Below are 144179 nucleotides of genomic sequence, written 5' to 3'. Positions count from 1 at the left end.
ACGATCGACTGGTTCAGCACCTCCATGATTATGCGAGGAATGCCAAGAGAGAGATAGCCACAAAAAATCGCCTATCTTCGAAAACTCTTGAGCTAATTCGCCAGCGTGGTTTGGCGCATGCCTCAAGCAACCGCAAGCTAACGTCGGAGCTCGCCAAGCAGTGCAGAGATGCGATCAAGGAAGGCCTCAAAGAGAGAAGAGCAGAAGTACTGGTAGATGTGGCAGAAGCCGGGAAAAGTATTCGTAACACCCGCCTGTCCTTCGCCAACTACAAGACCAAGATGATTGCCCTCCGACGTCCTGATGGATCCATCACATCCTCCAGAACGGCAATGGAGAAGATTATCCATGACTTCTACTCAAATCTCTTCAATAGCCATGTCCACTTGCCGATATATCAAATTCCACAGGATGGATATGTTGTTCCCAACGTTCTCCCTTCTGAAATCCGACACGCCATTTCATCGGTAAAGAAACAAACAGCACCCGGCCCAGACAAGGTCAGACCTGAACACCTGAAGAACCTGCCGTCAGTACTCATCAATACACTGGCTCGGCTCTTCACTCACTACCTGTCTAAATGCAAGGTTCCGTCCCAGTGGAAAACCAGCAGGACCGTACTACTGTTCAAGAAGGGAGACATCCATGACATTGGCAACTATCGTCCGATCTGCCTATTGTCTGTCTTCTACAAGTTGTTCACTCGAGTCATCCTAAATAGGATTGGCAGAACACTAGATGAAGGACAACCATGCAAGCAAGCCGGGTTCCGCAAAGGATTCAGCACCATTGACCATATCCACACGATAACCAAGCTCATTGAGGTTTCTCGGGAGTTCAAGATGCCGCTCTGTTTAACGTTCATTGATTTAAAGAAGGCCTTTGATTCTGTTGAGACGGAAGCGGTCATTGAAGCCCTAGCCAATCAGGGCATTCAAGCCCAATACATCAGGATCCTCCGTGAGTTGTATTGCGGATTCACTACCAGGATCTCACCATTCTACAAAGAAGTGATCGTTGATGTCAAGAGAGGGGTTCGGCAGGGTGATGCCATTTCACTGAAACTCTTCAGTGCCACCCTCAAGAACATCATGCGACGACTGGAATGGGAAGAAATGGGAGTGAAGATAGATGGTCGGCAACTACACCACCTCCGCTTTGCTGATGACATTGTTTTAATAACACCAAACATCAGCCAAGCGGCACAAATGCTGGCCGACTTTGACCGTGAGTGTGGAAAGGTAGGACTACAGCTGAATCTTACGAAGACAATGTTTATGAGAACAGCCTCGTTCCTGATGCCCCATTCGCTCTCAAGGGAACGACCATCTCCGAATGCAACAGCTATGTGTACCTAGGTCGAGAAGTCAACATGACAAATGACCTGGCACCCGAGCTGCACAAGAGGAAGAGAGCGGCTTGGAACGCCTTCAAGAACGTCGAAGAAATAGCTAAGAGGATGAAGAACCTCCGGCTCCGGGCACATCTCTTTGATTCCACTGTTCTTCCTGCATTAACATATGCCTCAGAGACCTGGGCCCTACGCAAACAAGATGAGAACGCTATTCAGGTCTCCCAAAGAAGAATAGAAAGAGCTATGCTTGGAATATCACGTTTCACTCAAATGAGAGAAAGAATCCGGAGTTCTGACATCCATCGACGATCAAGAATCAGGGATGCTGTCTCATTTGCCAAGGTGTCAAAAATAAGATGGGCTGGTCACGTAATGAGATTTAAAGACGACCGCTGGACTAGAGCTGTTACCGACTGAATTCCACGGGATGTCAAAAGACCATTTGGCCGCCCACCTACCAGATGGTCATACTTCTTCATCAAGATCATGAACGATCGGTTTGAGGCTCTTCATGTTCCCAGAGCGAACAGATGCCATTGGGCTACACTAGCACGCAACAAGGACAAATGGAGACGTTACTGGCGCCCGCTCGAGCAAATCGACGACTAACGGGAAGTTAAGTGATTAAGTGGGGAAGTTAAGTGATTAAGTGAAGTGTTACACTATGATGCTGGATTATCTCAAAGTCCTCAGCATTCGTATTCCATGAGTCTCTGAGGCACCTTGGGGGAAGACCCATATCTACTTCTACAGAGGAGAGAGAAATCCCAACTTCTAAAAACAAAACTTCTTATAGTCAGCTCAGTCAGTTTCTTGAGCCTTTATTTCTTACTGTAATTCAGAAATGTTGGCATATCTTTATTCCACATAGCAGCCCGGGGCTGGATGGAGGTAGGGAGCTTGCACAACTGCCAATCAGCTGAGCATAACTGAGTTTAAATGCAACAGCCATAAACATGGGGGGCTGGTGAAGTATGGCCATTGTGGAGCCAGATCAAGGGAAGGAAATAAATACACTTCAAAGGAGAATGATAGACACTCTTCAAAGCAGAACAAGCTCAATGTTTGGCTGAAACCAAGTAGACAAGACTTCAAGTCTACAATGGCCATCATTTTAAGCTCCAGCCACTGGGCACACCAGGCACTGGTTTCTGTTACCGTGGACCAGCAGTCAAGGGTCAGCAATGTGGAAAGGTCAGTACATGGAAATAGGCCTTTAACTTATATATATATATCCCATTGTTTGATGCTCCATGAAAACTGGAGATCCGTTCATGTGGATTAGATCATTGTTCCTAGTTCTTCGCGTTTCTCTGAATTACATGAAAATTCTGTGACTCAAGCAGGAAAAGTTTAACTCTCTGCCTTATCAATGCTAAACCAGACCATGGAGGATTTGGTCTAATCAAAGAAATGGGGATGAAAGAGACTGCGTCGGGGATGAGGAGGTGTTCGAAGCCATTACCTCATTTGGCTTGCTTTCCTGCAAACCTGGATTGTGTGTTTCTGGGATTTGAGATCATGACCTCTGCAAGATCAGAGCCTGGAATCCAGCCCAGATGAGCCAAACTTCATCTGACATCAGACCCAGGAGTGAGGAAATACGTGTTTATGACTGTGAGGCAGGGAGAGATTTTGGGTCATTCATTAGCTGCCCCTCTTGGAGAGCCCGGCAAGCTACCGAGAGTATTCAATATGCCAAACACAGTAACAACAAAGTCTCCAATGGAGACGTTACTGGGCCCGCTCGAGCAAATCGACGATCAACGGGAGGGCCTTTACCTTTACCTTTACCATTAGCTGTTATGTCACAATAACAGATAAAAACACCTCCTAAGAATTTTTACTTACAAGTTGCATGGATGGAGAAAGAAAAAAGAAGTAAGAGCTGCTTTTGGCCAAGCAGTGAAAGCATTGAGGTATCTGGCCACCAACACCAGACAATAAACAAACAGTCATAATTTTAACTGATCACTGTTCCCTCCTTCCCTCCTCCTGCAGGGATCACTGTTGACTCCAAAGTTAACAAGAAAAATCCAGCTCAGAGCTGCTGTGGCATCCCTTGGTAATCCTGGTTGTGCTTGACACTCTTCTCATGGCAGTGTTTATGGGAGAGAAGGACATTGACAGGCATCAATGGAGTTCCAGGACCTAATTTCAGAGTTATTGTGTTCGGTAGCTTCTTATACTCAGGAGCAATTCTCTATACCAGCGAGAGGTCTGAGAATTCAACTCCATTCAGTTCAATTCGGGACCATCTACCCAGCCTCAGCATGAGATTTTTCAGTTTAAAAACTCAGTCTGCCAAGATGCTTCTCACCTTGAGCTCCCAAATCCGGGTTCTGCCTATACTTCAGACTCACCTGCTATAAACCAGAGGTTTCCAGAGCCCCTTCCTTCCTTAGGTCCAATGACCCTGCTAGACTGGCTCACGGAGCTCAGAGGAACGTTTTACCTACTAGGTTATCAGCATAGAGTTCAGGAAGAGCATGTTAGAAGAGCTACATTGGAGTGATAAAGGCTTAGAGCTTTCATGCCCTCCCCAACACCACTTTTGTGTATATCCACCAACCCAGAAGCTCTTGAAAATCCCTCCTTTGGGGCATTTTAAAAAGGCTTCAATGCAGAGACATAACCACTGAATTCTTTGGCCACAGGTGATTGAACTGAACCGGAGCCCTCTCTTCCCTCCCTGGAGGTGGTAGGAGACTGGAAGTTCCAAGCTTTGAATCAGAGAGCTGATGCTCCTGACAACCAGTTCATGCTTAGTGGCTTCCCCAAAATCAACTCATCAGTGTAGCAAGAGACAACCTTAGCATTCTCTGCACCTAGATAATCCAAGATCACGTAGAGCTGTGAGTCAGGGTCTGTAGGTCACAACATGTAGACAAAAGAATATATATATATATATATATATATATATATATACACATATATATAGTGTGTGTGTGTTGCACAGTAGCAACAGCATCTTCGCCATGCTCAGACCCAGGATCACCTCTATGGGTGCCAGAATTTAGACTGTCCCTTTCTGGACTCATTGACTTTGTGCTTCTAGAAGGCAGGTTTCCCATCAGCACTGACTTTGTGACTTCCTCCCCCTCAAAGCTCTGCCCTGGAGAGCCTGGAGCCAATTAATACATGCTGAATTAAAAAGAAAATGGGGGAAGAACTCGCCCTTTTCAAAGGGAACTGAAAACTGACTCTTCTTTGCACCTGGGATCTCTTATTTGTAAGTGGCCCCAAGTCACCCCACCCCCAAATTATTCTTACAGTCTCTCTTCCCAGAACTGGTCTTGAAACTTTTTTTTGAGAGAGATCAATCCATGGAACGGGCCCTCAGTCCACCCCTCTAAATTCATGCTTCCCCCCCCATTAATTAAACCCATCTTTCACCTGTCTCCAGCTCCCTTGCTAAATAAGGGCTGGTGTGCATGTGGGAGGTCCGGGTTTCATTCCCAGCACTCAGACCCTTAGTGAGAAGTAGCCCCAGAGTAGCACCAGGTGTGGCCCCCGGGCAGCAACAAGGCAGAGCTCTTTCTGTTTGTATGTGACCCCCAAAAGGGATTGGCTTGGGGTCGGCCGGAGCCTGGCTCAGACTCTGAGCAATGCCCGCCCTAGGGGACGCTCCTGTGACTCTTGTCCACCAGGCCTGCAGAGGCCCTCGTGCACCCCTTACTGGCCATTTTTCAGGACTGAGATCTCTTCAGGTGAGGAACAGACAAGGAGGGGGAAGAGATGAGGAGACATGTCCTTTCATACATGTCAGTACCACAAGTCAAAAAAAAATAGGTGGGGGGGACTCTCATGTATCATCCAAATGTTTTTGTAAAAGAACCAGAAAAGATGTGAGAAGACATGGAGACCCATCCCGTGAGAATGGCTTTTTAGGCCTAAGGGAACTAATGGCATTAGCAAGGACACAGAGATGATTCCACCAAAAGCCTGAGTATTTAGGGGAAATCACAGCCCAATGGAAGTTTGTCTGGTCAACAAATATGGAAGGAAAGAGAAGGAAACAAGAAACAAAGTTTTGGTCTTATTTGGGGGCCACACCTGGCAGGACTCAGTGCTTACTCCTAACTCTGAACTCAGGAATTACCCCTGGCGGGGCTCAAAGGACCATATGGGATGCCGAGGATCAAACCCAGGTTGACCGAATGCAAGACTGGGAATATCAGTGCTTTTGCCCCACAGTGGTCAGCAGCCTTCCACCAGTGAGAACTCTTCCAGGCCTGGGTGGGCGGGGGGCTGAGAACCATGCCTGGTGAAGAGTTGCTGAGAACTCTTCAGCAGCAACTCTTCACCAGGCCTGGGTGGGCGGGGGGCTGAGCCCGAGGTGCTCCATAGAAGCAAAGGATGAAGTGCTCCTGTCTGCAGGCTTCAAGGTTACACAGGGTTGCCTCCTTCTGTTCCTCACCCTGAAGCTCAGGAGGAAAGGGGTCCCAAAGATAGAACAGTGGATGGGGTTGCTTCCAAGATAGCTGTGTGGGTCACTCAGTCTCCTCCCCAGCCCCAAACCTGGATACTTTACAGGGTAGTGGCTGACATGGCTGGACGCATACTTTACAAACACGCCGCCAAGACTGCTTCCTTCTAAATCACACATACCCTTCCTGCCCTCAATACAAGAGAGGCTTCTTGAGGCAGCCGGCCTGGGATGGATTTTCACTAAGGACTGGGGACTTTGTGACAACCTGGACAAAGCAACGTGCTGAGCAAACCAGAGAAAGGTAAAAATAGCGTCGTGCACAGCTATTTAAGGATGCAGTGAGGTCATGGCACAAATAGCCACCAGCTAGCACGAACCCAAATAGGTTATTACTACAGACCTAAATTCCAGCACAGGGAAATGGGCTGCCGTGTGCTTCCAGGTAGCTGCCATCTTTACTGTTTGCTGACTCTGCCGAGTGCCCTGGCCATGTGTGGGACACCAGAATCAGCTGTGTGACCCTCAGTCAATGCAGCAGCAGCAACAATGAAAGAAAAAGGGGGGTGTGGAGGTATGGATAAAGGACCCGGAATGTCAGTGGTTTGCAGGAGCTGGAGGTGGGGCGGGAGGTTGACCCCAGAGGGGCCTGGGGAATCCAGGACTTGCACCTTGCAGCTCTCTTCACGAGGCCCTGGATCGTACCCGCCATGCACTGAACCGGGCCATGAAGGCTTCAGTTCCGAGTTCTCTAACGCTCTCCTGGCAGAAGTGCTAGAGAAACCACAGAAGCCCTGGGACAGCCAGGAGGTGCCTCACAGATGGAAACCTGGAGCACTTCATTCCCCCCGGCTCTCCCCGACAGTCTTGAGCAACCAAGACAGCCATCAGGCACCAGCCTGCACGCCAGACCCGCTGGCTGGCGGGAGGGGGCAGCCTTTGTTCATCCCAAGGGGCTGTCTCGGGCTGCACTTAAGAGGATGGGAGCCGCGCCAGCAGCCGCTTTCACTCCCTCTGCGCGGCTCATTTGCAGGCTTAGCGATGTCCCAGTTCCAAGTGATTCCCTTCGCTCAGTGCACAGTTTCCATCCTCCTGCAGCCTTCCAGAAACTTACCAGTGGGGAGGCATGTTCTTTCCCTCTCAGGCTGGAAGGACATCACAGGGCAAGGTGGTTCTGTCCTGGGGGGACCTAAGATTCCCCCCTGAACCCTTTTACTAGGATGGTAATTTGGCCCCGGAAATCACCCCTGTTTCACGGGGAAGAGAAATCGGGCGACGAGCCCCTGGTTCCTTCCTCGGGACTGCGACTTTGTAGGCAGTACCTTCTTCCCAAATGCTGGGCTCTGAATGCCCTTGACTCTGGAGTCTCCCGCGAACCTGCTTGGGCAGAGAATGGCTGGAGAATTTATGGCTCTATCGGGGGGTTTTAAACACTGGCCGTTTGTTTTTATGTTGTTCAGGCACTGTCGTCACAGATAAGTTTGTTCATCGATTCCTATAAGCACTTATGACGGTATTCTTGGTACTGGTGTAAATCGTTCAGATTTACAAGGCGGAGTGGCTACATTCCCGTCGGCAGCAGCCCAGCAGGGCCTAGCACCCAGGGCAGAAATGATGGGTACACTCGGTTCTGGGGCACCCCAATGTGCTCTTGCTGTGCCAACCAAAGGTGAGCCCCAAGGGCAGGCCGGTCGCTGCCTCGCTTCCTCTTTGAACAGGGCAAGGGTCGGAGGCTGTTTGCTTTCTTTCATTCCCAGAGAACTCTTGCTTGCTGCTACCGAGGAAAACAGGCCATTCAGTATTAAAACAAGCGCGGGACGGGGCTAGAGTGATAGCACAGCGGGTAGGACGTTTGCCCTGCTCGCAGCCGACCAGGGTTCGATTCCCAGCATCCCATATGGCCCCCAAGCACTACCAAGAGTGATCCCTGAGTGCAAAGCCAGGAGTAACCCCTTGTGCATTGCCGGCTATGACCCAAAAAGCAAAAAATTAACAATAAAACAAGTGCGGGAAGAACCCAGTGCATGGGGGGGTGGTGCCAGGCCTTGAAGGATGGGCAGAGGAGGCCTTCTTACACAAAAGGATACACACCCGCACAACCATCATTATAAAATAAAATTTAGAAAAGCCCATTGAAGAAAAGCAATTTCTCTTGATGAGTCTGAGGTGGCTAATGTCTGAAGATCCAAAGGAAGTAACATCTCTCGAACACTAAGAACAACAGGAGAACGGAATAAATCAGCAGGCAGCGAGACAAACCCCCGACACCTGTTCCAATCCAGCTCAATGCCTTCCTGCTGGGCAGACAAGGTCCTCCTCTCACTGATTCCTCTTCGAGCCCCTTGAGAGCCCTCCACCCCTGCTTCCTTACCTCACTGATTACCCGTTTTTATCCCTCCAAAACGTGCTTATAATTCATATAGCAATATATGATTCATATAGCAATATATGATATAAGGTTTTCCAGGTGATATATGCTTTCTGTAAAAACTATACAAAGGAAAAAAATAAAACAGTGGTGAATTGTTTGGGTTGGCCTGGTACCAAATTAAGGCCAGCTGCGTGCAATGCACGGAACAGTTTTAAAAACGGGAACACAGCTGCCTATGCTTGGGAGGTCACCAACGCCACACCAGGTGTTGGGTGGGGGAGGGGCCTGGGGCGTCTGTGATCCAACTCCAGGCCTTCGGGCACTAGGTGGGCACTCTCCCGCCTGAGCCATCTCTGCCGTCTCCCTGAGCGTATTTTAAGAGGTGCCCTTTTAGGTCATCCACAGCGATGCTTCACAGGCTTTTCCGCGAACATCCAGTGCCATCCGACCGTGCCAAAAGGCAGCCTGTGATTCAGCAGGTCTGGGACGAGGCTTTGCATTCTGAATTTCTAGCAAGATCCTAGGGCGGGGGCTGCGGCGGCTCTTTAGACCACACTTGGGGGACTGGGTCAGGCGCAGGTGTTTAATTACGTCATAATTGCTTTTAAACAAGTGTTTAATCACTGCCCATAAAACTCGCCTGAAGTCGGGCTTATTCGAGGCTGCCAACCTTCTGGAGCAACCCCCCCCCCCCCCGCCCCTACCCCAATTACCCCCTCCCCCCACAGCTCCGCCCGCTGAGTAGTTCCGTAAGCTGGACCGTATCCGAGTTTAGAGCAGCGCCTCCTTCCGGAGAACTATCCGCATCACACCTGGTTTTCTGCCTTAGCCCTCGCTCCCTGGGAAAATACTGAGGTCTGGAAGGAGGACTGCAGAAATGGGATGTAGGATAGATGGAGAGAGAAAAAACAAGAAAGGAAAGAAGGGTAGTACAGTAAAAGGGAAGAGGAGCTCCTAAGTCTGGCTCCAAGGCCTGGCAGCTAAGACCCAAGGCTGACCGTGAGATGGGAAATGAGTTTGCATTTACAATCCACAGCGGCAGGAAGACATCCCCAACGGACCTCACTGTTCACAGCCCCACACCCTCCTCTCCCCGATTCATACAACACAGTTTACAATCCTGTTAATGTTTGTGCTTGGGTGCCCGGGGGGTGGGGGGGCCACCCCATGTGGTGCTCGGGTAACCCTGTTCTATCTCTGCACCCCTTTGTTTGGACTTCGGGTCTACAATGTACTGTATCTCCAACCCCCCCCAAAGGTGACTCCAAAGCCTTCCCCTCAGACCCTAGGTCGGTTCTGGTTCACTCCCTTCTTTCCGGGCACCCCCCTCACTTGCTTGCTAATCTTAGTTCTGTTGTCTGAGCCCAAGGATTTGAGGTTTGGGTTTTGTTTTGTTTTTTGGTAGTGGTAGTGGTAGTGGTGGAGGGGGACATACCTCACAGTGCTCAGGGCTTATTCCTGACTCTAGACTCAGGGATTCTCCTGGAAGGCTCAGGAGACCATGTGGGATGCCAGGGATCAAACCCGGGTCAGTCACATACAAGGCAAGCGCCCAACCTACTGTGCACTCGCTCCAAGCCCAGGATTTGCTTTTATTGTTCTTTTTTTTTTTGGCTCTCTTTATATTCCACAGATAATGAGACCCTCTTCTGGTTCCAACCATGCTATAGCAAAGGGCAAGATTTCATCTTTTGTTGTAGCAAAGGAGTATTCCACTGTGTGGATAAATCACAGTTTCTCTATCGACTCATCCATAGTTGGGCACTCGGGTTGTTTCCAGAGTGCAGCTGTTGTCTACAGCACTGCCATGAGCAGAGGTGTGCAGACACCTTTTGGAAGGAACGTGTGCGTGTTCTTGAGGTACCATCCTTCTTTCCAAATGTTTGAGGACTATTCATCTGTCTCGTGCTTGATGCAGTGAACGCTTTGCCCAGAACCAAACTCTAATGGATTCTTTTTTTCCACAAGTGCCAACAACCAGAGACCAACCTGGGGTGGAAATGAGCTGGTCAGGCTAACTTTAGTGTCTCCAGCACCCCCCACAGGGCCCCCGAGGGGAGAAAGGTGGGGTCTAGCCCTGCTGGAATTTTCAGCAGAGGACGGGGAGAAAGGCTGCTCCTGCCATCCCAGACACAGGGCAGTTGGGCTGACAGGAGGTCGGCAGGCAAGCATGGAACACGGAACACAGAACACGGCAGGAGTGGGGTTCACCTGGGCTGGAGGAGAGCGCCAAACAGGCAGAGACAGGAGAGGACAGGCTCTGTCCCTCAGGTCAGCCTTTTCTCCTCCCCCAGAATTTAGAACACAGCCCTGAGCAGGCCCAGGGAGCACTTGCGCCCTTAAGCTCGCTGTCCCGTGCTCTGCTGCCTACACTCTGCAAGCAGAGGAGGAAGATTCGAGAAGCAGGCAGAAGGAAGGGGGTCCCGGGGTGGAAATCAGCAGAGAGCAGCCCTGCCTTCCCTCTCTCAGTCAAGCTTCTTGATTTCCCCCTCTTTGTGGTGGTGGTGGCACAGGGGGAGGGAACTCCAGCCAGTGCTCCGCCACTGAGTCACAGCGGCCCCTGTCGTTTCTTTTTATCACTGAGGAGAGTGAAAAAAGAAAAAAGAAAAAAGAAAAAAATCCTGGCTTGCAGGAGCTGACCCAGATGACATTTTTCAAAGGCCCCTTTTACAAGACATTGTTTCCAGGCTGTTGTCGTTCGCAGGCCCTCATCGATGTTCCGTGAGGCCTCCCCCGACTGACATGTCCCCGAAGACAGAGGAAAGTCATTTCCAGCCCTGACCGTGGTCATCAGTGTCAAATGCTCCTGAGCACGCAGCAAGGCTGGGACTGAACTGTGACAAGTGATTTGGGGATACAGAAGTCACCGTGACCGGTGGGAGCAATTTTAGCTGAGAAGTTTCAGGGAAAATTGCATCGAAAACATCCTGCACTTTTCATGAGTGAGTGCTGAGGGGTGGAGGAGCACCAGGTATGAATGTCTTTGGGGGAGATTTTGGGGGGCTGGAGGGGCTAAACCTAGCACTGCTTTAGGCTTACTCCTGGCTCTGTGGTTGGGAGTCACGCCTGGTGGTGTCCAAGGGACACTAAGCCCAATGCTGCTGCGGCCTCTGTGTGAGTCTTCAGTCCCGTGTAGGGGAGATTTTAACTGTGAAAGGGAAATGAGCAGTGTGACTTCAAGGAGAGAGTGTGTCAGGCATGAGGAGAGAGCCCGCGGCTGGCTGGCCTTCGAGGGAGCTAGCAGGTTCCCAGGGTATCCTCGGCCATCTCCGGAGACTCTGCTTGGCCTCCCAAACCCCCACCCCTCCCTGCGGGGGAGACCAGGACCCCCGGGTGGGTGACTTCACCCCGAGCTGCAATGTTGAGCTGCGATGTTCCCAGGCACCGCAAGCCCATGTTCCCAGCAGCTGTGCTTCTGCCTTTCCACCTGTCCATGATCCGTCACCCTCCCCCAAGGTCCCCAAGAGTTGTTTTCCTAACCCTGCACACAGCTGGCCCAGAGCCAGAAAACCAGAAAGACGCCTTTAAGGGTCAAGCCTTCTGCCCACCTCACACCTGCCGCCGCAGCCAGGGCTGGCTCTGGGATGTTTGCTAGTTCCCTTCTGCTGAGAGACATTAAGTGGGACAGCCTTTGAGTGATTCACATTAATGGAGTCTACCTTTGAGTTATTGAGTCTGTTCATTCTTTTCTTTGTGTTTTGGTTGTCTGGCCAGCCCAGAGATGCTCAGGAGCTACTCCCGGCTGGGTGCCCAGGAGACTGGGTGGTGTCAGGAATCAAATTCAGGGTTTCTGCATGCAAAGCAAGAGCTCCAGCCCTTGGCACTATCTCTCTGACCCCAGTGAAATACCATAATATACCATATATATGCTTACATATATATGGTATATTAACTGATCATCATGAGATATAAAGTTGTTCATGATTGGATTTTAGTCATACAGTGTTCCATCACCCACCCCTTCACCTTTGTGCATTTCCAGCCACCAATGTCCACAGTTTCCCTCCCATCCCTCCCTCTATGGCAGATGGCAGACACTATCTCTCTCTCTCTCTCTCTCTCTCTCTGACATTATGGATTGCAATACAGGTACTGAAAGGCTATCATATTATTCCTTCACCTCTTTTCAGCACTCAGTTCTTGTCCAGAGTGATCAAGGAAGTACCTTTTAAACCCACAGCTACCACGCGGTCTCTCTGATCCCAGACCCCCAGTATGTGGCTTGCCTCTGTGTGTCACTGAGGCTACTTTGACCTTAGCAGGGATTGTGATAACAGCAGAGAGGGTGGACGCTGAGAGGAGACACGGGGCTCAGCAGTCGAACTCATTCTTGGCACTGAAGCTGTGGGTTCGATCCCTGGAACTGCCAAAGAAAGATCCCACTGAAACTAGCCTGCCACTGACTCAGAGGCCTCGGCATAGCCTCCGCCCTCTGGCTTTTGGCCTATGAAAAAAGGAAAAAGCAGCGTGATTCCCCTTTGTGCATGGGCTGAGGCCTCGTGCCAGCTCCTCAGGAGAGTTTGTGAGACTCCCAAAGGCATCTGCTGTGTTTATTTGTCTGCAAAAGCCAATGGCTACTGTCTTTTCTTTTCTTCTTCTTTTTCTCCTTTTTCTTTGTTTTGTTTTGGGGGGCCATACCTGATTGTGCTCCAGGTTTACTACTGGCTCAGTACTCAGGATTTAGTCTTGACAGTGCTTGAGTGACCATAGGGATACTGAAGATCAAACCCGGGTTGGCTGCATGCGAGGCAAGTGTTGATGTGTACTATCTCTGCAGTCCCTTAAATGTCTTCCAAAGCCACTGCGCTGTCCCCAGCCCCACAGACTGTTTTCACCTCTAACTCCATCAAATACATTGATTGTTCCTCTTAGACCGCTCCTATGTTCTCTGTGATTGCTCTTGTCCCAGAGCCACCCCCAGAGACGCTCCTAATAAGTCCAGCCTGCTGACCTCCCTCCCCGTCCCCTGTCTGATGCTTAGAAACATCTTCCTGACCTCGGGGGAAGAGAAACCAGAGCCTGTTTCCCATCGCTTCCACATGAACATTGTCCTTCGGTGATTTTCTGATCCATGAGCAGAGCTGCAGCTTGCCTGTGACTTGATTGATTGTACAGCTCAAATCTATCGTGCAGCCACTGAAGCAAGGTCCCTGGTGGGGGACAGACAGGGCGCAGGGCCATGTTGCAGCTCCCCTGGGATCAGCCTGTCCTTCTGGCCAAGGGACTGTCATCCCCCACTTCACTGCCTGCCTTAGAGGTCACCGCTCCAGGTAATGAGGGAGATGGTGTTTCTGCTGCAGGGGTGGACACTGCACAATCACCTTCTATGTGTGCTTGGGTCAGTTCTTCCCGTCCCAGGCTTCTCTAAAGGCCTGTGCTAGGAAAAACGACATCTAAGGCTTACAAAGGCATTTTGTTCAGAGAGAGGCGGGGCGGACAGACAGAGACAGAGACAGTGAGAAAGAGAGAGGGGAAAGGCAAGGGGTATGTGTGTGTGTGTGTGTGTGTGTGTGTGTATGTACGTGTATGTATGTGTACTTGCCACCCATGTCCAGTGGTGCTCAGAACTCACTCCTGGCCCAGGGACCACTCCTGGCAGAGCTCAGGGGTCCATATGGGATGCCAGGGATCAAACCCAGAAAGTGCCTTACAGGCTATCTGCCGCCCCCCCCCCCCCAGAAGCGTCTTTGCAGAGGCTTCACTTTGTCACTGCAGTACCAAGTCCCCCCCCCAATGACCGCCCTCCTCCCGACTCTGCTCCCCCAAACATGGTGACTTTCTGCATTGCACTGGTGTTCTTTGCTGAGTGACACAAGACTTGGGGTGTTGTGCTGCATTCTGTCAGGGCCCCTGGAATTAAGGAAAAGATCCCGGCTATATACGAGTCACAGGCTGCTGGGGTTCAACATCTTTCTAGACTAGCAGGTTGGGGGTGGGAAGTGGGCTAGATGCCAGCAAGGAGGGGACAGCTGGCCCCGGAAGTACAGCCACCTGGTTGCAAAGCGCCTCTGAATTCACATTGCTCCTTCCCACTGTGAGGAAAAGGCAAGGAAAAAAATCCAGAAGTAAATCAAATAGTAGGACCACGGGAGAGCTCGTTGGGCTGCAGGGCACGCATCACCCATGGAAGATTCAGGCTTGACCCGGCCCCCAGCACTGAGCCAGGAGGAGTACCTGGATAGCACTGGGTTTGTCCCCAGAACAAACAAGTAACCTAAGCCCCAGAGTAAACCAAACAATATCGTGAGCCTCATCTACCAACTCCAGTGATCTCTGGGCTGGAGATAAATTGTACCCAAACGCCCTATCATTTTACCCCCAAAGAGTTCAGCCTCAAGCAGTAAAAGACAGGATTAAAATAATAATAAGTAGAGTACCAGGGCCACAACTAAAATAACAATAAATCCTAGGGAGCAAATAGTCACTATTATATGACTTTATAGTGGTATAGTTTAGTTTTTCCTTTAAATCGAAATCCAAATGAGAGGAACAGATAGTGAGTGATTGGCTGGTGTGTCTTAACATTTCTTCAGTCCATAAATTCTCTCTTTTGCTCTCCCCCTCTTTTTAAGAAAAAAACCTTGCAATTTATTTGATAAAGGAATCGATTTTGTGTCCTGGATGTTTTCCAGCCTGCCTTTGGTCAGCACCCCTGTGTGTGGTTCAGCACAGTGCTTTTAAATGTAGTTGGCACTAGAATTATAAATAGGTTTCGGGATGGGTTTTTTTTTTTTGTACTTCCAATCACTTTTTCTCTTTTAGCAAATCTCATTCTAATGGAACATCAATGTGATTTGTATGCTATGATCTCATTGTTTATTTTTTTTCTTTCTGGGTCGTACCCAGCGATGCACAGGGGTTACTCCTGGCTCTGTACTCAGGAATTACCCCTGGCGGTGCTCAGGGGACCATATGGGATGCTGGGAATCAAACCCTGGTCGGCCATGTGCAAGGCAAATGCCCTACCTGCTGTGCTGTTGGAGTACAAGGAGCTTAGGTTTATCAGGTTACACCCATCACAGTGCTCCCAAGTCACTCCCATTACTTTGTTTGTCTGTAACTACTTCTTTGTGCTCTTTTCCTCAACCAATTTGTAAGGTCTCATCCTTCTTAGACACTGAAGCTGTACTGTAAGTTAATATTGCCTTTCTCCTCTCCTTATGCCTTTTGAATAGTTTACTTTAATACAATGGCCTTTTTGTATAGATACAGGAAGACAATTAATATTATGCTTTATAACTTAGGACTTGATTGGCTTTGAATATTATTCACTCCCGGGCATCTGCTTTCTCAACTTAAGCCACAGTTGCCCTCACTTCCTAGTACCCCAAAAGCAGGGTCCCGACATGGGACTGGATGGAACCAGGGCAAGCCGGTAAGTTATGTGCTACCCTGGCATCGCGATGGGTCAGGCCAAGGTGCCATGATTCTTAACTATAGGTTAAGAGTTTGATCATAGGCAAATGCTGTCATGATCCACAAGTAACGACAAGACTAGGACCCTGCTGCTAGGAATAGGAAAGATATCTGGCCTGAGAACTGTGCAGTCTGAGATCGAGATGGCCCTGGGAGAGCAATTCTATAAGCTCAAAGTATTTCTTACTGTGTCCATACAAAGTGAATTATATTATGTATGCTTATATGTTGATCGGACAAGGAGATGAGAAACACAGCCAGGGAAATCTGTTCTAGGGTGGGTTCATCTGCTAAATGAGAATCTGTCCTAGAAGCAGTTTTCTTGTGTGTCCTGACTAGCTTGGATGAGACTGAACTTTTCTCCCCTTCAAACTGCCTTCAGTAAATGATTTCAGTATATTGAGGGAGTTCCCTTATCTCATAGGAACCTAGCTGGTCTTAGGTAAGCAGATCTCAGGTGCTAAACCAGGCCTGATCCTGGGGATGTAGATGCCTGGCTCCAGGCAGGCTGATCTTTGAGATGTAGACTCCAAGCTCTAGTAGACTGGTCTTTGATGTGCTAATCTAAGTGCTTGTAGCTTATAAAAGGTGAGGCCAAGATTACTGACCATGGATGTTAAGAAACAATGAGGTTTGCTGCCTCAATGTTCTTTCTGTAACTCCTTTTGATGACATCATTATGTTGCACTACTATGATCTATATAAGGGAGATTTCAGGGCTCTCTGGGGGAACACCTGCGTCAGAGAACCTGGGAAGACGGGGCTGAGGACAGAAGCTGAGAGAACAAAGGAACACGTGCTTGAGAATTCCTGAGGCCTCTATGACATACATCTCTTCCATGTAATAAATTGCTACTAAGACCAACCAGCCTGGCCCTCATTTCCTTCCTTCACCTGACCATTGCCATCAACCTCCCTGGAGTGGGGAAATGGCCTGAGACTACCGAACGTGGGTGGCAGGAGAGATAGGTTGCTGCCGTCCCTTTGCCTGTCCTTTTTTGTGTGTTTACACACCGTGCTATCTCTCCAGCCCCCTGATCTCATTGTTTAGAGTTTCTGCTCAGCAAGCAGGAGATGTACAGTATTTGGGCTTAATTCCATGCAGTTTTGATGAATGCCACATTATGTTGGAATAGCCCTGCCTTCCCTTTAGAATCCCCTCTTTCTTCTTCACCTCCCCACTTTATCTCCTTCTCCTTACCCTCTTTCTTTAATAGTAACCTTCATTCCGTTATCAATGTATATGGCATACTTTTATATTTTGTCCATCAATTTGATCTTATACTGCATATATGGGTGAAACCATCTTTTCCCTCCGGATTCATTCTGTTCTTCATAATTTCTTCAATTCTCCCATTTTGCTGTGTCTAGAGACCTTCTTTTTCATAGGTGAATAGTCTTCCTTGGTATGAATGCACCAGTGCTGCTTATTAGTCACTCAGCAGGTACATTCTTGGCATCTGTTTCTTCTATTGCGAGTAAACTGCCCTGAACCTAGGCAGAGAGAACTTTTCCTATTCCTGCCTGAGTGTCCTCTGATAAAGATGCAGCATGGGACTGCGAGATCATATGTGGGTGCCATCATTAGGTTCTTTCTCTTTTGCCTCCTCCTGTTCCCTTTTGTTGTTGCTTCTGCAATGATTGTGGCTGGCTGGGGGGAGTTTGTTTCATGCACATGGTTGTGGACCTTGCAAATGTGCTGCCTGTGGGTTCCAGTTGTTGAGTGCTGGAACATTTTTATTTGCTTGCTGCACACACTGGACTTCACACTCTTAGTGGTCGCTCCTGGGTTCCCAAATGGCAGAAGGGTCACCAGAATCCTCTCCATGTGCTGAGATGGGGCAGGGGTAGTTGAACTCACAGCCTCAGTGCCTCCCAGACAGGTACTTTGCCACTGGGCTATTCCCAGGAACCCTCTAGCTTTATTTGTATTATTATTTGGTGGGAGTCTTCCCAAGTGATGCTTAGGAAGCTTAGGACCCACAGGTGATTCTCAACTAAACTAGCTAATGGTTCGACACAAGGATCCAAGGATGCCCTTCTGGCCCCATCTTTAGGGTCTTCAGGAAGCACCATAACATTTTTCCATAGATGTTTCACCAATCGACATACCCCCCCTTCCCCAATAATGCCTGGGTGCTTCCTTTTGTCTATACCCTTTCCAATACTTACTATTGTAGCTTTGCCTGTCCTCAGAAGCTACTCCTGCCTGTGCATGGGAGTAAACCACTGGCAGTGTTTGGAAGTGTCTATTATGCTGGGGGCTGAATCAGGATACACACATGCACGCACACACAACATACACACGCACACACCATATATATCATGGTGTGGAAAGGCCTTTCTAAGAGTATCCCAAGTGGAAATCTGTGCATAGGAGAACATTCCAGAACAAGAAACACCTGGCAGGAGCAAAGCCTTCCCCAGACGTTCTGGCCAAGCCACCAGCATGGCAAAGACTCCATTTCAGCTCCCAAACCAGACTGAGTCTCTACAGACCCCACTTTTTCCCAGCAGATCATTAGTCGCTGCCTGAACCTCTCCTGCTCTGTCCTAATCTCAGCCCAGCAGGAGTCAGTCTCGGGGCTCACCCCATACCAGGGACCCCGAGCCTGAGCTACTCTTGGTCTGGGCAGTGTCCAAGCACTTTTTTTTTTTTTGCTTTTTGGGTCACACCCGGCGATGCACAGGGGTTACTCCTGGCTCTACACTCAGGAATTACTCCTGGCAGTGCTCAGGGGACCATAGGGGATGCAGGGAATTGAACCCGGGTTAACTGCGTGCAAGGTAAATGCCCTACCCGCTGTGCTATCACTCCAGTCCCTGTCCGAGCACTCTGACCTAAGGAAGTCAAAGGCACAGCTGCAGCCTCTCTCAGCTGGTTTCCTGCACAAGGGTCAGGTGGAGAAAAAAACAAATAAATAAGAGTCAGAATCCAGCCCTGAATGGCCTCAATGACTGAGAATCTCCACCGCTGAGGTGTCTCAGAAGAAGGAAGGAAAGAACAAAAAGATATCCAGAAGGGGAGATGAGGGGAAGGAGCACCTGTGAGAAGGGGTCCATCCCAGGAGAAGCTCGTCCTTTAAGGGTCCTTGTCAGAGTGTGGGCGGAGGTTGAGAGTCGCTGCCGGCCACTAAGTCCTCTTGGCTCAGCAGCCCCTCATAGAAACAGGAATTCAAGGGCCAAGGGCTCAAATATCACTCAGAGCCCCTCAGCCCGCTTGCGCGTGGGCCGAATTCACTGCCTGTTGGAATCAAACCCCTTAGGTTTCAGCGGAGTCCTCCCACTAATTTTATGTTGTCTTTTTTTTTTTCCCTCTCCTTCTAGAAAAGCACAGTAGGAAGCCGGGTTCAAAGGGAGATTAACAGGAGCTGCTTCACACATCCAGGATCTGGCAGGATGGAGCACAGTGGAACCCAGGGCGGGGCCTGCTTTCTGCATTGTCTGGAGCAGTACCACGGAGAAAGAGCTACTGCCTGTGAGATCCTGTGCTGTGATAATCCAGTCCTGGAAAAAGGAGAGCTGGAGCCCTGCCACAGGGCTAAGCCGTCTTGTCGAACAGGTTTCCAGCACAGCACTGGCCAGGGCCATCCAGAAGTGAGGGCTACAGCTGCGAGACCGGCACCTTTATTCATCACCGGCACCTTGGAATGATCAGGTTAAACATTGAAACATCAAAGTAGGATGGGTTGTGTCCTAGCAACAGGATTTCTGAAGCAAGTATGACTTGGTGTCAGAGACAGAACACCAGAGGCATCAAAGAAGCTCAAAGCTGGAAAATGGAAATGAGGTTTCTGATTGCTCTCCAAAGCCACAAAAATAAGGAACAAATGATGCCAAGGTACGTCGGTGTGTTTCTCTGCCCGGGAATGTGAAATCTTTGAAGGGACACGGAGCAGCCCACCTGTCTTGACGAAGGCCCAACCACCCCGTGGCGCTGATACAGGGAACTCTTCAAGAGGCTTGGCCCTTTGCCTCAGGTAAAAGGCAGACATGCCAAGTTTGCCGGTGTGTGAGAAACGGAGGTGCTTCCCTTCCAACAACAAATACCAGCCGAATGTTTGACAAATGAACAAGTAAGCATCCTGTTGGCACAGAGAACCCTGGAGCAGCCAGCTTGAACGTTACTGTAGCGACTCTCACATCAGAGGAACGGGAAGTCGGTAAGAGCAACCAATAAGGACGCCCCCAAACAGCCGTGCTGTTTGCAATTGAGGCAGAGCTTGTGTCATACAAATGACTGCTCAAACCCATCTGAGCACGTCTAACAAGACACAGACATCTGCTCTAGCGGAGTTTGCCACCCGTTTTTACTGTCAAGTCATTCTATGTTTTAAGAACACACTTAAAATTCCTCTTCCTCTGGATGATCATCCGGTGTCGAAAGCTGCTTAGGAAATGAGATCACGCTCTGAGTTTTCTTTGGGTTTTACTTTTGTTTCTAGGTTGGGGTGGCAGTGGGGACATTCTTTTTTACAGTTGGGGACTACTGTTTCACAGTTTTAGAATGTTTTAGAAAATTAACAAGTAGACAGAGGTACATTTACTGTGGAATTAATCTCTAAAATGAGCTTAAGGTTTTTTTTTTTAATGAGTGGCTTAAATGAGTTTTTTTTTAATTATCAAAAACCTAAACCATTTTCTAAAACCTGCGTCAAAATTATCAGTGTGCTAGCTTTTTTAAAAAAATAAAGAGGGGCCAGAGTGATAGTAGGACGGGTAGACCATTTGCCTTGCATGCAGCCAACCTGGGTTCTATCCCCAGCATCCTATATGGTTCCTGAAGCACTACCAGGGGTAATTTCTAACCGCAGAGCCAGGAGTGACCCCTGAGCATCACTCGGTGTGACCCAGAAAGCAAAAAGAGAAAGAAAGAAAGAAAGAAAGAAAGAAAGATAGATTAGGCTTTCAAGAAATTCACTTGATGTGAATGTGTGTCACATGATGTGTTAGACCCCAAACTACACTTTTCCTTTTTGGTCTGTTCTTTTAAACATGTGAAACAACATTGTCTACCTTATTGTTGCTGCTGGGTAGAAAAAGCCCCAATACTAACATTCTCTGCAAAGAACCTGCTTGTATGAACAGCTGGAGTCTCTCTTGCCCGTATCAGCACATTCACCCTCTCACGTGCCGGGGTCTACCTTGTGCAGGGCAAATGGTGTAAATGCTGCCTCTGAGCAGGGTCATCTGGCATGTGATAGCTAGGATAAGGAACCGAGAGGCTCAAGAATCAGGAGATTGCTTGCTCCTCCTTTTCGGCCCCCACATTTATGATGCTTGACAAACGACACTTTCATCTCTTTAACCAGGGACCTAGTTGCCAGGTTTGCATTGGTGGCGGGAGGAAATGGGTCACCGTGGTCCCATGCATAGCCAGCATGAGCTGCGCTACCAGCAGGAGTCTGCAGCCCGGGCCCAGCAGACTGTTGCATGGCAGACGGACCCCAGGAAGAGACCTTGCTAAGGCAGGGATAACGGAACGGTTTGCTTGAGGTGAGAAGCCAGGAGAGGTCTGACGTGCATTTCCATTTCCTGGGAAAATCCCAGCTGTGACCCTCAGTGGCCCGCATCACCTCTTCTCTCGGTTTCTCTGGAGGATACAGGTTGCTGGGCGAAGACGCAGGCTTTTGAAACACCGCTTAAACAGTGACCTCTGGTGGTACAGAGACATCTCTGCACCCGCACTTGTTGAAACTCAAGCCCTGGGACAAAACGGACTTCAGGTTAACTAGTTAAAGGCCCAGGAGGCCTTCCCTTCTGCCTGTGCCTTTGGTTGTTACCATGGGGGCCAGGAGCAGTCACACACTTGGTTGTCAAGCTCCCACACTTTGTTGTGGTCCACTTTCCGCCTCCTGCCTGGAAGGGGGCGCTCTACCCGAGTAGTCTCCAGACCTTATATTGCTTATTTGCAAGTTGCTGAGAGAGCAGATCTTAAAAGTTACAAGGGAAAAAAAAAAAAACCGGAACTGCATGTGGATCAGAAGTCAGAAGAACTTACTGTGACTGTTTTTGCAATGTCGACATACATCCCGTCATTATGTGACACACCTGAAACAAAATATAAGGTTATAGATCAATTAGACTCCGATTAGGAAAAAAGAGACCTTGTGGCCATGTGGAATGGAAACCCGCCTAATCTAAGAGTCCTTGCATGGATTCACACAGCCAGAAGGCACCTTAATCAGTGATTCCATCCACCATCTGCGGCAGAGAGACTCTCCTTTGAGCCACGCCAGTGCACTTGCCTTCAAAGCAGATGTAATGGACATCTGAGAGAGAGAGAGAGAGAGAGAGAGAGAGAGAGAGAGAGAGAGAGAGAGGTGCCAAGTCAGCCAGGAGGGAGATTTCTGAGACAACAGATTTTGGAAATGACAGGCCAGAAATTTTACACTTGTAAATGCTGAAGGAGCAGGGCAGGATCTAAGCGACACCTCTTAGAAACACAGTAGCCACTTTAGTAGAAGACACTTTAGTTGAGGCCATGGAAGCATCTGCTATAATCTGCTGTATGCCTGCTGAGCTAACAACCCATCCCCAGGGAAGAACCCACCTCACCCGCTCCTTGCTGACAAGGAAAGCCCACGTTGTACCATCAAGTCATTTGCCAAATTCACCCAACTGCCAAGGAACAATGACCGTAGGGATCCCAGATTTTTGACACTCTCCCCCCCACCCCACATCTGTGCGTCAAACCTGGAGCTACAACCTTTAACCAACGGGTGTAGAGATTTAGATAGATGCTTCCTGTGAATCAATTCACAAAAGCTAAGTGGAGAAAATTGTTCAAGCAAAGGCTAGAAGTGGACATGGCAGTTTGGGAACATCTGGGATGATTTCAGGCATTGCGCATGCCCGCCTCTCCCCCCCTCCCTGGGTTCCTCAGCTCCAGCAGCTCTCTGCTCTGACCCCAAGTGCTCCTTCTCGTGTTCTTATTACATACCACATCTTTGTACTGAGAGAAGGAAGCCCGTGCAGACTCAGTCACGGCTATCCATTTCTTCAAGCCCTCACTAGTAGAAGGATCCACCATACCTAATGGGAATGCCTGTGACTAGTGTCCATTTCCATTTGTTCCGTCATCATGAAGAGAGAAAACAGACCTCATCTTCTCCAGCCCAGGCAGTACAATAGTGGACACCACCGCCGACTCATTCTCTAACCTTCTGGTCTACCCACCTACACGCTACACAGTTGTCTTAGCTGCTTGTATATCTCCTGGGTTTTGTTGTCACTCTTGTGGCTTTAATACAATGGATGGGAGAGGTTACAGCGCAGAGAGAAGTTTGCACTCATGTCATTATCAAACCATAAAAATGCCCCCTTCTGTGACACTCATCTGTTGTAGCACATAGCCTGGAGACTTCCACACTCAACCTATATCTTGCTTGGGTCTCACACATTGCTCTTTGTGGAACAGAAGAGAAAGTGAGGCTTCAGGAAGTGATGTACACAAGGTCACGGAAGGGAAGAGTGGGAAAAATAATAGTGCTGGCAGTAAAAAACAAAAAAAGGATGCGGGGTATTGGATGATCAGAGAACCAGAGAATTTTTAGAATGCATGTCAGGGTGAGAAAAAATAAGACTTTAGACTTTCTCTGTTTGTTTTGGAAGCTATCTGCATAGGGCCATAGAACTTTCTAGCAAATGAAACCACTCATCTGGTCAGCCCTGAGGATTTCATTTTCATGACTAGAACCCAGGGCCCCTCTTATACTGATATAACATAGGTTGTTGTCAACTCAGTGCCATTCAGTCATCATAAAGGGGCCTAAGCAGCACCTTTTAGCATCTTTTAAAATATTTATTTTTATGTTTTTAGTTTTGAGCAACACTCAGCCATGCCCAGAGCTGCTCTTAGATCAGTGCTCAAAGGTCATTCAGTGCTTGATGTGGAGGAGGGGAGGTTGTTCAGTGCTGAGAATAAAACCCGAGCACTGCAGGGTGTGTCTCCAAACCCAAAATAAGTAAGAATCATGAAAGTGAAAGGCAATTCTCAGTTTCTTCCCAATCTTTCTTATGCTTCTGCAATTCATACATAAAATATATTATGTCCTTGGAAAAGGCCCTTTGTCCCAGATCCCCTCCTACCACCAGAGTCCTATGTTGGCATCTGATACATCATAGTGTTAGCCAGATAGAAGTGTCCTCAGGCTCAAGCTGCCCGGGAAATTAACTTATGCTAAACGACTGTCTGTGATTGTCAACTCTATCAGCCCTGACTGTCTCTTTTCCCTTTGCCAGACATTTCATTGCACTCTGGATGACATTTCACTTCATTCTCAATATTATTTCATCTCCTTTCAGTGGGTGAAAATTTTCAGTGAATGAGTCTCACTGACCCTTCTGAAACTGACAAGGAGACTTTCATGTCCTAAACAAAATCAGTCGCGCAAACAGGGCTGCAGAGATGGCTCCAAGGGCCAGTGTGCACATTTTGCAGGTAGGAGGTCCAGGTTCAATCTCCATCACTACACGGTCTTCAGAGTATTGCTGGGAGTAGACCCTGAGCACTTCTGGGTGTGACCCAAAAGCCATAATAATAATAATAATAATAATAATAGTAGTAGTAGTAGTAGTAGAAAAACTACCTGACTTTCCTTCCAGTCTCTCCCAACCTTGTCTATATTTCAGGGACCTAAGTTCTTTAAAAAGCGGAAAAAAAAAAAACCAAAAAAACCACTCAAACTGCCTCTCCCACCTGCATTCAACTCCCCAGGTTAAACCTGCGCCTTCATTATAGACATCTGCCATCAGGGTAAACTGTTCACGAATGGTCCTCAGTGGGCAAGTGGGTAAAGGTCATTGAAGAACCAGAAGTCAATCAATTTTACTGATTTGAGTACCAGATGCTGGGCTGATCTCCAGGTCATCTTTGGAGCACATGAATGCAACGTGCTTTAGGATTGATACTCAAAAGAAAGGCGAGTCTCTTGCAGAGTCACTATGGAAAGGCCTCTATAAACCTAGCACCACAGGGTTAAATACTCCAAACAAATTTCTCTGAAACTTTACTCAAAAGAGAAAAAAGAAAACAAATCTGATCGTTTAATGGACAAATGAGCCATTTGTTCTTTCTCCAAATCCTTTTGTAAAGAGAGCTGTGTTCTTTATGCTTTTGTTGTTGGAGTCACACCAGCAGTGCTCAGGGATTATTCCTGGCTCTGTGCTCAGGGGTCACTTCTGGAGGTACTTGGGGACCCTGTGTGGTGCAGGAGATGGAAACTGGGTTGACTGTGTGCAGGACAAGTGCCCTACCCACTGTCCTATCTCTCAAGCCCAACGGACTATACTCATTTTTTGTCATCTTGTGTTTGCCATAAGGCAAGGAATCAGAAGGACCCTGAGACCACTGCTCTCCTAACCTCTAAGCAGGCTGGAAAGTGAATTTCTAGCCCCTGAAAGGATGTTCTGATGTCCATCTGCTTGGCCATCCCAACCTTCCACCACCTACCTCTGCCCCAACCCTGGCACCTTACAGAAGCAGGAACACGTGTCTGCATTCACATCCAGAGCAGGAATTATCTTTATTAGAATCATTTGCCAATGTGACTTGGGCATTTTACCAGCATCTGTGCAAGGAAAGTGCCTTCCCCTGGAGCTGGGGACAGTCAGAGGCAGGGATGTGGGACTTCATCCACCAGGGTCCCAGGTGACTTGGTGGAATTCTCCCCACCTGGATTTACAGGCCTTGATCTTCACCATGTGTGTTCATACGGGAACACTGAATCTGGGCAGCCCACAACCGGCTCTCCTCTGGGGATGCACCCCACAGCTCTGGGGTCTCACAGCACTTTCTCTGCAGAGTGGTCAGAGCTCTTCCGCAGCCAAAGGGACTGCAGGATTTTTGAACTCCTGTGTCCACTCCCCCACCCCCAAAGGAGTGGCCGAGCCCACACTCAAAATACCGTGCCCTAAAAGACGGTCCTCCTCCCACCGCCGAAATAACTTGGCTAATAATGATGGCATGATTGCATCGTTCTCATATTTTATGCTCCAAAAACAGAAAACACATCATTTCTGGGAGATTCGACTGGGGAGTGTAATGTTTGGGGCTTTTCGTTTACTCATTTGGCTTTGGAGACCACCCCCAGCATGCTTGGCGGGGACCATGTAGTGTTGGGGAACAATGTGAGTGGGTTGCATGTAAGACAAGCGCCTTCATCCCCTCATCCTATCCTAGCTGTTCGGCCCCTGTGATGGTCAGTTTTCAGAACTGTTTCTGGACTGGAGAGATGTTTCAGTAGACTGAGCCCTGCCTGCAGAGAGCCCAGATTCCATCCTGGTGGTTCTCTGAATGCCACCAGGAGAGACTCTAGAGCACAGAGCAGGGAGTAGTTCTCAAGTCTTGCCGGGGTACACTGTCCCCCAATAACAACAAAATGAACAGATGAAAAACCTCCCATTTTTGATACTTCACTTGATGATAACCTCGGGGAGTGAACGAGACAGCGCTGGTTGTGGAGGTACGAGGTTGGGACTATTTTGGAGACTCTCGTCATCAGCATCTAGAGTGTACCAGGCCCCAGACAACTATTTTGCCCCTGGATTTGGCAAAGGGAGCAGATTCCTTGTAAAAATACACCAACAAGTCATTAAAAATAACATTTGAAGATGAAAGTTAAAAATAACATGTAAAAGAAGACCAAATTGCTTCATTCCAGTACAAGTTTAGGAAAACACTTCTATTAAAAGCTCCTGAAGTATGTGTATGAAAGGGTTTGAAGAAGGGAGCGACGTGGGCGGGAGCTTAGTCCCCTGAGACTGACTGTTTTTCCCTGTCTGCTTTTTAATAAGGAAGACTTTGAAAACGGAGAGAAGATAAAGTGGAGTCTTAGGAGTGAGTCTCCTGAAATGTTCGGTGAATTCAAAATCGTGTCTAAAATTTCTATCTAAAATCATGCCTTCTTAATTAGTGCGTCTCCAGAGATTTTAAGTAAATGCAGATTCACGTCTTCTAAGGTCTAAACTTTGACGACTCAGCTGACGAGAAGAGAATTGAAAACTAACCCTGAGTTTAGCAAAAGTTGGGTGGGGGGGACACCCTTTCAAATTACCTTCAGTTCAAGGAGGCCTCTTTCATGTTCTTTTTGCCTAGACTTTGGGGCTCTTGGAATCTCCTCAGCAGTTGTGAGAATTAAACTTTCATCCTCACGCTTGCCCTGAGTGCTTTTTATTGGGGAACGGAGATTTCCAGGCAGTGCTCAGGGGGTCTGGAGGCACCTCCAGGAGATGCTCCATCCTTGGCCACCCAGGCTGGGAATTTAATTGAGAGTCCCAGAGTGCAATGCTGGGATCACCAAGGCACCCAGGCTGGTGCTGGGGGTGGGAGTGGGTCCAGGGCTGAACCTGGAGATGCTTTAAAGACCATGTGGCATGGAACTGAAGCTGCATTGGACGTCTACACCCTGGCCACTGTACTCTCTCCCAGCCTCCCTGGGGCTTTTTTCCCTTTTTGGTTTTTAATCGCACCTGGCATATGAAGGACTCCAGGCTCTGTGCTCAAGGTACTCTGTGTGGTGCCGGGCATGAGAATCTCTGCAGCCGCATGCAAAGCATCTGACCCTGCCCTGGGTGCTTTTTAAACCTCCGAGCCTTCCAGACCCTTCCTTGAGGGCGGCCCCTACCTGCAGAGCAGTCAGAATCACCTCCATGGGTGTTGGTGATAGCGGGCTTTGCAGTCAGAGCCTCAGATTTTCTGGGCAAACACTTCTTGTCACGGAGCCATTTTCCAGGCTCCTGAAAGAGGCCTGGAGGTTCAGTGAATGTTTTGCTGAATTCAAAGTAAACAAAGGCAGACTCTCCACCTTGAATCGTCCCAAATGAAAACAGAAATTCCCCAAACCCACCCACGGGTAATATTTATTCAAAGGCTGAACTTATATCACAATTCCCGGGCCCAGGGAACTTGACAAGATTTCTGGATTTACTCTGAGAGCTTTGAACATCTGGAGTCCTCCCCAGGGTGTGTGGCGAGATCTATAAGCGAGTGTCAGCTTTTTCGCGGGCCTGATTAAACACACAGCATCCTCTCCTGCGGGTCCCACAGAGCCCAGCAGATGCACTTCGCTGATTCCCACGCAGTAAAACCACTCTCTGGGCAGTTAATTAGTGTCTCTGCCTTCCCCAGATGCTGAAGACATTCTCCACCTGCTCACACAGTGAATCAAATCCACACATTATTGAAAGATTAAAAAAAGAGAGAGACCTGGGCTTGGAGGAGGTGGTGGGGGGAGTTCTTACAGCACACAAAACCCAAAAGAACCAGCTTTGAATCAGGGGTATTGTGTGAAAGGAAGTTCGTGTTCAAGGAGTCTGGCTGGTTTAGTCAAGGGGGGTGAAGCCCAGATGAACCAGAAGGTGACTTTGGGTGGAAGGTGACTGCCTTCTCCAAGGCCTCACTCCTGTTCTTTTGGGCCCATGAATGGGCCCGTGAGTTTCCACTGCCATCAGAGGGGTCTCAGCTGAGCTGCTTCAGATGCTGTTTCAAGTGCAGCCAGGGAAGAACTTCCGTGCTCCCACCTCCCCACCAGGTGTCCAGCACCCCCTTCCCTTCTCTTGTTCAGCAAGATGGTAGGCCGCACACGTGCATCAAGGGCTTGGAGCCAGGAAGAGAGTCACTTCTTCAAGGTGGTCATGACCCATACCACTGCTTTGATCAAAGAGAACCATGGCACTAGAGAATACAGCAAAGTGGCCTAAAGATGTGCTTTCTATCTCTTGTGTTCAGGACCACTGCAGCATCTGATTTAAACACCAAAAGAAGGCCAGAGAGATGGAGGGTCAGAGAGATAGAGGGGTCAGAGAGATAGAGGGCCAGAGAGGGACCAGAGAGATAGAGGTGCCAGAGACAGGGCTGGAGAAATAGAAATGCCAGAGCGATAGAGGGGCCAGAGAGATAGAGGGCTAGAAACAAAGGGGCCAGAGAGATGAGAGGCCAGAGAGATAGAGGGGCCAGAGAATTAGAGAGGGAGGCCAGAGAGATAGAGAGGCCAGAGAGATAGAGGGGCCAGAGGGATAGAGGGATCAGGAGGGACCAGAGGGGATAGAGGGGCCAGAGAGATAGAGGGGCCAGAGTTCAAGGTGCTTGTCTGGCCTGTAGTTCTGCCAGGTTTGATCCCCAGCACTATCTGATCCCCTGAGCATATAGCCAGGAGTAATCCCTAAATACCGCCAGGTGTGGTCCCCATATCCCAAAACAAAATCCCAACTGAGACACCTTGTGAGCAACATTACAAACTGAGAGGAAGAGTCTTAACTGGTCATGACTGCCAGGTCCCACAGGAGACTTTCACTTTCCCTTTGTCCCTGACCCAGCTGCTTCGTCTATAAGCCCTTCCTTGTTACTCTACTCAGAAGGGGAGGGGATGGCAGGAAGAACACAGAGAATCATTTGTTCATACATCAACATTTAGTTTGCCTTTGCTGTTTCTTTCCTTCCTCAAGTATTTTCAAATGCTCCCTTTGAGGTTTCAACCTTAAACCACATACCTTTCAGGAGAATATTTATTTTCCAATAGCGTGGAAGATGCATTATTCGAAATGGGATATCAATTCCCGATGAGGACATTTAGGAGTATCAGTCTACCATAACTCAAGCTGTACAAAAAACTAAACCCCCCACTACATCTGAAAACAGAACTAGGGGGAGCAACTGCCCTTTTACAGGCTTCCTCAATATATGAATTAAGCACACACTTTTTTTGAGAAGTGGTGGAGCTGGGGTCTAGTGCTGAAGTGGAACCACTTATACCAGCCCACTGATATCCTCTCACTCTCCTCAGAGACCTCCCCTCCCCCAGATTGTCATTTGAAGCATGAGTCTGAAGGAAATGGCATCCCCACAATGCTAATGTGGTGTGGTTGGGGCTACCATCATCTCCTTTTGATTTACTTTTTCTCACTACAGTTAGGTAGTTACAGCAGTGTTACAGCTTATGGCATCAATTTATGGGCTGGAGCAATAGTACAGCAAGTAGGGCATTTGCCTTGCACACAGCCAACCCTGGTTCAATTCCCAGCATCCCATATGGTCCCCTGAGCACTGCCAGGGGTAATTCCTGAGTGCACAGCCAGGAGTAACCCCTGTGCATCATCGGGTATGACCCAAAATGAAAAAAAAAAAAAAACAACCACACACACAAAATTACTGCATCTCACCACCAGCAACAAAGTGCTCAGGACCCTTCACCCCTATTCCTACATCTTCTCACTTTCCCCTCCAACCCTTCACCTCTGCTGCTTGGCAACTGTTTTTGTAATCCAGGGTCAAAGGTTTGTCATTGTTTGATGCCTTCTAGTCCCTTGTTTTTGTTTGTTTGTTTGTTTGCTTTTTGGGTCACACCCAGCGACACACAGGGGTTTACTCCTGGCTTGGCATTCAGGAGTCACCTCTGGCGCTGCTTGGGGGGGGAACCATATGGGATGCTGGGAATCGAACCATGGTCGGGCACGTGCAAGGCCAATGCCCTACCCGCTGTGCTATCTCTCCAGCCCCTAGTCCCTTGTTTTGTCTCTATGTTCCGCAGATGAGTGAGACCATCTGGTGTTCATCCCCTCTGTCTGTTTTATTCTGTGCTTGACACGATGTCCTCCAGTTCTACCCATATTCCCGCCAGCTGAAAGATTTCCTCTTTTCCACAGCTACATTTCCATTGCCATCACAGGGGTCTCAGCTGAGCCACTTCAGATGCTATTTCAAGACAGGGAAGAAATTCTGTGCTCTCACATTCCCACCAGGTGTCCAGCTCTCGCTTCCCTTCTTTCGTTCAGCAGGATGGTAAGCTGCACACATGCATCAAGGGCTTGGAGCCAGGAAGAGAGTCACTTGTTCAAGGTGGTAATGGCCCATACCACTGACTTCGATGAAGGGAAGATTCCCAGGGACACCAATCGAAGGAGTCATTGATGCCAGTCCCATGCCCAGGGAAGGGACATGATGCCTTCAGGGTTAGTTCCAGTGGAAACTGACACAGCTGCAGAATCAACCCAGCCCAAGAGCTTTCCAATCTTTAGATAATATTCACTCCCCTCAGGGTCTGTGGCTGCCATCCTTATTCTGTGTACCTTTAGCTCTTTGCTTCTTCCTTTTTGGGGGACGTGGGTGTGGGGGAGGTACTCAGCTATACTCCGGGGCTACTCCTAGCTCTGTGCTCAAGGGCTTGGGGAACTAGATGGTACATTAGAATCAAACCCAGGCCAGTTGCATGCAAGGCAAGCACCCTACCCACTGTTCTGTTTCTCCAGCCAACCTTTTCTAGCTCTATTTTCTCTTTAACACTTTTTCTATATTTTGAATCTCAAGACAAGCAGAATATTCCTTGGAAACCTTTCAGAAGCTAAAATAGTATACAGTCAAGAAGTGATGCCCCAGCCAAAGAGACAGCAGCACAGAGGATAAAGCACTTGCCTTGCATGCAGTTGACCCCAGTTTGATCCCCAGCCTGGTTTGGTCCCCTGAGCACCACCAAGAGTGATCACTGAGTACAGAGCAAAGAATCACTCCAAAAAAGAAAATCCAAACCAACAGTAACAGAAACAATGACTATTTATTCTGTGGAAAAATATGCAAAACATTCCATTGCACGGATGTTGGGGCCAGAGTGATGGTATAGTGGGTAGGAGGGTGCTTGCTTTGTATGCAGTTGACTAGGTTCGATCTCTGGCAACTCATATGGTCCCCTGCGCCCTCCAGAAGTGAGCTCTGAGCACAGATCCAGGAGTAAGACCTGAGGACCACTGGGTGTAACCCCAAAACAACAAACAGATCCCCAAACCCAAAGCCATTCACCACCCCCACCAGTAATCTACCAAATCAGAGCAGATAACTAACACTGTAGCTAAATTAGCAAAGCCAGGAATGACATGACACATAACACAGGGCATAAAGGGGTGCCCAGGAACTTGGCGGGATCTCTTGATGCTGGGAGGCCAGGCAGCAGCAAAACCAGGTTGAATGTGTTGGGTGCTTTGCTTCTTGTCCTGAAAGCAGAAATGCTCTATGGATGTGTCTCGGTTAGCTCACAGAGGTCTTCCCTGAATGCAGAGTGACCTCACTTGGACTAAAAAAAAAAAAAAAAAGCCGGTGACTCCTGGATTTGCTATGGTCCACAGTTGGGGCAACAAAGGTGGGAAGGCTTCATGGTTTTTTTTTTGTTTTTTTGTTTTTTTGGTTTGTTTTTTTTTTTTTTTTTTTTTTGCTTTTTGGGTCATACCTGCGATGATCAGGGATTAGTCCCATTCAGGAATCATTCCTGGCGGTGCTCGGGGGACCATATGGGATGCCAGAGACAGACCCCGGTTGGCCGTGTGCAAGGCAGACTCCCTGCCTGCTGTACTATCGCTCCGGTCCCTTCATTGCTTATAAATAAGCGAATGTGCATCCAGCCCTTACCCCAGGCCTGGGCTTCAAGATCATCTGCCGGCCTCGTGGCGCTTTTCCTAGCTCTGCCTTGTGGAGGTGGAGGTGCCGGGGATCGCACCCGGGGCCCCTACAGGGAAGGGGTGTGCTCAGACATGTGCGCGCCTGCGTGAACCCCAAGCTCAGCCCATTTCTTCCTGCAGGCTGTTCGGCACTGATTCACGCTCCCTGCGGTGGCCCAGATGGGTTTTCTCGGCCCTGCCAGGCCAGTGTCTGCTTATCACTGCAGCCTCAGCTCCTGGCTGCCGACAGCCCCTCCTCTACCGACCTGATCGAGACCATACAGGACATCTGTGACCTCACAGAAGCAGGTTCTGCTGCTTCCGAATCCACACTGCAGTTGCGCTTTCAGCATCTGTGTCCTTGCTGAGTCACGGCTGCCTGCGCCACCACCCCACTAGCCTGCCAGTTCTGGGTGGGGGGATTTTTTTCTCACCCTTAGTCATTCGTGAAGTCTCTTGTGGAATAGTCACCTCTACTCCTCCTTCCGCCCCCAAATCTTTTAGACATTAGGCTCCAGTTAATTCTATTTGGAAAGCTCCATTTAACCCACCCACCCCCAGTAGCTAAGCTAAAATAAATGAGCTAAGTTCAGTGGGATTTCCTAGAATGATGTATGATTTCACAGAGCTGAATCCCATGGATGACGATGGGATTTGGAAAAGAAAGTTGAAATTCCACAGCTTGAGTATATATATCAGTATCATAAGGTTCACATATATATTGCACATCACACACACACATACATACACACACAGAGACATACACACACATACACATACAGTTGCACTTCTGTATTTAGGTGTAATAAGATTTCCTTTGTTTGGTTTTGGGGTCATACCCTGGTAGTGCTCAAGGATTACTCCGGCTCTGTCATCGCTCCTGGTGGTGTTCTGGGGACCATTTATGGGACTGGGGATCAAACCCAGTTAGCCGTATGCAAGGCAAGAGCCCCAGTGGTTGTACTATCTCTCCAGCACCTAGGCATAATAAGTATTAACTTGGTAGTGGAAAACTTGTATGTACTACAGATCAAGAATGCAAAAGTATACTTAAAAAATAAAAAAAAAAAGCTTGACCATAGGCTGGAGAAATAGTACAGTAGGTAGAGTGTTTGCTTTGCATGTGGCTGACTCAGGTTCAGTCCCTGGCACCCCACATGTTCAATCTTGGAGCACCACCAGGAGTGATGCCTGTGTGTAGAGCCAGGAGTAAACCCTGAGCACCACAGTATGGCCCAAAAACAAACAAACAATAAAACCTCAAAACTAAGAAGAAAACTTGACCTGCCCATAAGCCCCTATCCCATTTAGATGGTGTTTTGTTTTGTTTTGTTTTTTAATGTGCTGTTCTGGTTGTGGTTGGGTGAGGGTCGGGGAGAGACATGAGGTCCCAGGGCCTGGCACCTGTTACCACATGAGCCATACTCGTCATCCCATTTAGTAGGAAAAAAATGCAACAATCTTCCTTTCTAAATATGACTGTCTTTAGGTTTGAAAATGGAATGGAGCTAGACAGAGAGTTCAGTAAGCCGAGTCTGTGCTCTGGATGCAGGAGGTTGGCGTGTGGTCCCTGACAGCCACTAGGAGCCCCCCACCCCTACCCCCAATCACAAAGAGCTGGGAGCAGTCCTTAGGACTGCAAGTATGACCAGCCCAAACAAATGAATAGTTTTGGAATCATTTTCTGGCATTGCAGGATTTCACCTCTTCACCCATGTCTTTTCTCAGTACAGAGGCAGGAACTGTAAATGGAAAAGGCATGACAAAAGTAAACTGGTTAGTAAGTTAACTGCTTAATACCTAGTGTTGACTTGCTTTCAGATGAAGGAAAGAGTCAGGGAAGAGAGCAAGGAAATAAGGTGTGCATACGGCTGATCCTGATTTGATCTCTGGCGCCACATATGGTCCTCAGAATGCTTCGAGGAGTGATCTCTGAGCACAGAGCCAGGAGTAAGCCTTGAGTACTTCTGGGTATGATGCAACACAGCCCCCTCTAATCAGTAAGATTAAATTCTTTCCTCATACCCCACCCACACTAAATAGATCAAAATATGAAAAGCAAGTTTGTTAGATAGCAGAAAGAATTTTTTTTTTTTTTTTGCTTTTTGGGTCACACCCGGCGATGCACAGGGGTTACTCCTGGCTCTTCACTCAGGAATTACGCCCAGCAGTGCTCAGGGGACCATATAGGATGCTGGGAATTGAACCTGGGCCGGCTGCATGCAAGGCAAACGCCCTACCTGCTGTGCTATCTCTCCAACCCCCAAAAATATTTCATTTTTAATCTCAGGTATGGGCAAGAAAATTAAAAAAAACCACTAAGCGATCTATATTTGTAAATGATTATAAAATTATCTAACTATAAAACCCTGATTTCATAAAAAACAATGATTTTTCAAGCTAAAAATTATTCACTTTTCTGTCCTAGCTCCTTAACCAGGATCAGAAAAATTAAAATGGACAAAATATTATATTGGCAGTGGCGACAAATTCTAAAATACTCAAGAATAAATTAAGAAAGGCAATCTGAAGGAAACACATTAATAATGCAAATGAAAACATTTGTATCTTACACTTTCCCAAACATTTTAATGAGTAGTTTTATTTTTTTTTTTTTGCAAATTTTATATCTTTATTTTTTTATTAGTGAAACACCATGAAGTACATTTATAGACTTATAAATTTTTGTGCTTGGGTTTCAGTTATACAATGATCAAGTACCCATCCCTCCACCAGTGCCCATCCTCCCCCACCACGGGTCCTAGCATCCGTCCAACACCCCATCCCCCCCCATCCCATCCTGCCGCTGTGGCAGGGCATTCCCCCTTGTTCTCTCTCTCTTCTTTTGGGTACTGTGTTTTGCCAGAGAGGCCTTGAGTGGCAATCATGTTTGGTCTATAGACTACTTTTAGCACGTCTCTCCCACCCTGGGAGGGTCTTCACAACACCCTTTATTTGGTGCTCTCTTCTCTATCTGAGCTTCCTTTTCACCTAGCACATGTGACTGGCCTTCAAGTCATGGAGCAAAATTCCTGGTACTAATCTCAGCCATTCCTGGGTGTTAGTCTCCCGTTTTGTTGCTTTATGTTCCCCAGATGAATGCAATCTTTCTGTGTCTATCCCGCTCTTTCTGACTCATTTCGCTTAACATGATACTTTCCATGTAGTACCACTTGTATGTAAATTTCATAACTTCATCTTTTCTAACAGCTACATAGTACTCCATTGTAAATGTACCAAAGTTTTACACTCCAGTGTAAATGTACCAAAGTTTCTTTAACCAGTCATCTGTTCTCGGGCACTCAGGTTTTTTCCAGATTCTGGCTATTGTAAAGAGTGCTGCAATGAACAAACAATTGCAGATGTCACTTCGACTATACCTTTTTGCCTCTCTGGGATATATTCCCAGGAGTGCTATAGCTGGGTCAAATGGGAGATCAAATTCTAATTTTTTGAGAATCGTCCATACTGTTTTCCAAAAGGGTTGGACCAGCCTGCATTCCCACCAGCAGTGAAGGAGGGTCCCTTTCTCGCTTTTCGCGCCAGCACCTGTTGCTTTTGTTCTTGTGGATGTGGGCCAGTCTCTGTGGTGTGAAATGATATCTCATTGTTGTTTTGATCTGCATCTAATGAGTAGTTTTAAATCAGAATGTGTCAAATGCATGCCTATTGTCCTGTAAAATTATGCATGACTTCTTTTTTCCTAGTTCATCAGTGGCTGCCCTTACATTGATAAGAAATTAACCTGATCATATTTCATAGGTCAAAATCTTTTTATTGCTGTGTTAACTTCCTTAATTTCTGGTAACTTATCTGCTTTATTTTTGGGGGGGTCACACCCAGCAATGTACAGGGGTTCCTCCTGGCTCTATACTCAGAAATTACTCCTGGTGGTGCTCGGGGGACCATATGGGATGCTGGGAATTGAACCTGGGTCAGCTGCGTGCAAGGCAAATGCCCTACCCGCCGTGCTATCACTCCAGCCCTGTAACTTACCTGTTTTAACAGAACTTAGTAGAGAGCTATTCTTCACACAATGTGAAATAACCTCAGTTACTGACTTTAGAAAGTAGGTGTGGGGTAAGCCACTCTGAGTGGCTGAGAACTCTTGGAGGGTTCTCAAATGGCAGGTAGTGACCTGAAATGCCTCTTATCTTGATGCTGAGTTCATTATTTTGCAATAGAGCAAGTGGGGTGTGGCACCAACCAATAACACAGGCAATGACTATGCGTTAGCAACCTGGAAAGGTTAGTGACATGCAAGAGGAAGTCGAAGTCCGGAAAACAAAACAAAGGCTTGGTCACTCTTCCTAATGCAAGAAACCAGAATATCTGAACTTTATTTCCCTTTAGTTTTTTAGTTGAGCGATTAGTCAATTTCAACGCCTGCCTGTATTTGAGAGGTACCAATAGGAAGATATAAAAGATCTCAATAACAATCTTAAAATGAAACGATGCATGATCTTGGGACTTGACAACTGGGGGGAAGTTATTAAAAAGAGAACTGAGATACCAAAGACTTTGGACAGCAGGTAAGACACTTGCCTTGCATGCAGCTGACCTAGGTTTGATCCCTGGCACCCATATAGTCCCCAGAACCCTGAGCACCATCAAGAGTGCAGCCTACCAGAAAAAAAAAAGTAACACGGGTATCCTAATTTTTTTTCTTTTTTCTTTTTGGGTCAGACCCGGCGATGCACAGTGGTTACTCCTGGCTCTGCACTCAGGAATTACTCCCGGCAGTGCTCAGGGGACCATATGGGATGCTGGGACTCAAACCTGGATCGGCTGCATGCAAGGCAAACGCCTTACCTGCCGTGCTATTGCTCCAGCTATGGGTATCCTAATTTTTAAAAAAAAATCTTTTTGATTCCCCAACTCTGGAAGAATCCTCTGCTCAAGTGAGCTGACATCTTTGGGCTTAAATTGGGCTAATGAGTGAAGATATAGGAGCAATTTAGAATGTGTCATTTTTCACCCATTCACTGTTATACTATAGTTCCTATTTTACTTGGCAAGCAATGTTCTTGCCTTATGTTGACAAAAACTGTTCCATACGGAAAATCAGAGGGAGAGGAGATTGTAGCTTCAGAATTTATAAGTTAAATTCCCAAAATATTCACTTTGATTCAGGCAAATCTGCATCCACACACAAGTGAAAAGGTTTTCTAAAAAGTTTGGTCCTTTATGTTTCATTTAATATAAAGAATCACATTTCTCTACAAAATAGTGCAAATAGCTTATCAATCTATTGTTCATTTGAAGCTATCCATGGTGTAATTTTTCATTTGCATTCTGAAACATGAAAAAGCTCTCAGAAATATTTGCACGGTAAAAACTAATCCAATACAAACTTCTTTGGCAATAAAAATTATGAAGCTATTTATAACCTTTATATTTGACTTCATGTGAACTCGTTTCACTGTAAAAGTAATTTAATGTTTCAGTGTGGGCTACTGACCTTGTGTCTGGAGGTATTATTATATATGAAGTTGAAGCACATTTATCTTCCTCAAATTCAAAAAATTCTGAATTCCAAAACATAGAGGTACCCAGGGATTTGGATCAGGGTCTGTATACATTGCAACAAAAGCCCACAATCTTTGTTTCACTGGGCTAATTTGTATCATATACAACTATTTTTTCTTTTTCGTTTTGGGGCCACACCAGGCAATACTCAGGGGTTACTACTGGCTCTGCACTCAGTAGTTACTCCTGGCAGCTCAGGAGACAATAAGGGATGCTGGGGGTTGAACCCAGGTCAGCCACATGCAAGACAAATGCCCTATGCACTGCACCATCGGTCCAGCTCCAATATACACCATATCTTTACTCTAGGATTTTTTTTCTAATTTTAACTCTAATTCTAACAGATACGAGATGAAGCCCTATTTAAATATTCTTAGCATTAAAAATGAAAATGACCATAGTGGGAGTGATTCTTAGGACCGAGTGATGCATGCAGAACACTTGATCTGGTAATTAGTAAACACTGAATACATTGGTCATGATGACAACAGAATCACCTATTGTATCTCTGACAACAGTACATCCTTTCTCTCTGCTGCTGCCTACCACCGGGATTATCATTCTTGTATAATGTGATAAATCATCTCTCCCTCTGCCCAAATCCCATTGTTTCACTTGTATTTCTTTTTCTAGTGATCTTGAAAATGATTTCATAATTTATCAGTATTTTTATCCCAAATTGCTTATCAGATTTCTAAAAAGGTCTTCCTAGTAAAACATAAAATATTTACTTATGATTTCCCTAATAATTACATGTTTCCTTTCTTCCCTCCTCAATTTTCTTTCTTTCCAAGAGTTTAATCCTTTTAGGATTCATTTTGATGTACCACTTTTAAAAAAAAAGGTGGACTCGAGAAATAATATAGAGATTAAGGCATTTGTCTGAGGCACAGAGAGACCCCAGTCCAAGCCTAGACACTGCATATGGTCCCCCGAGCACTGCCAGGAGTGATCTCTGAGCACAGAGTCAGAAATAAGCTCTTAACACTGCTGGGTGTGGCCCCCAAATCCAAGAATTGAAAACAAAAACAACCATATCGTCATTATGTTGCCCAGTACGCTACTGATTAATCCATCTTTCCCACCACAGATCAAAAACTATCATATGCAAAAAAGGCCTTTTTTTAGACACATTTCACTCATTGAGTTATTTTCTTGCCTGTCAGCATGTTTAAACTTTGAACAGTTCAAATATTTCATTATTTTTATTTTTCACTGTCACTGTCACGGTCCTCCCATTGTTCATAGATTTGCTCGAGCGGGCCCAGTAACGTCTCCATTGGAGACTTTGTTGTTACTGTGTTTGGCATATTGAATACATCCCGGGTAGCTTGCCGGGCTCTGCCGTGAGGGCGAGATACTCTCAATAGCTTGCTGGGCTCTCTGAGAGGGGCGGAGGAATCGAACTCGGGTTGGCTATGTTGACTGCGTGCAAGGCAAACACCCTACCTGCTGTGCTATCGCTCCACCCCTTTTATTTTTTATTTTTAAAAATACATTGCATATTATTTTGGTTAGTATTGAGATTCTGTGGTTTACAATACTGTTAATGATGATTTCCCATGAACATAATTCCAGCATCACATCTCTCGCCAGTGTGCCTGCTCACTCCCCGTCAGGGCCCTGATGCCCCTCGTGTAGAACCCCCTCCCCCATTCAATTGTGCGGATCAGTTCTCCTGTTGGCCTCTTTCTTCTTTTGGTCCTTTGTCGCCACTTTGTTGTACACCTTTAGGTCCCACATATGAGAGAGATTATTTTGTTTTGATACATATTATTCCAGATGAAAACAATTATTTTTCAGTTTTCTATAAACCTGCTCTGGTATTTTGATTGGGATTAATTTAGAGAAAAGGGACTGAGTCTTTTATTTATTAAAAGCATGAACTGTATTCCCACTGTTTTTTTGTTGTTGTTGTTGGCTTTTTTTATTGAGACATCATGAGATACAGTTACAAAGTTGTTCAAGATTGGGTTTCAGTCATACAGTGTTCCAACACCCAGCCTCTCGCCAGGGCACATTTCCCACCACCAATGTCCCCAGTGTCCCTCTCTCAGCCTACCTCTATAGCAGAGTCTGTCTCTCTCTGTCTCTGTCTCTGTCTCTGTCTCTCTCTCTCTCTCTCCACACACACACTTTTGGGCATTATGGTTTACAATACAGGTACTGCAAGGTTATCATGTCCTTTTACCCACTTTCAGCACTCATTCCTTGATCAGAGTGATCATTTCCAACTATCACTGTCATAGTGGTCCCTCCTCTATCCTAGCTGCCCTCCCACCGCCACTATGTGTGACAAGCTTCCAACTGTGGACCAGTACTCCTGGCCCTTTTTTCTACTGTCCCTATGTGTTAGTATCAGACTATGGGTTTTTTTTATATGTTCCACAAATGAGTGCAATCATCTGTCTCTCTTTTTCTGACTCAGCATAATGCTCTCCTTGTCCACCCAAGTGAATTTCATGACTTCATTTTTTCTGGTGGGCTGGAGCGATAGCACAGCGGTAGGGTGTTTGCCTTGCACCCAGACAACATGGCTGACCCGAGTTCGATTCCTCCGCCCCTCTCGGAGAGCCCGGCAAGCTACCGAGAGTATCTTGCCTGCACGGGAGAGCCTGGCAAGTTACCTGTGATGTATTCGATATGCCAAACACAGTAACAACAAAAGTCTCCAATGGAGACGTTACTGGGCCCACTCGAGCAAATCGATGAACAACGGGAGGACAGTGACAGTGATTTTTTTCTGGTGGCTGCGTAATATCTCACTATAGATATACCATGGTTTTTTAGCCAATCATCTGTTTTCGGGCACGGGGGGTTCATTCCAGATTCTCGCTATTGTAAGTAGTGCTGCAATGAGCATAGAAGTGTAGATGGATTTTCTGCCGTGTACTTTTGGGACCCCACAGTATATTCTCAGAAGTCACATCAACTTTGAAGTCTTTGCTAAAAGCAATAGCTGACCAACAAGTTTTGAAATACACATATTCTTCAACTTTATAGCATATTGGAAACTAATATGAGAATATTTTCATCGGTTTTGCCTAAGCAGTGTGCATAGATCCTAGACCTGACTGTAGAATATTTGAACCCTTAGATAGCCTCCTCCTCCACAGTGATATTTGGAGGTAGGACTTTGAAGGGTTAATTGGGTTAGATGAAGTCATAAGGATGGAGTCTTACAAGACCACCAGAATTCCACCCTCCGTTTATGATGTTGGTAACAAAGCAGTCATGTTAGCAAACAGTGAGAGGACAATGTGAGCTCCTCCCCATGGAAACCCCATTCTGACTACTAGATTCCGGGACTCTGAGAAAGTCAAGTTCTCTTGTCTGGGTCATCTAGTCAGTGGTACTGTGGTGGCTCAACATTAATCTCCCCCTAGACTGTGACCCTTAGCTTCATATGTTAAAACTCCAGGAAATAGGATGGCAGTTGCTCTAATAATTTTATTTAATGTCTTTTTTGGGGGGTGGGAGAGGGACCTCTCAAGCAGTTTAGGGGGCCAACTGACTGAGCAGCTCAACTCGTGGGTCCCGTAATATCGGGTCACCAGTGCCACACCCAGTAGTGTTGTGGGGGCCATACTATGCCAGAAGCACCCTTCATTCCTCAACTATCCTCAGGAACCACTCAATATCCTTTTGTTAAAATGTTAATGAAAAGGAATGAGAATGAAAGGACAATGAGAACCTGCTCTCATTATGTCATTTGTCTTAAACTTGCAGTTTCCAAGAACCTATTGATGAAGTTAAATGTGGACTTACTGTATAATTGGATGGTCTAATGAGTTTGGGCTACTTCATGATGAGTAAGTACTTATTGAACTGCTTTGTGTGAGAATCAATTTAAGGAAAAAAAAAACAATAGTTTCTAAGTTGCTGTATTTTCCCTTTCAAAATGAAAATCATTTTTTAGACAGATAAATTTCCTATTTCTAGAGATGTTGGCTGTCCTATTTTATTGCATAGAATGCAAATGAGAGAGTTGTTGTTGAGATTTGGTGACCATAATGTTAACATTTGACACACATGGTAGTAGGAACATGAAGCTCCCTCTTCTCATTTTTTCTGTGAACCACTTCCAAATTTACTCAGTGCATTCAGCATGCAAAATACCATTTACCTTCAAAATAAGTCCAAATGAAGCAAATTCCCACTTATAGATCCAGAGAGGTGAAATGTCTTTTTTGCAAGGATACAGAGTGAAACTTTATCTAAGAACTTACTGCTCAGACTCTGGTCCCATCTAACCTAGGCCTCTCCCCCGCCATGGGCAGTGCCAGGTTCTGCCAGCAACTGGGGTGGCTTTTGGGCTGCCTTGTGCTAGGCTGTACAGGCTGTACAGGTAGCTCTCAGTACTCCCAGGATTCAGCCAATCACCTGTGGGCAGATGTGTAGATGGAGCTGCTGTTGCTAAGGAACAAATCTCTGGGCCACTTCCTAACGAGCTCCAAAACCAATGATCAAAATGCTCCCGGATACCTGAGGAACTACAGATGCTCTTCTCAACTCTCCCTCCTCTCCTTTCCTCTCCCTTCCATTTGTAAGCAGCAGAAAAGCGGTTTTGATCTGAGCTCTAAACGTGATGTTGTGCAAGCAATGTGAAGTCCACAAGGCTTCGTTTGCCCATTGTCTGACTTGACCCCAAACCAAATCTTTGTCTAATTCAGTAATCATAAGTAGTGAAACCAAACCAAGTCCTGGATTCAATAGAACATTTTCTTCCCTTTCATTTTGGTATGTGCCACACCTGGCAGAGCTCAGGGGAAACTCCTGGTTCAGTTCCCAGGGATCACTCCTGGAAATGCTTGGGGAAGCATGTGGTGCCAGGGATCAAACTCAGCGCCTCATTCATGCAAATCACGTACTCTACCCTATTGAGTTCTCTGGTGCTCAGAATAAGGCCTAATGCTTACGCTGAGGAGACTTCTCCAAAGGCTGTGCATGAGCTGTCCAGGGTTCGAACCCCAACACCAAAGAGTCTAAAAGAACTGCAAGAAATGGCCCCAGAGCAGCGGGAACAGCCCCCAAGTACTACCTGTTGTGATTGCACCCCCATAAAGGATTTATTGCTTGACAAAAGAAGCAAAAGCATCATTGAAACAGTAGGAATTTATAAGACATGCAATGAAAATAATGGCACATTCTATTGAAAAGCAAGTTATTTTTGAAGGCAGTGACAGTCCCAGCTTTGTGTTGTCTATAGAGAAGAATAAATCAAGAGCAAAGAATGCGGTAGTCATTGCCTGTATTAGGAAAAGTGAGGTTAACAAAAATATGCTTTTAGGGGTAGAGGGTTTTGTGTCACAGGCAGCGGTGCTTGGAGGCTATGCCCAGCTCTGTTAGGTTACTCCTAACAGTGCCCAGGGCACTGAAACAGGGTCAGCTGCATGCAAGTTGCTTAACCTCTGTACCACCTCTTTGGCCTAAAGGTAAAATATTTTTGTTTGAAAAACTGTTTAAACCTATATCTAGAAAATACTCAAGAGAGTGCTCATTACTGTCAAGTTTATCTTACCTTTCAATCTGTAGGTATTTTGGTATTTATTTATTTGCTTTTTGGGCCACACCTGGCAATGCTCAGGGGTTACTCTTGGCTCTGCACTCAGGAATTACTCCTGGCGGTGCTCAGGGGACCATATAGGATGCCGGGAACTGAACCTGGGTCGTCCACGTGCAAGGCAAATGCCCTACCCACTGTGCTATTGCTCCAGCCCCTGTAGGTATTGTTTTTAAAGAATCAGTTTTCACTGCGGTGTGGTAGTTTATAACAGTACGGCTTTACACTTGCAGTGTGCTCCCATCACCCCATCGCCAATGCCAGGATCCCTCCAACATGGTCCAAGGTCCTTTGTCCCCCATCCCCCATCCCCTTGGCAGCCTCTGTTTCTATTCTGTCAGGCTCATTTCCACTGGGCACTGTCTAATCCCTTGCAGTGTTTCTTGATACTTGCCTTTGTTTATTTATTTATTTATTTATTTTTATTTTTTAATTTTTATTAGTGAAACACCATGAGGTACAGTTGTAGACTTAGAAATTTTTGTGCTTGGGTTTCAGTTATACAATGATCAAGTACCCATCCCTCCACCAGTGCCCATTTTCCACCACCACTGGGACCCATGGTGATACTCGCCTTTGAATGAGCGACATCAGCTGGTATTTGACTTTTCTCTTCTAACTCATTTCACTTAACATGAGCAGCATCTTTTGCTAGTTCTTCGTAATAACCTTGCTCCCCCCAGAAGTAAAAGCTGGGTCATGTCATGAAGGGCTAAAAAAAAAAGTGGACTTTGAGCACTTTGAAAATATTAATCATGGTAAGGGTTTGCACTGGAATCCAGTGGACTGTGAGAATGACCCAACCAGAGGAGCAGTGTACTCAGGAGACGTCTTGTGGCTGGAGCTATGGGCACAGATCCAGTCCATCTCTGAAATGCTTCACCCCCTAAACTCTGGGATAACAATAGAATGTTCTTTTATGGATGAGAAGCATTGTGTTGGAGGCAAGTGGAGGAACAGAGGCCCAGGTAACAGGGAACTCTCACATTTGGGTTTTGGTGTTGACATTTTTAGGGCATGGGGTGGCTCTGAAGCAGTGCTCAGGAGGCGAAGGAGCCCAGCAATGATTCGATGCAAGGCTGTGGTGCTGCTCTGGTCTGGTGGTCCTGGGATGACCCAGGCTGCTCCTGTGGATCCCAGAGCCCAGAGGCCTCTGGGGCTACACCCATTGGTGCTGGTGGTGGTGGGAGGAGGGGTTCCATGTGGTGCCAGAAATCAATCCCAGGTTGGCACATACCTATCTCCCAGCCCCTCAACCCTGGCATTTTTTAACCAAACCATCTTCCTGGATTTCAATGTCCACATCTTTTGAAATGGAGCTAGGAATTCTTCTGTAATAATTCTTAAATTGTCATATATCTGGAATAATATGATAAAAATGTTTTCTAGAAAAACAGTAGAGAGAAAAAAATGTACGAGGATGCCACATATCAGACACTCTAATGATGGGAAAGCTGAGGTTCTAACAATTAAAAAAAAATCTAAGTCAAATTATTCATAAAATAATTTTAATTAAATTTAAAGAATCCATTTTTCTCTAAAGAAACATTCTTCACTTTAATACATGTTTAAGGCTTACTACTGCTGAATCTCAAAAGCAAAATAATCAACAGTGGGAAATGAAAACACTTTCTTTAAATATTTCCTTCCAAATGTCTTTTCTTGACAGACTAATTATTAATAGAAATATCTGTATGTTTTATGCTTTTTCCAAAATCCTTTCCAAAAGAGACCCCATAATAATTATAACAAGTTAAATAATCATAGTATTTAAAATTCAGCAACAGAAAAATCTGACATATTGCTTATTTTTCCAGTTTAAAGACTTTTTATGCAGAGTAAAAAGATTATACAATATTATGAATAATCTGTAGACAAAATTTCCTTACATAGAAATTTAACCCAAAATATTATTCAATGAATTTGGGTGAAGGGTATCTAGTACATAAGGTATACTAAAAGAACATTCAGTTATTCCTAAAAATAAAATTCAAAACCAAGAATATAACTAAAGGCTTTAGCTGTTAAAATTAGAAAACCATGTAAGAACATAAAATATTTTTAGTAACTGCATATGTATCTTCAGGTTTACTTTTTTTGAGGGTGATGGTATTAAAAGACAGATATAAGTGCTTAATAAATGTTTCAATACTACTTTTTTCTACTGAACATATGTATGTACCTATAAATATTTAGGGAGAATTTGGATCAGATCATTATACATGACAAGATAATCTGATAAGGTCATGCCCTTTCATTTGATCTTTTGTGGAGACAGCCTGAAAGAAGTAAGCAATATTTGTAATCATTTTGTTGTACTATTAGACCTGACTTGATTTTCATAATTTCTTATTAGGAAGTTCAGCTGGTTAAAAAGTTAACTTAAAATACTCATGATTCTAGTTAGAATATATTTTTATAAAAATAAGTATCTAAGAAATAGATACTTTGTTTTCAGATGAGGTAGATAAATCAAATTCTAGATCTTGATCTGAACTTAAAAAATTAGAAGCACTTACCAATTTAAAATCTATATAAATCAAGACAAGTGGCCACTCCCTTTTATTTTGACATTTATGCTTCAAGTACAGGCTTCTGCAATACCACTTTTCATGCTCCAAAACCTTGGTAAATTAAAACTCATAGTTTTCAGGAAGTTAATTATCATTTAATTGACCTAGGGAGTTTTGTTACCTGGATGAAAGTCAATTGGAATTGCATACAAAAAAATTAGGTTTTCATTTACGTTTAAGTGGTATTTTCCCCCTTACATACCTTATATAGTAAAATACAACAGCAGGCAAAACCATCACTCTTCTGAGTGTACAATTATTTGGATGGTAAAGAGTTGATAAAAATTTCAAGGTCTGCTAAAGCATTATGAAGCCCTTCATCCATGTGTTGACTTCTAAGAAAAGTTTTCAGCGTATGGAGAGCAGTTACTGCTTCTGGTTTTGAGGGCAAAGGGAGCTCGGTTCCCAGGACACCCCCATCCTCATCCTCATCAGAAGCATAAAATCTAACTTCATCCGCCTGGCTCTCTCTGGGCCACAACGAGTCACTGCTGAGTGCCCCTTCACAGGTCTCCAGGTCATCGTCCAGGGCCGCGTACTCCTCCAGCGACAGCCCTTCTGGAAATTCCACTCCTGCCGCCTGGGCATCCGCCACCAGATCGAGGCCCTTGTCCATCTCTCCGCTGCCCTTCTCACTCTCTGCTCCCTTGGGAGATTTGAAGCCCGCCTCTTCATAGCTCTTAACAATGGTCTCCGGGGTCACAGCCCGCCAGCACAGATGCAAGGTGTCAACTGCATCCAAAAGAGAAAAGGTAAATTCTCTGCTGCCTTCCACAGAGCTCAAAAATTTCTTGATGAGACAGTGCCGGTATTTGATCTTAAGGCTCTGGATCACACCTTGTTTCATGGCTATCAATTTGGACGATAAGCACGAGGGGAAGAATGCTAACTCGATGGCCTTTAGGTTCTTGACCTCTGGGTGTGCAGGAAAAGAATCGACAAAAATCACCACTCTTCGGTGCTGGGCTTGAAACTTCTGATCAAGCTGCTGCATCCATTGTTCAAAAACTTCAGGGGTCATCCACGCCATGGGGTTAGCTTCATAACGCACAGGCAAGGACCTGATGCCTCTGAAACAGTGCGGGCTTCTGTTTTTCCCGATGACAAGCAGAGGAAGTTTCTCCGAGCCGTCCATGTTTGTCCCAACCACCAGAGTTAACCTGTCTTTGCACAACTTCCCAATGGAGCAGGTTTCTCCTTTAAATGCAAAAGTATTCGTAGGCAACATTCGATATAGCAGTCCTGTCTCTTTTATATTAAAGACATTTTTAGGAGGATAATCATTTAAATAGTAAGGAAGTATATTCTGGTGCCAGACAGTTGAAGGATCTACTGATACCCCAGTAGCTTCTACAGGTTGGGCTCTGAATACTAATCCGTACCTGGATTTAAAACGATCCAGCCAGCCGTTACTGCACTTGAAATCATTATGTCCAAGTTTCTGGGCAAAATCATTAGCCTTCAGACGCAACATTGGACCATTTACTGGTACATTGAGGCACTGAGCGATTCGATACCATCTCATTAATGCCTCTTCCAGGTCTGTATAAAAAGCAGTTCTCAGTCTTTTTCTCTTCGGATCAAATTTCAGAGATTCAAAGGCTTCTAGGACTTTGTCTTTATTCTTCATAATGGAAGACAATGAATTTTTCTTTATTCCATATTCGGCTGCAATCTCCGCTTTTTTCTTCCCACTCTCTACGGCATTAATAATGTCAATCTTTTCCTCAATCGACAGACTTTTCTTTTTCTTCACTGTTCCGGGGAGGGACGAGGCATCCGCGGAGGCTTCTGCCATCTCCACTGGCCCGTTCTCTGCTCTTCACACGCTTGCTCCTTTAATTACATTTATTTTCCAGGATGCTGCAGCTTGCTGCCTGCTAGTCCATGCCACATATTAAATGTGTCTAACCATCTTATTCCTCAGAACTCAAGGACTAAATATAATTTTCAAAAGATCTGAAGGGAAAAAAGTTAGACATGGCTGGAATTTTTAGAGGAGAAACTTCCTTCCCAGGACCTTGTGTAACTCCGTTTTATAGTTTATTCCAAGTTCGAGGAGTCAGGCTAAAATAGAAAGCTCATTATGGCAGACCTGTCCAGTCCTGCTGATATATTTTTGGAACTCCAATCCTTTAAGATGATCCATTTTATCCATGTGCACATTCAGTCTCCTATTAATTCTCCACAGAAGGCTTCTGAGATAAGGAGAAAAAAAGCCTCCAGTAATTTTCAGGCAAAATGTTGCCCATTAATAATGGAAGAATCCTTCTAAGACTTGCCAATGTATTTTCTGTCTCTAGAAAATATTGAGAACACATATACACATCAGATTTAGCATTGATCTGTTAATTAAATATCCAAAAGATAACTGTACAAGTTAGTGATGCTTTTATAACGAGAAGAACAGGCCCGCCTTTCTGAAAGCATAGGGACCCAGCCTTCCAGGAGAGCCGCTTACCTCCCTTCCCATCGGGCTCTCCAGATCTGCTCCAGACTCCCACTTGGTAAAAGAGATTCTGAAATAAGTCCGACAAACTTAATCTGTTTTGAAGATGTGGACTTACCAAAATTAAAGCCCTAAAATTGACATTGGCTGGATCTTTGGCTGCTATTTTTCCCATGAAGTCACTGCCCCCTCTGCCTTCTCGAAACTATTCCGACAGAAGTCACAAGGTCCAACCTTTAATAGCACATGGGAGACTGTGTCCCCTTTATGGGAGTGGCCGCAAATGCTTCGCTCAAGTTCCAATCGAGAAATTCCACTGCAAATGTTATAAATCAGCATCTGAGTCTATCCCAATTATTTTCAAAATCTCATGAACTTTTTCTACCAATTTAATACAGTAGGCAGGTGTGCAGAGGCCAGAAATAGGAGTCAAAATGCACAGGAATAAACAAATCATTGTGGTTTCCAACCTTTTCCCCACATGGCCTGACCATGGCAAGCAGAAAGGAAGCGGAAAACCGTTGCCCTCAACTTTCTCTAGACAAGTGAGTGACCACTAGGTTGTAACCTCTCTTTCCTCCTGTGTCAAACACAGGGGTTCTCAGACATGCAGTGACAGTAATTCTGCCACTGGGGACTCACATAAGCCAAGGTAGTCTCAGGGACCTCAACTTCAGTTTACTTATTTGTAAATTAGCCATAGCACCTCACAGTGACTACACAATTGCTAAGATTTGACGAGAGCACAAAGAAATTTCTACATACAATAAATACTTGGGAATGGCCCCATCATCAATATCTTTTCTCTAATTTTCCTTTGGCCATGTCAGTATAGAAAATTCAGGGTCAGAGAGATAATAGAGGGTAAAGTGCTTGTCTTGCACGTGGCTCACCCCAGATCAATCCTCAGCACCACTCAGTATCAAAAGCTCTGCCAGGAGTGATCCCTGAGCACAGAACCAGGAGTCAGAAAGCCCTGAGCACAGCCAGGTGTGGCTCCCAAACAAATAAGAGCAAAAAAAAAAAAAAAATTCAGAGATTTTACGAACTTAAACTTCAAACAGAAGCAAGATTTTCACCTTAAATATATATCAAAAAACAGAGCTCTTAAGTCAACAAATCCATGAAACTAGTCATAGGGCCCCACTGACTCCCCGCCCCCTCCCCAAGCAGCAGATTTCCTGCTAGAATCTATAGTTTGGGGCTGCTATTGCTAAGTTTCTCGTTAATTTTCTGAGCAGCTGTTATCACCACCTGAGACAATATGGGCGATTCATTGAGTTGTTCTCTCTGGCTTTTCAGAATTCAAGTCAACGTAGTCTTTTACATGCAACATTTTCTGACCAAACTGTCAAAATACCTCAGCTTCTGTTGTCCAAATTTTTAATCAAATTGCCAAATTTTTATCATGGCGAAAACCAGGAAAGGAGGGTTTTGTTATTAATGTTGTTAAAAAAAATAAAAATAAAAAAGAGGGTTTAAATAATGACAGCCTAGGGCTTTGGTTTTCATGCTTCTTTACTTTCTGTAGTCCAAAGAGCTTTGTCTGAAGGTTCAACCAGATTTCAGTGCATACAGTTATAAGATGGTTCAGGAAAGTCTGGAATCCACGTTTACTAGGGTCAAGGTCAAGTCTGTCATTCTTCCCACTGCATTACAGCGTCCTTGAGCCACACTGGTAGGGCCTCCTCTGAGAACAGCATTCTATGCCCCGGCACAAACCACGTCAGCATTTCCAGTGCCCATCCAACCGTAACCGGAAAGAGGAAAAACTATTATCAAACCTCCACAGAATAAGCCACGATGAAGGCCAAGGTCAGTGATCCTACCCACAGTTAGGAAGGCCTGACCTTTATAAGGAAGATGTGCCAATTCAACTAAAATCTAAAGTATCTTATTCATTTATGGGACCTCCCTATGCATTTTTCTGTAATTTCCTTTAATTCTACAACAACTTCAAAGTAATTTTTTCCTAAATATCTCATTCTTCTCAAGAAAAGAACCTTCCTTCAGAAACAGGTAGTGAGATCTATTCATAAAAAACAAACAAAAACCCAGAAGCAAAATTATAAAATATGGGAATTTCAGAACTTTATCCATCTTTTTTCCTTCCTTCCTTCCTTCCTCTTTCCTTTTTTCTGCCTTATTTGATTTTTCAGAAATAAGCCCTATCATTTGAAATAAAAGGGTTAGAGAAAAAATAACTTTAATTTCCTTTTACCTCATCCCAAATAAAGCAACATACGTAAAGAGATGCTTATCTTGATCAAACTAAAAATAGTAATAGGCTTATTTAGAAATATTATAAATTATTCTTTAAAGAAATTATTTTGGCTTTTTTGGGTCATACCCAGTGATGCTCAGGGGTTACTCCTGGCTCTGCACTCATGAATTACTCCTGGTGGTGCTCAGGGGACCATATGGGATGCTGGAGCTCAAACCCAGGTTGGCCATGTGCACGGCAAACACCTTCCCCACTGAACTATCACTGGCCCAATATTACAAATTATTTCCTAAGAGTTAATAGTATATGTTTCATGAGCGATAGCACAGCGGGTAGGGCGTTCGCCTTACACGCGGCCAACATGGCCGACCCGAGTTCGATTCCTCCGCCCCTCTCGGAGAGCCCGGCAAGCTACTGAGAGTATTCGATATGCCAGACACAGTAACAACAAAGTCTCCAATGGAGACGTTACTGGGCCCGCTCGAGCAAATCGACGAACAACGGGAGGGCCTTTACCTTTACCTTTACCTTAAAACAGCAAAGTTATGGTGTTTCACTAATAAAAATCTAAAAAAAAAGGAACCATAAAAAAAAGCAAAGCTACAATTTTCCATGGCAAAATAAAATCTATCTTTACTCTCAAAAAACCACATTTATATGCTAAAACCAGAATTTATTCCTAAATAGAATAAGGTCCTAATACTGCCAATTCAACACAGTTGCCATTGTCCATTTTTCCAAAGTATAGTATCTGAGATTTTTTTTCAGGGAGTAATAGCACAAAGTAATACTTCCCAGAAGTACTCATTCTGTTAATTAATCATTCTACCCTTGAAAATACCACAGCAGAGAAATGCTGCAGTACAAGTTGTATACTATTGCACTATGCCACTGGTGAAGCTTACTGTAAATTACCACTGAGAGGTTATCACTTGATCTCCAAACCAAGCAATGGTCAATTCTGCTGGTTATACGAGGGAACGTTCTTTCAGAAAAGGAGATGCCCTCTTGGTTTTTTGTCTTTTGCCTGAGAGAAAGGCAGTAGTTAGTGTTGGTCAAGATGCCACCACAGAGGTTAACAGTCCTCCCTAAATAGCCACACAAAGGGGGCGGGTAAAAATCATGATACAGTGTCTTAAATATGTGTGACTTACACCAGCAAGTCTGCATCTAGGATTTTATCTCCAGAGAATAGCTAAAGAGGTGAAAGTCGAGTTTCCAAATCCATGGGTTTCCTATGGCTGTGTGACAAATCACCACACATTTGGTGGCTTGAAACAACATCATTTATTATTTCACAGCTCTGTAGGGCAAAATCTCAGTCCTCTGGGTCCTCTTCTTAGGGGACTTAGCCCAGATGCTGTGGGTCGTCAACTGAGTCCTCTGCTTAGGAATCCACAAGGCAGTTAACAAGAGGCCAACTGAGTGAGGCTCTTCAAGAGGGAGGTTCTGGGGAAGGATCTGGGTTTGAGCTTTTACAGATCATTTACAGAATATAGCTCTTTGTAGTGGATAAGACTGAGGTCCCTGGATTTTTGTGCTGTCTGTAGGCAGAAACTTCTTTCGGTTCCTGAAGGCCTTCCTCCCTCATGGTCTTTGCAGTGGTGTCTTTATTCCAGCGGCAGAGACCTTCCTCATGTGTTCCTTCTAATACTTTCAATCTCTCTGGCTACCTTTTACCACTAGCAGCTGAAAACTCTGCTCTCTTAAAAAGGCTGCTGGGATCAGTTTAGACCCACCAGATTATTTCCCTTTTGATGAACGCAGAATCAACTGATTAGTAACCTTAACAACATCTTTAGATCCTCCTGCCTGTAGTATTACACAAGAGTGGGAGTGATATGCTCTCATGTTCAGGGAAGGGAAGCACACAAGGGAAAGGTCACAGGAAGTCACCTTAGAATTCTACCAAACAAGAATGATCCTCACGTTGTCATTTTAGAATCAGACAAGGCTGGAAACAGCCTAAGTAGATTACAAAAAGGATTAGGTATATAATTTAAGGAAAACCTATAAGCTGAAGTATGACTGAGTCATTCAGGAACATTTAATGAAATAAGCTAACTTCTATAACAAGGAAAAAGTAAATTACAAAACTGTATGCCAATATGTCGTACACTAAAAGTTACATAAAGTCAAAGGCTCTCAATGTTCCCACATGCTAATAACCAACTGTAAATTCTCAACACTTTGCCAACTAAATGAAGATATCATCTTCACAAAAGAAGATATTGCCTACAGTATGGATTGTTCCTGCTAGGTAATCAGATTATGAATCATGTCAGTTTTTTTTCCTCTCTGTAATTAAAACAATTTCTGCAACTGTTTTGTTCTATTTATCATTTTATTTTTTAAAAATCAGTACTAAGAAAAAAAGCTGGCACTGTTCCCATGCAGGATATTCAGAAGTAAAAGTTACAATGCTTTTATCAGTAGTTTACACCCCTCTGCAGAGAACTGAGCACCTTCCCAGTCTCAGAAAGCACTCGCTCTCTGTGGTCCTGAAATAGATAGCAATGCCCACTTAATCCTGCCCGCGCCATTTCCTGAAGTGGCAGCAGGGGCTGGCTCGTATTCTGGAATTTGCCTTGTGTGCAGCAGATAACATTTCTATGACAGCCAGTTTCCTGGTGCTATGAAAGAATAAAATGTGTCCAAAGTTCAACGTCCCCCAGAGGATTTTATTTATGGTCAAACTGAAAGGCAGACATAGGAGTCAGAGGCAGATTGAAAAATGGGAACTCAAGCCAAGTGGTACTGGGATCAAAGAGAGGAAAATGAATGTTCACAAGGAGAAGAGAGGGTTCCTGGTGGAAGTCGATGAGCTGAACTGAAAGGATGGCTAGGCAGATGACAGGGAAGGAGCTACAGGAAGATATTTCAGGTAAGCAGAATAGAGACTTAAACATGATGGAGGAAACTAGGGCAGTCTGACCAGTCCCATGTAACCTAAATGGCATGAGTATGTGTATGGCCAACTAAACCAGTGTTTTCCTATGTGAATGAGTGTTTGTGTAGTTGACTTAGCACTGTGCATGCTGCAAGCAAGTATGGAGTCAGACCTTGATGAGTCTTGGATGTCAGGATACGAAGTAGACTTGGTTCAAGTAGCCATCGATACCATTCAGAGTTTTGAGTTCAAGAGTGACAAGACTCAAAGGAAACTTCCTTCCTTCATCATAGCCAGTGGCTACAACTTTTAGAAACAAGTGCCATTTGGAGCCTGAACATAACACGTTCATTAAGTCCACCAGTCTATGTGGAATGGAATGACACTCTATCTTCTGTTAAGGTTTTCTTTAGTGTAAGAAGTGGCCCTAACTCGAGCTTTCTACATCCACAGGGTTCTTAAAATGTTCCATTAATCAGCATCCTCTAGCAGAAGAATTCCCATCTCCAGAGAGTTTAACTGCATAATCAGTAACTAAATCTCTTTTCATGGAAAGTCAGCTGCTGAGGAACAATGAGAACATTCTTAATAATTTCCAGAATTGGACCAGTGCAACAGTACAACAAGTAAGGCACTTGCTTTGCACACTGCTTACCCCGGATTCAAATCCCAGAATTCTATCTGGTCCACTGAGAACCATCAGGCATCACTAGGTGGGTAACCCAAAAAACAGGGGGGGAAAATAATCATAGTTCACTAAAGAGAGATCTGAAGGTAGAGCTTATTTTATCTCTTGAGGAAAAACAATGGATAACCATGATACACTAGTTCCACCAGCATTCTTCTGCTTTCAAGCCTGCAGACTAGCACCTGTCCGGCTTCTGGGTCCTCACCAAGGAAGATCAGTGGTTTCCAACCTTTGTACAGCTGTGAGCAGCACCAGTCTTGTGGACCAGTGGTTGAAGACTACTGTTACTACTGAAATCAGAGGCAAAAGATTGCAAGCACATAGTTCACTCAGAGAAGAGTGAATGTGATGGCCTTTATCTCTGCTGTCTGCTCCTAGTCAATACACAAAAGACAGGCTGCCAAAGTTCCCTCAAAGCCAAGGGAATATGTGCTATCTGATGGTCAAAGGAGAACAGCCAATGGCGTACAAAGAAGAATACTTAGTCCTCATGTTATAAGCAATGACAGGTAGTTATATCCTTTTTCTTTCTTACCTCTCCAAACATAAATGCTCACAGAGAGAAAGGTAGTATTCTTCTCTTTCTACACAGAATGGGGAAAGCAGAATACCCCCAAAATTCTAGGGTAAAGAAAGAGAAAGAGAGATATCGGGGAAAATAAAGAACAAGCATTTCAGTAGTTTGATTTAAAATAGGCCATTTAGTTATTATTAAACAGTCCCCACAAATTCAAACTATATTATCTATCATTTTCTTTCCTCTGAAGAATGTGCACATAATTTCACTATTTTCTTATTAGCTGAAGTCACTTTCAGAGTTTTCTTCGAGCATTGTCATTTTCCTTGAGGCAGCAGAAATCATGGAAAGAGTAATCCCAATCAACAGCCTTACACAGCAAAACAAAACACTAGGTACAAATGCATGTAATTCATGCACAAAATCAGAATCTCAGTGGACAGAGAGAACGGACCATGACCTACAGTTCTAACTAACTTGGTGTTAGTTCTAAGAGCCTCCGTGTCTATCAGAATTTCTATCAAAACCATCTGGGAAGGAAGCCAGGGGGCCAGTGACGAATAACTAAAGCTGGTATTTACCTTTCTCATATAAGAAACACCTGAGGTGGGGGGGGGGGGGGGCGTTGTGAAGGGGAGGATGGCTCAACTGGCATAGAAGTGACTTGGCTAATTGTAGAGTGTCTAAACTCAAGAGGCCATTGGCAGAAATCCTTAAGCCACAGGCCAGCAGTAAGTTATTTACACAATCTCTCGAGTACCACTGGACGCTACCTTAAGCTCTTCCTAGCCTCCCTCTGAAACCCTTCTAGTGGGAACCTGGCTACCAACTTCCAGTCTGCTCCGACAGGATAAACAAGGCAGTTACTCTAGATGGGAATCCTTTTATTAGAATTGAGAAGACCAACAGGATGGCTTTGAACAGAAAGAACCCTCATAGATGATAGGACTGAAGCCCCAGTTTTCATGAGATGGGATCCATATGTGTTCTTCTGTTATAAGAACACTTAAGATGAGGGCTTTTTCTACTTTGATGAAAGCCTCTGACAAGGCTGAGGATGTCCTGGAGATCTCAGATCACAGATACTGCCTTTTAGTTGGGTAACATTTGTGGTGTCCTGGGTATTCATGATTCCCAGCTATTGTGAGGATACCTGTAGGGGCTACACCATTCACTACCGCCCAAATCTCCACATCTTTGCAGTGGCACACTTCCACCTCTGAGGACTTGGGTCACGGAGAATGCTCAGCTTGAGGTGAGCGGTAAAGTGAAATCTAAAGGGTAAAGTTGGGGTGTAGTCATTCCTCTAGGTGAAATGGTCTTTAAAAAAAAAGAAAAGAGAGAGAGAGAGAGAGAGCATCAAAGGCTGTTCCCAAAAAATCAGAGCTGAGTTTGGATGGGGGGGGGGGAACTGGGGCGCCCAGTATCACTGCGGGGGCGGGGGCAGCCGTCCCAGAGCAGATCCACTTAGGAGACCATACAGGGCTCTGAAAGTAGAGATGGGCCAGCGGTTTCTCAGGGACAGACAGGAAGAAAGGGGTGTCCTGAAGAGGAGGTGCAAAGAGGGAGCAAACGAAGTCTGTCCCCTGAAAAAGACCGGGGGGTCCGGGGGAAGGGGGGAAGTCTCCAAGAAAAGTCTCTTGGAGCCCCTGACCCCAGCGAGGGGAGCAGAAAGTATTAGGGGCGCGGGGAGGGTGTAGCTCTGGGGGAGATCTCAAATTGATAAGGCCCTGATTTCCATTCTCTGGACGCCCCTTACCACCGCCCCCCCCGTACCACGACCCCCAAATAAAAAAGAACAGAGAGATCACAAAGACAAGAGGAGTAAGTTGGGGGCGTTGCGAGAATCTGGTCTTCCCCAAGGGGGTGGGCGTGAATGACACGGCCGGAGGGGGCTTTTCCTCCCCGCCCCCTGCATCCCGTCTGCTCCCTGAACCCCGCTTTCCCTCCACCCTCGCGCCCCCCCCCCCCGCGCCTCCCGCTTCGGGGCTGGAATAACCTTGGCCGAGAGAGCGGCGGGAAGCTCCGTGCACCTCCACCCTCCCGCCACCCCCGGCTCACCGTCTGCAGGGGGTGGAGACGCTAAAACGCGTGAGGCCGGGGTGTGTGAGTGAGAAAGGCGGGATGCTGGGGAGCTCTCGGGGAACCTCCGATCCCTCCACCAACCCGGGCTGGCGCGCCCTTCAGCTCAAGTTCCCAGCTGGGGCTGCAGCCCCCGAGTCCCGCTAGCGCACGCGCTCCACGCTCGGCGGTGCGGCCGCGGCCCCAGCATCACCCGGGCAACGGCGGCGGCGGCTGCGCCCCGGATGCGGTTGCTAGGGCCGCCGCGGGGGGGGGGGGGGGGGGGGCGGAGCCGCCGCCGGGAGAGGGGCGGGGCGGGAAAGCCACGTGGGCGGGGCGCCGCTTACCAACGAGACGTGGCGGGGCCGGGGCCCGAGCGAGGGAGAGGCCGGCCGGCCGGCGCCACTTCCGGTCCCTTCACTTCCGGCTCCGCCGCTCAGGGTGCGGGGACGGGAGGGCGGGTGGCGAGGGCGCCGGGCCGAGTGTCCTCGGCGGTTGGCTGGCCTGAAGCCGTGACAGCTGCAGTTGCTCCCCGCCCCCCCGAGGAGCCGAGGTGCGTGGGGGGAGGGGACGGAGCCCGAGGCCCAGGTCGCGTTTCCGCTCTCTGCTGGCCGGGGAGCTGCGAGCGGGCGAATCCTCGACGTGCGAGCAGCCGGGCTCCCCGCAGACAGGTGAGGGCGGACCCGGCCGGCCGGCCCGGAGAGGCGGGGACGGTCGCGTGAGCGTGGCCGGCGCGGGCGGACACGTTGCGTGCTGGGCTGGCTTCGCCGCTCCGGACTCTGGTTCGCACTACTTTGCTAGCCTTAGTGTCCCTCCTCCTGTGTGCCCAGGTATCGGGCCTTTGCTTTGGGCCGCCCCCCCCACCATCCTCCCGAGGGTGCCCCCCCACCCCGGAACAGCTGCGTGGAGAGGGTGCACCGGCGCGGGCTCCTTCTCAGCTGCGCGTGCAGAGGCGACGTGGGGACTTTTCCCGAGCGAGGCTTGCACCACCCGGGTGGGGGGCACCCCCCACTTCAGGGTCGGTTGCCTGGGTGGTTTGCTTCCTGCCCCCCACCCTCCACCCTGCATCTCCGCTCCCTCTCTCTCTCTCGCCGCGCGAGCGGCTGGTGACGCGTCCCGGGAGAGGTGCAGGGGGTGCAGGGAGGAGCCCCACGGCCCGCGAGCGCGGCCAAGGAATGTGGGAGTCGGGAAGGAAGTGGTGCTGCGGCCGCCTCCCCGCCGCCCTCCTCGCCCGGAGCCAGTGGACGGGTCTAGGAAAGAAGAAAGTTCCCCCAAAGAAAAGTTTCGAGGTCCCTTCCAACTTCGTTATCGCTTCCTTTGTTTTTGTTTGCGGCTCTCCCTCTTGAGCCCCCTCCCCCCTTTCGTCGCAAAAGTCGTTTTCGAGTCCTGCCACCCGCCTGGAGGATTTGGTCCCCACCCCGTCGGTTTTCCTTTCCCTTTCTTTTTTCTTTTCTTTTTTTCTTCTTCCTAAATGAGGTCATTTCTCTAACTCGGTTCTGCTTGGAGGAGGGCCGGCGGGGAGAGTTGCAGGCAGGACTGTTAACCTAGGCTTGGGCTTTCACCTGCCTGAGTGGTCCAGCGGTTGCCGTTTAGCTTGCATTGACAAAGGGATGCCCCGGGGCTTAGGTGAGGTGTCAATGGGCTCGGGGAGTGTCCGAGCTGCTCCCATTCTCCCATTCGCCCCGCAGACCCTTGCCGATCTGTTTTAGTTTTTGGATCAGGCATTGCTCAATTTTTATTTTCCCCAAGGAAATGAATGGTTCTGGCATTCCCATTCCACTAGTCATATGTACGGTGGAAGTCTGTAGCCTTGGTTCCATTAAAAAGCCACTTCTTGGTGTCCTTTTGAAGTTAATGAAAACTTTTAAAATAGAACTGCTATGTGTGTGTGTGTGTGTGTGTTTAAATGTTGTTTTTGATTTTTTTCAACCATATGACATGTTTCTGACCCGGACCCGGAGAGTAGAATGCAGAGATTCAGATTTTTAAGCTGAAATCTCTCAAGTACTTCAAAACATGGTGTTTCTAAATTCCTTCCTAGACCCAGAAAAGGAAGTAAGGCCGCCAACTTTTTAAGGTGATGATTTGTGGTTTTGAGGTTTCTTGGGGGGGGTGGAGGGTGCAAATGTTTGGGGCCAGTGTTGTGAAGAGCTGATGGATTTATAAATTGGTGTATCACCTGTGATCTAGTCAAGATCACCAGCCTCCACGTGTTCAGAGTAAAAAATTAAATCCTCCCACTGTGCTTTCATTTTTCATTCTTGCAGCATCTACCTGGGCTCATTCTCTGCTAGGAAAGGTATTTTGAAATTGTGACCGTAAGTGCATTTATTGCAGCTTCCTTCTCAGTCCTGTCTGAGGTAGTTCAGAGATTGTTTCTCTTGTGCATACAGTTGGTATATTTCTGAACTTAATGTGGACTTAACCTGTTTAGCTGGGAAGTATCTTGACTGAGGATTGGCTTGCCACATTTGCCATTTGTTTAGAGGAACTGCAGAGACCTGATCTGTGCACCTTAGTTCTCCAGGTGACCAGTTTCTTTGCACAGAACAAACAGTATTTTTTTCCCCTCTGACTTTTTCTTGGGAGAAAAGAGGCAATAAGTTTACAAGAAGCAGATTGTGGCAAGTACTCAGAAGGTAGATTTTTGTCTATACGCATAATGGTTAACATTTTCTATTTGCAGACCATTTGCCAGGTATTATGCTAAGTACTTGACCTGATCATTTGACCTAATCCTAACAGCAGTCTTGCATGGCAGGGAATTGGGGGGTGGGGGGGGGGGAAAGGCAAATTCTCCATTTTTATGATGGAAGGAACTGAAACTAAATGATTCACTGAAACTATAATCTGTGCAGAATCATCACGCTGGCTGAGCTAGAACTGGGCCTGGTTGTCTGACTCCAGCAGGTGTCTTAGGCCTCCTGATTTGCTATCTGATGTTCAGAGAAGATCTCTTTACTAAGCTTCAGTGGATGGAGACCCGGCTGAAAGGCAGACTGAAAATAGGACAAAAGGAAATGACTTTAAAGGAGGCCTGTGGAAAGTCGAAAGAGTTTTCCCAAGGCTGTAGGTAGAAATCTGTATGTGGTGGTGGTGGTGGTGGTGGTGTGTGTGTGTGTGTGTGTGTGTGTGTGTGATGACAGGAAAGTGAAAAACATGAAAATAAAGGTTTTCACCAGCAAAGTGGGTGTGTAGGAGTCTGGAAGCGGAAATAGTTTCAGATGATACATTTGTGCCTGGACTTACGGGATTAATTCAGGATAGAGGAAGAAGTAGATTTAGCTGGGAATTTAAATAATATGACTGTTGATGAAGAACTTTCACAAGAATCTATACAGGTTGGAAATGAGCAGTTCTGGGCAGTGTGAAAGATGAGGACTCAGGGACTACGACTGTCTGAAGGGTGGCATTCAGCGTTAGTTTTGAGAAGTATCAAACACTCCAACAGAAAAGTGGAAAAATATCTTTGATCTCACTAACTTTAGATTGTCTTGGAGGTCACTGAATAGCTTGTGCAGATTCTGTACAAGATAAAAGCACCTATTTCTCTCTCCTCCATCCTTCCTCCCTCTTTCTCCTGTTTGTCTCTCCCCACTCCCCTCACCCTCCCATCTCTCCGCTTTCCCTTAGACAGCCCCAGTGCTCCTTTTCCCTCCTCCATTACTCTAAACTGGTATGTTGGGAAAGTTCCACACAGGTATGGCTGGAAGTGGCTCCAGTCCTTTGCGATGCTACGGCAAGATCGTTACCATATTCTTTCTCAGCTAAGGGTTCTGATTTTATTCCCATCCTGAATAGCTATGAAAGCATCCATCCTTGGTCCTCTTTTGTCCGCTGCAGGAAGGGAAACTGTGCTGTGAGTGGAGCAGGATTTTCAGAACAACATCTTGGCGAGGCCTAACGCCTCCCAGCGGGGAGTCCATCAGCCACATCCAGTCCTGCGCGCACCAGCGAATATGTTGGTGCCAGGTTTCCAGACTTCTCTGTGCAGTAGCACAGGGAGTGATGCTTGTATGTGTGTGCTTTGGGTGAAGCTCAAGTGAGGGTTGGAGCACATGCACATGGTTGAGCATGTGCCCTGCAAGTGCTGGGCTGTGGGCTCCACCTCTAGCTCAGTCGGGTGTAGCCCCGCAATGACAAAGACAGAATGGTGATGTCAGCTAGATCCCCACTGGCGCTCTCTGGGTCGAGGAGGGTCAGTGTCTTCCACAGCTGTGGGTCATGTTCCTGCCAGGTTCCCCCCCCCCCCCCCCCCCCTCCTGTAGGCCTGTTTGCTACTGTTTGCTACTCTTTGTTTTATCTGGCATTAATGATTTACTAAATACAGTCACTGCATTTACCTCTAGTCTCACTTCATTTTTGCGCCAGCCACTGCCAAGTAGGTCGAACAGATGACAGCTCTCTGTCCGGAAGGAAGACACTGAAGGTTTTCGATGAATTGCTTTCTCTCGGGTCTTGTCCCTGGTGCTGGGTGGCTCAGGAATTCAGAGCCCAGGTGCACGAAGTCCTTGGAGACTGTGCAAGTGATGTGTTGCCTCCAGGATGAGCACAGTCCCGTCTTCCTGACTACGAGTGCGCTTTCTACATCGAGGCCAGTGCTGGCCACTTAAGACTGTGTGCTCCTGTCCTTTACCTGGGACTGCTCTGGCTCACCCTGTGCATTGTAGGCGCTGGCTGAGGATCAGTGCTTATGTTTTTCTGTGAGTGCAGGAACAGCCCGGACACCTCAGCAGGGAGAAGTCGAACATCTCCCAAACACACTTGCCTCCGCAGCATGCCTTCTTTTCACTGTGCGACTAACGGGGCTCGGTATAGTGCAAGGAGGTATGGGGCTCCTGTTAAAGTGCAGACTAAGAGCTACTGCACGGGGCCCCTGATTCAGTCCCCGAGCACCGCCCGGAGTGACCCTGAACACCGAGCCAGGAGTAAGCTGTGAGCACCACCAGGTGTAGCCGAAACCAAACCAAAGTGTAGGACTTGGGTGGCTGATGGTGATGAGATGAGCAGGGGCGTGATTCAATGTTTGGGGCAGTTTTGGAGTAGATTTCTAGAGATGATGACTGTTGCATCGACTTTCCTGGGTGTTGGGGAGAAAATAGAAAATTTGCTAGCAAATTCTGCTTCTTGGTTAGGGAGTAGAAGAGAAAGGTGACAAAACTCAAAGAGAGTAATGTGGACCATTGTTCTATAAATACTTCTAATGAAAGGCTTAAAAAATGTAGATTCTCTTCATAGGGCTAAATACTAGTGGAAGATTCTTAAAGTGTTACTTTTTCTCTCTTTCCCAAATTCTTTAGTGATTCTTCACTAAATAGAAACTAAGAAAGGCTGGGAGTTAGTGCAGTGATGAGGGCACATGCCGGGCACGCGCCTGACCTGGCTTGATCTCCAGCAGGTCCCCTGAGCATCGCCCGCTCGTGGCTCTAGCACCCCAAGACCAGAGTAGCACTACATCCTTGGTCCCTAGCATTGAACTGCGGGTCCAGTAGGCCAGATATGGCCAGTAGTGGCCCCTGGACCTTCTGAGCATTTCTTGAGAGCCCTCCCCCACAAAAAAAGATTGGTTGACAAATAGGTATTTACTTTGCAATGGACAATTTGGGAGGGGGGTGTGCAGGATTGGGGGAATGCCAAGGGTTGAACTTGGGGCTCTTACATGCAGAGCGCATGCTCTCCCACTGAGCTTTAATCCCAGCCCCTGAAAATAGTTTCTGATACATACAGTACAAAAATGAAGATTCGGGGGCCAGAGAGTTAGTACAGCAGGTAAAGCACTTACCTTGCATGCAGCCAGTCTGGGTTGCATCCCTGGCAACACGGGTGGTCCCCTGAGCCCTGCCAGGAATAAGCCCGATCTTTGCCCCAATCCAAAAATAAAAGAATTTAAAAAAAATTTTAAAAACTGGAATATGCTGCTGGAACAGAAATTTCTGCTTCTCTCATACTTCTGTGCCCCAAACAGGCACTTGCTTGTTTCAGGTAAAATGTGGGAAGGGGCTCAACCCCTGGTTTTTGTTTTTGTTTTTCATGCAGCCACTGGGTACATGGGCTATTGAGATCAGTGAAAATAAAGTAGAATGAAAAATTCCATTCCTGTCACACTGCTCACATTTCAGGTGGTCAAGTGGCACGTGTGGCTCATGGAAGCCCAGTGCAGTTCTAGAACATTCCAACCACACTGGCCACCCCTGCTCAGATGTTAAATTCCCTACAGTTAACAGGGCATAATCACTATCAGTATTGAACCAAGATTTCTAAAATCTCCGCGCTCCATATGGTGCCTTGAAGTTTTGTTTTAGCTGATGAAATATTATTGCTATGTTCTCTCTCAGCTTTTTGTTGTAACAAAATCCAGATGGTCAGAGTCTAATGTTTTTCTTGGCTATTTCTAGAATAAAGATGACAGTTTGTCTGAAGCCACAAGTGTTTTCTCCTTTGAGATCTGGACCGCGTCTTGCTTTTCTGTTGACATCCTCTTAAATGCATAGACATATCTCAGATCCAGCTCGCCTAGAACGAAGCTCAAATCTCCCCTGAGAAGCCACCCCCACCACTAGTTCTCTTTCTTTGTTCTTTATTTCAGTGAATGACTCCTTTATCTTTTCAGCTGGAAAAATCTAGAAAACTAGTGGTGATCCTTACTCCATCCTTACTGCATCCACTCTGTCAACAAGTTTTATTTTTCTTACACTCTGAGTAGCTTTTGAATCTACTTCCCATTTTCACTGCCGCTCTAGGCTTGCCTAAAATTTCTTTCTGGTAACCTTGGTTCCAGTCAGCCCACTTCTAGTTGAACCTGTTTCTAGTCTTGTATCCACCCTCATTTACTTTGTAGCACACGTCTGACACTCACTCTCCCCTCCTGAAATTCTTGCTTCAGGATTTCCACTGCCTTTAGAATAAAAACGAACTCCTAAGCAATCCCGAGCAATGCCCTCCACCCCCATTACATCTGTCCCACCCCCCCCACTCCAGCTCTGCACCCCTCCCCTGGGCCCCTGTACTCATCTTCCTTCCATGATAAGACACCAGGCTTTTCTCTTGTCTGAACCTCTCTCTCTTGACTCTCTTCACTTCCTCTTCCCTAGCTGTCCTTCACATTTACACTGACGTTTTGGCTTCACTAGCTAACCCTCTAACCCCTCGGTTGAGATGATAATACCCTACATTTATCTGTGAAATTATATTACTGTTTTACTCACCCACAGAAAAAAGTAATACACACTTTTTTTATAAAGTTGTTCGCAATATTTTATTACATTTAATATTTGAACACTAATCCCACCACCAGTATACACACTAACTTAACGATGTACATGCCTATATTTCTGTATTTTTCTTTATCTGGGTCTCTTTAAGCTATTTTTATATTATTATTTAATATTTATTTCCCACTAACAATTATCAATGAATGTTGAAGTGGTAATTTAATATGGTTTTGAGAATTCAGTCACTGGATTAGTATTAAGTCTTAAATTCTTTCTCTTGGTTTTTGGTTGGCTTCCCTGCTTGTGTTTTTGAAACGAGCCAGTCATCTATGAGGAATGAGGCCACGGGACAGTGAGCCACGTGGAGTTTATTTGCAGCAAGTTTTCTTTTTCAGTGTAATTTATTTTCAGGAGTTAGAATTTTATTTCTTGTATAATTCTCAGTAATGTGACTTATCTGAGGCTTTTTTTTTTTTTTTTTGCTTTTTGGGTCACACCCAGCGATGCTTAGGGCTCATGCACTCAGGAACTACTCCTGGCGGTGCTCAGGGGACCATATGGGATGCTGGGAATTGAACCTGGGTCAGCCATGTTGGCTGTGTGCAAGGTAAACGCCCTACCCGCTGTGCTATCGCTCCAGCCCCTAAATGAGGCAAATTAAGTAGATTTCTCCTACCAGTTAATATTATTACTTGGTAAGTATTGGTAATGATAATGGATGGGAATAGCGGAATATCTGTTTGGTTGGTTTACTAGCTTTGATTTGTTTTATTGTATCCGGGGGTGCTTGGGGCTGTTTTTGGCTCTGTACTCAGGAACAACTCAGGGGATCTTATGCAGTGCCGGGAACATCAGCAACATGCAAGGCAATTGCCTTACCCCTAAACATTTCTCCATCACCTGTTGGAATGAGTTTCAAAATGTGTTTCACTCTATGTATGTATCAAGGTAAAGGTAAAGGTAAAGGCCCTCCCGTTGATCGTCGATTTGCTCGAGCGGGCCCAGTAACGTCTCCATTGGAGACTTTGTTGTTACTGTGTTTGGCATATCGAATACTCTCGGTAGCTTGCCGGGCTCTCCGAGAGGGGTGGAGGAATCGAACTCGGGTCGGCCATGTTGGCCGCTTGTAAGGCAAACGCCCTACCCGCTGTACTATTGAGAAGTAATTATATTTCGTACTTTTGAATTATCTAATGCATTTAGCTAATTTGTTGTTGCTGTCGCCATTCGTTTGTTTGATTTTTGGGTCACTCCTGGCAGGGCTTGGGCCCGTAAGTGGTGCTGGGAGTCTAAACCAGTCAGGCACCTGCAAGGGTGGTGCCCTGCCCACTGTATTATCTCTCCAAGCTATCAGCTTGAAAATTAGTAACGGATTATACAGTCAAAACAAGTTTATCCATGAGCAAGAGAAGATAGACATATTTCAGTACATTCCATTGAAAATTGAGAAGAACGACTTTCGTTAATCTTTAGCATGGTAACCGGTCTCTGGAATATTAATGATATGAGTCTAAAGAAATAGCAAGATCAAATCAAAGTTACCTGAGTTCTGCTACATTTTTACCAGTTTTCTGTATTTACCTTCTTAGCATTGTCTTCAGCTCACCAGTCACAACTCCTTGGTCCTCTGTATTATAATTAGTTGTAGTACTTCTCTAGCTTTTGTACTGAACAACTGATAGAATAACTCCTCAGTCATTTCTCTAGAGACTCATTATAAAATTTAATAACTTTCCTAGAAGACTTCGGAATATTGTTTTATTAAGTGACTTTTGCTTTAGATTCTATTATACTTACTTTAATTAAGGAAGCACATTTTTATTCCACTATATTATGTCCTATGCCTGCCCTGTTTTTATCTGCCTTTTGTTGCCTTGAATGGACAATTTCATAGCCTCTGTGGGATGTGAGTGCTTTAATTTAAAAAACTTGTTTTATGGTTCTCTTAACACTTATCTCAGATTCTCTAAATTTCGTGTCTTTAACTCATTGGCATCATTGAGACTGTAATTGCTGTTTATTCATTTGTTTTTTCTTCTTGAAATGCACCTCGCTTTCCTGGCATCATTTACTAAAAGATTATGAGTACTTCAGTGATTTGAGATGCTACCTAGATTTGTACTCAGTTTCTGTATGTATTTGAGTCCAATTCTAAACTTTTAATTTTATTCCACTTATCTCTTTGTCTGGGCTGTGGCGATAGCACAGCGGATAGGGTGTTTGCCTTGCACGCAGCCCACCGGGCCCACCCAGGTTCAATTCCTGTACCCCTCTCGGAGAGCCCGGCAAGCTACCGAGAGTATCTCGCCTGCATGGCAAAAGCCTGGCAAGCTACCTGTGATGTATTCGATATGCCAAACACAGTATCTCACCCGCATGGCAAAGCCTGGCAAGCTACTCAGGATGTATTTGATATGCCAGACACAGTAACAACAAGTGTCACAATGGAGACGTTACTGGGCCCACTCGAGCAAATCGATGAACAACGGGAGGACAGTGCTACAGTGCATTGCTATCTCCTTGTCAGTTAGTGAGAAGGTAAAACATGCTGCAAGCAAAGTGATGCAGTTTAGAGTATGCTTACAGTTGAACTAGATTTTATTCTTTCTCCTGAGTGCCTCAGAGTTTGTCTGTATGGTTGTTATTCTCGGGCTGCTGTCAAGCTAGCAGCAGAAATTGCTCATTAAACTTTGATTGGATGAAATGTGAGTATAGAGCTTAACTTAGAGGTGGCAGTTGCCACATCTGTTCTCGGTGATGGAGAGCATGGCCGATGCAGGGGAAGAGGGCCAACTCCAGTGTGAAACGCTGGCTAGTACAGCCATGGATCATGAGCTCATTGGCTTCGGGAAGACTTGAATTTCAGTTTGATCTCCAGTTTTTCTACTTGTTCCATATCTAAAATGATTTTATACCATTATCTTCTGAGATGTTTTTGATAGCAGTGCCCAGTGGAGCTGGGAGGGGTGTCTTGGGGTCACATCTGGTGATCCCCAGGCAGACCCAACACCTTGTTTTTTGGCCTGGTGATACTGTACTGGTCGGGGTGGCGAGGAGAACACCTGTGGGTGTCTGGAGAGCAGGTGGTGCCAGGGATGGGTCTCAGGGCTGCACATGTGCATTCTCCCACTTGAGCTAACTCCATTCAGATGCATTAATTTGGTGGTGGTTGCGGGGAGGAGTGGTGGCAGTGCCTAGGGCTTACTCCTGGCACTGTACTCAAGATTCAGGCCTGGCTGTGCTCAGGGACCATTTGTGATGCTAGGGATCGAAGTTGAGTTGGTCACTTGCCAAATACGTGTCATAACCTGTGTAATACCTCTCCAACCCCTGAAATAAATTTTAAATATAGTGTGGGGAATGAATTTTATGTTCTGCATAATAATTTCATTTTAATCAATCATGGGTATTCATGATTAATATAGTTCAGCAAATCCAGATCCAGCCACAAATAAATTGGCCATATCAGGGGATATTTGTAAAGAATCTCAATAAGGGAATATAGGTCTTTGAACAGAGTTAATTGTGTGGACACATTTTACTTTTAGGGATGTCTGCCTGCAGCAATGACACTACAACACTTGATGCATCTAAACCAGCCACAGAAGAAGTCAAGGCGGTTTCTGAGGTGATTGGGGGGTATTTATATTGCTTATAAGTATGAGTCAGCCCATCTCAATCACAGTTTATTTAGCTAATAAACCTCCTAAGATTTTTACATGTGTAGACACACTGGAAAGGGGTGAGAGGAAAGGGATATTTTTCCTGAGAATTGAGATTCTCATTGTCTTTGGGCGTTGCAATTCTAGTGTCCGTTTGTCCCTGAAAAGTGAACAGGAGAGTGGTGGATTAAGCTATAGTTTTAATTCAAATAGGCAGTAAGGCTTCTGTGGAAGTAATCATAGGAGGATGCTGGTGCTGTTGTCTGAGCTCATCTTATCCCGTGCACTTTCTCTGTGATACGCATCAGAATCCACGTGTAGAGTTTCTTCACCAGAAGTACTGTTTCCAGCTTTCACCCCATATCACCACGTTTGAGTCTGCGATGATAGACATGGGTCACAAGAGTGCTTTGATTTTGTTTTCTGGAAGTTTTCCCACTACATATTATGCAGAAACCACAATTCTGTTTCATTAGACTAGATTGAAATAATATTGAGATGTTTATTTTATAAAGTTCAAGTAACTAGATGTTTCTGCAGTGTCTCCTACCTGTCACATATATATATAAAATAGTTAAAGAGTTACAGAGTAGCACTTTGATCCCTAGAACAGTTGATCTCATTCAGTTAAGGAAGTAGAACAGTGAGTGGTTCATTTTCCTACTATCTGCGGGACAGATGAGGCTTGACAGCCTCAGCAACTGGCTCAAGGGATTGGTCAGGACAGATCACACGTGTGGCCCTCTGAGTGGTGGCAGTGCACACGCGGGGCTCTCTGAGTGGTAGCAGTGCAGACGTGAGGCCCTCTGAGCTGGTGGCAGTATACTTGTGGAGTCTGTGAGCTGGTGGCAGCACGCATAAGAATTTTTTTTAATGATTCAGACTTACCCTATCAAAACTTTGCTCTTGGTGGATTTATGAATGAATTCTCACTGACTCTGTAAATCATGTGGGAATATTGATTTTTCAGACAGCAGACTAACGTTTTCAGCCCCAAACAAGAAGTGACTTCAGGTTCATTTCATTTCTGTGAGTTAAATTGCCTTGCTTAGGATCACTTGCCTAGTTAGAATCCAGGCTGAGGTGTTTTTCTTTTGTTTTGGGGGACTATACCCTGCAATGTTCGGGGCTTACTCCTGGCTGTCTGCTCAGGGATCATGGTTGGTGGTACTCAGGGGAACATATCGGGTGCCAGGGATAACACTGGGGTAGGCTGTATCAAGGCAGGCCTCTTAACCCCACTACTCTCTCTGTGGCCTCCAGCCTGAGGTTTTTTGTTTTGTTTTGTTTTAAAATTTTTATTAGTGAAACATCATGAGGTACAGTTGTAGATTTACAAATTTTTGTGCATGGGTTTCAGTTAAACAATGATCGAGTATCCATCCCTCCATCAGTGCCCATTCTCCACCACTACTAATCCTAGTATCCCTCCCACCCCCCACCCTCCATCCCACCCTGCCTCTGTGGCAGGGCATTTACTTTTGTTCCCCCTCTCATTTTGGGTGCTGTGGTTTGCAAAAGAGGCATTGAGTGGCAATCATGTTCGGTCTATAGTCTACTTTCAGCATGCGTCTCCCATCCTGGGCAGATCTTCCCAACACCTTTTATTTGGTGCTCCCTTCTCTATCTGAGCTGCCTTTACCCCTAGAGTGTGCATCCAGCCTGAGTTTTTAACTCTCACTTGTTTCCCCAAAAATCTGTTCCATCAGTTACCATAAATACTCTTCTTTGTGTCTGTGCATGCATTTGATGTTAGCACTTTACAACTGTCCTCCTGTTATTCATCAATTTGCTCGAGTGGGCACCAGTAACATCTCCAATGTGAGACTTGTTACTGTGTTTGGCATATAGAATATGCCACAGGGAACTTGCTAGGCTCTACAGTATGGGCGGGCTTGCAGGGCTCTCCAAGAGGGGCAGAGGAATCAAACCCGGGTTGGCCGCATGCAAGGCAAATGCCCTACCCACTGTGCTATCGCTCCAGCTCGCTAATAATAGAAAGGATAGAAAAATAAGGTAAGTTTTCACCAAAAGCAGTGAAAAAAGCTCATCTGTCAATGTTAAGAAAGGAGCAGAGAAGAGACCATACCTACAGTACAATGGGTAGGGTTTTACCGGTGGGGGTCCAATCCGCTGCCCCCACCCCCACCCCATATGGCCCACCCAGCTTGCCAGGAGTGATTCTGAGGGCATAGCTAGAGGGAACTCCTGAGCATCACAAGGTGTGGCCAACAAACAAAAGAATGGGGCAAAGGAAAAAAAGAATAAGATCTCAAGCTGTCATCCAGAGCTTTCCTGGAAGTAAGACAAATGTCCAAGCCCACCCTGAAACTAAGCACACTTTGTGAACTACAATCAGAAGGTATGCAGTACCTATTAAACTTGGGGCAGGAAACATAGCTCAATGTTTTTGCAGGTTACAGTTCAGTTCCTGGCACTGAGTGGTCCCATGAGCAGAGAGCACACAAGAATAGCCCCCCAACCAATCCCAGCACCAGTGGGTATGGCTCAAAAAAACTCTACATTCTTATGAAAAACAAGTCAGGGCTTTTTTTTTTAATTAGAAAAAGAAGAAAACCTAAGATTGATTGATTTACTCTCTACTTTAATATTGATTACAGCGAACAATTGTGGATTTAGCTCTTTTATTTTTAGTATTCAAACTTTATGCTTTGAATGTAGCAAATCTGTAGGAAAAGTAATAAACCAATAGGCCCCGTTCACAGAGCCTGTTAGGGGTCCACACTACTTCAGGTAGAGATTTCCAACCCCCACCCCCCCATTTTACAGACTTGGAAAGGTCAACAGAATTATTAAGGAACAGAGATGTAATTTGAAGCCAAATGTGGAAAAGATGAGTAAATTTAGTAAACTAAATTGGAAAAATTATGTATAAGCATAAATAGAAAGTTGGGAAAACAAGTAAAGAATGTATTTTTAAAAACAAAGGAAAGAAAACAATTTTGTAGCTCCTTAGTGTATGCTGGGATTTTAGCCTGAATCATTTTCGGTCAGTACATATAATGTTTTTTATATTCATTGCAATAGTAAAAGTAAAGTAAAGGCCCTCCCGTTGATCATCGATTTGCTCGAGCGGGCCCAGTAACGTCTCCATTGGAGACTTTGTTGTTATTGTGTTTGGCATATCAAATACGTCAGGGTAGCTTGCCAGGCTCTGCCGTGCAGGCAAGATACTCTCGGTAGCTTGCCGGGCTCTCCGAGAGGGGCGGAGGAATCGAACTCGGGTCGGCCATGTTGGCTGCATGCGAGGCAAACGCCCTACCGCTGTGCTATATACCAACTATAGCTAAGAAAAATATGTTAACATTAGCCCTCTTTTGTTTTTAAGCTAATTCAGTGTCTAAGTAGTGTCTTCAAACCTTTCTGAAGTGATACTTGAGTATAGAAGATGATTGAGTCACACGGAAATTTGGGGGTAAGAACTTTCTAAGAAGAGGAATTTCAGATCCTGCACTCAAGACGCATCTTGAATAATAGGTCATTTGCATATAAATGTATTAACTTAAGATGATAATGCCTTTAGAGTCGTACACAAAGAGAACAGTAGCAGTTCCAAAGAGTATCATCCAGGAATATCAGTGGTAGTGGCATTCAAGCTGAGTCTTAATCTAGTGTGGGTTGAAGTTCAAAGCCTGAGAATTGACGGTTGTTGCTTAAGCAAAAGCAAAGAAATAGGAAGTTGAGAGATACACTGGTAGGGGAAGTTTAAGTGATGAAGTTTGATTTAACAAAGTATCTGAAGAAGCATAGTTGGAGGGACAGAGATAGTTCCAGTTCCTGGAAGGATTTGGGGTGTCAGGAAAAATTGGCTTTTATGGTATAAACATATGGGGGAGGGAGACAGATATGCATAACTCGTTTTATAGTACTAGGAAAGCAGTGTTTGCTATTATAAGGGAGAATAGGGGCTTTGAGTGGTGCAGAGGGTTGATTTCCAGCGGCTCTTCAAACCTTTCTGAAGTGATACTTGAGTATAGAAGATGATTGAGTCACGTGGAAATTTGGTGGTAAGAAACTTCCAGGTAGAGGAAGCGAGCCAGGGCACAAATGGGATTTGTGTTTTTGAAGCACAGTGGTGTGAGCGAGCTCTGTGGCCGGAACTGAGTGTCAGCCGGGAAGGAGTGGGGGGAAATGTGGCTCCGTGGCAGCTCGCACCCGGATGGGCTTGGCATAGAAATGGAAATGACAGATCAAGGATGAGAAAGTTGGGAGAAGGCTTGCGTTGCAGTATTTAGGTAGTTGCAGTATAACTAACACAAGGTAGGTTGATAATAATACATGGAAATGTTTCCAAAGAAAAATTTGCATTATATGCAAAAAAGGCAAAATACTTCAGTCCTGTATGCTCACTATCCAGAGCAATCATTTTTAGTCTTTTTACCAGTTTGGCTTTATCCAACGTTCTGTAATAATAAACTTGAGAGTCAGAGTCCAAATAAAACCATGCTGTTGCCCAACTAGAGAGAATAAAGAGCAAGGCTTGAAACGTTTATAACCAGACTCCACCTATGATCTCGTTTGGGAACTTGTGGCCAGGGGTCCTCAGGAAGAGAGGAATTATGCTAGCAAGTATCGGTGTTGAAGGGGCTACCCCAGTATTTGTCCTGTTGCTCGGGAACTGAAGTCATTGTGCTCCGATTAGTACTTCTATAGAGAGTTTTCAGTTTTCTAAGCTGTTTCACATTCGCGTCTTCCATGGCTCTCTGGTACATAAGTGAAATCGGTGAAATTTCAGTTTCATAAATGAAGCGGACCTTTAGGGGAAGCAAGGTGATTTTTACAGAGTTACAGAAAGGGGAAGAGCCAGTCCTTAACTCTTGAACCTTGGTTACATTCTCCTGAGACTTTCAGTGGCCTTATCTAACTAAATACCTTATTTACCTAACAATTTTGAGCCAGGCCAAAGTAACTTTGTAATGAAGACAATAAGTATTTCCACTACTACAGAAAGATATTTCAAAGACTATTTGAATTATGAGCTTAATAGAAGTGCTCTTTCCATCTTGGTAGGCAAACAAAAATCTAAATAATTTCATCTGACACAGAAGGCATTTATGCTTTAGGGTATTGGAACAAAATATGGCCTCTGTTAACTTGCATGGTTAGTCCACAAAGCACTGCGACCATTATTGTCTAGAGATTTAACTGGAACAATTAGAGTTAAATATTTGTGGTTTCTCTCTTTTCTGTTTCCTTTCCTCACTGCTCTTTTGTCTAGAATTGACTGAAATGAAGAATGTAGTCCTTTAAGTTAGAAGAAAATATAGCTACTTGATAGAACAAAAGACCTTCTTTTTTAAAAAGTGTACAGAGAGAAAACTAAATGTTTCACAGTACTGCTGAATGAATTTTCATGTAATTTTTTTATTATAACATAATTTACAAAATTGATCATAGTACACTTGTTTCAGGCACTCAGTATTCCAACACAAATCCCAATACCAGTCTGATCTTCCCTCCACCAATGTCTTCGGTTTCCTCACCTCAAGTCTGCCCCCTTGGCAGGCAGAAATAATTTACTTCATATTGCTTGTTACCACACAAAGGCAAACAGAATTATCAAAAGAAAGATCAATGAAAGTCAATTTGTGATCATTCCTATATCTCACAACGGCGTTACTAAAGTCGTTGAGGATTGACCGAGCTGGTCGGTGCTAGAAGAGCATTCTGTGTTACTGTTTTCGTTCATTGTACTTGGTGGTGTTCTAAGCAACTTTCCCAGTCAGATCTGCTGTGCTCCTTCTGGGCTGTCAGTACTATGAAATTTGGAGGTGTCGGTGGCCGTGTGCTCCAGGAGCCGTAGGGCAGGGAAGATTTGGTGGCTTGATGAGGTTCAGTTGTGGCTGTTTCTGTACTGAATGTTGGGTGTGATTGGGGTCTGCTGGGCCTCCAGGCAGAAAAGGGAATTTGTCTGCCCGCGTCCTGAGAAGGCCCCAAAGTTCTCAGCCCGAACCAGTTTTCTTGGGAGGAATTTAATACCATTGTGTCTTTTTGAGATTATCGTGGAACCATTTCTATGCTGGAAGATGTTGGGTGTGGAGCAGGGGTTGCTTGGCAGTTGGTTGGCGGGAAGGGGGCTGGGCTGGGAGAATCTGCTTGCCCCCATTCTGAGAAGGCCCCAAAGTTCTCAGCCCGGAGACGGGTCCACCTGGGACGATTTAGCTGCTTGGTGTTCTTTTTCCAGATTAGTTATGGAACTGGGCTGTGTCTGTGCCAGAGGGTGTTGAAGTCTAATTTAGTTTTTGTTGGGGAAACAGGTTTTGGAAAAGAGCTGGTTTGATTGGCTGCAGGGGAGCAGACACACACATCTGTCCCCACTGGCCCAGGCCGACACCTCATGTGCCAGGCCCGGGGTCTCTGGGGTGACTTGGGGTGTGCAGGGAAAACAGATCCTGTGCACATGGGATCACTTTCTCCAGCGAGATGAGCCCCAGTCCTGCAGAAATGGAGTTACATAGTACGTATTGCCATCCCTGCCTGTTCGGTTTTGGTGTATTTTGAGACTGATCAGTAGCTAAGCATGCTTCATAGTTCATTCCTTTTCTATCTGAAGGTGATTCCACTGTTGGCCTATATGCCACAATTGTTTTTTCTGTTAACCTGTCAGAGGACTCCCCCCCTCCTCAGTTTTGGGTTTCTTGACTCCAGCTGCTTTTGAACACAAACTGTTACCAGCAGACTCATAGTTCCTTCAGGACATTTGTTTTTATTTCTATGGTGAATACTAAGGTATAGAGTGACTGAATCCCATTGCTCCTCCTTAGATCTTTTCTCTGGGTTCAGGTGTTCCTCCCCCAGCACTACTCCAGGGGGGTCCTCACAGTGAGTTGCCCTGGGGAGCCCTGGCACCCTGGATTCACCTGCCTGTGGATTCACCTGCCTGTGTCTCCATGAGGTCTGTCTCCCAAGATGAGTTGTTGCCTTACCAGTTTCTTCAGCTTTTTTCTTGGTAGGGGAGTGTGGCAAGGCCAGCCTTCTGATGACCACCACAAAGCCACTATGAAGTGATTATTTTCGCGTCCTATAAGCATAACTGCTTTCTCTCAGATACTTGCCATTCATGACTGGCTCTCATTTATGATTTTTTTCTTTCTTTTTTTTCTTTCAAGGAGTCTACCATGGCCCAGGACTCTCCAAAAAATTCAGCGGCAGAAATCCCGGTGACTAGTAATGGAGAACTGGATGACTCTCACGAACATGGCTTTAATAGGGTAAGTATACACTCCTGTCTGTCAGTGCAGAGAGCCACGATTGGCCCTTACATGCTGAGATGCAAGCAATCGGCAAAGTTTAATAAAGGGTGTTAGGTTAGCTGAAGTGCAAGGAATCCAGTGATATCTTTCAGTGATAGTCTGGATGTTGTTAGCAATAGCTCTGCAGCTGGTGTTATCATCAGAACTTCTGCATATAACCAGGGCAAGAGTGTGGTAAGACTGTATAAATCCGTTCTTTCTGCACTCGTACCCCAAAGAGTCAGTTTGGGCATTAAATTTTATAAATTCCTTAATGTTATTTGCAATAAGAAAAAAATATTACACTAACCCCTCCTTTTAAAGAATATACTCTTTCTGATCTCTTTCCTGAGTGTGGTTAGGATGTAGTTCCTATCTCTTCTTGCCTTTGCTATTCATTCTCTAAAGTGGCATCCTTGATGGTGGGAAAGAAACTTACAGCCTTAGCCCATTTTTCTTTTGGGTGTATTCTCACACCTAGGTATGTACATCATCTTAAGTAAATATTTGTGTGTGGTATTAAATAGGGATTTTGATTCTTTTCTCTCATCTGTAAGTATCTGATATTCTCTGTTCATTGAAAATAGCACTCTTCAGCCCTTCACTGGAGGCTGTCATTCCTAATCTAGTGAGCATATGTGCATGGCTCTGTTATTAGAAAATTGTATTTTGGCCATTTTTGAATATATTTATTATAATACCATCGCCTTAATTATGACAGCAACTGAGAATGGAATGAATGTTACCGTCAGTGTTTGTACTGAGCAGTTAAAGGAAGGACTGGAGCAGTAGTACAGCAAGTAGGGTGCTTGCCTTGCACGAGCCAACCCAGGTTCTGTCCCCAGCCTTCCTTATGGTCCCCCAAACCTCTCCAGGAGTGGTCCCTGAGCTCAGGGCCAGGAGTGAGCCCTGAACACCACTGGGTGTAGCCCCCAAACCAAAAAATAAATACGTAAAAACTAAAGGTTTAAAACTTTGATTCTCAAGATTGTGTTGAGAGATTGTGTATTGCACAATCTCATGATTGTGCCCATTTCTGAGTCTTTAGTTAAGAAGCTTTATTTGACACTGAGAATCACGGAAAATTTTGCCGCGGTAGGGTGTTTGCCTTGCACGCAGCCAACATGGCCGACCCGAGTTCGATTCCTCCGCCCCTCTCGGAGAGCCTGGCAAGCTACCGAGAGTATCTCGCCCGCACGGCAGAGCCTGGCAAGCTCCCCGTGACGTATTCTATATGCCAGACACAGTAACAACAGAATCTCCAATGGAGACGTTACTGGGCCCGCTCGAGCAAATCGATGATCAACGGGAGGGCCTTTACCTTACCTAAGTTTTATCTTTATGACGAGGAGTTTCAGTATGGTGAAGTCAGTGAAATTGTAATGGCTGTATAAATCCGTTCTTTTTGCACTTGTACCCCATAAACTTGTTGCTTTGTAGTCAGACTTGGTCTTGAGACTCCTCTGCAGTATCAGTTCACTTTCTGCTGAAGGAAGGGTGAGAAGGGGAAAGGAGTTGTTATCTGGGATGTCATCCCCCTTCTTGGATGTGAACTTTACCAAAAGACCAGACTCAAAGCAATAATGTGCTTCATCCACCACAGCCCCTACTTGTCTAAAGAAATTCAGCATCATGAAACTTGTTTTTCTTTGTACTTGCTCTTAAGAAATGTATGTTCTGATACTCTCTTAAATATTTAATATCAGAGTAGGAGAGATACTACAGTGGGTAGGACACTTACCTAGCACGTGGCATGGGGTTCTGTCCCCAGCACCCCATGTCGTTTCCCCAAGCCCCACCAGGAGTGATCTCTGAGTACTGCCGAGTGTGGCCCCCCAAACAAAAATTTCCATATTATTTAAATTAAAATTGCTATGTGCACTCTTTTTTATGATTGAAAAACAGTATTTTAGGGGTTAGAGCAATAGTACAATGGGTAGGGTGCTTGCCTTGCTATGGACCTTCCTGGGTTCAATCCCCAGCATCCTGTTTGGTCACCTGAGCACCGCAAAGAGTAATTCTGAGTCCTGAACCAGGAGAAACCCCTGAGCATCGCTGAGTTTAGCCAAAAAACAAACAGAAAAAGAAAACAAGTGTCTTAAAGTCGCTCTAGGAACATGAAGAGCCTCAAACCGATCGTTTATGATCTTGATGAAGAAGTCTGACCATCTGGTAGGTGGGCGGCCACGTGGTCTTTTGACATCCCATGGAATCCAGTCCGTAACAGCTCTAGTTCAGCGGTCGTCTTTAAATCTCATTACGTGACCAGCCCATCTGATTTTTGACACCTTTGACCGTTTTCAATAGATCATACTATATGTTGGGCATGAATTTTCTGAAAACTTGACAAAAGTTCTTTTTCTGAAATACTCTTTTCTTGATCAAATGGCATTTACCATTAAATTTAAATTCATGTTTCTATTTTAAGAAGAATTTATATAGGAAGTGTCAATGTTGAAATGTGTTCTGAGATTGGCATTAAATAGAAGGTAGTAAGTACAGCATTAGTGTTAAATAGAAACTATTAAGTATTAAAATGTGTCCTTAGAAAAATAAATAAAATGTGTCCTTTTTCACTAGAGTATATATATATAGGCCAGAAAAGAGATTGCATATATAAAACTAGATCTTAGCAAATAGAGCTGGATCATATAAAGCTGGCTCAATAGAGTTTTTTGCGTCTTACAGTGTCTAACATTGTCTAACCTTAAGATGGTAGGTTATTTAGCTGTCATAACTTAACTGGCCAGTTAGTGTCGCTGTGGCACAGGCAGTGAAGATGTAAATGTTTCTGCTCTTGTTTCAAGTCTTCCTCCTGACTGTCCATTTTTCATTTGATTTGGTTCAGTGGGTCCTCGGAGAGGCTCTGTTTACGGAACTCATCATAGAAAGCCCCTCTCTGCGTCTTGATGTGTCTTAAGATTTCTAGGTTTGTTAGTCTCTCTTAAGATGAGCCACAGCAGTTAGTGTAGGAGATGAGGAGTTATAATATCAGTTATTTTCAGCCAAAAATATTTGTTTCTAGATTTGAAGCAGTTAGTTTTTTTAAAGATCAATGAAGCATAATCGCTATAGAATATAAATTACTCTGACTTGTAAGCTTTGTATTATTTATGCTGTTAACATGTACTGGTCAAAAAATTTATTATACATGTGTGGTTCATGGTATGAATCAAAGGGAAGTAAATATCAGCTCTGCTTGTTTGAATCGTCTTGTGAGTCATTCACATTAGACAGATTTGGAGAGCTGAGCCCAGTAGATAGAACAGGTATGAAAGTCCTGATGAGATGAACTCCAAACTAGGGCAAACTCCTGCTTTCTCTGTCTATGGCCCTTTCTCAGGAAAAGTGCACATATATGCAAAATTATATACATACATGCACTGTAGCACTTGTAGCACTGTCCTCCCGTTGTTCATCGATTTGCTCGAACGGGCCCAGTAACTGTTGTTACTGTGTTTGGCATATTGAACACGTCACGGGTAGCTTGCCAAGCTTTGCCATGCAGGTGAGATACTTGTAGCTTGCTAGGCTCTCCGAGAGGGGCTGAGGAATTGAATCCGGCTCAGCTGGGTTGGCTGCAAATGCCCTACCCCTGTGCTATCGCTCCAGCCCACATACATGCAAAGCCTTCCAAATTTTGCATGTCATTTTAGGGAATTTAAGGATTTTCGAAACCTTTCCCATGGATCACTCTGATCTCTGGGTCCTCAGGTCTGCAAGGTCTGAGTTGAACGGAAAGATTTCAGGTCAGTAGGAGAGTACTTAGAAGAATCCTGACTCTCACCACTGAGGAAGAGGACCCTTGGGGTGCTATGGAATTACCCTATTAATTAGCTATGCCGAAAGGCTAAGTATCTTACTGTAAATTGAGTGAGGGCCAGAATCTCCCATTCATTAGCTCATCTCCAGGGCCTGGCAACAGTGCACATAATAGATAATGAGGGCTTTTACGAAATGTTTGGTGCATGAATAAATGAATGGATGGGAGTACATACATGGCAGAGCTACCACTAGAAGTGAGGTTTCTGGCCTTCTGTGGCCAGCAGGAAAGAGAGATTAGGCTCTATGACTCGTTCTAGCTCTTGTACTTAATTTCCCAACATGCATCATCTTTATTTTTTTTTTCATTTTAATAGAAAAATCTGAAAGAACATCATTTTTTCTGTGATAATGTTTGTATCTATTCAGCCCTTCTAGGATTCTTCAGTGCATTTGTTGAGCTAAGTAGTTTTCGTGTTCTGTACTTAGCAGTCTACAACAGGCTAGAGAAGAACATGATTTGGCGGCTGTTTCCTCCCCTCAGCCCAGTGTTGGCATTTATTTGCTTTTCTCAAGGGATCAGATCACCTTTGGAACAGAGACTGTGCATGCAGCAGTTCATGGTTTGTCTTAAAATATAATTTGCTGAATATTGTGTTTCATACGTTCGCTTTGTACTAACTGTAGTTCAAAAGTAGATTAACACACCGAATCACAACTTCTGAAATTACATTTTAAAAAACGGAAGAAACTTTAGGCACTGTGATTTACAAAACCGTTAATGGTTGGATTTCCTGCATGACATGTCCCAGCACCACCACCTTCTGCCTGTGTCACCTCCCTCCATCAGTGTTTAGGCACCCAACTTCCAGCACTTTCTGTCACTACCCTGCATCACCCACTGGGTCTCAGCGTCCCCCAGCGCTGTCTCCAGCACTCTCTGTTAAGTATCCAAGCCGTAGATAGGTTGTTGTGGTTGAAAATGTGCACCCCTGTCACCGTTTGGAAATGATTACGACAAATTTTATTTTGTATTCTTTGTAAAGGGACTTAGAATACATGAAATTTTCACCAAAAGCATTATACTTTGCTTTAGCCAAATTCAATTTGGGGGGAAAACTATGAGAGAGTCTAGCTTTATCCTGGGAGTTTGAGTAGAAAGTTAACTTCAGGATTATTTCATTTGTGCGATGTTAAGCATCACTTTGCACAGTCTTAAAATTTGGCTTGACTGTCAGCAACATAAAAATGCAAATGAAAGTTTCTATGTTGTTGGTTATAAATGGGCTTATTGTCTCTCAAATATGTTCTGGAAACTATAGGAATAAGTGCTCTAGTAAGTATCTTAAAAGTTACTGAGCCACACATGGGCTTACAGCAGACATTTGAAACAATTTTTAAGTGTTATGTAAAGGCACATTTACATGTGAGCCGTAATGCCAAATTATATTATTTAGAGAACATGTAGTTTCCCAAAAGCTCAGCAAGCGTCTAAAATCCTGCTTCCTCCCAGCCCCGCCCCTGTGGTGTAGTCGCTGAGCCTGTGCCGTGCTGGCTGCTGGACGGGGGCCGCAGGAGCCGTGGGGTCAGGGTCTGAATGGGCCCCCCTATACGGCTTTCACTCAGGCTCCGTGCACCAATAACAGTTGAGGCATTGGCGGGCCATAGTGCTTTGCAGTTCTCCAGCCGTCCCTTATCCAGGACTTTGGGTTTCTTCTAGAAGTCCTTGTTTGCCAAGTCAAGGATTCCTGGCCCGCACTGGGGGCGCACGGAGTCGCTGGAATGTTATCCAGCTCCATATAGAGTTGGAGGATCAAATTCAGGGCAGACCTGGAGGCTGCTGAGAAGTTGGCCATCAGTGGCAGTCATCAGTCCCTAAAATCTGTTCCCAGCTCCCTCCTCCCTGAGACTGCTGCTGTCGCACCTGTGTCTGGGGCTTGTCTGACCTCCATACCATTCCGACGATGTGTGGCTGTCCCTTTTCTTACGCATCCTGTGTCGATGGGTGTCTTCGGAAGCTGTCAAAACTTAGAGCAAGGCAGCGTTCAAGGAAGCCATTCTAAAAATAGTTGCTCTTAATGATTGGCTTCATAAAGTCTCAAAAAACATCTTGTAGTTTGCCAGTATTTTATTTTATAACTTGTCTTCCGGCAAAGAAGGATGGTCTGTTTTTTTTTGGGGGGGGGAGGGGGCACATCCAGCAGTGCTTAAGGCTTTCTCCTGGTTCTGTGCTCAGGGATCACTCCTGGCAGGGCCCAGGGGAAGGAACCATGTGAGGTGCTGGGGATCAGACCTGGGTCAGCCACCTGCACGGCAAGTACCTTACCCACACTGTACTATTCACTCCGTTCCTCGATGGTCTGGTTTCAATGTGTGAATAAAGACGCACCAGTGCTTAAAAGTAGAAATCATTGATGTTGGTATTTTAAAAAATTAACTGGACGAGTTTTCGAGGAAATGAATGGATGCAGAAATCGGGCTTTAAAGTAGGAAATAAATCTAGAAGATTGTTTTAATTGGAAGTGCTCTTCAAAACAGTATGCCAGTGGGAGGACAAAAGGCGGCATTGACATAGGAAATACGTGATATGGCATCGGCAGGGCCCTGATTTATTCCAGTAGGAAATTACAAGTTGAGAAGCTGTGTGTTGGTGGGTTTAAACTAGCCAATTAGGAAGGAGTGGTTTTAAAATACTTCTTTTTGACTGCATTGTTTCACATCTGTAGTAGTTAAGATGAAGTCTAGGGACTAATCACTTGTTTATGGCTTTTGCAGGTATTGTGCCTTACAGCTGATTCCGTTTCTTGAAGCTTATTCCTAACCTTGTTCCTAGTTGCTTACTCATGGGCACATTTTGAGTAAGTGTGTCATAGTTTGCTCTGTAAAACAGTAACAACTCCTAAAGTATTATTGTCAAGATTAAATGGAATAATATACAGGCATTGCTTGCTTGGTGTAGATCCAAATATGCCTTGATTTCAGTTGCCACTGTTTAAGTAAATAACACCAGCTCCCAATACCAGCTCAAGTTTCTGTTACCATGGTGTCTTAACTCTAATTGCATGAAGTATAAACTTGGCTGCTGACACTAAAGCCCAGAAGTCACCATATAAATGACAGGTGCCAACATGATGTTGATAAATTGTGGTCTTGCATCAAAACCTCTTGGTGATTTGTCACTGTGTGTCTGTTAGTGCACAGTAAACAGCAAGGTATAGTATGTTGCCTTCTTATCTCCGTTCTTAGAGCCACATGACTTTTTCCAAAGATGGAGAATCACAAGAGAGTGGGTGAACAAAGATGGAAGTACTGTAGAGAGTAAAAAATGGCAAATCCAGCGGAAGTGAAATTCAAGGCAGATTGTGGAAGGAACAGCTGACCCTAAGTGGGGATGTTGACAGTGGCTTAGTGTGACAGGCTCCAGATCTGTAGGCGGAAGAACTTAGTGAAGGTTCACTTAGCAACATAAACAAGGAAAGACCAACAGTTTACAAGAATTTTTAAAAAGTTTTTTTTATTGTTGTTGTTTTAGTTTTGGTTTGGTTTTGGGGGCCACACCTGTTTATTCTTGGGACACTCCTGGCTCTGTGTTCAGGGTTCACTCCTAATGGAGCCTGGGGACCGTATGTGGTGCTGGAGGTGGAACCCCGCTTGGCTACATGCAAGACAAAGGCTGTCTCTTCAGGCCCATAAAGTGTGTGTGTGTGTGTGTGTGTGTGTGTGTGTGTGTGTGTGTACCCAGCTTGGCTACATGTAAGACAGGCTGTCTCTTCAGGCCCATAAAGAGGGAGGGCATGTGTGTGACTGTGTGTGTGTGTGTGTGTGTGTGTGTGTGTGTACACCCAGCTTGGCTACTTGTAAGACAGGCTGTCTCTTCAGGCCCATAAAGAGGGAGGGCATGTGTGTGAGTGTGTGTGTGTGTGTGTGTTTGTGTGTGTGTGTGTGCACGCCCAGTGGTACTAGGAATCACACCCTGTGCCTTGCACATATGAGACAAGTGCTCTCCCACTGCACCATTTCCCAGCCATGACCCAGAATTTAAAAGGCCCCAGAGAGAACAGTCCATGTTTCTCATAAGTCGTTTTGCATTTTCATTTCTTCGGTCATTTTCCGATCTTGCACTGTCATCACACAGCTGCATCCGAGTGCTTAGACCTGCTGCAGGCGGGGTGCTAGCTTTCCCCGTACTGGGCCTGCGATGGCTGGAGGAGCCCTGGGGAGCTCTGCCGCGGGCTGAGGGATGCCGCAGTAACTGAATGCCTGAGCTCGCAATCCAGCACCTGTGCCAGGTGCTGCCCGTACGATTCCCCCTGACTTTCTGAGTCCTCTGAGCTTGAATATCAAGAGTCTCTATTTATAGAAGCTGAACAAATACAGGTCAAGGAAGCATACAGTACTGCCCAGGACCGCCAAGCCACTGACCAGGAAGGCTAGTGTTCGATGAGTCTGCCAGATCACCTTTCCAGGCCTCTCGAGTTCCTACCACTGGCTGGAATTTGAGGAGGCTATCACAGATGCTTATAAGTGATTAAGAACCTTTCTGTGGATAAATGTCTTCATAGTTTGCCATAAAAAGTTTAAAAGTTCATTTTTGGGGGGAACCTTGCTAAAGAAAGTGAAGAAAGCAAGAATATGGGGCGGGGGATATAACTCATTTGGGTTCGATTTCTGGCGGAGGGGATACGACTGATCTTTGCAACTTACTGGTATTTGTTTTTATGCTATTGTTTTCTGTATTTTTGTTCCCGTAATAGTTAGCAATAAGATCCTTAGAATATTTTTTAAAAAATGTTTGCCATAACTTTGCTTGTTAGCTTTGCTTGGGTAACAAGTTATTAGAATTGGGGTGTGTGTATGTGTGTTTATGTGTGCATGTATGTAACAACAAGGCACCCCTGCCAAAACTAGTCTGAATTAGTTTTTCCTTTTTTGGAGTAGACTTCATCTCCAGTGGATTAACTAACAGAGATTTTAATCTTGCTAATGAAAAACTCTGTATGTTGAGTGTCCATTGGTTTTACTAGTACTTATTAAACTCGTTTTTGTTAAGTATTACACATCAGAGAATGTTGGCACAATATGCAGATGACATAAATAATACCAATAAAAAGTATCCAGGTTGGGGAAAGGAAGAAGTCAAGCTGATAGGACCTTTTACATGTAGAAAATCCTAAGAAACCCATACTAAAACTTTCAGAACTCATAAATTTAACACAGTTGCAGAATACAATAATATGGAAAGCATATTCTGTTTAATAAGCATGATTAATCCAAAACCAAAAAGGAAATAATCCAATTAGAAGTAGCATAAAAAGAAAACAATAAAATACTTAGCACTATGCTGAGGACCTGTTCATGAGAACATGGAACATTGTCAGAAGGAGCTTGTGACAGTGGAAATGCGTGGAAGGCCATGATCTCATGCCTGTATTTCACAGGATTGAATTTGCTGAGACCTCAATGCCTCCCAAATTGCCTGATTCAACATGGTCTTAGTCACAGTCCCAGGTGGCTTTTTTTTTTTAATGCACTGGACAATCTTAGTTTATGCAGCAAGGGAGCTAGAATAGGCGAAGGAATTTTGTGAGCCCAGGTGAGCCTTTGAGCACTGCAGTGACCCCTGGCAAGTCAGACAGCCAGAATGGGGCTGGCCATCACAACCCAAGCAGTGGGTGAGTGCCACAGCCGTCCCCGCCATCCCAGGAGAAGCAGCAGAGAGGAGGGCGCAAGAACCAGTATGTCAATAACGGGTCATAGCCAGAGATGTGAGCCGAGGCTTCTCTATTGTGGTTGTGTGTGAATGGCCAACACGCACACGAGAAGGTGCTCAACAGCATGAGGCATCAGCTGTGCCAGAAGCAGTCTACTGAGAACACACATTCGGGACGCTGACTCGAACAAACGCTGGCTAGGATAAGGAGAAATGGGAACCCCGTACATTGCTTCTGAGAGTACCAAATGACCCAGCCCCTTTGGGAGACAGCCTGACAATTGCTCAGAAGGTTAAACACGGATGCAGCCAAATGGCCCCGTTGCCAAATGACCTAGACAAAGAGGCGTGCACCGCCGCTCGTGGCAACATGCTGTGGAGTAGTGAGAGAGTGGAAACTATCCACATATCCTGCTGAGGAATGGATCAACAAATCGAGGGGCGTACATCCAGTGGCATATAATTCAGCTGGAGAAAGACTCAAGTTACCACGTGAATGAACCCTCAGTGGAATATGCTCCACGAATGGGCTCTGTCATCCTGTTGCATGGCTGACTGCCAGAGTAGGAAAATCCGTCCTTAAAACACAGGGAGCAAGCAGTGGTTGCGGGTTGGGGCAGTGGGATGGGGAGAGGCAGAAAAGCCAGTGAGTGTGAAGAGTTCTGCACGGCTGCATTTTTGTTTTGTTTTGTTGGAGGGCCATGCTTGGTGATACCCTGCGGATGCTCCTAACTCTGCACTCAGGAATTACTCCCAGCAGTGGTGGGTTGGGGGATATATTTTGAGTCATTGTTCCTCTTCTCCCTCCCAACTCCCCCCCAACACAGAGTACTCTTTCCCCTTGCTTTGTTCTGAATTCTGCCACCTTTGACCTAGTGATCATCAGGGATACTCCCATGCAGGGCCCTTTGCCTGTCTCTTTCTGCCTTTAAATAACCACCTGATTTATTACTTCTTTACAGCACTTCCCACCTGCCATACATAGCTTGTTTATTATCTGTCTCCTCCTCCCCTCCAGGTGAGTGCAGCAGGGCCAGAGACTTACTGTTTCCTTCATGCAGTGTCTCCGAAGCAGCTGCTGTCCCGCTGTTGCGGAGTTGCCCCTTGTTTTGCTTTTGTTTCTGTTTTCGTGTGGGGGCCACACCCAGTAGAGGTCAGGGATTGCTCCTGGGGCTTTGGGATGGTGAGGATCAAACTCAAGATGGAACTCGGGTCAGGCACGTGCAAGGCGAATGCCCTGGCCGCTGTCCTATCGCTCCGACCTTGAGTTGCTGCTTGTTAAGTGTCGGTTCCCTGAGTAAGTAAAGCCCCTTGTGCTCCAGAGTGGAGGCAGTACTTTCTTCTTTCCTATTTGGGGCTCATGGATTTGCTTGCTAGGGCTCAACTCCTCTGATCCTTACAGTCTTTACTTGGGCACCAAGTTCAACTGGTGTGTTAACGTTTGTGTATCTTGTTGCCTTGCTCAGAAAGTCTTAACATGGCGGGTAGGAGAGTTAGTGCAGTGGGTAGGGTGCTTTGCCTTGCACGCAGCTGACCCAGGTTTGATTCCCGGCATCCTATATGATTCCCCAAGTACTTCCAGGAGTAATTCCTGAGGGCAGAACCAGGCGTAACCCCTGTGCCCTGCCAGATGTGGCCCCCAAACAAGATAAAACAAAAGTCTAACATGTAGAAAGAGTAGACAGACCAAGGAGGTGGTAGCAATGGGGTGGTAAGAATTAGTTTGTTCCTGGATGTATGTTGAGGATGGAACTGAGAGAAGCTGCTGATGAGTTTGGATGTAGGTCTAAGAGAAGAAGAGTCAAAGATGATGTCCTAAGATTTTTCTTGTAGAGATGCCATTGCTGGGTCAGAGCAGCTACCAGTGGCACTGTTGCTTTATGTTGTCAGTGGGGCACCCTGAGTTTGCGGTGCCTATCTGCTAGCAAGCAGGAATGGCAAGTGTAGAGTTGGACATAGGGTTAGAAAGGGACATTCAGGGAAGACACCCAGGTTTGGGCGATGGGTTGATGTATTTTAAAGGCAGATGCCTCACAGGATCACCCAGGGAAAGAATGGAGAAGATAAAGTCCTTTGACAGGAGTCCTGGGCATCCAGGAGTTGGTGATTGAGGAGAGGGGGCAGGTTCAGCAAAGGAGACAAAAGAGAGTTGACGGCAGATCCTGGAACTGGGGTAAGCAGTGTAACCAGAAGCTAAATAGTCACAGCAGTGCTAGTTGTTAGCTAGCTCAAGATGAGGATGGATTGATCTCTCTAGTAAGAATTCAGGCCCCACATACAAATCAAGTGGAAACCTATCTAAAATTCATGAGCTGCTCAGGGAACAGCCCTGTCAACTCTGGTTCATTTTGAGATTATTAAGTTTTGACTTTGCAAAGTGGAAAACCAAGAATGTTAATAATAAGCTAATTTGTAGTTATAGGTTGACAGTGTTTAATGAAAATCGGAAGCACAAGAAATAACTGGTACCAAACCCTGATGAAGTTAGAGAATCCCTGTTTGCCTTCTCAGCCATGCCCATCGTAATTATTTTAGCTGTCATTCATTTTAATATAGCAGACGTGACTGTTAAGTCATCTACATTCTCTTCTCTGTTTTTCCCTTTCCCTGTGCTAGTGTTGACTGTGGTGCTCTCTGGGGGGGAGCATGCTCTAGTTGTGCTACCTGCACACTTGGTTGCTCTGTGTGCTGTGAGCATCACCAAACAGTGGTACCACTAGGATCAGGGTTGGCATATAGTGGACCTGGCTGGGATCTAACACCTATATATTCTTCCGTGCAGGGCGAGTGCTCTGCCACTGAGCAGTCCCAGACTCCTGAATTCTGTTCTTTAAAAGGACTTTTCCTGGTGTATCTATAGATTAGAAATTGAAAACTAGAATTTTAAAGGACCAGAGAGATGTGGCCAACCTCAGTTCAAATCCCCAGTACCACATGGGGTATCCTGAGAAGTCCAGGATGTGACCCTGAAGCCTCCTTTTCCCAGAAAAGAAGATAGGATTTTAATGTCTGCCACTTTGCTTGCTTCTAGATGAATGAACATATTTTTGTTTAGCATTCAGTGTTAAATCTTACTGAGTTTGCTGCAGCTAAAGCATCACTATATAAATGACACAATAGCATAAGAGGAAAACTGCACAATGAGAAAAAGAAGAATTGCAGGATTGATGAAAAATATAGATAGGGTAGACTCTCATGGGATTTGAAGTATTTCACAGAGTTTTTCTCTTCTATTCAAATGTTGCTAAGGATATGAAGCGTTCATTGCCAGCTGGACTTGGTCTCTCGGAAACCCAAATGACAACTCATGGCTTTGACAGTACCAAAGAGGGGGTTGCTGAAGCAGGAGCATCTCAAGGTAAGTACCCGCGTATTCGTAGACGACTGGTGTGGAGGATGGGGGAGAAGGGAGCCCCAGTGCCACCTTTAGTAAGACATAGGAACCGAGTCCTTAGTCCAACAAGTCATGGACAGAATCCTTTCTCTTTCTGTGGAAGTAATTTAGAGATTGTTTCAGCAGTTTTCCTTTAAATAGCTCAACCTGCTGCACAAGCTCATGGATTAGTATTTAAAAACTGGTTTTCAAGGGGGCCAAGAGACGGTGCGGTAAGGCACTTATCTTGTACTCGACAGACCAGGATTTGATCCCTAGCATCCCATATGGTCTTCTGAGTCTGCCAGGAGTGACCTCTGAGTGCAGAGCCAGGAAGAAGCCCTGAGCACAATCAGGAGTGGCCAAAATTCCACCTCCCACAGCCCCCCGCAGAGGAATTAGTTTTCAGTCCTGAAATAAAAACTTTAAAATATGATCAGAAATCCAGACTTAAAGTGAATTTTCAGTCATAACCACAAAATTTTATAACCATCAGTTAATGTTGATCCGTACGAATGGATTTAGGAAAATAAAACTTTTATTTTTCACCCCAGAACATGCTGAGCAGGTAAGAGGGCCTAGCCAGGGGACCATTCTCAGACCAAATCATTTGCTCAGCAGACTTGGGGCTTCGTGGAGAGTCGCCCACACCATGCGGGTTTCTTATAGCCAGAGTAAACCTGCAGAGTCAACGAAAGCAAAAGTGCCCGAGGCCAGGCCTGGGGGACAGTGGGCCCACGCACACAGGGCTGTCCTATCCCCTGAGTGCTCATCAAGGGCTGGGCTGATTCACACAGAGTGGGTGGGTGGATGTGGCACCCGGGAACTCAGTGCCCAAATTCTTGGTGGACACCGTGCATTGGGGCCCTCCTTCGCAGGCACCCAGACTCCCCACTCCCTGAAGGAAGCGGGTGATTCCTGAGCACAGAGCTAGGAGTACGTCCTGAGCACAGCTAGCTATATCCCAAGAACAAATAAAGGAAAAGAATAAGCAGTTAGTCTTGCTGTGTTAACTTTCCTATACATGCTATGTATATATGTTTAATACAAGGGAAAGTTACCTCCTTTTTAAATGCTCTTACCTATAAATGTTTTAGGATCATGTAAGTATTTGAAGGTTGTAATGAATGGGTTGTTTTTTGACAGCTGTATGTAGTTAAAAGCATAAGTAGCTGATGTTCAATATAGCATATTAAATTTACTACTGTATATTATAATTCTCAAAGTTAAAACCTGTCTTTTCAGTCCTTAGCCCATTTTTGCAGTTATATAAAAGTGTTCTATATTTTTAATGTTCTAGTGGCCACTATTTTATTCAAGAACAATTTCTATTTGGCTGTATAGCCTTTCCTAAGTGGTTCCTAAAAATTGGTGCTTAGGCTAATTCTCTGTGTATTATAGTTTATTTTCCTCTAGGATAGATTATGAAGTGAATGGGCTGTGTAGTGCACTTATTTCCCCCCCTTTTTTATTCTTACAATTCAGAGAAATAAAGGCGTGGTAGGTGAGCATGGGCATCAGTCTCTGGCCACTGCAGCATTGCAACATTCTTACTGAGGGGACCCTTTGGGATCTGAGAGGGGAGATAAAAGCTGTGACTGGCTTTGCATAATGTGCAGGCACAAAGAATTTGGACCAATCGCCAAATTAAATGTCAACAAAGAATAAAACATTTCTACAATTAGTGTATTTTCAGCAAAATTACGAATTATTATTTTGGATTTTGAGGAGGACCACACCCAGCAATACTCAGTGGCTGTTCCCAGCCCTGTGCTCAGGAGTCATTCCTGGCACTGCTCGGGTGACAGTATGGGATGTTGGGGATCAAACAGTGGTCAGCAGATGCAAGGAAGGGGCCTTAACCCTTTACCATATCGCCTACCTCCAGTGAATTACCCAGCTGACATTTGGGTTAGTCTATGTTTCTCTTACCTGGACTAGTATACGATAACTGGCCATTGTAAATGCCGTGCTTGAGAACCCTTGCATATTTCACAAGTGTTTACAGACACATCCTAACTCTTCCGATTGGAATAAAAATGATGTCTCATTATAATGGCAGTAATTGACATCTCTGAGCTATTTGTTTCTTTAATTACCTGACACTCCTCTATAGCAATATATTTCGGGTATGGCTTTGTATTCAGCATCTGTAGACAAAACATTGTCATCACCATCGAAAGTCTGGCTTCTAGCCATGACCGTCTAGTTTACCCCCTTTCCCCATTTTACTCAGCCCCCTTCGTGGTGTCCTTAACCAGAGTTCCCCTTTGACTTTCTAAAACCATTTTCATATGAACTGCTTTGTTGCTCTGTATATTTAAAAGGGCATCACTTTGACATACCTGATTTGATAAGCATTAATTAAGACACGAGAAGTTGGGAAGAATGAAAAACAGCAGCCTGGTTAAAAATTAGGAGAAAGGTCTTGTGAGGCTACACTAAAGGAGTTAGGGCTGCATTAACTCTTTGGGGAAAGGATTGAAATATAACTTAATGGCTTTATTGGCTGAATACTTATCACAAGAGAAGTGTTTACCATTTACTTTGCAACTCTAGAACAAACTTAAAAGATATTAATCTTAAATTCAGCCTACCAACAAGAGGTATTGCAACTGCCTAGCTGATTAATTGCAGTCATTGGAAATTGGAAATCAGGAATAACGCAAAGCTCTTAAGAGGGCAGTGAGTTTGGTATCTGAGTTTTGTTTCAACAGAATTTTGATCAGTCAGAGTTCCAGATTTCTGTTGTAGAGATGAAACCCAGCTAATCCCTCTAACCTAATCAATCCACAGAGTCCTGGATTTTGTTTTGTTCTGTTTTGGGGCCACACCTCTCGTTGCTCAGCGGTTACTCCTGTCCCTGCACTCAGAAATTACTCCTGGCAGTCGTCAGACCAGACGGGATGCCAGGGATTGAATCTTTATAGGTCAGGTGCAATGCAAGCGCCCTACCTACTATACTATCTCTCCAGCCCTGGTCCTGAATTTTTTAAGGATAATTTTGTGGGGGCTGGAGCAATAGCACAGAGGGTAAGGCGTTTGCCTTGCACGCGGCTGACCTGGGTTCAATTCCCAGCATCCCATATGCTCCCCCGAGCACTGCCAAGAGTGAGTCCTGAGTAGAGAGTCAGGAGTAATTCCTGAGGATCGCCGAATGTGACCCAAAAAGCAAAAAAAAAAAAAAATTATTTTGTGGGGTATCAGTGGATGACTTTAATAACTAATGAACTAATGTAGCTTAAATTAGCAGTTTAAAGTGTTGCACTATTAAGGATATAGAGAAGTAATAATTAACCTTGAAAGTAAAGCCCAAAAGCTGGATTTCTTAGTTTCCTTTGCACCACTTTGTCATTTGTGTTTCCTTTGTTACATATATATTATACACATCTCATGTCATGGGATTTCTCATGCAAGATTAATGAAGTGTAATAACTAGAATAACAAAGCATGTTGCCTGAGGTCTTTAAGAAATGGACCTACAGTTGTTGCCATTTAATACTTAAAGAAATACAGGTGCCTCAAATAATGGAGATACAGTCTTTGTCTAAAATGGCGGCCTGTTAACATGCCTTCCAGTTCAACAAACTTGCAGATTGGTATTTTATGTATTGAATTTTTAATAATGCATTTATAATATGAATTCAGATGATCTGAGTCTCTGGAAAAAATGTTTTAACTTCCCTGGGCCTCAGTTATCTTATAATTTGTCTAACAGATTGATTTCCATCATCTCTTGCAATTTAAAATGTTATGGGTTAGTGGATTTAAAGAACCAAGTTGGGGCTGGAGCGATAGCATAGTGGGTAGGGCGTTTGCCTTGTACGCAGCCGACCCGTGTTCGATTCCCAGCATCCCTTATGGTCTCCTGAGCACCACCAGGAGTAATTCCTGAGTGTATGAGCTAGGAGTAACCCCTGTGCATTGCCGGGTGTGACTCAGAAAACAAAAATAAATAAAAATAAAGAACCAAGTATGTTGCTTTGAAAGGTAGAATACTTTGACTCTATTGTAGGTTTGGATTTTAAAGTAAGATCCAATCCAAATTTAGGTTTTTATATTTGTTGGAATTGGTGACCATTTCTTCTTTGGAATTTAGTACATCTGAGATATGAACAATTCTTAATAATAAAAGAATTGATACTGATTTTTTTCCCTTTTAGAAAATTTTCATTATAAAATTTAAATATTAGATGTTTTCTAGAGAAGTAGGGAAGAATGAAACTGAAAAAAGATGCCTACTAGACAGCTCAGGCAGTAAACTACAGACATTAGAGTCATCTATTAAAAGTGAAAAACTTTAATACTTTCAAAACTTATTTTCCCCCTAAAGTTGTAGAATTTGCAATAAATAAAGCAAGTAGAATATGCATTTCCTTTGGATTAATGCTGAACCTTAGCAGTAGTATTGGCTAGGCAGCTTTCCATGCTTGTACATAATTGAAGCACAGAAATAGCAAGTGACTTGTGAGAGTGTGCCTGAAGCTACGTAGTATATAGAGCCAGAATTTCAAATCCCAGATTGGAATTTAGAACTCAGTGTTTTATTTAAAAATCATTTTCGTGGATAACTTTGTAATTCACAGTGATCAGAGTTTCCTGGGGCTAGAGAGAGATACAGTGGGTAGCCGCTTGCCTTGCACACGTCTTTCTCAGATTCCGTCTCTAACCGCCCATATGGTCCCCTGAGCCTGCCAGGAGTGACCCCCAAGCTTGTGCCAGGTTAGTAAGCCCTGAGAACTTTGGGGGATAGCCCTCAAAATCTCCCCCCAAATTAAATCAATAACAGTCTTTTTCCTTCCCCTGGCTCTCACACTCAGTCGTGGTTGTGAATGATCTTAGTGACTTTAAGACCCCGTAGACAGTGTAGGCACACCAAGGGACTGTTACTTAAGAAGGGGCTGATGATTTGAAGTTTGCTAAAACATCTCAATATGTTCCAACCTCCTCCTGCCCCTGACCCCAAGAAAAAATAACTCTGTGAGGTGAGGATATGTTGATGAATTTCATTGTGTTAATCACTCCACAGTGTATATATGAAACATCATTTTGGGCACTGGAAATTTAGATACGATTTTGATTTGGCAAGGAAGGACCCCAAAAAAATGAACCAAAAAAGCAAACTGGTGGGCCCAAGCGACTGTACAGTGGGTAGGGCATTTATCTTGCTTGTGACTGCCCGGATTTGATCCTCAGCACCCGCATGTGGGTCCCTGCACCTGTCAAGAATAATCTCCGAGCGCAGGACCAGGTGTAGCTTCCCTGACTTCCCTCCTCCCCAAAAGCTAACTGTGACTTCTATGTGCCACTGTTTCACTCTGGTAACAGAAGGTCTTTTGGACTGTCCTCGGTGGGTTTTAAAACTCCAAAAGTCATGTTTGTCGTAAATCAGAATAATACTCTGCATCACCGTCTCGGACTTGAAAATCTGTGGATCCCAGATCCCAGAGGATCTTGTTTCTCAGCTGCATTCTCTGGTTCCAGAGGATTTCTAAGAATTCGCATTTCTAAAGAGCTCCCTGAGACATCCTTGAGGCTGATCCTGTCAAAGGACACCCTTGCCTTGAGTAGCTTTGGTCCATATTATCTGATCATCTCAGTCATGGTTTGAAATCTGGGGCTCCAGTTCCTGTGGAGGTTGTGAGTTCCTCACATTTCTGCAATGTGCCTTTGACTTTGAAGAGTTTTCTTTTGTCTGTTAACATAGCAAACTTACGAAATATTTAAGGTTGACATCATTCAGCTGTGGGCCGTTAATCACATTATGTAAACTGATTTGGAAACAGGAGTCCAGGTAAAGTCGTGGTTTAGCTGGGGTCTTGTCAGGTATCTTTCCTGGTGTCCTTTGTTTGGTTTACTATTTCGATGACAAGTCCACGGTTCACCTGGTCACATCCATTTGTTACTAGACCTTTCCAGCAAAGAAGCAAACATGCTCATTTCTGTTGTTAATCCTGGTTCTTGAGTATTTTGAAGGAAGTGTCAGGAAGCCTGTATTCATATGTACATTTTTGAACACTTGAGGTGGAAGAGGATTTTCACAGTTCAATGTCTGCCCGTTTCAGGTTCCCCAGCTCCACCTGTTCTGTCTCCTAGCAGGGTTGCAGCTAGTCAACTGGCTCCACCAGGAACCGATTTAATTGTTCCTGCAGGTATTCACTGCACTGATTGGATAAAGTCCTTCTTGCTACTGCTGAAGCTACACTAATTCACTCAGTTTCATAATCACTTGCTTTAGATTCTTAGGTGTGTGTTATTCTGGCTTTCTTCTTCTTTTCCTTCTTTTTCTTTGGTGGCTGCTGCTTTTTACATTTAACAAAAAGAAAAATAATCCTTCTAGCCATATCTCTCTTTCTGGCTTTTCAAAGCTGATAGACCATATCGCCATCCTGAGATTTAATTTATTAAGGTTATAAAGCATTATAAAATTGGATTTGTTTTAAATTACCCTTTTGCTGCTCTGGAAATGTTGGTTCACTTTTGGTTTTGATCCTGAACACTTGCCTTGCCACTCCACCCTCTGTTTTTAGAGGCTTTTAACAACTGGTTGACAGTGATTTGGAATAGGTTAAGTGGAACACATTATATTCCTATTTTAATTCTCCACTTACAAGTACTTTGCAGATTGCAGCAAAATACTATGTAATTTACCAGATATGCCCAATGGCAAAATTCTTGTGGCAAAAACTATTGCTTTGTAACAAATTTGCCCTGTGCTTAAATATTGTCAGACTATGACAATGGGAAAACAATTGAATTCTATTTTTCTTTGTATGTGAAATACTAACATTTTGTACTTTGTTTTTAGGAAAACCTTATAACTTCTTAAGGTATTGGTATTGTAATCATAGGCTATAGCACAGAATTGAGGCTGGTTTGACTCTAGGAGTAAGAGAAGAAACTGCTGACCTTAACTTTTCAGAACCCCTTTTAACAACTCTTTTCTCTCTTCCTTATTCATTGTTATTTTTAAGTTATTGTAAAGTTTGTATTCCAAGTCATACATATCTTAAATGTCCACTAAACACTTTTGTGAATGAAAAAATATTTTCCTCTTAGGATCCATATAGTTGTAGAATTGCTTGGACAATGATTTCTTATTGCTTATTCTTTATACTGCCTCAGTCATAGACTTTTAGGAAGAAATCTCAGGCAGAGGAGGAGGAGATGTGGTGAGGTTCTTACTTTACCCAGCCTTTCATAATGAGGGGAGGATATTTTTAAATCCTCCAAATTATATTACTATTACTGCTCCACTGATCTCTGTGAGTAGTATGTGGCTTTTAGATTTTTATTCATAATTCTTCAGGGTCATTAAGTTATAAAATTAGTTGTGGAAATTTTCTTTTTGAAGAGAAAATTGAAGGCTGCATTTTTTAAGAAGATAAATTCCATGGCATTTGTGTTTAGTGGAGAGAAATATTTTTTATGATTAAGAAGTTATTCTCAGTGATTCCAGGAAATTCTAGTTTTCCGATAATGAGTTTAATTTGAAGACCACCAGGCTTTTCTTTTCTTTTCCTACTTGTCTTGATCTGGTTTGTTTTTGTATCTTTTGTTATAATCATGCAGGTGGCCAGAAAACACAGACAAAAAGTGGACCAGTTATTCTAGCAGATGAAATTAAAAATCCTGCAATGGAAAAGTTAGAACTTGTTAGAAAATGGAGTCTAAACACTTATAAGGTTTGTAATTATTTTTTTTTTAATGTTTCCATCCTTAACTGGCTCAGAGTTTTCACTTGTGTGTTATTCAAATTTATTATGATTATATGAATATGGAGGAGAGAATGATGCTATCTAAATATAAAGTAGAACTAGAAATTAAAATATTATGTTTTTATTAATAACCTTTGCATAAATTGTAGTCTAAAAAGTAGGAAAAGGGGGAGAATGCTACTAAGATGTTTAAATAGCTGGCAGCACATCATTGATGAGCTCTTACTTCCTTACGGTACTTGTAGCTGTAAAACAGCTACAGATGTTTCTTCCCCTTCCCTTTCTTTCTGGTATTTTATAATAGCTGAACGTCAAGACAGTTACACCCATTTTCCAAAGTTTAAACTTCCCTCTCTTACTGTGGTAACCCAGCCTCAATGTACAGACGGCACCAGAGTGCAAGTGTGTTGTGACTGTGAACACTTTTCAGTGTTGTTGCTCACATCGCTTCAGAGTAGTTTATGCTCTCTCTAAGCAAATAAGCAAATTATTTCATCTCTACTATGTTTAATGTATAACAAATACATCAGGCCCCAAATCCACTTAGTCCTTTTGAATCCTAACAGGGGCAAGATGGTGGAGTTGTGGAGCAGTTTAGGTGGTCAGTGTCAGCCATAATCCTGTCTACTGTAGGGACATCATTGTGGGTCTAGTGATTGATTCCTTCATCAGAAATTGTACCTCGATACAGCATCAACTTTTTACTATCTTACACACACACACACACACACACACACACACACACACACACAACCCTAACACATAGCCATGAATCATTTCGAAAAACATTATGTCACTTCACTGTAGAAGCCAAGAAATGCTAAGAGTCATCTTCAGAAAACAACCGGGCCGTCTCTCGTCCTTGCCCCTCAAGTCCCACGGACGCAGATGCTCTCATTCCACAGGGCATTTTCCCTTCGCGTTCCTTCCTGTCACTGCGGCTCACCCAAATGCTCAGCACTGTGCCCCACTCCCTCTCCCTCCTGCCACGTACCTGGTGTCTGATCCTTCGTCCTGCCCTCATCATACTCTGCTGCTGCCTTTGATAAAACTTGCATCAGCAGGCCGGGGAGCCAGCATGGATGTCCAGGCCTTGTTCACGCCGACCTCCGTTCCATCCCCAGTGCTCCCTGTGATTCCCCAAGCCTCACCAGAAGTGACGCCTGAGCACAGTAAGCCCTGAGGGTAGCCCAAACCTACTCCCCACATTTTCAATATTATTTTTTTAAAAAAACTAAAAATAAGGGTATAGTGGTTTACGACATAAAGCTTCTGACCTCACCCCGCTTGTCCCGTGCTGCCTGCAGTGTTCTCTCTGAAAGTCCTTGGTCTCTCCTTGTTCAGACAGGCACGCGGGTCTCAGGCCTCTGCGCGCCTGTCTGATGTCCTCTTTCTCTTGGATGTCCCCTATGCCGTGCCCAGTTCCTTAGGCCCGTTGCCGCTGCGCTGTTGCCTTCTCACACCCCCTCGCTGTTCCTGAGGCTCCTCCTCCCTTTCACCCGTGGTCTTTCACACCAGATCCAACAGCCTTCTTGGATTTGCCCAGTAGACTTCGTCGGCCATCCCTGCCTTCATTTCTTCATGACATTTACTTTAGTGGGTAATATTCTCTAGACCCGCCTTTTGAGCTTAGGAACACAGGCTGTGTCTCTGAACCAAATTCTAATGACAAAATAGTGCATGCAAACTGTAAGTGACTTCTATAGTTCATGTTTATGTTTTCCTTGTTCTTCACGTATTTTTTCTGTATGTGTATTTTATGATCAAGTCTTTTTCTTCCATTTCTTCTGCAATTTCCTAAGTTGACTTACTAAGATTTTTCTCTTTCCTCTTGTGGGCGGAGTGATAGTAGAAATAGATCCTGCACTATACCCGGGTACAGCTGACTTGCGCTCAATCACTGGCCTCACATTGGTCCCTGAGCCCTACCAGTAATGGATTCTGAGCACCACTGGGTGTGGCCCCCAAACAAAGACAAATGACTGAAAACTTCAATCTTTCCTCTTATATTAGCCTGCCAGCTCAGCCTTTTGTGAAATGTTTGTTATTGAAAACACCAGCCTTTATACTCAGTGTTGTACATGAGACACAATATTGTGTGAAGGGGCTTACCTGGAATTTTTTTTTTAATCAGAGCCTTAATATGGAGCCTAAATATTTTCTTCTAAGTCAAAATATGGGAAGGACATGATTTGTGTGATTTTATGGTGTTTGTGGGCCAGGGTATCTGAGCTGACGAGCTTTTTGGTTCAGTGATGCTCAGAGTAAAGGATCAGATTGTGTCCAAGTGACTTTTATCTTGTGGCTTTTTGACCTTTGTGGGTCCAAATTGTGAGCTCACTACTGTAGACATTCATTGTCATTTGGGTAACCCAAGCTTTGGTTATGATTTGGCTGATTTAGGGCTGAGCTGAATCGCTCCCCTTTCTTGAGTATCTTGACTCTGGCTCAACCCCGCGCTTCCCTTCAAGTCTTCAAATGGACTTCAGATCCTTCCTGGCTTTTGCCTTATTTCTGACTCTTACTGTTCTTTGGCAAACACATCAGGGATTTTCCTCAAATGTTTCAAATCTTCCTGATTGTTGAGTTTGACTGCAAGGCCATTGTGGCACTAAGTGCACTAGATAAAGCGTTACCAAGGCCAGGCCAGCGGCTTATGCTCAGTAGTATCATCCTAGTCAGCCTGATTCCAGTCACAGATTTTGAATCCAAAGTTTGTATATTTTCTAATTTATTCTTTGCTGTCAGGACAGTAAATAATGAACTTCGGGTTAACTCTTCATTGCCTTTGCATATTCTGTTATGTAAAAAGGAAGCCATGTTCTTCCTTTCTCTTTTTACGAATAATCTTGGCTTCAACATTCACAGATGGATGGCCAGTTATTGGTCTTTGGCTTCTTTCCCAAACATTAAATCTTCCCAAGGGTTATGTTCTGTGCCTGATGGTTTGGTGCTTGGCCCTGTGATGCCATTGCTCCAGCTTACAGTGCTCAGGGCCACCAGGGTTGCTGCCAGGGACGGGTATTAAACTTGAGGTCTTGAGTTCGCCATGCACGCACTCTGCCTTCTTCAAGCTACTTCCCCTGCCCCAGGCATAACATGGTTTTCAAAAAAGTTTAAGAATTTGCAACCATTAATCGTACACTCATCAAATTCATCTTTATGGTCTTTTGATCAGTATCTTTTGAACTCTCATTCTAGTTTTCTTACCACATTGCCTCATTTCGTTTACTGGTTGGGTTTTTTTTCCCCCTTATTCAATTTCAGCTGGTTTTCTTTTATGCTCATTTCTTCCCTATTCTTCACCCTTCATATAACATTTTGTTTTAGTGGCACCAGAGATTGAAGTGAAGGCCTCACGCCATCAAGACATGCTCTGTTGCTCGCTTTGCCCTTAACTCTGTGGTTATATCTGTCCCCTCTTCCGTGAAGGGTTCTCTCCCTTGTAATTAAATGTCTCCCCCCACCCCATATTACAGAAAAACTTCTGGGTGCTATTTAAATACTCAGAGTACACAGTGACTCTCTTGTAAATTCATGTAAATTCTTGTAAACTGGAATGATGGTGACTCATGGTATTTTATACATTATTTATCTCTTCATTTCATCCACCTCCCCCCAAGTAGGAAAGCAGCATAGAACAATCATTTACTTTTTCCCTTTTCCTGCCCGTTAACTTTGCTCCATTTGTCCTGTCATCTGTGAAATGAATTCTTGTTAAGTATGGAAGACTGACGAGGACCATCGGCTCATTGTAAGCCATCTGCGCTTTCCTGTGCCTGGGAGAGGGTCAAGAACTGAGACTTAGTTCTCCTGTATTTTATATTTGCTTCGTAACACAGACACATCTCCAGTTTTGCATTGAGTTCCAGAATGTGCAGCGAAGTCATCTGCATAAAAATCTGCTTCTCTGTCCTCAAGGAGGAAGCGTGGGGATCCCGGCGTGGGGCGGTGACCGGCAGTTCTGTTTCTTCTCTGCTGCCTTCGCTCCCAGCCCCGCAGGAGCCTCCAAAATGCTCACACTTCACATCCCGCGGGTTTTCTTTCACCAGAGTGGATAGTTTTCTGGATTGGACTGGAAGCCCTGTAACACTTTCAGATGTCCATATTTACCTTAATATGTTTTATGTGTCATTTTCGGCTTTTTCTTACTCGCTTCGCTTCCTGGAAACAAAAACATTTTCCCATTAGACCTCTCACCCTGCTGTCTGTCTGCAACCATTATTTCTTGGGGGAAGAATGGTCACTCAGAGCTGCGTGCATTTATCTCGCTCTGTGCGGTCTGGAGGCTCTTCTCTGAGTTCTGCCTTCTTGGCTTGTAGTAGACTGTGTATCTGCGCTCCTCTGAAGCCACATGCTTTCTCACAGGGAGAAGGCAAGTGTCACTGGTAGTACTGCATAGCTGCATAGGTATAGATGTACATAAATGCCATCATACGTGTTTAAAGAAGTCTTGGTGGCCCATCGGACAGGAGTTCTCTAATATTTAGTGGCTTTTAAAAAAGGAAGGGCAGATTCACCTTTTACTTCATGGACTATTTTAAGTTTACAACAAATATTCTGTAGCTAAAATTTAGACATTATTAAAGAGTGAATTTGCAAATTTAAAAAAACGCAATACTACCACTACTACAAAATTGCTACCTGATACCTTTTTAGAATATTTTTGCTGTTGTTGTTAAATTTAAGCAATGAGATAACCTATGACTATCCTGAAAAATATTACCGAGTGGTAAAGTTGCTTATCATTTTTTAATCTTATCAAAAATTACAAGGAAACCTATTTCCACGGTCTTTGAAATGAGGTATTTAAGAAAGAAATTAATAAGGGGCTGTGGGTATCGGCGCATGCCCTGTGTGCGCCAGGCCCCGAGCTCAGTTCTTCCTCTGCCTCACCACCAGCACTGATGTGTGGGCCCTGTGCTACAGGGACCGAAACTTGCTCTGGGACCCCGAGAAACAGTGAGGTGGCTCAGAGCCTGGGTCCTGTAAGTATACGGCCTCGAGTTCAGATCCACAGTTTCCCATGTGTGCTGGACACAGTTTTGGTGGCTCTGCTCCCTGGGCCGGACACCTCCGTCCTCCACAGTCCCCGAAGGACATGCAACCCCCACACGCATTGCACCTATAATGCTGAATGAGGGGCTGGGACGATGTCCAGAGGGCAGCCTGGGTACAGCCCTGTGCACCAGGGGCCGTGGCCCCCACGACCCAGAAAGAAAAGTGTGCAGGTGCCGCGGCCAGGCCCTGAGATCCTGGCGAGCACCGTACTGGGGACAGTGGGCCTCGGCCGAGCATGCATTCTGCAGCAGGCACACGACTGAGCACTGCCACCGCAGGGATGTGGGCTGGGGGCACACGGGGCAGCCTCATCCGCCCAGCAGCAGGGCCAGGGGAGTAAAACTCAGTCGGACCCTGCGGGCGGGTCAGTTACTAGACGTGGTGGGCACCTTCCCTTCTAGGTCCTAATACAGCTGCTGCTGATGATGATTTAAAAAAAAAAAAACTCAGAAGAGATTATTTCAGAAAATAGAATAGGGGTGGAGAGATAGTCTAATAGATAGCGCGTTTACCTTGCATGTGACTGACTCGGGTCCAGTCCCCGGCATCCCATATGGTCCCCTGAGCCGCGCCAGAGTAATTCCTGAGTACAGAGCGAGGCGTAACCCCTGAGCATGGCTGGGTGTGGGCCCCTCTCCTAGAAAAGAGACTAGAAGAAGGGTAAAGGGGAGGAAGCCTCCCGTGGTATGAGAGGGGGTCTCCATGGTTCTTCTCTCCCCTAATTTACTTCCAAAGGGACATAAAAGGCTGAGGGCGTGTGTCCGCTGCTTGAAGCCCTCAGTGGCGTGCACTCTGCTTCAGCCGTGGGGCCACTGCAGACTGCTCTGTGTCACTGGTTTTGCTTTGGTAATTTTGTTTTTTCCTCCCTAAACAAAGTGCATCTTTCCACTTCCAGTGCACGAGGCAAATTATCTCCGAGAAGCTAGGCCGTGGCTCCAGAACTGTGGACCTTGAACTCGAAGCTCAGATTGACATATTGAGAGATAACAAGAAGAAGTACGAGAATGTCCTCCGGCTGGCACAGACCTTATCGACCCAGCTCTTCCAGATGGTGCACACACAGCGGCAGCTCGGAGATGCCTTCGCTGACCTGAGTTTGAAGTCCCTGGAGCTCCATGTGAGATCATTTCCCCCCGCTCAGGGTGGGCCGGGCTGACCGTGGCCGTGGACGTCATCTCAGAAGCTACATGCTGCCCTGCTTCTCTGCTCTCGGTGGAGCTGGAGGCCGGGGATGTTCCCTAAAGGAATTCCACCCGATTTTAAGGGCACCCCCCAGATTGCTGTCCCCAGAGAAGGCATCGGCGGGGCAGAGCTGGGCAGGGCTGGGCGCTCGTTTCCTGAGTACAGTATGGCTAGAAATTCTGCATTTTGTAACACATGGTTTTTCTGCATACATCTTCATGCAGAAAAGGCATCCTGAGATTTTTCTCCAATTTCAAGCAGTGCCTTTTGTGTCTTCCCTCCCTACTCTCCCCAGCCTCCCTGCCCCTCGGCCCCAAGCAAGAAGGGCACAGAATTCCTTGCCTCTGTATTTCTGACTTGATGAATTTGATCATTTGGAACAGAAGCTGGGTGTAGGATGCTCGGCCCCAATCCGAGTAGACTTGGAGATCTCGGCCCCGGAAGCCGCGTGGCTTTGTCCCTCTGCCAGTACCTTGATGTGTGCGGAGAGTGGTCTCAGCATGGTGGTGGCTGGTCCTGGAGGTCTTCAGCTGCCAGAGCCCTCCCAGCCCCGACCAGGGCTCTGGCAGCTGAAGACATCCAGGACCAGCCACCACCATGCTGAGACCACTCTCCGCACACATCAAGGTACTGGCAGAGGGTCCAAGCCTACTCGGATTGGGGCCGAGCATCCTACACCCAGATCCTCCAAATTCCAGTAGGCGGGGGTCACACCCACCAAATGACCCCCTGGTGCCGTGTAATCCCATCAACAGCCAAGACTGAGAGACTATAAAAACCAGCTCCCGGAACCGCGCGGCCATGAATGCGTCCGCACGACATCTTATTATGACATCTTATTATCTCATTCCTATTTTGGACAAACTGGCAGGCTATTGAATGTAGCCTGCCCACATGGCAGAGTCTGGCAAACTCCCCGTGGCGTACCCAATATGCCAAATGCCAGTAACAATGATGGGTCTCATTCTCCTAAAGAGCCTTGAATATAATCTCAAGGCTAGGATGAAAGAGACGTTACTGGGGCCTGCTCGAGGCAATCGACGAATAACAGGATGATATGTGATTTGTGATTTGTGATTGGAACAGAAGCTCACCAGCTAAAGTGGCCTACCACCCCCTTTTCAGGATTGCTCAGCACCCCTCCCCCCCCAGCATCTGACTTCTTTAAGCAACCAACAACCCCCCCCCCCCACCGCCCACCCCCCAAAAATCATGCTTGAGGCTGTTATCCCTTCTTAGATCTTCCCAGCACCCTCTCCCCTAGATGGTATCACCCAGTTTGGTTGGGAAACCCTGATTTAGAGGATTGAATTGCTCCCCCCACCCCACCCCCCAGAGGTCCCACACCCATTGGTGCTCAGGGCTGACTCCTGGCCCTACACGCAGGGCTCAAGGGACCATAGAGGATGCCAGAGATTGAACCCAGGTCAGTCACGTGCATGGCAAACACCCTATCCACTCTGCTATCACTCCAGCCCCATGAATCACTGTTATAGTAATAAAAATCTTGAACAAGGCAGGTGTGACTTGAGATAACGTATATCATAACATAGCAGTTTGAAGTAATTGAGCCTCAGATATCATTGTGTCATAAGACAAAACGAACTAAATCATATTTGTGATACTGAGCTGTAATTCTGAGTGCCCCTTGCTTCAATGTAACTGGACATTTTAGACCTGTTAGATTGTGTAACTTATCTAACAACACAGAAAAATAAAAGTTAGCCACATGTGCTTGATGAGGAAACTGAGGCAGTCCAGAGGAGGCCCACTACTTTAAAAATATCAAAGCACCAAAGGTAGGACTGGAACTTGCTCCCTTGCCTGTTTCACCATCATCTCTTACTGTCTCCTAAGTGACATTTTCAGAGAGTCTGTGGCGCAGAGGGAGGTTCCCGAGGTTCAGAGGAAGGTTCCAGGATTTCGGGTGCAGGGCGTGTTGTCAGCGATGCTGTATAATGGCGCTTTGACCAAATGCCAGGTAGAGTTCTGGCTGGCGCATATAAAACTCGCTCTTCTCATGCTCCTACACTACTAGCTAGTAGGTACTTTGATTTTTTTTTTCTGTATGTGAAATCCCCTTTTTTAAAAAAAAAAAAAAGCACAGTAGAACTAAGAGACCCAGGAGAGCTGCCAGGGGTGATGTGCCCCCTCCCACTGGGATGTCCTCCCAGCCCCACGGGTGGCCTCAGCAGTCCCAGATTTGCATCCTTAAGTCCCCACATTGACCTTCCAGCCTGGTTGACAAAGAATTGTCAAGAGGGGCCCGAAGGTCACCTGAGAACTGCTTGGGAGTCACCCCTCCCCCCCCCCAAAAAAAAAGTAATCTAAAACTAAGACATTAGTCCTTAGAATTCAAGTTATTGGACCCAGTTTTAATTTTTTTTAGTTTCTTGCTTCAAGCTTTCCTACTCTGTAAGATTGATGTTTCCTAACTTTTCTTCTTAGGGGACTCAGTGAGAAAATATACTTTATTGTTTTTATTTTTTTAGTATATAAGTTCTTAAGGGTTTTGTAAAAAACAACATTTATTTATTTTGCTTGGTTGGTTTTGAGCCACACCTGGCTGTCCTCAGGGCTTACTCCTGGCCTGCACTCAGCGTTCACTTCCTGCAGCTCAGGGGACCATATGGCATACTGAGGATCAGGCCCAGGTCAGCTACATGCAAGGCAAGCACCTATCCACTGTGCTATCTCTCCAGTACCAGTGTTACTTATTTTTATTTACGTTTTTGTTCTTGAAGCTAAAATTCAGAGCCTTCTAAATATGAAGCACTTGCTGTTCCACCGGGGTCCGTCGCAGGCCCTATTATTATTTTTTAGAATAGAGTAAGAATTTTAATCTTGCAACCACCATGGTTCACTGGAAATCAGATGTAGAGTGAGGCCTTAATATTTTATTTTAGTATCTTAAGAATTATGGTTTCATCATCTTAGGAATCATTTCACTTATTGAGCAACTATTACTTACTCATCAATTAGTTCCAAGTTTGTTAAAAACTCTTAAATAAAGGTAATGAGAAAACAAGAGAATGGCTATAGTGCCTAGAAGAATGGTTCAATAATATCATTAGAAACAGACTTTTTGCTGAGGCTGAAGAAATTGTACAGTGGGTAAAGCATGTGATGAACCTGGAAAGCAAAGCCAGGAATTATTCCTGAACTGCTCTGGGTGTGGCTCCCAAACAAACATTTTTTGTTTGTTTGCATCTGGAGAGATCCTTTCTACAATTTTTTTTTATTTTCATGCAGCACATAAATTGCAAATTTAGAATTTTTCATTTTGTCTATAATAATGCAGAGAAAAAAGTTATAGTTACTAGGCAGAACAAAAGAGAACTGCAGAGACATTACTTACAGCACAGTGACCATATTGAGAATGTATGTGAAACCTTAGGTTTTGGATTGTTGGATGATATCACAATGGATTTCCTTAAATTTAGGCATCAATGAATGCATGTGCGTGCATGCACACACGATATACACACACTTAAGATTTTTTGTCCCTTCTTGGGGGTGGTGACAGCTTCTAGGCTTTGCTCAAGGACCTGCGACCTTCCTGGAGATGCATGGCAAACTAAGCCAAATGCTCAATGCATGGGCCCTGCAATGTTGGGGGTCTCCAGGGCCACACCTACCACTGCACCAGTAGAGCTTTGGGGGGGGTGTCCTGTGATGCTGGGGATGGCGCGATGCCGGGGATTAATCCCTGACCACTGAACTATTTTCCTGGCCTTAATAAATATAGTCTTAGAACATGAAAATTAAATACTGATGTATTGGACGTGTAAGCTATGACGTGCTTTTGTCTCCTGTGATATTTATTCACCAGATTTACTTGACTTGATTTATTAGTGAACAAATGCTGAAGGCAAGCGTGTATGCAGAAGCGATTTGAAGGAAGTAGATGATTTCAAAATAATTTGAGGTGAAGTTAATAAATATAAAAAATGGAAATAGGCTAGGACCTATTGTAGATGTATTCGAAATCTGAATCAGTATTTACAGAACGAATATATTTATATTAGGGTTTTCCATAGAAATAAAACCATGGTTGATAATGTATTTAATAATCTCTCTCTCTCTCACACTCTCTCTCTCTCTCTCTCATGCATGCATGCGCGCGCGCACGCACACACACACACACACACACACACACACACACATGCATGCAGATCACAGACTTACTTTAAGGAACTAGCTCAAACAGAATTTTCATATTCTTAAAGCAGAATTTAAAAATTCCCCAGGTGATCTCAATCTTTCTCTTTTAAGACCTGCAACTGATAGAATGAGTCCCACCCACATTTTGGAAGATGGTCTCCTTAAAATCAACTTTAAATCACTTCTGTAGTGCTTGCATTGCAAAGGTCAATTTATCGCTAAACTCTGTACTTTCGTGGCAGCATCTGTATTGGTGTTTGCCAAACAACCGGAAAGCATAATCAGCTTAGCATACAGAACTAACCATCACAACCCACCCTTTGTCAATTTAACACTTATTCATACTTCAGCTTAAAATGATTCAGTTGTCCCAGCTTAAAATGATTCAGTTGTCCTGTGTGCAGAGGCTTTCTAACTACCCCTGAAGGAGAATACAAAGTGCATTATCAACAGTCACGTTTTCCTTAAACATCAGTGCTCATGTCTGCCACAGGTGACTTGCCCTTGACTGGGGCTTAACATAAATTGCAACCTTGGCATCAACATTACTGTAGTATAACTTAAATACTGTATTGTAAAGTTGATGTAATTTACGTTTCATGGCAAGGACAGAGAGAAAAAAACAGTGACGTTTGCTTGTAACACACAAAATATGCATTTGTGGCAAAATAAGGAGATATTTGTCACGTTTATAGTCTTCATTTTTGCAGGTGGTCATATGCTCACAGCTAGTATTTATGACCCATTCTTTTCCACTAGCTGAAGGGTCAGGCTAAGCCTTGACTAGATCTGCCTAAAATGGGTTGCTGTGGGGTTTTGCTACCATTTTTCACGGAGTCGGACTGCAGTGTCCCAGGGATAGCCTGGCTTCCAGACTTGTCTTCCAAACGTTGATAATCCAGACCCCTGGCAGCCAGCAGGGCACCCTGCTCTCCTCCCTGCTGGTGCTTTTTGAGGAGACCCAGAGAGTACTCTGGGTCATTTTGGGCCTGTTTTGTTTTGGCTAAAGTCTAAGAAGAGTTAGCCGGTGCCTGGTTCAGAGACATTCCCTGTTCTGGTGGTTGTGATGCTTGTTGGCCTTGTGGCATTTGGAAGATGAAGATCGGTTTTCAGATTTATCTGATCCCTTTGTTTCTAGAGAAACAACCAGTATCCCTCAGTGTAAAAGCAAAAACTCCCAACGGAATCTGTTCAGAAAGGGAAATGTTCTGTTTGTGGGAATGCCTATCCCATCAGAACCTTTGTGCATGCCACCTCATGACCGCTTTCTGTAGAACTTGGGAGGGAGTTAGCAGGAAATGGAGGCTCCTGAAACCCACATGTCCAGGACTGATAGAATTGAGACAGGAAGTTCCCAGCTGTCAGACCTCCCAGGCTCCACTACAAGCCTCTGTCACCTGCCTTCTTACCCCAATCCCTGTCCTTCTACAGCGCCTCATCAGCTGGTGTCTCCCTGATCACAATTAGGGAAGTACACCCAGTACACACTACTGTGAGTGGTCAGTGTTTGTGGTTCTGAGTCTGTTACTGTTACTGAGTCTGTTACTAACCTTTGCTGAGAACTTGTATTCCTAAAACTTGCTGGCTTAGGCCCAGTCACAGGCTTTGATGACTGGACCCTCAGGTAACATTTGGAACTCTTCGGTGTAACAGCACCCGGGGCTCAGCTATATCTGGTTAGTGTCTTTGCATCTGCCAGATGTTGCCAGTGAAGTGGGAGCTCCCGAAGGGGGAGAAATTCAAGTTTGTTCTGGCTCTGTAGGGTAGGCGGTTGTATTAGCTTCTTCCTTCAGGCAGATTAGGGCAGCTGCCCTGTTCATGGATTGCCCTCTGATTGTGACTGGTTTGTTATAATGTGTTAATTGTCCTCCAACAAACTGGGAGTACCAAAATAATGTACCAACTAAGCTAAGCTTAGGAGTGCCAGAAAGCATATGTGATTATTTCTGTGTCTGTTTGTAATTCATAGACATATATTCATCCATTTTTTTTTTTCAAATGTGATGTTGTGTTTTGCCTTTTACTACTAGGTCACTTGAATTTACTCTAAAAAAGATTTTAGTCTAGTCAGTTAAGTTTCCCAGTTGTGCAGTAAGATCCTAAGTTTTCATGAGATTATAGGTGAGACTCACATTCATAAAACAGAACCATGCAGTTTACTCCTCTGCTTTGAACTTAGGTCTGTTGTCCTCCCTGTTAATGAAGGATTCCAGGTTCTGCCATATAGCAGTTTAATCTCTGTTTTATCTTTCTGCTCCGATTGTTTCGGAGGAGGGGCTCCCAAGGGATTCTCAGCCACCCGGGCCGAGGGCGGGTGTAGCGCAGGTCCTGTGGTGTCCTGGATCACACCGTGATGCTGGGCCCTCAAGGCCACACTGCTCAGGGGACCATGTTGTGCTAGAAATCGAACCTGGGCTGGGCTTATGCCAGGCACCACCCTAACCACTGTACTGTCTCCTGGTGTGGCCTTTTTAAATATCTCAAAAGCAAAACAACAAAAAGCAGCCCTCGGGCAACCTGGGTTCAATCTTTAGCACAACATATGATCCGCCAGCCAGGACTGCTCCCCTGAGCACTGCTGTGGTGCTCCAAACACCATCACCAGCCCCCAAGGGAAAAAACCCCGCCTGCTACTTTGTATGGATCTTCCCATGGTTAAAGTAGGACTCCGAGCATTTTAAATGTTAGTAATATGAATATCACTTTGAGAACTCTTAAAAGGGAACGATGTTACATGTATGTATGTATCTGCCAGTGCTTGCAAATGTAATGGTCACTGTCACTGTCCTCCTATTGTTCATCGATTTGCTTGAGTGGGCCCAGTAACATTGTGAGACTTGTTACTATGTTTGGCATATAGAATACATCACTGGTAGCTTGCCAGGCTTTGCTGTGCGGGCAAGATACTCTTGGTAGCTTGCCAGGCTCTCTGAGAGGGGCATAGGAATTGAACTCGGGTCGGCCATGTTGGCCCCGTGCAAGGCAAACACCCTACGCGCTGTGCTATCACTCCAGCCCAATGTAATGGTGCAAACATTAATATACATGTAATGATAATGTAATTATATATACACACTTGGCTATATGGTAAATAGAAAAATATTTTTATGAGCTATTTAATCCAACTTTTATATTTTTCTTCCTCTATTGACTTAATTTTTGTTGCCCACACCCATTAGTTCTCAGGGCTTTCTCCTGGCTCTGCACTCAGGGATTTCTTCTGGGGTGCTCAAAGGACCATATATGAAGCCAGTGATGAAACCCAAGTTGACCACATTCAAGACACGGCAAGCACCCTACCCACGATTCTATCATCTCCAGCCCTTAACTTTCAGTCTTCCCTTTTTCCTCTCAGTGAATACCAATAAGTGTTTCCAAATATTTTTCCTGTAATTGTTCTATTTCCAGTAACATTTTATCTTTCTTTTATTTCGTTTTTACATTGTACATTAATATTACTTCTAATACTTATTTTTGTTTTGGGGACACACCTAGTGGTGCTCAGGGAATACTTCTGACTCAGTGGTCATTCCTGATGACACTTCCGTCTTTTTTGACCCATTGACCCAGTTTCTGTTTCTCGCCTATGTATTCTTTTATGTATCTGCCAGTGTTTGCAAATCAGCATCTAAGAACTTTGAAGACTGTATCCAGAGTAAAGAGTTCCGTAGCTCTTTCTTAAATAGAAACAGATTTTGGCATACGAAAGACAATTTTACTTTCCTGCTGTTTATTGAATATTTCATCTCTTGGAAATTGAACGAGAGCTGTAGCAGCTCCAGGATTTATTTGCGTTCTTCTAAGATTTTGGTTAACTTAGTATTGCATTATTTTTTTTTCAGCTGGAATTTTAAAAGAGCCTTACAATTTTAATACACTTTAAAATTCTCAGGTTGAGGGGCTGGATCGATAGCACAGCGTGTAGGGCATTTGCCTTGCACACGGCTTACCCAGGTTCAGTTCCCAGCATCCCATACAGTCCCTTGAGCACCGTCAGGAGTAATTCCTGAGTACATGGGCCAGGAGTAACACCCCTGTGCATCACCGGGTACAACCCAAAAAGCAAAAAAATAAAATGAATAAAATTCTCAGGTTGAATGATACATCTATATGACTCAATTTTTAATTTGGCCTAAGGTGCTCTGGATTCATCGATTAATCAGAAGTGAACTAGAAAGTTTTCACAGCTGAGATTTAGAATTGGTTTTGTTACATCTGAAGGAGTCATGTATAATGTCCGCTAAGCCCAGACTGAGTTTACTCGAAGAGAATGAACTAAAGCGGGTGTTGAGTGATCCTTCCTCAGCCGTGTGCCAACACAGACCTGTGCTTTGGAGTCAGCTCACCACGGAGTTTACAAAGACATGTGTATTGTTAATATTTATCCTTTGATGAGGTCCCATCGAACCCCCGCATGGCTATCTGTTTTATGACTGGACATTCTAGCCAATTGTTACCTAATTTGGCTGTGAAGGCTACAGTTTCTCTGATTGATAACCTGCTATATTTTTCTTTCCAACAGCTGTGCTTACAGTATAATAGAAACAAAATGTAGAAATGAAAATATTCTTTCTGGTACAAAGTAGTTTAACCTAGAATTATTTGATTTTCACTCTCCATTTGAGTTGCTGACAGTTTCAGTTTCCTGGACACTTTGAGGCATTGGGGGTGGAGTGAGGGACTATATTTTGTGAGTTTTAGACCCCCTACGACAAAAAGAAAGATTGCGAATTTCTAAATCAAATATTTTTTCAGCATATATTCTTGAAAATGTAGTCATATTTACTGATTTATCAGAGGATAAGTGGAGTTGATTTCTTTGCTGTAGGAGGAATTTGGCTATAACGCAGATACCCAGAAGCTGCTGGCTAAAAACGGAGAGACACTTCTTGGAGCCATTAATTTTTTCATCGCTAGTGTGAACACTTTGGTGAATAAAACCATTGAAGATACATTAATGACTGTGAAACAGTATGAAAGTGCCAGGTAGGTATCATTTTTCACTGTATTATCTATTTTACAGGCAGTAAGTAACTGTGAAAGTTTTTTCACTGCAAACAAGAAAAACCGATTCTCACTAGTGTGGGCAGAATGTGAATATAATAGAAGGTTTTTAGTGAGCCTGCAAGCTCACCAAAGTCAGAACAGATTATTGAATAGGCAGGAACCAACATCACGATAATGCCCAGAAGACTTTAATTAGGGCCCCGATGCTGAGGACCTCTGGTGGTTACTGACTGGGCTGCGACTCCCATGAACCATGTCCAAATGACCCTTAGTACTTGGCACCATCCCTAAAAGTTTCTGACGGAGTCTTGATGGTGGGCCCAAACCATACCTGCACAAGGGAAGCCCACCACACTCTTGTTCCTTGGAAGAGGACACGGGGCTGTGGGCTCTACCACAGATTCCTGTGCTCTGTCATCTGGACAAAGCCCACCTTTGCCCCCTTCTTTGCATCATCGTCCAGCTTCTACAGCAGTGTCTCGCTTCCTGCTCCTCTCTTTGATGTTTTGGTTTGGGACCACAACTGGCTACGTTCAGAGCTCACACCTGGCTCTGTGCTCAGGAATCACTTCTGGCATGGCTTGGGGGACCATTTGGGATGCCGGGGATCACACCTGGACCAGCCACATGCAGAGCCAGAGCCTTACCCACGGCGCTATCTCTCTTGCCCTTTCAATTTCTCTTGTCTGTAAACCCATATCTACCGCCATGATTATATTTTAGTTGTGGATAGCAGCTCTGATTCTCTGTTAATGATTATAGCTATATAGATAATCTTCAAAGTCCTGTGCATAAATATTTGTCTTATATTTTATAGTTGGCTTATAATGTGGTGTTTTCATGCGTTCTGTGTATGTGTACACAGTATCTTATAGGCACCCACTTAGGTAAACACTGTACATATGAATAAATGTTTCAATATCTAACGTGCAGGAGACCCGTCACAGCCATTTCTGTTTTAGGCCCAGCCCCCTCTTGTTTATTCTACTCCCCTTTGAGTTTTTTGCCCTCTAAACCTTTTGAAATCCTTATTTTCTGTTAGACTTATAATAGCACAGTTCAAGACGAGCACAATTGCTACCTTTCAAAGCTGCACTTTATTTACTTTTTGGCCTCTTGCCTTATTTTAATGATGTGAGAAAAGTTGTTGAGAAATGAAACTCATTTCTTTGCGTTTGCATGCTTGTTCTCAAGTATGTCTTTCCCTATGCTGTGCCGGAGTAAAAGTGCACATCACTTGGAAAGTTAGCTTTTGATCCTGTCACAAGAATGGATCGTCTGCCCTGTGTTGGTTGTAATTCTCAGTGTAGTGTCAACGTATGATATTCTTCTTTTCCTGAAAATGAAGGTCAGTCAACTCTAGTTGCCTTGCAGAAGGTTGGTACCTTCTTTTAAACTTGATTTTTTTGCTTTTCCTTATTGTTTCAATTGTTTACTAATGTGTTGAAATCAGAAGGTGTAAGATAGAATTTTAAGTAACTTAGCAATCGATAACCCTCAATAGCATCCCCAGCATTTGTTTCCCTAGTCTTAAGTTTAGATTTTCTCAGGAGCATTGTTTATATTGTTCAAAGGATTTTAATGTATATTTTCATTTTTATGAGTATTATTCATTTGCTTTCCAAATCTGCTCCTTACTCGAAATATACTAATTTGTTTGTAATGAGTATTGTTCTTTTATCTCTTTCTCTGTGTGTTGGGCTAGAGGCCCGGGGGGGTTATCCTAGGCAGGGTACAGGGGCTCAGGGGTCACTCTGGCAGTCCTCGGCCAATCCTGGTGGACAGGTTGATACTTGGCCAAGTGGTGCTGGTGGCCACCAGACCACTCTGGGGTGCTTAGGAGAGCAGGGGTGTCACATGGTGCTGGGGTTTGAACTTGGGTCCTGTCAGTCATGTACCCTTGACCTCTGATCTAGCTCCCCAGTCCCTATTTTTATTTGTCTTAAGCATTCCCATTTTCTAATCTTTTGGACTGTTTCCAATATTGGTGATTTTTGGAGAGGAAAATTCTTTGGCTCTCAAAGTACTCCCACCACATCCCAGTTGAGAACCAAACAAATTTAATTTCTTTTTCTTCACTTTGTAATAGTTCACCTATCCTGAGATACCTGAGTATTATTTGTTTCTAACATGCTTTTATTTATTTTTTTGTTTCTAACATTCTTTTTAAAAAAATACTAATGTACATTAAAGAAAGACAAGTTTATCAATCTCACAGCCATCCCGGCCCAGCTGGGTTCGATTCCTCCGCCCCTCTCGGAGAGGCCGGCAAGCTACCAAGAGTATCTCGCCCGCATGGCAAAGCCTGGCAAGCTACCGTGACGTATTCGATATGCCAAACACAGTAACAAGTCTCACGATGGAGACGTTGCTGGGCCCGCTCGAGCAAATCGATGAATAACGGGAGGACCGTGACCGTCACCCGTTCACGTCCAAAACATATTTAGTTGGTGGAGAAGAAGAGTCTCTAGAATAATATTGGGGTTTGTTGTCATTGTTTTGTGTGTTGTTTTTCTTATTTGGGGTCCACATTGGTGATGCTCAAGGCTGACTCCTGGCTCCGTGCCCAGGGCCACTCCCAGGGGGCTCAGGGGACCATATGTAGTGGCAGGGATCAAGCTCAGGTTGTTCGTTACAAGGCAAGGGCCCTACCCTCTGTACTGTCATTTCAGAGCAGTGTTGCTCTGCCTTTTTCCAGCCCTGTCCCCGTTCCAGTCTTTTTTTTTTTTTTAATATGGAACAAGTCACGAATTTGCATGTCATCCTTACTCAGGGGCGTGCTAACTTTCTCTGTATTCTTCCAGTTTTAGTGTATGTGCTTGCCAAAGCGAGCACCCGTCCCAATCTTATTTCCTTCTGTGCCCCCACCTCCCCAGTCTCATGTCCCTTATTGATGTGGTCTTCACCTGTGTCTGTTTGGAATCCTGAGGGGGCCAACAGGAACCGAAGGGCCTCGTGGAACAACACTGCCCTGGACGTTAGCTGGCCACTCTCGGGATCTGGGTCAGAGCCCAGATGAGACTCCCACACGCTCCTCTTTTCTGCTTTTAACCAGTAGGATTTTATTGGAATTAAGTACAGATGTTCACATCTATTTTCTTTTTAATATTGCATTACCTCCTAATGAGAAATCTGACCTAACTCATCCTGTTATATAAGGTCTGAATTTATGCTACGTGCAGGTTTGTTTGGAACAAAATCATAAATCAAGTTCTGTGTTCTTGGCAGCTGGAAACCTCTGAGCACTTTGCAACCCAACAACAATAAAGGCCTCGCCCCATAACCTGGCCTTCATAAAAAATTACAATCAGCGACTTTATTCATTACACTTAGCTTGGAGGTTGGCCGTTCTGTGCCACTTATGAACTAGCTGCAGTCCGACTACTAAAATACTACCTATTTGCAGATACATTGCTACTCAACTTTCTTCAGCAGCTAAATTTTCCCCTCTCAAAACCAGAATTCACTGGCCCATAGGGAAGGCCAGTCTGCTGGGTCAGCACAAGAGGCCCCACTTACAGTGGCGTCTGGCTGACCCTTCCTGCTCCCTCTCTGCACTGTAGGCAAGACAGCCCACTGGTGCTCAGTGGGAGCAGAACTGTGCTCAGAGGCTAGAGAAGGACCTTAGTAATCACAGTAAATCACTCTTAGGACTGTTTGTTGTTCTCTTTTTCTTTTTTGTGTCTTAACTGTTTTTTAGTATGTCTGCTGCTGATTGACCCTCTAAATTGGCCCTAATAATGAGCACTCTAAGATACTTGTTGTTACCAGTTGTCTGAAGAACATCTAATGTATGTAAACATGGGATATTTGTATAGACATGCTTCCTGTGTATCAGTGAAAAGCTGAAGGAAGAAGAACTAAATCTAGCTCAAGACACTGGAGCCATGAAGGGCCATTCAGTTTGACTCTGAGACCGTGGCCATGTGACCAAAGTCATGATTCCTGCATCTTTTATTTTTTTTTTCCCTGCCTTTTGGATCACACCCGGAAATACGCAGAGGTCACTCCTGGCTCTGCACTCAGGAATCACTCCTGGCGGTGCTCAGGGGACCATATGGGATGCTGGGAATCAAACCCAGATCGGCCACGTGCAAGGCAAACACACCCTACCCTCTGTGCTATCGCTCCAGCCCCGTGACTCCTGCATCTTGTCCATCTGTCTTCTCTTAAAAGGCCCTCCCGTTGATCGTCGATTTGCTCGAGCGGGCCCAGTAACATCTCCATTGGAGACTTTGTTGTTACTGTGTCTGGCATATCGAATACTCTCGGTAGCTTGCCGGGCTCTCTGAGAGGGGCGGAGGAATGGAACTCGGGTCGGCCATGTTGGCCGCTTGTAAGGCAAATGCCCTACCCACTGTGCTATCGCTCCAGCCCTGTCTTCTCTTAGCACCTGCCATTGTTCCCGTTCAGTAACCTGCTTCTGTTTACTCCACACACCCTCTTCTAATGCGTATCTTGCTTCTGAATTCTGAATCTTCTGCTCCAGTTCCTGCACTACCATCAGAGCAATATTTCTCTTCCTGTGTGTGAGCAGACAGAAATCCTGTCACTTTCTAGACCAGCAGTCTTCATGACTTGTCTCTTACCTGCTGGATTAAAGTGGATACCATTAGCATGGCCTCTCCGATCCTGCTTAGTACATTCACCCCACTTGAACTCAGTGGCTCATATTTGAGTGTGGTTTAATGCAGATTAAACTCCACATGGGCATCACCATGTAGCCCCCGGTCCTGCCTTCCCATATGCCTCCAGTTCCATTGTCGAGATGTCTGACGTGCTCACTTCCCAGATGTGTTGGAAATGTGCTCACAGAAATGGGCCTTGTTCATTTTGATCTCTTCCTAATGAGGAGTTTCCTGCTTCACTTCACCTGGTTTCACCAAATTTTTCGGGGCATGGGGAAGGGGAGGCTTTTGGGAGGGTTCTGGGGCCACTCCCGAGGATGCTCGCTCAACCTGTCCAGCCAGGTGAACGCAGAGACCCGCAGATGTGTTACTACTCAAGCCCTGACTGCTGCCGACCTCTCGGACCAGCCTGCTTTGTGCTTCTGTTGCCACTTGCTCCCGGGGCAGTGTCACCCATGGGGCGGATGGGGTGGGGGGGCTACTGTGCTCTTGATATTCGAATCAAGAGCCTTGATTAAGGCGCCCACCTCTGTGATGCTTATTATTTATTTTTTTTATTAGTGAATCACCATGAGGTACAGTTACAGACTTATAAACTTCCATGCTTGCATTTCAGTCATACAATGGTCGAGTATCCATCCCTCCACCAGTGCCCATTTTCCGTGTGCTTATTCTTTACCGTGCTAGCGGTCACTTAGCTCTTTAGCTGAATACAGACCAGTTTAGACTGCCAACGCCACTGTTGCCTGTGCTGGCAACTGGCCATGGCAGAGGGGCCGTGGGGTGTGCTGGTGGGAGAGCTGCAGCAGCCTGTGTCCATAGAGGATTAGGGCAGGCATCTTCAGAAGCACAGGCTCCTAAGTGCTCTGTAATAGATCCTCTTGCCACATTCTAAATACTGCAGAAATCCGTCCCCATTTGTACTATCTCATTTATTGGTGCTGGGAACGGGGGAGGGCATACCCAATAGTGTTCAGGGCTTACTCCTGGCTCTGTGTTCAGGGATTATTGCTGGCCATGTTCAGGGAACCATACGTGATCATGTCAGAGTCAGCCACGTGCAAGACAAGCACCAGCTTTACTGTATCAATAACAGCTGATTCACGTGGGAGGCTGGTTCCTACCCTCAATCTTGATACGTTAGATTGTTTTCAGATGTTGGAACTTTCATTTGTCCAGTACTTTGGGGGGAATGGTTGATGAGATATTAAGAAGCAAGTTGTGTTGAATGGCTGTTTTGTGTTAAAGAAATAATGTGATTTTTACACATGTACACTATAATGAGAATTTCTATAGGATACTGTGTAATAGGAGACGGTAGGATATTTGCCAGTCACCTCGTGACTGTCTCTTACTGTTCCGGTAGAACATTTCACAACTCTCTCTCCAGGATCGAATATGACGCCTACCGCACTGATTTGGAAGAACTGAATCTTGGACCACGAGATGCAAACACACTGCCAAAGATTGAGCAGTCACAGCTTCTGTTCCAGGCACATAAGGAAAAATATGACAAAATGCGCAAGGATGTCTCTATCAAGTTGAAATTTTTAGAAGAAAATAAGGTAAATTTATTGGGGTGGGGGGGTGTATAGGTTTGGGTGTGTGTGATGTGTGTTGCCAGGAATAGAACCCATGGCCTTACACATGCAAGACCTGAGATACAATTCCAGCCACTCAATTCATTCTCGACCTTCTAAAATCTTTCTGGGGACTTTAAAAAATAAAATCATCATAATGATAAATAGAAAGGCTTTTGTTTTGATTGCTGTCTTTCATTGCAGTTGCATAAAAGAATTCCCTGTAAAATAGATGAGTTTTTTCAAGAACACAAAATTTATTTTCATTCCTGTCATAAAAGTCATCCTCAACTCAACGCACCTAGTCTTTGAGAGGTCACAGCTGGCAAAAGTCTTTGTTCAACTGTTGGTGTTCAACATAGTGTTGGTATTAAGTGCTTTAAAGGGTGAAATACTGATAGTCTGTACTCTATAATGTGAACCTTTTTAACTAATGGTACAGATTTCTGGGCGGGAAAAGACAGCAGCATTCCCTCCCAGGAACTGACAAATGAGGAATGACTAAAAGGTTCCTGTGCAGGCCTGCGTTAGCAGCACCTAGGAGGAATAAGCCAGGTTATTTTTACATGGCATGGACTCGACCGTTGACTAGGCCCAGGAGGGCTGAGATAGACCTGCCAGAGACTTCCCTGGGCTCTGGGTTCACGCAGTAACATGCTTCTGAGGTTTAAGGAAAGGGCAGGTTTCCCACCGGTAACTTTCTTCCTTACTCAGCTGCACCAGCAGGGAGCATGCTACAAGATGGGCAGTACCAGGGGTGGGGAGGGGAGGGCCTGACACACTCAGGGACCGTGTTGTCCATGGCCCCTTCCGTGCTTCTCGCTCCTCTGAGGTCATGAGAGTCTTCATCTCCGATTACTTGTTAATACCTTCTTGTTGTCCTTAACATTTCCATAGTGACTCTGGCCACTTGAGAAGTTGGAGAACAAATCATTTCCCTGGGATGTACCAATGCTTGTGCAGTCAATTGTATTTTAGCTACAATGATTGAGAACTATTCACCATGAAATACTGCCATGGCAATAAAGGGAACCAGCACAATTATTAAATTGACCAACATCGTTGAAACAAGAGCACAGTGCAGGGCCAGAGAGAGAGTACAGCAGGTAGGGCACTTGTCTTGCATGCAGCCAACCCAGGTTTGATCCCCAGCATCCCAAGTGGTCCCCCCAAACCCTGCCAGGAGTAATTCCTGAGTGCAGAGCCAAGACTAAGCCCTGAGCATTGCCAGGTATGGCCCCAAAACAAAAGAACACATTGTGGCCTTTCAGCATTCTTTGACTGAGCAACTAAGCTGGGGTTCCTTATAAATATATATGTATGTGTATTACGCATATACTCATGTTACATATATGGCATGTGTATATGTATGTATTACATTCATAATATACATATATTTTAGTTACACAGTTGAATCTTTTGATGGATATGGATGTCACACGTAGATATAAAAGCATATCTTCAACATTCTCTAATGGATTATCACCAAGCAGTATAGTGCTGAATGAGTGCTAGCATTCTATGTGCTCTATGCTAACTAATTAGAAGAGAAAGAAATTATTGTAACATAGATTCAGGACTTCTGCAAATAGAAAAAGTGACTTTAGGAAATATTTTAAATGTTGTTTGTATTCTTTGGGCATGTTACGGTATTGTACTCTTAGTTATACAATTATGGATAATGTTTTTAGTACATCTTTCTCCATCTTCTGTGAAAGGTAGGGTTGGGTGGTCAGCTATTCCCCGTGTGCTCAGGAGCTAGTCCTGGCAGTACTTATGGGGGGGGACCATACGTGGTGCTGAGGATTTCAGCTGCAGGCAAGGCGGCTGCCTTAACCCTTGTGCTACTTCTCCAGCCTCTGTGAAAGGTTTTATTTATTATTTCTAGGTTGTTGACAAGACTCAGTATTCTTAAATTATGCCTAAGTATAACTGCAAATGAGCAGATTACCCGGGATAAACTCTAGCCATGATCCTTACAGATTGCCACTCTCTCACTGTACCTATTTTTGAAATTTGGTGATAGATCTGCAAACTTATGACATGAACTGGGAAAGATGTGTTGTTGTTAGTTACTATGCATTTTTAACATATATTCTCCCTTCATAACAGCCTTCATACTTTCATCCTCCATAAGTGTTTGATGCCTTACATGCTAGTGAACAGAGGAGTCAAAGTCCCTGCCCAGCCAGATGCTTTCATTGTGCTGGTGACTGAGTTCGTTTTTGCATCGTTTGCACCCTGCCCTTCCTTGTTTCCTGCTCCGTTCCTCATGTGTCAGGAAGCAGCTTGACTTGCCTGTGTTCAGGAGAACATCTTCCAGTTCTGGGAATGTCAAAATCCCTATCTGAGCTGGGAGAAAAGGCTGGGAAATGACCCATCTGAATCTAGACTCCTCACTGCCTACGGTAACCTTGGGTTGCATGTGGAAACAGCACGGTGTTAATGTAAGAGAGGAAAAGAAAGTCGAGGTAGCAGGTTCAAAAATCACTCTCCTGTACCCCTGCCCGTTTGGGTTTCGTATTTTGGTTGCCTTCTGCTCGAAACAATCTAGTCAGATAACTAACTTGGATCACCTCTTGCAAAAAAAAATAATAATAATAAAAAAATTTTAAAATCCTGCGTTAGAGTATGAAAACCTAAGTTCCAGACGCCCTTCTCAGTATGTATACCCTCCCTTGCAGTGTGAGTGAAAATTGTTGTGCCTTTTGTGCAGTGTGAGCTATTGTTCCCCAGAGTCTGTGAGATTCTTTCTGTGTGCAGGTATGTGGCTAAGAAAAGGGGTTAGGAGATCTTGGGAAGTTACCAAAAAATAACATATTTTTTACAGTCTTTCTAGCAATCCTTCATCTAGCTTGATATCTTTTCTGTCAGGAGGGGAGAGCAGGTCTGTTACTTCAGTGGTTGCTACTCCCTGTGTGTCGCTTTACGTAGCAGTTACGGAAGCCTGTACTGCATCCGATCCCTTGCCGGTTCTTCTGAGTCACTGACACATGCCAGGAGATAGAGCAGCACTGTTGAGTCGCACTTTTTCCAAGTGAAGATTCTCTGCGTCTGCAATTTCAGCCCCTGGCCGGCTGCAGCTGTCCATCACAGGAAGCATAGGCCAGTTCCTTACCTCCTGTACCTTCTCTCCGGCCCAGTTTTTAGTTAGATTTGTTGGCAAGAAAACATGCAAAGCAGAGAATCAAGCTGTGTGAGCAGTGAGGGATCTTTATTCGCCAGAGGCGAGGAGGACCCACATGGGCCCGTGCCTCGCTGCTGATTCCAGAAGGAAAGGAAACTGTGCCTTCAGTGCCACGGGCAACCTCGTTTGGCTTCAGGGGGGTGAGGAACAGGGTGGGAATCTGTGATTTAGTCCATCCCTTTTCTTGACCAAGGTAGAAACACCACCAGAGGTTAGTGCTGAGGGCGTGGCCTCAGGATGCACAGGGTCCTGTTGGAGATCAAGGACTGGAAGCCGTTGTTTTGAGAATGACCTTGTCCTCACATTTTCTATCCCTTGTTTCTTTTTATAGTTTGTCTTTCTTTCTTTCTTTCTTTCTTTCTTTCTTTCTTTTTTAAAAACATTATCTTTATGTTCATGGATTTTCTATTCTTGGACCATCCCAAGAAATTAGTCTACTAATTCAACTACAAACTTAATTTTCTTTTTTTAAGTCTCTTAAAATAACTCTTTAAACCTATAAAGAGATAACGTTGCCGCTGTTGTGGGCACTTAGAGAGCTGTCACTTGGATGAAGACAGATCTCTGCGGAAACCTTTCTTTGTTTTGTGACTGTTATTGAGAGATTTTTAACCCTTTTATTTTTAATTACTTTAACAAAGGGAGGAAAAAGCAAACCTTTAGGACTGGGAACTGCTTGTCATGGATGTTTCCTTTCTTGGCAGATTGAAACGCCTCAAATCTGGGAGGTTTATTCTTTAGTTAAACTACAGCTGAAGCCAGAGATTCACTTAGTATGTGAATTTTAACAAAATGGAGTCTTCCTATGTCTTAAATATCATTTGTCAATTTTTTTTAAAATAACGTATCTCAAACATTAGTGACTCTGCTGCTTTGGGGCTTGAAGGTGTCCTGAAGACTCCTGCCTTTTGTAAAGCAAGCAGTTTCTCAGCTTATTTTTTCCCTTCTCTCATCATGGCTTTTGGAGTCTCTCCCTGTACTGACACTTCAGAAGGGAGGGGTCTGATACCCAAACCACTGAAATCATTCATGAAGACAAAGCAAATGAACCAGCCCAGAGAAGTTAAGGGTTGGATTCTGTATTAGAAACCAGGAGCCCTGCGTGGTCAGGGATGGTTGGGGATGTTGACACGTCCATCCCCTTTCTCTTGTCCTGCAGAGTAACTGGACGGAAAGCATCATCAGATATCTTTATTTGTAGTTAGATGGGAAGAGAGTCTCAGCGAATTTATTGATTACTCTGTAACCCACACGTCCTAGAATTGTGCTTCCTGGCCCTTCTGGGACTGCGCAGACAAGCTGGCCACTCTGTGGACAGGAGGCCACCATGTCCCCACCTGCTGGCCTGTGGCTACTCCAGGATTCTCGTTTGATTGGCCCGAGAGTGTCGTGGAACCGAACCCTCCCGCTCACATAACTAGTCATTGAGTAAAGGACTGAGAATGTGGGTCGAGAGTGATAGGTTTTAGTGACCAGGCCTTGTAAGAATGTTTTTGTTTCATTCTTAGCAAAATGTTCACTTCATTCCTTACAAAGATACGTATCAAAGGGATAGGGAGATGGATTGAATTCTTGGCTATGTTTTAGGAAACTGCACCTAAGTTTAACCTCTGTCTCTCAGTTAAAACAAAAAATATGGGGTAAAGAGATAGCACAGTGGGTAGGGCGCTTGTCCTACCCTGGGACCCCATGTGGTCCCCCAAGCCCTGCCCAAGTGCTCCCTAAGCACAGAGCCAGGAGTAAGCATGGAGCACAGCTCAGAGTGGTCCAGAAACCAAAAGATAAAAGGAATAAGTCTGTTCAATACTCATACTCCTGCGTGTGTGCATGCATTAATGCTTGATTTGTTATTTGCCCTTCATGAAAAGCTTTAGTTCCTCAGTTATTTACCATATTTGTTCTTTCTCCCCCCCCCCCCCCCATACTCTGGGCTTCTTTTTAACATAAACAGTTCTTATTAATCTCTGATTCTCTCCTTGTTTTCCAAAAAACACTGAGTTGCATAGCAGTAAGAACAGAGTCAATTAGACCCTTCTAAAGTTTCCCCTTTCATCAATATTTCTCCTTCTCCAAACCTTAAATAATGAAACTTGAGCTCGTTGGTGGCTTCAGGCAGTTTATTTACCTTTTATTGTCCCTTTTAAGGTTCAAAACAAAACAGACTGCTTTGGTCAGCAGAAAGAAAACAGACCCCGCTGGTGCTTGGTGTGAGACTAGGTGACAGCCCTCCAGCCCCTGAGCCGGGCAGTGGTGTGAAAAGCTTGTGCCTGTTCAGAGAGCAGGTTCTCCTTTTTCCCACAGTGCTGCAGGAAGGAGCGGGCCACTGCCGTGGGGTGGCAGGGTCACGCCTCAGCACCTCACTGTTTGCTTTAGCAAAGGCAGAGCATACTCAGGAATACTTCTGTTGTCTGCACGGAAAGAGAAGCAGAATAGGAGAGAAAAATACACAGATCAGTGTGAATAGCTCCTGGTGTGAAAAATAAAAATGGGGCTAGAGAGCTGAGGAGTCCAAGGACCAGAGTACATACTCTGCATGCAGACACCCCCCCCACACACACACACACCCCGTCCACATGTTCGCCTGACCACGGAGCCAAAGGTAGCTCCTGAGCGGTGCCAGATGTGTCCCCAAAACCCAAACACAGAAAAATTTTTTGTGTGACTTGCAATCACATCAAACATTTAAAAAAACGTCTAAGGGGTTTGGAGAGATAGTACAGCAGGAAAGGCACTTGTCTTGTAAGCCACCAACCCGGGTTCAATCCCTGGCACCCCATTGGGTCCCCCAAGCCCTACCAGGAGTGATCCTTGAACACAGAACCCGGAGCATGCAAAGCTTCTGGGTGTGACCCAAAGGAAAGTGATTTAAGATAAATAATTGCATTTAAGATGACGATAATGACAGGGCTTCCCTGCTCTAGGGATAATTTAATGTGTACGTGATAAGACCCTTCTCAGGGTTACTCATGTATTAGGAGAAAAAAAATACCCTGAATATGTCAGAAGATTAAAGTAGACTTGAATTTAAATTAGGTAAAGGCCCTCCCGTTGATCGTCGATTTGCTCGAGCGGGCCCAGTAACATCGCCATTGGAGACTTTGTTGTTACTGTGTCTGGCATATCGAATACTCTCGGTAGCTTGCCGGGCTCTCCGAGAGGGGCGGAGGAATTGAACTCGGGTCGGCCATGTTGGCCACTTGTAAGGCGAACACCTTACCGCTGTGCTATCGCTCCTTGGGGGCTGGAGCAATAGCACAGCGGGTAGGGTGTTTGCCTTGCACGCGGCTAACCCGGGTTCAATTCCCAGTGTCCCATATGGTCCCCTGAGCATCGCCAGGGGTAATTCCTGAGAGCAGAGCCAGGAGTGACCCCTGTGCATTGCTGATGTGACCCAAAAAGCAAAAAAAAAAAGGGGGGGCTCTCAATCTTATTATAATCATGTTTTTTAGAAAGATAAAACATGTTTTCATTTTATGATACGTTAACTAATAAGCTATAGCACTGTCCTCCTGTTGTTCATCGATTTGCTGGAGCGGGCCCAGTAACGTCTCCATTGTGAGACTTGTTACTGTGTTTGGCATATTGAATACGTCATGGATAACTTGCTAGGCTTTGCCGTGTGGGCCAGATACTCTCGGTAGCTTGCCAGGCTCTCTGAGAGGGGCGGAGGAATCGAACTACGGTCAGCTGGGTCGGCCACGTGCAAGGCAAACGCTCTACCCACTGTGCTATCACTCCAGCCCAACTAATAAGCTGTAATTATTAAATAAAGTGATTTTTTTTAGTTTGTTTTGTAAGCCAGATAAGATTGGGATTCCCTGCTCTAGCATATCTGTTGAATTTTTTGTTTTGCGGGCACCATCACTAAGGGTTGCTCCTGGCCTGACTCAGGCAACCATATGCAGTGCCAAGGGTTTAATCTGGAAAAGCAAGCACCTTACCCCTTGTCCAATCTTTTCGGCCTAATAGGTGTTGTTATTATTGGGACTTGTTGGTTGGTTTTTCTTTGTTTTTTTTTCCATTACATTTCAGGGCTGGAGCGATAGCACAGCGGTAGGGCATTTGCCTTGCGAGTGACTGGATATGCCGAGCTGGGTTCGATTCCTCCACCCCTCTCGGAGAGCCCGGCAAGCTACTGAGAGTATCTCGCCCGCACGGCAAAGCCTGGCAAGCTATCCGTGATGTATTCGATATGCCAAACACAGTAACAACGAGTCTCACAATGGAGACGTTGCTGGGCCCACTCGAGCAAATCGATGAACAACGGAGGACAGTTCATGCCTGAAAAGGATGAAAAGTAGGGTCGGGAGATTAAAATTAGGAGGCAGAGCTCATGCAGAGCGTGTGCAAGGTCCTGAGTTTGGTCCCCGACACCAAGTTCACACCCCTCTGCTGACCCTGAGCATCACTTGGAAGCCCCCCCTGTGCTGGCAGAATTGCTAGAAAGTGCTCAGGACGCCCTGATTTAAGGGAGGGAGGAAATCTTAGGCACTTATTGGGCTCTATCTCAGATACATAATATAGTTCACACTTCACTTGATCACTTGACTTCCCATTAATCGTCAATTTGCTCGCGCGGGCGCCGGTAACGTCTCCATTTGTCCCTGTCGTGTGCTAGTGTAGCCCAATGAGCTAATATAGTTAATCACAGTATTTTTTCTTCTCAAAAATTCTAGGCATTTGGCAACCGGAGAGATCAGGAGATAAGGCAGTTACCTTGCATGTAGCCAACCTCAGTTCAATTCCCGGCACCACAGGGTCCCCCAAGGCCTGCCAGGAGTGGTACCCGGTTATTATCAAAATCCATGTACCACCTCACTGCCAATAACAAGCAGTTAAAATCTTAAGTTGTCTCTTAGGTTGAGGAAAAGACTGGCTTTAACTGAACCATGTTCTATATATAGTCATAATACAATTAAGCATCTTACACTGTAATTTCTAAGTTTAGTAAGCTGCTCCTTTTTCTGCTAAAGTCTCACAGACTTTTTTTTTTCTTCCTTTTTGGGTAACACCTGGCGATGTATAGGGGTTACTCCTGGCTCTACAGTCAGTAATTACCCCTGGTGGTACTCAGGGGACCATATGGGATGCTGGGAATTGAACCCGGGTCAGTCACGTGCAAGGTAAACGCCCTACCCGCTGTGCTATTGCTCCAGCCCCTCACAGACTTATTTTGTGTGGATTTCATTGCGAATTTAATTTCTGAAGAAAAATTCAGTGAACCCAAATGGTGAGGTCAGAGAAAGAGAAAGCGTAGAGAATGAGGAGTCTGGAAGGAAGTAAACACATTTATGTAACATGAGACAAGTCAGCCTGTAGTCTCCGAGGCTCCGGGCTCTTGCTTTATGAATACATACCATAATAGGAAATACTCAGAGCCTGCGCCGTTTTTGTGAAATACACTGTGAATATTTGGTGAAGCTTGGAGAGAAGAGGTACTCTTTATTAAAATTTCTCAGAGGAAAGATAAAACCTGTGAATTTAAAACAAGGAAATCAGTCACCACAATTTTAAGGAAGCTGCTAATAATTACCAAGAGCCAGCCAGAGGCCTAGCAGACCAGGCCCATATTTCCTTGCAGCAGGCCCGGGTTTTATCCACCAAGCCCAGGAGCACAGCACTGGGAGTGGGGCGGGGCCCAAACCAAGCTCACCTAGTATGTTGCAGAAACAGATGAGTTCCTGAAATGCCTTTTCCCCTCATGTAGAAAGAAACAAACCCCGAGGGATGGAGAGACAGTACAGGGATAAAGGCACTTGCCTGGCATGCTGCCAACACCCCCCCCCCCGCGCCCCCCCCCCCAATTCAGACCCTAGTTCCACCTAGGACCCCCTGAGCATAGAGCCAGGAGGTAAGCCCTGAGCACTGCTGGGTGGGGTCCCAAAAGCAAACAAGCAAAGCAAAATAAAACATTCCTGCCAGTGACTTACTGTCATCCTTATTTCTGTGACGGAGGCAGGCATCGCAGTATTCCCTGGGAGGTGCTTGTAGGCGAGGTGATCCAGGTAAAAGAGCATGGTTTGCTTCCCACTCGGGGCGGGCCTGCGTCCGCTATTAGCATGTGAAGGGATGCTCGGGCACCTTGGTGTCATGCCAGGTGATTCCCTGCGTTCAGTTAGGTGTCCGATTCTGTCACCTCGCAGCTTTATTTCCAGGCCTAGTTCCTGCGTGTATGCCATCGTGGGATTTGCTATAACGTCATGCTGTTACTGTCTTTTGTCATCCATTTAGTAGAGGCCACGGGTATAGACTGTTTGCTGGAAGGGTGTTGCTGACAACTGAGCCAAAGTAGAAACCAATTCTAACACCTGAGGTCTTCTGGGAGCCTCATACAGGAAACAGTCTTGGTCCAGTCGCACCCAAAGAGGTTTATGTGTGTGTGCGCATGCATGAGTGCACATACATGAAAGTTGGACTTTGGCCGGTGCTCTTAGAGAGGCGCACGGTCATTTTAGACCGGTCAGGAGCGGAGGTGGCTGATGCCTTTGCAGGTGTGAGGCCTTGGGTTTGACCCCTGTACCACATGGCCTGCTGCCCTCCTGGGTGTGGTCCCTGTAAGCAGAAAGAGTGGACCGGGCTTCCTTAGGGAGAGTGATGTTAAGCATTAACTTACTCAGAGGAAAACCTTGCAGGGAGGAGCAGCAAGTAACTGCCCCAGGCAGGAAGGGGCTGGTGCGTGGAGCAGTGCCAGAGGCCGTGTGACTGGTTCATAGAGAATGTGACAAAGTCACAGAAGACCGGAGCTCTGCAGGAGCCAGACCCTGCGGGTTGTGTTGGCCACAGTAAGGGAAAGAAAGTGCGGTGTGAGGGAGAGTAGATTGTTCAGGCTGGTTTTGTTTGTTTGTTTGTCTTTTGGATCACACCCAGTGGCGCTCAACAGGTTTCTCCCAGCTCTGTGCTCAGGGGACCCGTCCAGGGGCTGGGACTGCACAGAGCACTCTCAGCCGCTGGGCTCGCCCTGGTTCCTGTAACTCGTGTCTAAGGGCCAGAATGATAGTACTGTGGGCAGGGACGTTATTTGTGCTCTGCTGACCCGGGTTGTATCAATAACCACATCATCACACCGCCAGGGAGTGGTCCCTGAGGGCAGAGCCAGGAGTAAGCCCCCGGCACTGCTGGAGGTGGCCCAGAAGCAAACAGAAAAGAGGGAGAAAAAGAAATGAGACAGAAGCTAACTCTTTATAAACCGTTTAGCCGAACACACTGTCATGCCTCGATGTGGACATCAAAGCTGTGCCGACAGTGCTTTCAGTGAGGGACAGAAGACAGGAACGCCGCCTTGTCAACCAGTTCCAGTCTCACGCCACTGCACGAGGTCACGGGCGTGGAGTTGTGGGCATGGAAAGGGCTTGGGGACATGGGCTCCGGCCCTTCCCGGAGGAACAGCTGTTTCTTCACAAGTGGCTGTTTTTTGGGGCTGGAGCGATAGCCCAGCGGGTAGGGCATTTGCCTTGCACGTGGCCAAGCTGGGTTCGATTCCCAGCATCCCATATCGTTCCCTGAGCACTGCCAGGAGGAATTCCTGAGTGCAGAGCCAGGAGTAACCCTTGAGCATTGCTGGGCGTGACCCAAAAGAAAAAAAATACATATATTTTTTTAAGTGGCTGTTTTTCTAAGGCCCTCCCGTTGATCATCGATTTGCTCGAGCGGGCCCAGTAATGTCTCCATTGGAGACTTTGTTGTTACTGTGTCTGGCATATCGAATACTCTCGGTAGCTTGCCGGGCTCTCCAAGAGCTTGATACTTGGACAGTTCTGCTCGGCTTTTGTGTTCAGAAGTGACCGAGTTGACTCATTTGGAGCGTGAGTTTGGCTTTCAGGTCTGCTGGCTACCTCCAAGGACAAGGGCACTTTCTGCCAAGACAGAAGGAATCTTCTCTAAGCAGCGATTCCGTGGCTGTCGCTGCTGGAATGAGTCGAGGTTAGAAAATGGTGGCACCAGGCTCTCCTCAGACCCGCTTCCCACCGTGCGGTGGGTCTCGGGCCCGGCCCTGACAGGCTGTGGTGGCCTGCACTGGTTTGGGGGTGTGGGCACAGCTCCTGTTTTATTTCAGCTCCCCAGTTCTTAGTGGTCGCAGTGGCTGCAGTTACATCTGACGCCTCTAACGCACGTTTCTGAGTCAACTCTTACAAGCTGCGAAACGGGCACGGGAAGAGTGCAACTCTTCCTGGTGGCCTTCCCAGTCTTCTGGCGGTGAGTCGGGCTGGCTCTGTCACTTTCTGCCCTGGCGCCCCCATGGGTCCTGCCTGCCACCACTCGCCCACACTTGGCTCTCACACTGAAAAATCGTTGGATCACTGGGTTTGGGTTTTTTGTTTTGTTTTTTGTTTCTTTCAATCTTTCTAACACCTGCAGCATTCTGGCAGTCTCAGCTTTATTTCTGCCTTTAAAATTTTCAAAACATGGAGCTGGAGCAATAGTGCAGTGGGTAGGGCATTTGCCTTGCACGCAGCCAACCCAGGTTTGATCCCCGGCATCCCATATGGTTCCCTGAGCAGTGCCAGGAGTAACCCCCCGGGCATCGCAGGATATGACCCAAAAAGCCAAAAAAATAAAAAAATTTTTTCAAAACACAACAAATATCATGAAGTTAATTGGTTTGTACCAGCTAAGGGGGGGGGGGGGGGCTTGGGGCTGGGTGGGAAACGGGGGACATTGGTGGAGGGAAGATCACACTGGTGGTGGGATAGTGTTGGAACATTGAACGCCGGAAACAACTGTATCATGAACAACTTGGTAAATCACGGGACCTAAATGAGATAGAGAACGTTTCTCAAGACGGGAGCGAGGGAGTGGCTCATCAGTGAAGTACTTGCTGGAGTGCGTGAGGCCCTGGCCTTGATCCCCAGCAAGGAGAGGAAGGGGCGGGGGGAGGGGCAGAGGCAAGCAAATTTTTAAAACATGCCGTTTTTGAACTCAAATCTTATTTTTGTTGTTCAGATGGAGGGACAGGGAGCGAGCAGGGCTGGGGCACTCTCAGCAGTGCTCAGGGCTTTCTTGTGGCTCTGTTATCAGGGATCGCTCCTGGCAGGGCTCAGGGCACCAGAAGGGTGCTGGGGACCGAACCTGGGTCAGCCACGTGCACAGCAAGCGCTCTCCCCTCTGTGCTATCACCGTGGCCCCTAAACTCAAATGTTAAGTTGTTGGTCTTGGACCATTGCTGTGCCTAGTCCTGAAGAAATGCTCCACGAAGGGGCCCTGGTGAGTCCCCCGCAGACCAGCCTCTGCAGGGCTCACAGTGTCCGCTCAGCACAGTCACACAGACGCAGAGCTCGGCAGGAGACGGGGATGACGCAAAGGCACGAGGGTGGCCAGGGTACCCGCCGTGGTTCCCTCGAGGCCAGGTGGCAGTGACACTTCCAAGGACGTGGTCATTCCTGGACAAAGATTTTTCAGAAAACCCTGGATCATGCATTTCAGTGATCTGTAAAACCTCTGTTGGTGGTGATATTTTTTGAGCAACACCCCGTGGTGCTCAGGACTCACCCCTGGGGCTCTGTGCTCAGGGACTACTTCTGGTGGGGCTTCGGGGACCAGCCCTGGCTGATCGTGTGCAAGGCAAACGCCTTTCCTGCTGTGCTACCTCCCTAGCCCCTGGCCCAGAGCAGTGCAGAGCGTTGCAGCTCCATGGCCTCATTGTTAGGAAGAGAAAAACAAGGGTCCCGCTCCACCTGGAGCAAGATTTCCTGTTGAGTTTATAGACAGGCACCTGGGGTCACCATTTTATAAGTCATCTAGGAAGCTGCAGAGCTGCCGGGTCTCCAGGGAGAAGCACGTTGCGGGGAGCTCGTGGGGTTGCTCAAGCCGAGTGGCTCTTGTCCGTCGGTCTTGAGCGCCGGGGTCTGGGTGCATGGCAGGGCTTCGTCCCATTTGCCACTCGGCAGATGACTTCCGCTCCAGATCCGAGTGGACACCTGGGCTCTGTTTCTCATTCTCGGAACTCGGCGTCCAGTGACCCACAGCCCCCGGGAACCTTCCTCCGTGTCCTCCTCTGTTTTGGTTTCCTGGGATTTCCAAAGTTGCTGAAGAGACAGGAACTGAATTTTGACCTCAGGAGTGGCTAAGGCTTAGGGAAAAATTGCAGGGCCCGGGAAGAGAGCCTTGTTCCTGCGCGAAGTTTTGGGACGGTGCCACCCAGTGCCTCAGGCCCGGACAGGGAGCCGCTTCTCTGCTGTGCATGAGTCTCCCGACCCTTTCACAATAATTCGGGTCCTTGCTCCATCTTCACCCGCTCCTTCCCGTGGCCTGTGCTGGCCAGGAGCTGAGATGCGACCTCAAATGGTCCAATGTCACCTTGTGTCTCCACTAGTAACTTATCACCTTATGGGGGTTTTACTCCAAGTCAAGTGCCTAAAAGAGAGAGAAAGGAGAGGAGCCAGGTGAGGGGAACAGTGCCAGGCCCGGGCCAGGCTGTGGGACCCAGAACTCGCCGACGCTACCCCCCCCCCCCCGATTCCGGGCGCTGCTGCCCTGGCACCCCGCGTTATCTTCTTTTCAAAACAGAGCTGCCCTTTCCCCCGCTGGATGCTTTTGTTTTCCGAGGCCTGCGCCACGGCAGTGGTTTGTCGAAACTTATCCCCGTGAGTCAGAAGCCTGCAATCTCCTCTCCCACCTCCAGCGGTCCTTCCTATTTGTCTTTCCCTCTCGGCTCCCCTCCCAAGGCCCATGCCCCGCCGTGCTGACGGCCTTCTCTGTGGGGAGGTGCTCTGCGACCACATGGTGGCCCTCCCAGAGCCGTCACACACCGGCGGTCACACACCAACGTGCTCGTCCCTCCCAAAGCCCAGCACAAACAGCCCCGGGTAGATAGACGTCCTTCCCTCCTCCTGGGTTTCCTCCCTTCTGGAGAAAGGTCAGCTATGGGCAGAGAAAGCACAGAACCGTCTACCTTTTCCAGATGCTTAAGGGTGGGGGACCGGAGAGAGGGACCAGGGGTTAAGGTGTTCGAAACTTAGGTGTCCCCCTGCTCTGCTGATGGTCTCTGAGCACGGAATCAGGAGTCAACCCTGAGTACCGTCAGGGGTGGCCCCCTCAGAACCCTCTCCGAATAAGAAAAACTTAGTTACAGGTGCAGAAAGGAATGCACACCTTTAGTTGATGGCAAGCCCTGCTTGCATGTACACGTCTCTTGAAAACGTCACCACTGTATTCGTAATTGAACTAGGAATTGCTTTTGTTTTTCTATGGGAGCCATACCCAGCTGTGCTCAGGGTTTAATCCTGGCTCTGCTCAGAAATTACTCCTGGCAGGACTCAGGGGGCCATAGGTGGTGTCGAGACCGCAACCTGGATCAGCTGTGTACAAGTACCTTACCTGACTATTGCTCTGGCTCTAGGAGTTGGCTTTTAAAAAAAAAATTAATAATAGTGTGTCTTTGGTGTCCTCTGCATACAAAGGTGTGCAATCTTATTTGGATTTGGAACAAGTTCATTTGGTTAAAATAAAGTTGCCTTTTGTGATTTGGACGCCTGGGATTAATGCTTCTCTCAAGTTTTCGGTCCGTTGCTTTGTGGATGGTATTGATCTGCTATTGGTACAGGCTGCTCGCTGTGCGGCAGGGGCTGGTCTTCAGGACGCCTGCTGGCTTCAGCGCGCGGCCCTGCGCTTCCCATGGTTCCTCGCACTTTTCCTCTTAGCACCCCAGCTTGCTTCTCCCGTAGGGAGGCCGTGGCAGAGTTGGTTTTGCTCTCGACAATTAAAGTATTGTGTGCATATGGTCGGGCATTTGCCAGATGTTGCTTCCGGCTGGTCTGGGCTGCCCATCGCTTTGGCAGCTTTCTTTAAAGCTCTTTGTGGTGGCGGCCACAATGATGCAGTGTATTGCTAAGCTGCCGCCATTGTTTCTGCTGGGAGGTTTTTAAAATTTGTCAAACTTGTAGTCCTCTCATTTCTGCTTGGGACGGTACCACTGACTTCTCTTGCTGGTGGGTCAACCCCTGTATTTATACCCTTTATCTACTCCCTTTAATCTTTTCTAACTTAACGTATACCTAAATAGCTTAGAGTTTTAGATATTTAGATTATCCCGTTCTACTTCAAAATGATGAAAGAATATCTGAAACTTTAAAATTTTAGGAAAGAATGGACTTGTACTTTTTTTCATCTGCTCCAACTCTTATGTTACATACTTTTCTTCTTTTTTTTTTTTTTTTTGCTTTTTGGGTCACACCTTGCACAGGGATTACTCAGGAATCACCCCTCACCCCTGGCAGTGCTCAGGGGACCATATGGGATGCTGGGAATTGAACCCAGGTTGGCCTTGTGCAAGGCAAACGCCCTACCCACTGTGTTATTATTGCTCCAGCCCCTCTTATGTTACATACTTTTCTTAAGGAAGTTCAATTGCAACTTCAGGACTACAGACAAAATTGCGAAGGAGACTTAACAATTTTTTTTTTCACAGTTCTGTCCTTTAAGTGATCCTTTGTACCTTCTGTTGGTTTTGAATTTCACTTTAAAGTTTTCCAGTGTGTATTGCCTTATTACAAGTTACAAGGTTCTTACAACTTATATATTTGTATATATATATATATATAAGAACAGTTATAAGAACTAGGTACTTAAACGTCTTTTAAAAATTTTTGAAATAAATTTGTGATTTATTATCAGTAAAGGTAAAGGTAAAGGCCCTCCCGTTGACCGTCGATTTGCTCGAGCGGGCCCAGTAACGTCTCCATTGGAGACTTTGTTGTTACTGTGTCTGGCATATCGAATACTCTCGGTAGCTTGCCGGGCTCTCCGAGAGGGGCGGAGGAATCGAACTCGGGTCGGCCATGTTGGCTGCGTGTAAGGCGAACGCCCTACCCGCTGTGCTATCGCTCCAGCCCATATTATTTTAATATGCCAGTTTGGTATATTTAAAGTAACTAACATACCAATGGTATTTTAAAATTTCCAGTTGAAGAACGAACCTCAGTTCAGCCTAAGTTCCTCAACGATAATATTTTTAATGTTGTCAAATAATTTATAATTTATTACCGGTAAATATTTAATATACCAGTATTCCCAGGATCACATAAAAATTTCTCAGGCAAAAGGGGTAAGAAAAGTAGAAAAAGTTTAAGAAGCCCCATTGGTGACAAACTGTGGGCTGGTGCTGGGATGTGACATTTCCGACTTATTGGACTTTCTGGCTGTCTTACTTTTTGTTTGGGGGGGCAGTGTTTTTCATTTTTATATGTTATTTTTAAATTTTCATTGGTGTTGGATCACAGCTGGCTGTGCTCCAGGATCACTCCTGGTGGTGGTTGGGGACCCTTATATGGTGGGGGCACAGTCCCTGCTGGCTGCAGGCGAGCAAGCGCCCTGCCCCTGGACTGTCTCTCTGGCCCTGTATTGTATTGGGGGGGGGGGGGGGGCAATAAAGCAGTGGGGGAAAGTCGCCCTCAGCTGTTTCTTTGGGCGATTTGACTTTGTGCCCCTCCTCCCAAGAGACAACCAGAAGTTTGACCTTTTCCCCCACGCTGCCCTTCCCCCTCCCCGGAGCCAGCTGTGCTTGGGGACAGAGATCAAGCCTGGCAGATGTCACTGTGGGTCCAGGGGCTCACGCCTCACCCACCGCAGTCAGAGTGATACTTTGAGGAATTACTGAGACGCTTTCGCATAGCAGTATGTACCGTTATTATCAAAACTACATAAATAAACTACTCTTTTGTCTTTATTTAATAACCAAAATATCCTGAGAGTCTCCTGGCATGTCAGACTTAACAATATAAATACATATTATAGTGTATGAGAATATTTATAAGAGAATAAAAAATGGAGCACATAGGATATAACTATGTAAGGGCACCAACTGCCGTCTAACCCCATCAACGGCCAGGATCCAGAGACTATGAAACCAAGCTCCCGGAAGCGCATGGCCACATTGGCAGCCACACAACCTCTTATTCTCTAGTTTTCACTCTCAGAGAACCTGGCAAGCTACTGAGAGTACCCTGCCCGCATATATACCTGACTGGGAACACCTGTAAAGGTGATTAGAGGCTGCCCCAAAAGCTTCCATCCCTCTCAGAGAGCCCAGCAAGCTACCGAGAGTATCCTGCCCGCACTGCAGAGCCTGGCAAGCTCCCCATGGCATACTTGATATGCCAAAAACAGTAATAATGGTGTTCCTCATTCCCCTGACCCTGAAAGAGCCCCCAATATGCCGTTGGGCTACACTACCACGTGACAGGGACGAATGGAGACATTACTGGTGCCCACTCGAGCAAATCGATGAACAACAGGGTGATAGTGACAGTGATTGTGCAGATAAGCTCAAAATAAAGCAAAAGGAGGACCCAGGAGGTGGCTCCCAAAGCAGGCTTTGCCTGAGCACTGCCAGGCGTGGCCCCAATTCAGAAATAATATCAAAACTTTCTCTGAATTTTTCATTCAAGTTCAGAAAATATATTCATGTAGAGATCTGACTCACTAGTTTACCTTTGTTTTTCTTTTTTATTCAGTTGTAATCTGGTTAGAAAAGACTTACCATTCTTAAATTTGTACCTGATTTTGCAGAGATACTACACGAAGTTTCTACTCGGGTAACACGTAAGTGAGTTAAGTCATCAGGCGAATAAAGCTTCTGAGATGCTTCTGACAAGCTGGTATTTTCCACTTTGCGTGGCCCCAAGGGCTCCATAGGAACGGCAGAGGGTTCCGATGTGTGAACGCTACAGGGTTTAGCGTCAGCTCTCGGGCGAGAGTTTGCAGAAATGGATATTGTATTGTTTTGTGAAAACTAGAACTCAGTGCTCAGAAGCACCGACTTAAGTGACTTGTGTTTCACAGAGCCGGAGAGAGCCATTACGGCTTTCTCGGTGGGATGAGGGGGCGCTGTCTTGTCTGTTCCGACTGTCGGCTCCTTCAGGGGCCAGGGAAAGGGATGCTGGCCGGCGTTTGCAGGGCTGGCTAAGAAAGGTCTCGTGTGCTTCCCGCTTCCCTTCGGACACTAACATTGTAGTTGCAGTAGCTCTCTGCAGGCCGAGTACACGAATGGATCCTGTGGTCCCTGTGATCTACAATCGTGTTGGCGATCGGGTTTCATGTGAAACTAGAACTCAGTGCATTCTGCTGTGCTCTGCTCTGCTAGCAGTTTTGCAGCTCCCACCTTGGCCCTAGGCCTGCGGTTCATTCGGAGTCACGGTCTGCCCTGGTCAAGAGGTGTCAGGGTTCGATTCATTGTTTGGGCTCAGTCCTTGCCTCTGTTTTTGCATGTCAGGCTGACCTGGGTGGCCCAGGGTATCAGTCATATGCCATGATCTCCACTGATCACAGGCTGCCGGCCCGAACTGTCAGGTCTCAGAAAGGCGGTTGCCAGCCCTCTGTTCCCGTGCTCAGCCGTGACTGGTCCGAGACTGGGCTCCCCCACGCCTGCCTTCCCCCAGCCCCTGTCCCCTCCACCCATGGCAGCTTTGTTCTTGTGGCTGCTCACACTCAGGGTTGGTCATCCCATGTTCCCGTCACCCCACAGCATGACCAGATGCCGTGGGCTTCCCTCGCACTGCGCTCAGAGCTCCGCCTCTTCTCACGGTTCCTCCGGGGCCACCTCGCACTTCCCTTCAGTGACATGAAACATTGTCCTTCTGCGTGAACTCCAGTGCTCTCTCCTCTCAGCAGCGGGAGTTTTGACCCTGACTCTGAGCGCCTCTCCTCCCGCCCACCCCCGTACCTCTCTCAGACACCCAGAGGACCACCCTCCTCATTGGTTCTGGCTCCTCCCAGCGTGTTCCTCCTCCATCAATCTTAAAACTCATTCCCCAGCTCCCTGGAAAGGTCCTTTATTGAAATGTCACCTTCAGGGCTGGAGCGGTAGTACAGCAGGTAGAGCGTTCGCCTTGCACGCGGCCGGCCCAGGTTCGATTCTCAGCATCCCATATGGTCCCTTGAGCACCGCCAGGAGTAATTCTTGAGCGCAGAGCCAGGAGTTAACCCCTGAGCATCGATGAGTGTGGCCCAAAAAATAGCGAAAAAGAATAATAATAATAATAGGGAAGGTGGAAAAGGGGGGGTATACCAGGGATATTGGTGGTGGGGAATGTGCACTGGTGGAGGGATGGGTGTTTGATCATTGTGTGATTGTAGCCCAAACATGAAAGCTTGTAACTATCTCACGGTGATTCAATAAAATTTAAAAAATAAAATTTAAAAAACACGGTCCTCCCATTGTTCATCGATTTGCTCGAGCGGGCCCAGGAACGGCTCCATTGGAGACTTTGTTGTTACTGTGTTTGGCATATCGAATACGTCACGGGTAGCTTGCCAGGTTCTGCCGTGCAGGCGAGATACTCTCAGTAGCTTGCCGGGCTCTCCAAGAGGGGCGGAGGAATCGAACTCGGGTTCGCCATGTTGGCTGCATGCAAGGCAAACGCCCTACCGCCCTACCGCTGTGTTATCGCTCCAGCCCAATACTTCACCCCCCCCAAAAAAAAGTTCCCCAAAGTACTTTGTTATACTATGTTACATTTACTCCAGAGCCGCAAGCAGATCTTGGGCCTAGGAAGTAGCATTTTGCCTTCTCTCTGTCCCTTAACTACTTGGGGGTGGGGGTTTGGGTGCACGCCTGCCTTTGCCCAGGACTTACGCCTGGCTCTGTGCTGTGGACCCACTCTTGACAGCGCTGTGGAGTGAAACCCAGGCGTGCTGCGTGCAAGGCAGGCCCCTGCCCCCTCTGCTCTCTCTGCACCCCCTAACCCCCATTGAAGTTTCGCTACCCTCTCAGGACCATCCAAACCCCAACAGGCTTTCTTCACTCCTTCACTTCTCCCGCTCACCGGCCCGTCCCCTGTCTTCGCCCCCTGCTCGCTGCTGCCCTCCTCACTGCCGGGAAACCCGCGACTCGCCCCTTTCATCCCCGCTGCACGGTAGCTGGTGCTGCCTGGCAGAAACAGCCTGAACACAGCGCTCTAGGATGAAGCTGATCTCGAGGCCACAGTTCCATGATGATGTCCCGGAGTCTCGCTCTTGCCGCCAGCCTGCTGGGCCCGAACAGGCCAGGAGGATGGCCACGCGCCCCAGCCGTTCCTGACTCTGCCCCACCAGCATGTCTCCCTGCACCCCAGAGTCTGCGGGTGCCAGGGGCATTTTTATAACCATGTCTCTCTCTGACCTCTGAATCGCTTTGTGGAACCCACCTTCGCCAGGCATCTCCTGCCCCTAGGTTGGGCTCTGTGGGCAGGCGCTCCTCTGGCTTTGAGGGGGCCCCATTCCCCCCATCCCGGCCTCCCGGGTCCCCGAGCCAGAAGGCAGCAGTGTGAGAGCCTTTGGCAGGCCTGGCTGGGAACGTCAGTCCCCCCACCCCCCGCCTGCACCCCGGCTTGGTTTGGCAGGTCCCGGCCTCACTGTTGCCGACCACCCGGACTGACGCCTCCGTTTGACGCAGCGCGGCGCCCACCGGTACACGGTGTTCCTGGGCCCGAGCCCCCGCAGCAGAGGGCCCATCTGGAATGGCCGCAGGCCTGATCCCTTCAAGATGGGCCTCTTGGTTGGCACAGACCCTTCGCTTCCACCATTTCCTGCTGTCTGGCCTTCTGAAACCACGGCCCACCAGAGATGGTCGTCACAGGCCAGGGGAGGAGGCAGCGCTCTGAGGCTTGAGGGGGTTGGAGAACTAACCACTGCCCCCCGGGTTGCAAGTACTCGGGGGTTCTGCCCCCCTTCCTCCCTCCCCCTGCCCCCTAAGAGCGTAACTAGATCAGCGCGCCCAGACAGTTGCCCACACCTGAGACACTTAGTAATCCTGAGAACTGTTGTGTGAATAAACAACTTCAGTATGAAAGATCTAAAGTGATTCAAATAAAAGCTACTGACTGGAAGTATGTCCAGGCCAGGCCACTGGTCTTTTAGAATAACTTCTGGGTGCCTCGACTGTGGGTCAGAAGAATGTGGAGAGTGATTGGGGCGGGGGGGGGGGAGCTGTACCTGGAGTAGGTACAGAGACTTTCAAACTCTAATCTGGTGCGTATGTTACATTATTTTTGTATTTTTAAAGACAAAACCTTTACAGCTTAAAAGTAGCCCATATAAAATGGGAGTTTGGGGGGGGACATTAGTGGTGGGAAATGTACCCTAATGGAGGGATGGGTGTTGGAACATTGTATGACTGAAACCTGACCATAAGCAGCTTTGTAACTGTGTGCCTCACAGTGATTCAATTCAATACATAAATAAAATGGGAGTTTTAGGGGCTGGAAAGATAGTATAGCAGGAAAGGTGCTTGCCTTGCACACAGGCTCAATCTCCAGCACCAGAGATGATACCCCTGAACCCAACCAGGAGTGATCCCTGAGTGTAGAGCCAAAAGTCAGTCAGTCCTTAATGAATAGCCACACCCCCAAAAAAATTAAAACAAAAAGTTTTGTAGGAGAGGATGAGAAAATAACTAGAGAAAATGTGTTTGTGTATCTATAATAATTACTGTAGTCAGATAATATATAGAACTTTAAGTCTTAAATATATTTGTTTTTAACTTTGCCACTTTAAACATTTTCACGTCATTAAAAATAGGGGTAGGGAAACGGTTCGTAGTATAGGATTGCAGGCTTCGCATACAGGAGCCCTGGGTTTCAAGCTTAACATGCTCCCCTAGGCATCCCTGGGAGTGCCCCCCCCCCAATAAGGCACATGAGTTCGGGAGTACCTCCAAACAGTGCTCGGGGGGACCTGGGAACCACGTCCCACAGTGCTAGCAGGGCCACGTGGCTGAGTGCTGGGGTCCGTCCATACTGCATTGCTGGGGGGTCGGGATGGGGAGCACCCCTGGACCCCAGGTGCAGAACAGAGACCCCAATCCCTGTGTGTCTTGGTCTTAAGATTGCTTTGAATGAGTAAGCCGGAGTATGTTTTATACCATGTGGTTGAACATTTTGCATTTAATGGATAAGCCCTCCGGAAATCATTTCATTCATAAATCTTGGTGAGGCTTGGCTGATTTCCCTAAGAAAGGTTCTTAGAGGTGGCGTCAGTCAGGTGTCATTCCAGGTAGTTGAAGGAGCAGAGCAGAATGAGTAAGAGTCCTGTGGCCTGTCATGGGCTCTTTGGGCAACACTTTCTGCCACTTGCTCGCGTCTTTGCCAACACAACAAAGTGTTGAAAAGTATTCGTCCTACTTAGCTCCGCCCGAGGCTGCACCGTGACAGTGCCCACGCGGAATTGCAGCGTGTACTGTATAGTAATTATGTGTGTTCTTCTCTTCGACGCGTGGTTAGCCACGGGTGCTGACCGGTTTCCATGAAAGGGATTCACTCCCAGGGGCCCCACCAGGCAGTGCTCCGTTGGGGGGTAGGGTGGTGCTGCTTGGTGGGTCTTAAACCAGCCCTTGGAGGGCTGACCAATCTCCCCAGCCCGCCGCTAACCCTGCCCTGTCGCTCTGCCTTCCCCACAGGTGAAAGTGTTGCACAATCAGCTGGTCCTTTTCCACAACGCCATCGCCGCTTACTTTGCCGGGAATCAGAAGCAGCTGGAACAGACGCTGAAACAGTTCCACATCAAATTGAAAAGCCCTGGTGTAGATGCCCCCTCGTGGCTCGAAGAACAGTAAAGTTGCACCTGGACAGAGCCGACCAGCACCTTGTTGTCTTTCCCAGCGAGGGTTAAGCAGATTTAGGGGGTCAGGGTGAGAACCACCGTAGTGATTCTTGCACAGACAGCTTTAATTTTTTTCCCTGTTTTTCATACTTTTAACAATTGAACTGTTTCCATTTGCGGGGATGGTGGGTGGCTTTCATTGTGAACATAATTTCTACGATACGAACACAGTAATTTTCCCTCTTGAGAAATCCTTTTGTACCGTTGAGGGTTGGTGGCTCTTTCTGACGTCATTTGAAACCATCTAATAGACCCATTTGCACTGACCAGATAAATATTCAAGGTTTTGGCCCACCGGAAATGAGGGCCAGCTGTAACTTTTCACACGGCGAGGTTTATATGATTTGTATCAACATCAGATATTTTCTAAGGAATATAGTAAACATTCTTAAAGTCATTTTCATATATTGTCTTAAGCAAAGAAGCTATTTTGCCACTGAGAATTAATTGTTCAGCGTTCCTGCAAGCAGTCAGCCAAAGGCGGCTAGTGGCGGATACTTTTTAAAACGGGGATTCTGGACCATTGTCATTTTGTTTATCCTTTTAAGATGTGGGAATCACACTGTCAGTTTGGTGAGACTTTTAAACCCAGGAGTTTGTACCAACAGCATCACTGGGTAGCAGTTTTCTTTTGATTCATAATGAACTTGCTTCAGAGATTTTTTTTTTTCTTTTTTGGGGTTTGGTTTTGTTTTTTAACAGGTGGACTGGGGAATAGAAATTCTCATTGGTTTCTGAAGCAGAAAGCTGTGCTAAGAACACTAGTTTTGGGGTAAATTCCATTTGGATAGAAGTGAATTCTTAAGACAGCTTTCGTGGACTTACTTCCACGAGTAACAATACCCGTTAAGCCTTAAATCACAGATAACGTGCCTTCTCAGATACAGTAATTCCCAAGCAACCAGTGTACATAATCCATAAAGAAGCCCTGTGCAGATAATATGGGATGTGTTTGTTCCTTTCTTGGGAAGGAGCACTGTGTATAAATGTTGGGATTCTTTGTACTCATTAAACCGTACTTAAGGTTTGTGGTAAAATCAACTTTTGCCCTTTGCTATTAGGTTTTTCTTCATTCCTTTTGTGGAATGGGAAGACAGAGGAATTGCTTCTCTTGGGAGTGGAAAGGTTCTGGGGACAGCCTGGTGGGGCCTGAGGAATGACCATGGCCAGCCTGCCCCTCGAGTCACTCTGCTGTGTGGGTTTTTCTGTCCTGTGGTCCTGTCCGTGTGTCCGCTGTGTGGCTCCCGGTCACGTCATTCTCTTTCAGTGTAGGTCCTCTTGAATTTGGTCCTAGACGTACATAAATGAATATTTTGAGAGCTGTTGCTTCACCTGTTCGTTTCTTTTGTGTTGAAATGATGTGCTTAAAATGACTGTTTTCCATGAACTTTGTGGACTGTAAGATTTGTTATATATGTTCAAATGCCTTTAGCTGGCTTTTTAATCCATCTGTTTCTAATGCTTAATACAATGTAATGTGATTGTAAATCAGAAACCTATTTTAAATCATTCCCTCCTGTATATTTGTACTCTGAGAGAGCCTTATTTTATTCTCCCAGCAGAACTACTACTTGTGATAGTGCATTTACATCCCCAGAACGTGCCTCTGGTGTGAGTTTTGTATCTTATTAAAAGTGTTTGCTGCGGTACCTCCTTTCCCCGGCTCTTCATAATTTAAAAATTAAGAAACAACCACGTGGGATTGCCAAAGACCCGTGATCTGTCTCTCCTGAACCTTAAGAACAGTCACCAAAATTGCCCGTATGCCGCTCACAATTGTTTTCCCTCATTCAGTCACTCCTTGTCGTCCTTTGAAAACTCTCTGGGGAGCAGAACCTGTCTATCCTCACCACACGTCATAACAGTTGTGCTGAGGACTTAAATCCTCTTACATGCTGATGATTCTTCTGAACAAACTGAAAACATAGATACAGAAGAAATGTCAGTTAATATATTAGCCAGGGATGTTTATTTTAGTAGGAAAGTAACCAATATTTATTGCTGAAAATATTAAGAGATCATTTTTCAAAAATGAAGATTAAATAAGTATCTTACCAGGCCAGTTAGTACTCAGTGCATGAATTGATTTCACTGCCCTGATGTTGGATTATTTTAGTAACAGATTCTGTGTAATAGAGATTTTCTAGTTTGAGCATTCCCTTTAGCATAAATGCATTCATCTTTGTACTTTTACTTGGCTAGTCCTTTAGATTAGCTTCTTAGGAGTGAAAACGAGCCCTATGAGTATAAACACACTTTTAAAACTTAATCGTGTATAACCAGTTGGCTTTGAGAAAGATTTTGTGAGTTTACACCTCCAAGAACATACACACATACAAGTTTAGCATAGTGTTAGAGCCAGTATGCAGGGGCCTGAGCCACAGTAGAGTTGGGAGAACATGAGCCTTGTACATGGTCGACCTGGGTTTGATCCCCAGGGCTTCATATGATCCCCCTTCCTGAGTATAGAGCCTGGAGTAAGCCCTGAGCCCCACTAAAGCCAATATGGATGAAAGGACTTTTTGTTTTGCTTTGGTTTGGGGGCCACAACTAGCAGTGCCTCAGGAGTAACTCGGCCCTGCACTCAGGAATTGTCTTGGCGATGCTCAGGGGACCATACAGGATACCGGGGTTTGAACCTGGGTCAGCTGTGTGCAATGGCAGCGCCCTACCTGGTATCCTGTTGATCCGGTCCCTAAAAGGACATTTTGTAAACAATAGTAGAGCCTCACTTTATTAATGCTTTCTATATGTGAAAGGGGAAAAAATCAGAAAGGTACGATTATATGGATAACTTGACTTTTCTATCCTTAAATAGGAATCATCCAAGAAAGAAAATGCACTGAATATCAAGTCTCACATTGAACTCATGCTATTGAATAAATTGAAACATGAAGAAGTTAAATGTTTTATTTGAGCCAAATACATTGGATTTGGATGGGCCTAATGGGAAGTGAGCACACCTAGAGCAGGAGAGGGGACAATTGACTTGGCGTGGGGGGCAGGGGGGCATCAGTGTAAAGAACAAAAGGAAAAGTTGGATATTCTGGCTATCGTTGTAAGGGGTTGCCTTATTTGGGAAAGCCCGGTTGACTGTTTGATTAGTTATCCTTAGTTTTGATTTATTGACCTAAAGGCATTGAGTCAGGTTTAGCGTTCGGTGTGATTACATCGACTGCCAAGGCATTAAAGCTACCTCCATTTCGCAGCAAACCCAAAGCTCACAAGTCTGAGGGCCCTGAAACTGTGGAAGCAATTGAACTGAAATCTAGACTTTCGGATACATCTTTTCTGTGCTGTTGGGCACCCTGATAATGTCCTGAGGTTGGGGTTCTTTAGAGATTTATCATTCAGCACCCTTTTTTCTCGGAGATAAAATCAAGAGACCCCCCCCCCCCCTACATTAAAACTGTCTTAGCCAAGCCCTGTCTCCAATTGGAATATCTGAGAAGGATTAACAACCACACGTGTGGATTTCCCTTGAAATTTTGCCACTTCAGCTGCATAATTAAATCCCTGTGTCAGATACGTCATTTCATGTCACTGCGATTAAATATGTGTGTTAAATGTCTTCTCAGCTGAAGGAAAAGCCTGGCCCACCTGCATGCGGGTTCATAACAGGTACATGCAGAGTACATGCAGCGTTCACCCTCTGGATCCAATGGTCTCCAAAGTATGCTGAAAAATTAGTGATGTGAACTGCAAAAGCTCTCTCGAGAGCATGATTACATTATGTAAGTTCGGGTTAAGTGCCTTTTAATCACGGGACTGTTCTTGGAGAAGAATGTATCTACCTCAGAATGTTCCTTTCCCCTTCACTAGAGATGCTTGTAGGTACAAAAAATAAAGCAAATCATCGAACATTTTTTTATGTGCTTTGTACTAATTTTTATGCAGTATGAAGAATCCTTGTATTTGAGGCTGAGAGTGGGGTGTTGGGTCTCTTTTAGTGATGCTCAGGGCTCTGGGCTCAGGAATGACCCCTGGAAATGCTCAGGGGACTGACCACATGTCAGGGACCAAACTGGGGCCAGCTGTGTGCAAGGTAAGCGCCTTAAGCCCTGTGCTCTCTCCAGCCCCGTGAATGTTTGGGTTTGGGTAATAAGATTCCTACATTTCTTTGGCCAGTAGTTCTTTTGTTGAACCTTTTAGCTTGCCTGTGGGGGCTGAGAGAGCATCTGAGATCCTGCATCCCTCAAATCTAACCAAATATAGGCATTGAAAACAACCTGATTCTCCATGGGGCTGGAGAGATAACACAGCGGGTAGGGCGTTTGCCTTGTACACGGCCGACCCAGGTTCGATTCTCAGGGTCCCATATGGTCCCCTGAGCACCGCCAGGAGTAACTCCTGAGTGCAGAGCCAGGAGTAACCCCTGTGCATCACCAGTGTGACCCAAAAAGCAAAAAATAAATAAATAAAACAACCTGATTCTCCTGCCCCTTTTTCCTCCCCTTTTCTATGCCATCATCTCTGTGTGAATGTGGCTGTTCTAAGCAATGTCTTCTCATATAAGACTTTTACGATCAAGCAGTTCTGACCAAGAAACCAAAGCAGAGCTTGCCCATTCCTCAAGGGATTCAGATGAAAACTTTAAAGATCGGGTTCAAGGGCCAGAGAGATAGT

General features: G+C 45.6%; 2 protein-coding genes and 1 non-coding gene across 9 annotated transcripts; 1 reads left to right on the top strand and 2 right to left on the bottom strand.

The window, feature by feature from the left end:
- Positions 1-45806: 45806 nt before the first annotated feature.
- Positions 45807-47455, bottom strand: TIGD4 (tigger transposable element derived 4). The gene has a single exon (XM_056119129.1). The coding sequence runs from the start codon at positions 47453-47455 to the stop codon at positions 45914-45916; it is 1542 nt and encodes a 513-aa protein (XP_055975104.1). The 3' UTR covers positions 45807-45913.
- A 9493-nt stretch (positions 47456-56948) lies between these two features.
- On the top strand, positions 56949-141202 carry ARFIP1 (ADP ribosylation factor interacting protein 1). Of its 7 annotated transcripts, XM_056119101.1 has the most exons (10): positions 56956-57157; positions 67246-67325; positions 74490-74591; positions 87334-87442; positions 93523-93609; positions 95030-95142; positions 101132-101353; positions 110411-110568; positions 116608-116782; positions 139351-141202. In XM_056119101.1, the coding sequence occupies exons 2-10, from the start codon at positions 67248-67250 to the stop codon at positions 139504-139506; spliced, it is 1200 nt and encodes a 399-aa protein (XP_055975076.1). In that variant the 5' UTR covers positions 56956-57157; positions 67246-67247; the 3' UTR covers positions 139507-141202. The 7 variants fall into 7 exon arrangements, with proteins under 7 accessions (XP_055975081.1, XP_055975076.1, XP_055975080.1 ...); XM_056119106.1 differs by lacking the exon at positions 67246-67325 and having other exon boundaries at positions 56949-57039; XM_056119105.1 differs by lacking the exon at positions 67246-67325.
- Positions 113318-113424, bottom strand: LOC130028499 (U6 spliceosomal RNA). The gene has a single exon (XR_008793222.1). It is a non-coding gene; the product is annotated as a U6 spliceosomal RNA (small nuclear RNA).
- Positions 141203-144179: the final 2977 nt, after the last annotated feature.

This window comes from Sorex fumeus, unplaced genomic scaffold (assembly GCF_029834395.1).
Source record: "Sorex fumeus unplaced genomic scaffold, SorFum_2.1 ptg000039l, whole genome shotgun sequence".
NCBI lineage: Eukaryota > Metazoa > Chordata > Mammalia > Eulipotyphla > Soricidae > Sorex > Sorex fumeus.
Note: the sequence above shows the minus strand (reverse complement) of the source record. Positions and strands in the feature narration are given on the sequence as shown.

Bases quoted from the DNA above. Each gene is read 5' to 3' on its own strand.
- ARFIP1 (XM_056119101.1), top strand. From the start codon at position 67,248: ATGTCTGCCTGCAGCAATGACACTACAACACTTGATGCATCTAAACCA. The intron at 74,592-87,333 runs GTAAGTATACAC...AATGTTGCTAAG, and splicing joins ACGAACATGGCTTTAATAGG to GATATGAAGCGTTCATTGCC. The intron at 110,569-116,607 runs GTAGGTATCATT...CTCTCTCTCCAG, and splicing joins AAACAGTATGAAAGTGCCAG to GATCGAATATGACGCCTACC.
- TIGD4 (XM_056119129.1), bottom strand. From the start codon at position 47,455: ATGGCAGAAGCCTCCGCGGATGCCTCGTCCCTCCCCGGAACAGTGAAG.